Raw genomic sequence first — 144,179 nt, forward strand, 5'->3', positions numbered from 1 at the left:
TCTCCGACATGTTACACCTCCAGACACAGAGTCTCCTACATGTTACACCTGCAGACACAGATTCTCCTACATGTTACACCTGCAAACACAGACTCTCCTACATGTTACAGCTGCAGACACAGACTCTCCTACATGTTACACCTGCAGACACAGACTCTCCTACATGTTACAGCTGCAGACGCAGACTCTCCTACATGTTACACCTCCAGACACAGACTCTCCTACATGTTACACCTGCAGACACAGATTCTCCTACATGTTACACCTGCAGACACAGACTCTCTTACATGTTACAGCTGCAGACACAGACTCTCCTCCATGTTACATCTGCAGACACAGACTCTTCTCCATGTTACATCTGCAGACACAGACTCTTCTCCGTGTTACACCTGCAGACACAGGCTCTTCATGTTACACCTGCAGACACAGACTCTCCTACATGTTACACCTGCAGACACAGACTCTCCTACATGTTACACCTGCACACACAGACTCTCCTACATATTACAGCTGCAGACACAGACTCTCCTACATGTTACAGCTGCAGACACAGACTCTCCTACATGTTACACCTGCAGACACAGACTCTCCTACATGTTACAGCTGCAGACGCAGACTCTCCTACATGTTACACCTCCAGACACAGACTCTCCTACATGTTACACCTGCAGACACAGACTCTCCTACATGTTACACCTGCAGACACAGACTCTCCTACATGTTACAGCTGCAGACACAGACTCTCCGACATGTTACACCTCCTGACACAGAGTCTCCTACATGTTACACCTGCAGACACAGATTCTCCTACATGTTACACCTGCAAACACAGACTCTCCTACATGTTACAGCTGCAGACACAGACTCTCCTACATGTTACACCTGCAGACACAGACTCTCCTACATGTTACAGCTGCAGACGCAGACTCTCCTACATGTTACACCTCCAGACACAGACTCTCCTACATGTTACACCTGCAGACACAGATTCTCCTACATGTTACACCTGCAGACACAGACTCTCTTACATGTTACAGCTGCAGACACAGACTCTCCTCCATGTTACATCTGCAGACACAGACTCTTCTCCATGTTACATCTGCAGACACAGACTCTTCTCCGTGTTACACCTGCAGACACAGGCTCTTCATGTTACACCTGCAGACACAGACTCTCCTACATGTTACACCTGCAGACACAGACTCTCCTACATGTTACACCTGCACACACAGATTCTCCTACATGTTACAGCTGCAGACACAGACTCTACTACATGTTACAGCTGCAGACACAGACTCTCCTACATGTTACACCTGCAGACACAGACTCTCCTACATGTTACACCTGCAGACACAGACTCTCCTACATGTTACACCTGCAGACACAGACTCTCCTACATGTTATACCTGCAGACACAGACTCTCCTACATGTTACACCTGCAGACATAGACTCTCTTACATGTTACACCTGCAGACACAGACTCTTCTCCATGTTACACCTGCAGACACAGGCTCTTCATGTTACACCTGCAGACACAGACTCTCCTACATGTTACACCTGCAGACACAGACTCTCCTACATGTTACAGCTGCAGACACAGACTCTCCTACATGTTACACCTGCAGACACAGACTCTCCTACATGTTACACCTGCAGACACAGACTCTCCTACATGTTACACTTGCAGACATAGACTCTCTTACATGTTACAGCTGCAGACACAGACTCTCCTCCATATTACATCTGCAGACACAGACTCTTCTCCATGTTACACCTGCAGACACAGACTCTTCTCCATGTTACACCTGCAGACACAGACTCTCCTACATGTTACAGCTGCAGACACAGACTCTCCTACATGTTATACCTGCAGACACAGACTCTCCTACATGTTACACCTGCAGACATAGACTCTCTTACATGTTACACCTGCAGACACAGACTCTTCTCCATGTTACACCTGCAGACACAGACTCTCCTACATGTTACAGCTGTAGACACAGACTCTTCTCCATGTTACATCTGCAGACACAGACTCTTCTCCGTGTTACACCTGCAGACACAGGCTCTTCATGTTACACCTGCAGACACAGACTCTCCTACATGTTACACCTGCAGACACAGACTCTCCTACATGTTACAGCTGCAGACACAGACTCTCCTACATGTTACACCTGCAGACACAGACTCTCCTACATGTTACACCTGCAGACACAGACTCTCCTACATGTTACACTTGCAGACACAGACTCTCTTACATGTTACAGCTGCAGACACAGACTCTCCTCCATGTTACATCTGCAGACACAGACTCTTCTCCATGTTACACCTGCAGACACAGACTCTTCTCCATGTTACACCTGCAGACACAGACTCTCCTACATGTTACACCTGCAGACACAGACTCTCTTACATGTTACAGCTGCAGACACAGACTCTCCTCCATGTTACATCTGCAGACACAGACTCTTCTCCATGTTACATCTGCAGACACAGACTCTTCTCCGTGTTACACCTGCAGACACAGGCTCTTCATGTTACACCTGCAGACACAGACTCTCCTACATGTTACACCTGCAGACACAGACTCTCCTACATGTTACACCTGCAGACACAGACTCTCCTACATGTTACAGCTGCAGACACAGACTCTCCTACATGTTACACCTGCAGACACAGACTCTCCTACATGTTACACCTGCAGACACAGACTCTCCTACATGTTACACTTGCAGACATAGACTCTCTTACATGTTACAGCTGCAGACACAGACTCTCCTCCATGTTACATCTGCAGACACAGACTCTTCTCCATGTTACACCTGCAGACACAGACTCTTCTCCATGTTACACCTGCAGACACAGACTCTCCTACATGTTACAGCTGCAGACACAGACTCTCCTACATGTTATACCTGCAGACACAGACTCTCCTACATGTTACACCTGCAGACATAGACTCTCTTACATGTTACACCTGCAGACACAGACTCTTCTCCATGTTACACCTGCAGACACAGACTCTCCTACATGTTACAGCTGTAGACACAGACTCTTCTCCATGTTACATCTGCAGACACAGACTCTTCTCCATGTTACACCTGCAGACACAGACTCTCCTACATGTTACAGCTGCAGACGCAGACTCTCCTACATGTTACACCTCCAGACACAGACTCTCCTACATGTTACACCTGCAGACACAGACTCTCCTACATGTTACACCTGCAGACACAGACTCTCCTACATGTTACAGCTGCAGACACAGACTCTCCGACATGTTACACCTCCAGACACAGAGTCTCCTACATGTTACACCTGCAGACACAGATTCTCCTACATGTTACACCTGCAAACACAGACTCTCCTACATGTTACAGCTGCAGACACAGACTCTCCTACATGTTACACCTGCAGACACAGACTCTCCTACATGTTACAGCTGCAGACGCAGACTCTCCTACATGTTACACCTCCAGACACAGACTCTCCTACATGTTACACCTGCAGACACAGATTCTCCTACATGTTACACCTGCAGACACAGACTCTCTTACATGTTACAGCTGCAGACACAGACTCTCCTCCATGTTACATCTGCAGACACAGACTCTTCTCCATGTTACATCTGCAGACACAGACTCTTCTCCGTGTTACACCTGCAGACACAGGCTCTTCATGTTACACCTGCAGACACAGACTCTCCTACATGTTACACCTGCAGACACAGACTCTCCTACATGTTACACCTGCACACACAGACTCTCCTACATGTTACAGCTGCAGACACAGACTCTCCTACATGTTACAGCTGCAGACACAGACTCTCCTACATGTTACACCTGCAGACACAGACTCTCCTACATGTTACAGCTGCAGACGCAGACTCTCCTACATGTTACACCTCCAGACACAGACTCTCCTACATGTTACACCTGCAGACACAGACTCTCCTACATGTTACACCTGCAGACACAGACTCTCCTACATGTTACAGCTGCAGACACAGACTCTCCGACATGTTACACCTCCTGACACAGAGTCTCCTACATGTTACACCTGCAGACACAGATTCTCCTACATGTTACACCTGCAAACACAGACTCTCCTACATGTTACAGCTGCAGACACAGACTCTCCTACATGTTACACCTGCAGACACAGACTCTCCTACATGTTACAGCTGCAGACGCAGACTCTCCTACATGTTACACCTCCAGACACAGACTCTCCTACATGTTACACCTGCAGACACAGATTCTCCTACATGTTACACCTGCAGACACAGACTCTCTTACATGTTACAGCTGCAGACACAGACTCTCCTCCATGTTACATCTGCAGACACAGACTCTTCTCCATGTTACATCTGCAGACACAGACTCTTCTCCGTGTTACACCTGCAGACACAGGCTCTTCATGTTACACCTGCAGACACAGACTCTCCTACATGTTACACCTGCAGACACAGACTCTCCTACATGTTACACCTGCACACACAGATTCTCCTACATGTTACACCTGCAGACACAGACTCTCCTACATGTTACACCTGCAGACACAGACTCTCCTACATGTTACACTTGCAGACATAGACTCTCTTACATGTTACAGCTGCAGACACAGACTCTCCTCCATGTTACATCTGCAGACACAGACTCTTCTCCATGTTACACCTGCAGACACAGACTCTTCTCCATGTTACACCTGCAGACACAGACTCTCCTACATGTTACAGCTGCAGACACAGACTCTCCTACATGTTATACCTGCAGACACAGACTCTCCTACATGTTACACCTGCAGACATAGACTCTCTTACATGTTACACCTGCAGACACAGACTCTTCTCCATGTTACACCTGCAGACACAGACTCTCCTACATGTTACAGCTGTAGACACAGACTCTTCTCCATGTTACATCTGCAGACACAGACTCTTCTCCGTGTTACACCTGCAGACACAGGCTCTTCATGTTACACCTGCAGACACAGACTCTCCTACATGTTACACCTGCAGACACAGACTCTCCTACATGTTACAGCTGCAGACACAGACTCTCCTACATGTTACACCTGCAGACACAGACTCTCCTACATGTTACACCTGCAGACACAGACTCTCCTACATGTTACACTTGCAGACACAGACTCTCTTACATGTTACAGCTGCAGACACAGACTCTCCTCCATGTTACATCTGCAGACACAGACTCTTCTCCATGTTACACCTGCAGACACAGACTCTTCTCCATGTTACACCTGCAGACACAGACTCTCCTACATGTTACACCTGCAGACACAGACTCTCTTACATGTTACAGCTGCAGACACAGACTCTCCTCCATGTTACATCTGCAGACACAGACTCTTCTCCATGTTACATCTGCAGACACAGACTCTTCTCCGTGTTACACCTGCAGACACAGGCTCTTCATGTTACACCTGCAGACACAGACTCTCCTACATGTTACACCTGCAGACACAGACTCTCCTACATGTTACACCTGCACACACAGACTCTCCTACATGTTACAGCTGCAGACACAGACTCTCCTACATGTTACAGCTGCAGACACAGACTCTCCTACATGTTACACCTGCAGACACAGACTCTCCTACATGTTACACCTGCAGACACAGACTCTCCTACATGTTACACTTGCAGACATAGACTCTCTTACATGTTACAGCTGCAGACACAGACTCTCCTCCATGTTACATCTGCAGACACAGACTCTTCTCCATGTTACACCTGCAGACACAGACTCTTCTCCATGTTACACCTGCAGACACAGACTCTCCTACATGTTACAGCTGCAGACACAGACTCTCCTACATGTTACACCTGCAGACATAGACTCTCTTACATGTTACACCTGCAGACACAGACTCTTCTCCATGTTACACCTGCAGACACAGACTCTCCTACATGTTACAGCTGTAGACACAGACTCTTCTCCATGTTACATCTGCAGACACAGACTCTTCTCCGTGTTACACCTGCAGACACAGGCTCTTCATGTTACACCTGCAGACACAGACTCTCCTACATGTTACACCTGCAGACACAGACTCTCCTACATGTTACAGCTGCAGACACAGACTCTCCTACATGTTACACCTGCAGACACAGACTCTCCTACATGTTACACCTGCAGACACAGGCTCTTCATGTTACACCTGCAGACACAGACTCTCCTACATGTTATACCTGCAGACACAGACTCTCCTACATGTTACACCTGCAGACATAGACTCTCTTACATGTTACAGCTGCAGACACAGACTCTCCTCCATGTTACATCTGCAGACACAGACTCTTCTCCATGTTACACCTGCAGACACAGACTCTTCTCCATGTTACACCTGCAGACACAGACTCTCCTACATGTTACAGCTGTAGACACAGACTCTCCTCCATGTTACATCTGCAGACACAGACTCTTCTCCGTGTTACACCTACAGACACAGACTCTCCCTCATGTTACAGCTGCAGACACAGACTCTTCTCCGTGTTACACCTACAGATACAGGCTCTTCATGTTACAGCTGCAGACACAGGCTCTCCACGTTACAGCTGCAAACACAGGCTCTTCTCCATGTTACAGCTATAGAAACAGACCTCAGAGAACCTGTCAGGTAACCACCGTGAAAGCCACCAAGCCCTCTTTTTGTATGAAAAGGTAGCACTCTTACCTGGTAATGTCATGTGTCTCATAAGGTACTTTCCTAAGAGGTTTCCAGAAATAGAATGCAATGTTTTAAAATCAGCAAGGGGTGATTTTAGAGCAATAAAGACTGAAGACCACGCTCGCTTTTTCAGAAACTAATGACAGGTGTCACTTCATTTCAGAAACCTTGAAAGGGAGCGGTGTGGCCCAATGTCTATGCTGCCTTAAACCATAAACAGTGAAGCTTAAAGAGACAGCTTCCACATTAAACCTCAGGAATATGCCAAACAATTATCCATCTGACCGGAGAAAAAGGCATTATCCGGAAGACTATGGGCTGAGTTAAAGCATCATTGCTTCAGAGACTATTTTGATAAGCCTGTAAAGAATCTATCTAATAAAAAAATAAATTCAAGATCAACATAAATAGAGGACAATGTTATTGCTAATAAATGTGCTATATATTTTAGTAAATATCATACACTAATTTTTAAACAAAACTGTCAAATAAAATATTGAACAATTTACTGATTACAATAAACAAAGAATTGGGAAGGAGTAATTATGAAAATAAGCCAAAAAGCAAGTACTTCTCACATACCACAGGCAGCCTCAGATAAATGCATTGCACAACACGTGGCTGATGGCATAAGCATGTCCTTTTTGCCTTCAAATAGTCACTTTCATGGTTAGAAACAAGAATATTTCTATTTCAACCTTTGCTAAGAAAGAAGAAAACATGGTCCACACAACAAAAAGACTAAAAACATGAAAAACAGAACAATGGTCAGAAGATGTGTGCAGCCTGTTCATCTGGGTGATGACTCAGCCTCATAGAGAAGGAAGCTGCACAGGGGGTGGCGGGGGAGCCCCACAGAGGGAGGCCTGTCAGCCAATGGGAACCACAGGAGGGACCCTGGGTAGCAATGGGGCAGGACTCGGTCCTTCCAGTGTGAGGGCCGCTGCAGCCCCACGAGATGCCTGGCCACAGGCCACAGACCCCAACCCAGGGCCTGAGTCCTGAGTGAGAACACGGAACTGGGCTGTGCACACATACAGAATGGTTTAAGCAAAACCTTCCTATGTGCATCTGCTCAGTCTGTACCACATATCTCCACAGCAGTCACATGTGGCTAGTATAGGACCTGGGTCTTAAAGCAGCCAAGGGCATGATGAAGCCATGCTATTGTTTCACGTTGTGCTGCTAACAGCGAGGAGGAATGGCGTGAAGAGCACAGTAACTGTAAAGTTAGAAGATAATTAAAATAATTTTTAAAATAGCAAGACTTATGAGATCTTGACACAACAGACCTCTAATTTGTAGTTAGAGCAATAAATAATTTGGATGATTCTGCTACAATATAAAAGCAAAAATAATGACGCTAAGCATTCCACTTGGAAATTTTAAGGAAAAAATAGGGAATAATAATGTAAACAAAGTAGACATAAATGAATAGAAAAATAGTAAAATTAATTTAACTAAAAACCAGTTCTCTGGAGATACTAATAAAAAAAAAATGCATGCTGGAACTAATTGAGACAAAGAGAAAAGGCTTAAATGAACAAACTCTGAAAGGAGGGCAGAGTGCAGCTAGCCACACCCCAGGACCTGGTTAAACCCTCAGTGAATGCCTTCATGCTGCAGAAGCTCTGACCTGCAAACAGTCTGTGGAAAGAGTAACTCCCCACAAGACCCTGCAGTACAAAAAACGACGCAATGAACAGTGACCTCGAGAGGCTGAAAATGGATAGCTTCATTTTAAAGTTAAAGAATTCCTCCAAGACCTGCCGTTCCCTCAGTGTTTCACTCTGACCTCTTGTTCTCTGCGGGCATGTTCTGTGCTGGGATGCCAGCTGGTTCCAGGGGAGAGGTGCTGGAGGGAGGGAGGTCACCATTTCCCTACTATTAACCAGCTAGTGCACACTGGGAGCCAGAGACACCCACCACAGCCCAGAGGCTGGCCCTGGAGCTGGGGGTGCCCTGGAGCTGGGCTGGCCCTGGAGCTGGGGGTGCCCTGGAGCTGGGGGTGCCCTGGAGCTGGGCTGGCCCTGGAGCTGGGGATGCCCTGAAGCTGGGGGTGCCCTTAGCTGGGCTGGGCTGGGCTGGCCCTGAGCTGGAGGTGCCCAGCAGAGAGGCCAGCGGGAGATCAGGAGGCCTGGGCACAGACAAGCATTTCTTTCAGTTGTAACACATCTTAGAGCAGGCGTCCTCAAACTACGGCCCGCCGAGGACATTTATCCAGCCTGCCGGTTGCCGCTGCCTGTCCTGCTTAGCAGCCGACTCGTCCTGGGCCCGCAGCGCGCATAGGAATTTGTTCATAGTTTTTTTTTTTAAACTATAGTCCAGCCATCCAACGGTCTGAGTGACAGTGAACTGGCCCCCTGTTTAAAAAGTTTGAGGACCCCTGTTTAGAGTAATAAAGACTGAAGACCAAGCTCGCTTCTCAGTTGGGGTTCTGAATAGTAGACAGTGGGGAGTTTTTCACGAATTTTAGAAAATTCACATGCTCTTTGGAAAAGCAGGGACAACAGGTGAATGGTTCCATTAGGAAGGCACTGTTGTGCGACCCCACAGCCCTGCCTCGGCCTCTCCTCCCACCTGAGTGGGCGCTTGTCCCGTCTGGTGGTCCCCAGATGGCTCACATCTAAGTCACATGAAGCTAAGTCGCATGTCCGCCCGGCACCAGGGTCCTGGACATGCAGGGGCCCGCAGTGATGGCAGTGGTGGTGGTTCTAAGAGTCTTTGCTTAGAGGACGGATTTATAAAATGGGTGACTGCCGCCCTGGGGAGGGAGCACAGAAGGTGCGGAGCATCTGTGAGCGGCGGGTCAGTGGCTGGGCTGAGCAGGGTGCTCTCCTCTCCATGGAGGAGCCTGGGTGCCAGGATTCAGTTAGAAATGTGCGCGCATCACAGAGCCAATCCCAGCCCTCCGTGAGGCCAGCGCATGCCCACAGCTGCCTGAGTGTACACTCACAGCCTCACAGCCCACAGCTGCCTGAGTGCACACTCACACTCACAGCCCACAGCTGCCTGAGTGCACACTCACACTCACAGCCCACAGCTGCCTGAGTGCACACTCACACTCACAGCCCACAGCTGCCTGAGTGCACACTCACAGCCCACAGCTGCCTGAGTGCACACTCACACTCACAGCCCACAGCTGCCTGAGTGCACACTCACACTCACAGCCCACAGCTGCCTGAGTGCACACTCACAGCCCACAGCTGCCTGAGTGCACACTCACACTCACAGCCACAGTTGCCTGAGTGCACACTCACACTCACAGCCCACAGCTGCCTGAGTGCACACTCACAACCGCTCTCCCTCTCCTGAGAGCATGCCCGTCACAGACACTGAGTTCCAACGGGTCCTTTCTGCTTCTGTCCTGGCCTGGGGCAAAGGACTTCGTGGCAGCAGTCACACGGAGGCTACTCTTTCTCAAAACCTCCCACGGTGGCCAAGTTAACCACCGGCTCTTCTGTAAAGAGCAGGAGGCAGAGTCTGAGGAGAAGCCCCTGCCCCCTCCCCCGCCCCCCTCAGTCTGAAGACTCCAAACTGGAAGAACAGAATGGGGACAGCGATGCAGCCCAAAAGCAGCCGCCAGACCCTGGCAGTGGCATGTAGACGCAGGAAGTGCCTTCTCTTGTGTGTACCCCTTTCACTCAGCGAGGGCACTGGCTCCCCCCAACAGACCCCAGGCTGCAGGAGGATGGCAGGGACTCCCATAAAGGAGGAGGAACTGGGGGCACAAAGGGCACTCAGGAGCCAGACCGCCAGGCAACGTCTCCACTCCTGCAGGAGGCGCACCAACGCAGGTCCCGGGACACCACACTGAGAGGGTCCACTCGGCTTTATCCCCACACAGTCTGCCCCTCTGATTGGCTGAGGCTCGGGTTCACATTCTTGCACAACTGGCTAATTCAAAGAACGGGGAGAGGTTGACATTTAGGAAACCGGAACTTAGAATGGCTGCCTTCTGGGCAATTGCAAGTCCTGCGACTTGAAAGGTGGCTGTCTCTCAGAATGAGGAACTTCCTTCTTGGACAGAAAAGATTACAGGTTGATTTTCATAATTTTCACACTGTCCATCCGACTCATAAAAGTGTCTCTGGCTTCCTTTGTGACTCAGGATACATGACCCCAAACTGCCTCCATTTGGCCCGAGATTCTAAGCAGCGCCTTCGCTCCACAGCTGTGATGGTTGGAGGAGACACTGTGCCCTGTGGCACCTCCCAGGCATGGCCTTCTTATTCGATGGCACCAAAATGTCCTTGTTTTCCCAGGTGGGTTTGTGTTTCAGAGATGCGAACCAAAGACAATGGGAGTGAAGTGACAGGGTCTCTGGAATATATTTAAGATATTTCACACACAAAAAGAGCAAGTGTGGTCAAATCTTGGTGGTGGAATATAGGGGTTCATTTTTTATTTATTTATTTATTTTATTTAAAAGCCTACTTCTGCCCGCCCTGTTTGTACACACATGATAATCAACCCCTGGAGAGAGCAGCCTCTTGTTTAGAAGGAAGAGAGCTGGAACGCACATGCCAAACCCCGAGTGACATGCGTGTGAAAATCTGAACATGTTGAAAACTAAGGTGTTTTAGGTGAATTTCATCTCAGGCAGCTAATATGTGGGGAAGAGACCAATGTGCTAAACGACTCTTCCCACAGCTCCCTGCACAGCACCAGCGGGGACACGCCGGAGCAGGCCCTGGCTAGCTCAGGTAAGGAGGAGGCCCTGCAGGGGCTCCTGCCCAGGGAGCCAGCGGGAGGGGTGGGGGAGAACCACCTCTTGTCCTCTCACCCTGTTCATTCTAGAGACTGAGAGGAGGGAGAGCCCCCCCCACCCCTTGGGCTCTAATAAGCCAGGTACAGTGCAGGTGATTCCCATGTCTGTGGCAGGTCCTCATGTTAAGCATCTCACAGCCTGTACCTCCCCAACTGGATGTGCGTAGCACCTGACTGTGACTTCTTATTCAGTGAGTCCTCCCTGCTGCCATGATGTGACCTGCCCCTGGGTAAAGTCTATGTCTCATGTTCTTTTACTGAACTGGGGTTCTTTTACTGAACATGATGATTACCAAATTACGATGCTCAGTAAGTACTTCCCAGGCAAATAGACACCCTGGCTCATGGAATCCACAGGTCAGCCACAGGAGACGCCTCTTCCGATTTCATAGATGAGGGAGGGCCATGGACATGAAGTCATTTCTTCAGCAGTTTACAAGTAGGAAGTGGTAAATATGGCATCAAAATCATCTTTATTGACTTAAAATTTTTGCAGACCTTCACTAATAAAGATTGTAAAATAAGATTGCAACAATTCTACAGAAGAGAGTTCAAAAAAGGGAAAATTAAATAACTGCAGAGAAGAAACTTGCAAACAACATCTTATGCAAAGTTAACACAGCAATGACAATCCCCACGACACAATATCCTGGGGGTGATGTGGCCAGACAACCACATTCCCCCAAATCCACACTTTAACTCCCCATGAGAAAACCTCAGACAAACCTAAATTGATGGATGTTCCACCATCAATACCTGGCAATGACTTTTCAAAAGTGTCAAGTCATAAAAGCCAGAGATGAGAAAATGTCACCTTCTGTGGACAAAGGGGAAGTGAGAGCTAAGTACAATGTGGTCCCTGGGTTGGCTCAGGGGACAGAGCAGGAACCTCAGCGGGAGATAGAGGGAAGGGAGTAAGCCTGCAGCTAGCAGCTCTGCGCCAGTGCTGGTGTCTGCGTTGAATAGTTGGACTCGTTCACGGGAGATTTTAGCACTTGAGAAGTTGAGAGAATGGCATTGTTTCAGTTGCATATTGCCGCTATAGCAATGACAACCAACTTACAATTGAAACAGAAAAACAGCTCTCCAGGCCGGAAGTCTGAGATAAAATCAAGACCCGGGTGGGGCTGCATCCCTTGCCTTCCGAAACTCTAGGGTGGAGTCTGCTTCTCTGCCTTTTAAAACAGTTGTGGTGAAATGTGTCTCACAGAGGGTTTACCATGTCAGCCATTCTCATATGGACAGTTCAGTGACATTAAACATGTTCCCATTATTGTGCAGCTACCATCACCTTCTTTCTCCAGGTCTTTATAACCCTCCCGAACTCAACGCAAACTCTGTGCCATTAAACAACATGTATGCTCGCCTGTCACAGCTCCTAGAGGCTCCCATATCCCTGGTCCATGCCACTCCTGCCTGCAACTACCTACAAAGCCAGCAGAGCAACATGCCCAGGTCTCCGGCTCTCCACTCCCCCTTTTCCTAATAAGGAGTTGGGACTTAATTGGGCCCCCAGGCAGGGCGGAATCGTCTGGCCATCTCAATGTCCCTTATCTAATGGCAGCTGCCAGGGCCTTTGCCATGTTCAGTGACAGTTACAGGTTCAGGGGATTAGGACAAGGACATACTTGGGGGAGGGGGACAGGGAGCACAGCACATTATTCTTCCTCCATAGTTATACAGGGATCCTCTGTATTTGAGAGTTTTCTGTAAATCTAAAATTATTTCAAAATAAAATAAAAAAATTTAAATACAGCAACAACTATATAATAACCTATGATAGACAGAATGCATTAAAATCACAGATTTATAGATTTTTGAATAGGAACTTAAGATATTCCTGTTATTGAAAAAATTTTGGAGAAATTTGAAACTAGAGTTATCTGAAAATGACCTCTGAGATCTTTCTGGAAAGTACTTGGACCAAAAGCCCTCCTACAATCCTGCAGTAAGTAGTCCTGGGCTCTGTCAAAGCATCAATTTAAAACTTGGGTCCTGCATAGCTGGAAAGAGAATTCTCTCCCACTCTGCCTTACAACAACAGAGCTTCTGGAAGCAGAGAGGCCTCGGGCCAACATCAGAGAAGTGCTCTCTGGAGAAAATAGTTGAAGTGCTGGGGGCACCTCCAAAGGTGGGTGCAGAGTCTAGAAAGGGAAGCCAGGCAGAGGGAACTGGCCCCGGACTCCCTCAGACACCAAGAAAGGGACAGGAAAGAAAAAACAGTGGAGCAGCCATGGGGACGTGTAGGAAGCAGGTCTCTGACCCATCTTTGCACAGTCAGCTGCTAGTGGAGAGAACTTGACAGCACGCTGCCAGTCGGTCCCTGGACTTTCCCAGGGAGGAGGGGAGAGGGTATATGAACAAAGAACTGTGCACCTGCCCAGCAGCACATTTTCCAGGAAGATCTGAATACCACAACTACGCAAAAGGAGGTGGAGACAACTGAAAAAGGCTCAGCCTTTTTTTTAAATAACCAAATAGGAGACAATAAGATCTAGGTGACATGTGGGAAACTGTTAACCCCATAGTACTCAGCCAGTGAGGAACCAACTGGGGAAGGGGCTCTCGCACTCAGAGTGTGCCCGCCCACAGACTCCTGCTCTTGCAAGACCACATTAAAGGTCTCGGTTTCACCCTACTTTGTGTCTCTGAGTCCGTTATTTTAATTCAGACATATGATCGTTTCTCACAGGAATAAAGTTCCATTCCCCAGCTAAGACCTGTTCTTATTTTGAGAGCCAAGGGGTGTCTCCACCTGCCATCCTGCTCTTCTTCCACAAGCTCAGCAACAGCAACGTGCCAGGTCTATGCAGGGCTTCTTCCTCTGCACCAAGCCACACTGGCCCTTCCATGCTAAGAAGACGCTTGCTAGAAAAACAGACCTATCTGTACTCATAAACAGGCAACAAGTTATGGAGGTGAGGAAGACAGGGGGAATATTAGTTTGGAGAAAGTAATGGAGATTTGGGAAAATGGGTGAAGAAAATGCAGAATTCTATTTTAGATGTGTTAATGTAGTATGCGAAAACATCAAACATCAACTCTAGAAAAAGAAATGCAATTATTTAAACACTTCTCTCAAAATCCAAATCTCTTAGACTGAGTTGAAAACAAAATATAGGTATGTGCTGCTTTTATTAAACACAAAGCCAAATTACACTGAAAAATTAAAAGATTATTCAAGGTTATTAGTATAGTGGTTGCTTAGCAATTAAAATAACCCAGAGGTAGCCATCTGTGTACCAAAGTGGAATTCAAGGCAAAATACATGCAGTCAAGCGAGGTTACTCTACACAGATAGAAAGTAAAGCCTCCAATGAAGACCTTCACATCAGGCGCCTTTGGAAATGAATGAATTACATGGCATTCAGTGTAGGGAGAAGCCGCAAGGAATGCAGTAGAAAACTGGCAGGCACTATCACAGTGAAGGCTTTTGGTGCCACCAAAAGTCAGAGATTATAGTAGGTAAGTAGGGAAAGGCAGGAAATAAACCCACAAACCAGCATAGCAGGTTTCAGACCCACAGTGGCCTGCACTTTGAGTCATAATCTTAACCCAGCTTTCCTTCCCTGTTCACTCCCTCCTCCCTCCCTGCTTCCAGTTCTCACATTTTTTTAAAAAAAGAAAGTGAAGAAATTGGAGCAGACTAAATATATATATTTTTCAAGTTACTTCAAATCTCTTCAGAATGATGGAGACATAAATGAACAATTAAATAAGGAAGGAAGAAAATGTCCCGAGGCCGTGGAGGAAGCCAGGATAGCTGCAGGCCCCACAGGCACCTTTGCCCTTGCCAGAGGCAGAGCCCCCACCTCTGGGCGATGGTTAGAACCTCGCAGTGACCCCGTTATTTCTATTCCAGAGGCACAGCCTGCCTTGGCCACTGCAGGAGTTTTGGTGTGCAGGAGGGGAATTTTGTTACTATTTTGTTTCACTTTTCTTCTCTCCTATTTGTGAGTTTGTACGGATAGTATAGGACCGTGGTCGGCAAACTGCGACTCGCGAGCCACATGCGGCTCTTTGGCCCCTTGAGTGTGGCTCTTCCACAAAACACCACGGCCTGGGCTAGTCTATTTTAAAGAAGTGGCGTTAGAAGAAGTTTAAGTTTTAAAAATTTGGCTCTCAAAAAAAAAATTCAGTCGTTGTACTCTTGATATTTGGCTCTGTTGACTAATGAGTTTGCCGACCACTGGTATAGGAAATCTGGACAGTTCCTCCCAATCTATCATCTTCCCAGATAAAACCAATTGTGTTTTGAAATTAGACAACTGTGAAGTATGAAGGAACAATCCACAAGACTACCCTCTCATCTGATACCAATTGAAAGTTTAAGGGGTTCCCAAAATCACCCTTAGATTTGGTAATTTGCTACGAGGACTCAAAGAACTCATTGTTAGCTATTGGAGTCACAGTTTATTAAAGAAAAACTTACAGATAAACTCAGCTCAGAAATGGAGCATGTAGGACAGACCAGGCGAGGAGCCAACACAGAGCTCTGCTGTGCTCCCCGCAGGAAACCGCTGTCTTCTCCGCAGGAAACGGCTGTGTTCCCTGCAGGAAACTGCTATCTTCTCTGCAGGAAACTGCTGTGCTCCCTGCAGGAAACCGCTGTCTTCTCCGCAGGAAATGGCTGTGTTCCCTGCAGGAAACTGCTGTCTTCTCTGCAGGAAACAGCTGTGCTCCCTGCAGGAAACCGCTGTCTTCTCCGCAGGAAATGGCTGTGTTCCCTGCAGGAAACTGCTGTCTTCTCTGCAGGAAACGGCTGTGCTCCCTGCAGGAAACCTCTGTCTTCTCTGCAGGAAACGGCTGTGCTCCCTGCAGGAAACCGCTGTCTTCTCTGCAGGAAACGGCTGTGCTCCCTGCAGGAAACCGCTGTCTTCTCTGCAGGAAACAGCTGTGCTCCCTGCAGGAAACAGCTGTCTTCTCTGCAGGAAACAGCTGTGCTCCCTGCAGGAAACAGCTGTGCTCCCCGCAGGAAATGGCTGTGTTCCCTGCAGGAAACCGCTGTCTTCTCTGCAGGAAACCGCTGTGCTCCCTGCAGGAAACCGCTGTGCTCCCTGTAGGAAACGGCTGTGCTCCCTGCAGGAAACCGCTGTCTTCTCTACAGGAAACCGCTGTGCTCCCTGCAGGAAACAGCTGTGCTCCCAGCAGGAAATGGCTGTGTTCCCTGCAGGAAACTGCTATCTTCTCTGCAGGAAACAGCTGTGCTATCCGTAGGAAACGGGCCTGTTACTCACTCTCTGGCAACTAGGTGACAGCCTTCAGAGTCTGGCCAGTCAGGACACCTGCCCGAGCACAGCACCCGGGTTGTTGCTGGGCTTCCTGTGCAGACACGCCTGATGTATCAGTCCCCCAGGGCTTATTTCAGCCTCCATTTCTGAGAGGTCGACTGACACTGCAGGACCCAGACCCCCGCCCTAGACCACACTTCCTATTCTTCTAGCAGGGAACCCCCACCCTAAGTCACATCATTCTACTGCCTGACCCGAGGCCTCCAGCTAAACAAAGATACTCCTGTCAGGAAGGCCTTGAAGAGGACTATGGCAGGTTAGATTCCTGCACAGGCACTGGGCCTCTGGCACAGGAGCGATGTATGAGTGGAAAGAGATGGGGCCAGATAATAAAAAAGCAAATATTAATAGCACTAGCCAGGACTCCCTACCTTCTGTCTGTGCCAGGAACTACCTACCCCTTTAATGAATACCAACCCCCTGGGAGAACAGGTGCTGGGTCCCCCAGGGGAGATAGGGGTCCTGAGGCCCTGTGACCAGTGCCCAGTGGTGCTTAGACTTGACTCTCCCCTCTGCTCCTCAAGTTGTAAATGTTAAGGATGAAGATTGAAGACACTTTGTACAGCAACGTGACTAAGATGACAGATGAGCCTCAAATCTCCACTGTGGATAACTGTGGGCAGCTGCCACTCAAATGACATCCCTGAGGCAGAGTGTAATCTGCTGGTCATGACTGTACCTCCAGCACTGAGGAAACGTCTAGCACAGGGCAAACGTGCAATAATACTTATTGGATGAATGAAACGCATCTAAGTCTTCCCTAGTATTAAAATATAGTAGAAAACTCCTCTCGCACATAGAAGTGCTGAAGGATTGAGCAACAAGGCCCCTGGCACCAGCAGTGCTCAGCAAACAGCACAGCGGCTAGCAGCACTGTTACACGTATCCAGCACAGCAGGGACATGCATCTGCCTGCAGTGGGTCCCTCCTTAGGCCTCAGCATCTGCACCTGAAAGTATGCTCAGGGGCTGAGCAAAATACCCAGGATTGCAGAGCCAACAAATAAAAACAAAAATCACAAAACAAAGTAGATTTTGTTCCTTTTTTGCAAACTGTGCTTCAAGCAGCTCCTATATACTATCATTTTCTATTTCATTCATTCCCACTAACATCTGAATGCCTCCTCCATTTTGTTTTGATTTATCTTGTTCTTTGAATGCTTGAGATGTGTGATTATTTTAGTTTTTCTTTTTTGAAAATGATGGTGTTTGAGGCTATAAAATTTCCTCAAAGTATAGCCTTAGCTCTCTACCATACGTTTTTGTCATGATATGCCTTTATTATTGCTGTCTCGTTGTTTTGCAGGTAAGGTTTTATTTCTCATAAAATCTAGTAATTGACTGTTAATTAGTTTTAACTAAAATTTCATATTCCTTGATGATGACACATTTGAAAGTATCCGTTGAACTGGACCCCTGGTAGAAAATGTAAGTCTTATAAAACGCTTGGACATGCAACACGCAGAAAGCAGCCATGTAACCAGATTGGCCAATCATGTGTGTTGGTCCCTCCTCAGGCCCTGCTTCACCAAGAAGGACCCCAGCCTCGGCTGCCCCTCCAGGCAGTCCCTGAATGAATGTGAGCCCCACCGGGGCCAAGGGCTCAGCTCACTGAGGGGCATGGAGCACGTGCAGGGAACACAGCTTGTCACTGCCTGTGAGACTGGGAGAGACAATGACACCTAAAAAGAATTTTATACCTTATGACTTTGCCACAAATTCACTTTTAAAATACAAAACAATTCATATATTTACATCTGCTTATCTTTTGAACAATGTTAGGAGAGGTTCCACTGTTCTGTCTCCTCCATGAGCAATGCACTTTGAGGCCCACTGTAAATCATGCTGCTCACTTCTTCTCCCCCCTCAGCCTTGGCCACACCGGCCTTGGTGAGCACTGACTGAATCAATCAAATGGAAGGTCAGCTTTGCATATACAAACCAGTGCCCACTCAGGAATCAGGCCCTGGCAAACCAGTCACATTCATCTTGGCAAAGCTTCTTAATTTTCAAAGTAAGAGGACTCAGGGATAGAACCACAAACTCAGTCCCTCTTTCTCTGACACTGAGACTACCTGCCATCTCTCTGACACCCACATGTCCTCACCATGTGAACTTGGGCAAGTCATTTAACCTCTCCAGATCGCAGCCACCTCCTCCTCTATAAAATATGTGTAATTCCAATCCCACTGAATTGCTCTGATGATTAAATAGGAGAATGTGAGTCAAGACATCCCACATAGTATCCTGCACATAGTAAGCAATAAATGTGAGCTTCATTAGTGTTGTCATTGTTTGCTGGTGGTTACATTCAGACAAGGTTCCTATATTCTCTATATGCATTCTCAGCTATTGAGGAAGTGCTTTTGTAAATAATAAACATAATTTAATAGAAGAATGGGAAGCCTTAAATAGTGTGCCTAGGGGAATAAGAAAAAGCAATAAATGTATATGCACAATTATAATATAACTAGGGGCCCAGTGCACAAATTTGTGCACCTTGAAAGGAACTGTGGTCCACAAGGCTGCAGTGGGCACAGGGGTGGGTCTTGGGCAATCCTCCACACCCCTGCCTGGCCCCTCCTGCCACGGCCCCCAGTCCCCTGTCTGCCAGCCGTCCTGCTCCCACCGCTGCTGCTCCCACCCACTGACAGTGTGGAGCAATTGGGGCCGGTGTCAGGAGTGGGTGCAAGCAGGGCTGTCAGCAGATGTGAGCAGCAGCTGCTGCTCTGATTGCCCCTCAGGAGCAGGGGGAGGTGGAGAATCCCTCAGGAGCAATCGAGGCTGGCAGTTGCCCCTCGGACCTGCTGACAGCACCAAGTGATCGGGACCAGTGCCAGGTGCCAGCAGCGGGTGGGAGCAGTGGCTCCAGCACCAGCTATGGGTACAAGTGGAGCCGGTGCTGGTAATGGTTGCAAGCAAGGCCCTCATGGCAGCAGGTACAAGATGCAGCTGCTGCCCGATCACCCCGTAGGAGCAGGGGGAGGTGGAGAGGCCCTGAGGGGTGATCGGGTGGCAGCTGTACCTTGAACCTGACAGCACCGAGCGATTGGGGTGGGTCTGGGCACTGGCATCGGGTGCTAGTGGTGGCTCCAGTGCCGGCAGTGGGTGTGAGCGGGGCCGGTGCTGGCAGCAGGTGCCAGTGCCGGGCAAGACCACAGCACATGGGAGCAAAGAATTTTCAGTAACCACCAGAGGCTCACCCAATGACAGCAACCGGCGCCCTGCCTTGGTCTGGTGCCCCCGCACACCTCCTCCACCATCCCGCCACGGCCCTCGCCCACTGTGTTCCACGCACATGCCCCCTGGTTGCTACTTCTGCTTATTATATAAGCTTTCTATCGATGTGATTATCTCAGTATGGAACTGGGAGCGATTTGTGTCCTTTAAACTGCTGTCACGTGTGAGGCCAGGGATTAACGCAGGTGACGTCTGTTCTAGGGGCAGCCAGGGCTCCAAAGAGGCGGGAGCGCTCGCATGTCTCCACAGGCTGCTTGCATCTGGGTGACGGGAGCATCTCGGCCCTCAGCTGTATTTTAGCTTCAGCATGCACCTGGAAACCATTTCTCATATTTGCCAACACAAAGCCAGATTCTACATAATTAGCAAAGCTCGTTATGGTAATTGTGGTTATTTACTGTAGAATGCAAAATTTAGGAGAATGGGTTCAGGAAACAACTTGACTATATTCACGTGCACATGCATGCACACACACAGGCACACACCTGTTATCTCAGGAGGGTGTGGTTTGCATACTTGATCTACTAATTACACTTCTAGCCCTGTGGTGTCCTCAGGAAATATTTTAAATAAAAAATATTCATTTGCAGATATGTTTATTGTACTCTTATTTATAACAATGAATATTGAAAAACAATAGGGAAATTGTAAAGTATTTTATATAATTACCATCTGTTAGAATATTGTGTGGCCATTAAAGTTGTTTCTAAAGAATTAGTAATAACATAATGTAAAATAAAATGTAGGTAAAATAATAATAACTATGAAAAAGTAATCCAGCAGAATAAAAAACTGAAATAAAGTTGGCTCAAATATTATTATTTCTTGTCTTTGGATAGTCAGATTACAGGTAGCATTCTTCTCTTCCTTTTAAGTTTATTTTTTAAATTTTATAAAATAAAGACACTTTTATTGAAACAGCCTTTGTTTTCAAAAAAGGAAGGAAGGAAGGGAGGAAGGGAGAGAGGGAGGGAGGGAGGGAGGGAGGAAAGGAAAGAAGGAAGGAAAGGAGGGAAGGAAGGATGGAAGGAAAGGAGGGAGGGAGGAAGGAAGGAAAGGAGAGAGGGAAGGAAGGAAGGAAGGAAGGAAGGAAGGAAGGAAGGAAGGAAGGAAGGAAGAGAGGGAGGGAGGGAGGGAGGAAGGAAGGAAGGAAGGAAGGAAGGAAGGAAGGAAGGAAGGAAGGAAGGAAAGGAGGGAGGGAGGGAAGGAAGGAAGGGAGGAAGGGAGGGAAGGAAGGAAGGAAGGAAGGAAGGAAGGAAGGAAGGAAGGAAGGAAGGAGAGAGGGAAGGAAGGAAGGGAGAGAGGGAGGGAGGGAGGGAGGGAGGGAAAGAGGAAAGGAGAGAGGGAAGGAAGGAAGGAAGGAAGAAAGGAAGGGAGGATGGGAGGGAAGGAAGAAAGGAAGGAAGGAAGGAGGGAAGGAGAGAGGGAAGGAAGGAAGGAAGAAAGGGAGGGAGGGAGGGAAGGAAGGAAGGAGGGAAGGAAGGGAGAGAGGAAAGGAGGGAGGGAAGGAAGGAAGGGAGGGAGGGAGGGAGGAAGGAAGGAAGGGAGGGAGGGAGAAAGGAAGGAAGGAAGGAAGGAGGGAAGGAAGGAAGGAAGGAAGGGGGAAAAGAAGGGAGAGAGGAAAGGAGAGAGGGAAGGAAGGAAGGAAAGAAGGGAGGGAGGAAGGAAGGAAGAGAGGGAGAAAGGGAAGGAAGGAAGGAAGGAAGGAAGGAAGGAAGGAAGGAATGGAGGAAGGAAGGGAGGGAGAAAGAAAGGGAGGGAGGGAGGGAGGAAGGAAGTAGTGAAGGGAGGAAGAGAGGGAGCGAGGGAGGAAGGGAGGGAGCGAGGGAGGAAGGGAGGGAGGAAGGAAGAGAGGGAGGGAGGAAGGAAGGAAGGAAGGAAGGGAGGGAGGAGAGCTACAGGGGAAAAGGAGGAAAGAAGAGGACACGTACTTTCTCCTCTCTCCTATTCCAAAGCAGGGACTCACCTGAGGATGCTGGCACACTGTTGGTTGACTTTCTGCCCCCAAGGTAGAGTGTCCTTTCTTATCTGACTTACTCAGCCTTCTGTCTCTAGAGAGCTGGGTCCCAGCCCCTATGTTCAGAACTGGGTCTGGGCACTTAATAATCATGGTGCTAAACAGAGGGAGACCAAACCACTGGCCTGATCCCACCCTTCTTTCCACGGAGACTTGGTTTGTTTCCACTGCAAATACCTGATGTACTCAGGATCAAAAGTTCTTACTCCCCAAGTCAAAAATATCCCTGGGACAGCTCACATTTCTGCAAATTGGTATCTATTTGTATCAATTTGGTCGATTATCACTGGTTCAGGAACAATTTAGATTAGACTTCAGCAGGTTCTTGTGATCACAATATATCCCACTGTTCTTCTTATGAAAGATACTGGCTCTGCCAGGAAAATGCATGATTTATGGGAAACTGCGTAAGAAGACAATTAAGCTATCCAAGTTCCCACTGGACAAAGTAAGACTCAGGGATGGTCAATTTCTTATGTTGGCCAAAGAAACTGTCCAGTCTAAGGGTCCTACTGCTTCTTTTCCCACAAATGCCAATAAAGGCACAGGACCCTGAGCAAGAGAGCAGTCTCTGGGGTAATTATTTCATCTTCTGTCCTTCCAGAATCATGTACTTCTAACCCAAGATGCATTTACAATCTGTCTCCAGCCAGAAGAGCTCCCAGAAGGCTCGGTGGCCAGAATAGGTTGAAGTGGGATTCATGGGGTCTCTGCCTGCTCTGATTGCAGGTTCAGTACAAACCATTACAATAAAGGGAATAGAAGGATGAGGCTTATCTTTTATATTTTTGTTGATTTCAGAGATGAAGGGAGTGCAAGAGGTAGAAACATTAATGATGAGAGAGAATCATTGATTGGCTGCCTCCTGCATGCCCCACACGGGGATCAAGCCTGCAACCTGGGCATGTGCCCTGACTGAGAATCGAACCGTGACCTTCTGGTTCATAGATCGACACTCAGCCATTAAGCCACACTGACAGGCAAGTCTTATCTTTATTGATGGCCAAGATTATAAAATAAATGTAGCACTTATCTCCTCAGTAGAGGAGGTTGAGGTGGTCACATGTGAGCTTTCCTGAACCAATTAATTATGTTTCTCTCTCTATTATGCCTGTCCTTCCCACCAAGAGCCATTCCAATTATGATCAAAGAGCTGCAGGGGAAGAAAAGAAGGTACAATTCTTGTCCTTGGTTTTGTTATCCCTCACCAATTCCCAAATTGCCAAGACAGCAGCTGCTCAGCACCTGGCCTATGAGCTACCTGTCATATATTATCTGGTTTGGGGAAAGGCCACACACTCTGGACCTGCACATACATGGCCTCTGACCTACAATTGGACTCTGACCCTTACAGGTTACTTACTTTCTGTATCAGGTACTACCTTACATCTTTTAATGTGAGTTAAATAAAATTATATCCCCAAAGAACCCAGTAATATCTTCATAGGTAGTAGTTCCTTCCTTCATCATATACCTGTCAATAAGGTCATTCAGATCTCAGCTCAAGTGTCACCTCCTCAGAAGACCCTGTCCTTGTGACACCCCCACACTCAGTCACTCACCAGCATATCACCTTTTAGATTCCATTTCACTTACTCATTTATCTATTTAATTACTTGTTCATTTTCTACCCTGCCGATTCCTACAAGGTCTGTAGGGGCAGGGAGCTTGTCTGTTCCTGATGACCACTGTATGTATTACTTAGCGCCTACCTGGAGAAACCAAGAGACACCATAACCATTTATGGAGTAGATAACCTATAAGGTATAAGCATGGCTCTGCTGAGAGCGTCTCACAGGGGCACAGGGGAGGCACTGACTGTGGGACCGGGGCTTCAGGCAAGCTCCCAGGCAGACCATGGCCTTCTGGGATTGTGATGGTTAATCTTATGTGTCAACTTAAAGATTGGAAAGAAACCTTAAAGGATGGCTTTATCTTGGCTAAAGGATGCTGTCAGAGCAAGGCAAGTTCTCGGAGTACTTACAGCGCTAATTGTGAGAGCAAGTTCCTCCTCAAACCCTGCTCACTGTACTAAGTGTTGAAAACACAGATTCTGATCCTGCCCTACTAGACCAACTGTTGGGTCTGAGCCCTCTGCCTGGGGTTGGACCTCTTGGGACGCTGGGTAGTAGACGGAGAAGCCATGAGAAGTTGTAGGTGTATAAGAAAGTCTTTATTGTAGAAGCTAGTGGCCATGTAACCATTGCTAACAAGGAGCTACTAGACAAAACAGTCCTTCAAAGTAAAGTCTCATACAGTAGGTAGCCACACATGGCTAGGTAACAATACGTCTTTCCTACATAGCAGCAGGCTCTGTCCCCACAACCATTATCTGAGCAGCCATGCTGCCTCTGGACCTACAGCCTCAGTCGTAGCTGAGCCCACTCCCTCCAGCCTTTCCCACACGCTGGCTGGTCAGTAACATGTATTGTACTAATTAGACAAAAGAGGCTTCTTGCCAATAGTGACATCATATTTGGGTTATAGAAGGCACGCTTGTGCAGTGTGCCATAAGATTGCTATGACCTTGCACCTGCATGGTCCTTGGACACCCTGATTAAGATTTCCCTGCTCAGAGCAGCGCTGGCCACCTGGTGTACTGTAGACAGGGCCTTCACACCTTAATTGGCCTTGAGCATCCAGCGACTCTGGTCTAGTTCCCATAGATGCCCACCCAGATAGCTGACAACAGGTTATTTCTGGTTGGGTCTGTGAGGGTCCTTCCAGAAGACATTCGGACTTGAATTGGTCAACTGAGTAAAAATCGCCCTCACTAACACGGGTAGGCCTCGCCCAACCCACCAAGGCCTGAGCAGAACAAAAGGTGGAAGAAGAACAACCACTCTCTCTGCTTGAGCTGAGACATCTACCTTCTTCTGTCCTTGGACTTGGAATAAATTACACGAGAGACTTCCCTTGTTCTGTAGCTTGCAGACAGAGGACCCTGGGATCTCTTGGTCTCATAATTGCATGAGCCAATTTCTACTTTATGGTAAGCATACAGGTGTGGACAAAGAGGGGCCATGTGCTAACCTGACAGCTCAGGGAAGGCCTGCATTATGGCTTTGCAAACTCAGAGGCCTAAAGTAACCACAAAGGATGGTCTGAAATTAAAAGTTTTAATTAAAAAGCAGTCTAAGGTAGGTAGTCATGTCCTAGGCCTGTATCTTCCCTGACAAAGATCAACTTTGATCTTAACTGAGCCCATTGTCTTTTTGCAGCTAGATACATACCTGTGGCGTCAGGGTAAGTTGTGGCTTTCCTTTATCCAGACCCCTCAGGGCATAATCAATGCACCAGGCAGAGACCAGAAATTCCCTCATTGTTACTGTGTTAATTGCTGACTGTTAACTATCCTGCACCCACCTAAGTATGTGTCTATCATTTCACTTTTTATCTAATTCCAGCTGTCCCGCCCGCCCCCCTTTGCTTTCTCCCACCTCCCTAATCTATTACCAATGGATTTCATGTAACCCACTTACATCTCCTTCTCTGAAGGTAATTATAAACATTGGTGAAAAACCACCATTCTCCAGAACATTATCTCAATATCTTGAGATTCTGCTTCCAGGCAATTGTAGACAGTTTGGCTCAAATAAAACCACAAAAATCCTTTACAGATTTGAATGTCTCTTACGTTAACACAGGCATCCCTCAGAAATATTGCAGGCACAGTCCAAACCACTACAATAAAGTGACTACATATCTCAAAGCAAGTCACATAAATTTTTTGGTTTCCTAGTACATGTAAAAGTTATGTCTATACTATAATGTAGTTTATTAAATGTGCAACAGCATTATGTCTGGAAAAACGCCTTGTGTATACCTTAATTTAAAGATATTTTATTGTTTAAAATACTAACCATCATTTGAGTTTGTATGTAAAATGGTGCCACTAGCCTTGCTCAATGCAGGTTTGCCACAAGCCTTCAATTTGTGAAAAAGCAAACACACAAACCAAAAAATGCCATATCTGCAAAGCATGATGATGTGAAATACAATAAAATGAGTTAGGGGCGTGTGTGCGTGTGCGTGTGTGTGTGCGCCCGCGCGTGCGCTATTCACTCTGTTTCTCTGGAGAGCCCTAATCCAGGGATTTAAACAGGAGGTCTCAGCAGGTGGCTCTGGAAGAGCTGTCAGCAGGGATTCACTGGCTTGCCCCCACAATCTCACCAAGTCTGTTGTAAGCAGCTGAGCGAGGGGAGACGCTCCCCCAGCATCAGGTGGTGCTGCGGGCCTCACACTGGGCACCTGCAAGGACATCTACCTGCTCCCATGGCCATGCCCAGAGGCGGCCTGAGGCAGGAGGACACCTTCCTAAGGAAGGTTGGCGCACAGAGCCAATGGCATGTTTTCCAGGCCACAGAGAGGGAGGAGCAGGGAGTCTGTGGCCCACACACCTTCTGTCTCCTGGAAGCCAGCACCATGCTCAGTTATTAACTTCTGCTTCATGTTTCTTTGCTGCAAAAAAAAAAAAAAAAGGAAAAAATCTGCCTCTGCTAAGAATAAAGTTTTTTTTCTTTCAAGAAACTGAAACAGTGACATTTTAAAACTCCCATCTAAATAAATATAAATAAGTAAAATACTCTTTTCCAAATTACAATTAAATTAATTCTTTATACTGACTAAAGTTGGAAGAAATGGCATGAGTATTAGAAGAATACGCTGCTGCAACAATTGTGGAAAGGAATTTGGATGCTGGAAGTATTTATGTCAGGCACGCCAATCAGAGCTGCGCACGCTGTGTTCTGCACAGCCCTCAAGTCACCTGCACCTGCGGGAGTCCATCGAGACCATTTTCCGGAGATGGCAGCTGAGTCTGATGGAAAGGGTGACATGGTTGCCTTGTCTGCTGCTGGCGAGGCAGTTTACAAGCGTGAACAAAGTAGCTCCATTTTCAAAAAATCTATACAAAGTAAAAAAATGCCAATGTGTAAAATGTTTTATTTACAAAGATGTTCATCACAGCATCATTCAAAAATTGCAAACAACCTAAATGCCCAATAGTAGGGACAGGATTAAATCCAAGCTGTATACACAATTGATATTTATTAATTGCTTATAATAACATGGAGAGAATGCTTCTGTTGTTATCATTATAATTTTATACTTAGGGATACAAAATTGTGTCTACAGCATGATTACTATGTAAAGCAAACAAAAAACTTAAAAAGTTATTCAGGAGAAGGATCCAAGATGGCGGTGTAGGTAAACACCTAAACTGCTGCCTTGCACAACAATTTCAAAACTACAACTAAAAGACAAAACGTCTATCACCCAGAACCACGGGAATGCTGGCTGAGTGGAAGTTCTACAACTAGAAGGAAAGAGCAAACAGCACTGAGGGGTGCACAAGCGCTGAAAAGCTGAGGTATGGAGGCGCGCAAATCGGGTTGGCGACGGGCATCTGGGAGCGCTGCTGTTTTCAACCCGAAGGGAGATAAGCTCCCGATTACTCCGAACTCCAGTTTCTGGGGAGACACAGGGGACCCAAACTCCTACGGGGAGAAGCTGGACTGTCTGCCGTGGGGTCGGAAAGTGAGGGAGGCTTGCTTGCAGGGCTGCGCACAGGAATAATTGTTTATTATGCTGGGGCGTGGGACGCGGGGACACGGTCAGAGACGCAGAGCCGGCTTACTGGCAGCCCGGGTCAGACAGCTCCAAAACCTCCAAACCCCAAGCAAAGAGGAGAAAACTGTAGTTCTCGCTGTAGCTCCTGCTGGGTGGCCTCAGACAGTAGCTGACCTGCACCCCATTGGAGATCCAGAAGCCAGTGTACCTAGTGGTCAGTGTGAGACACCAGATTTCAACTCCTCACATCCATAAGTGACACATTCAAGAGGTAGACTCAGTAAGCACCGAAGCCCCACTGAAACAAGTCCTACACCATAAGCGTGTCTCCAGCGCAGCAGTTCTTCCATTATAGACACAGCGGGTCCTCACAGCCAATTGGCCTGGAGGTCAATTCCTCCCAGTGTACCAACAGCAATCAAGGCTTAACTACACCAAGACTTTGCACTCAGCCCACAAAGGGGTGTACCAAAGGCGTCCACCTCAGGTGATTGGGGAGGCTGAGCTACTGGCCTCTATAGGTCACCTACCACACAAAGCCACTCCATCAACACAAGGAAGCAGCAAAAATGCGGAGACAAAGAAACATGTCATGAATGAGAGAAACGGAGGAAAGCAAACTACTGGACGACATAGAGTTCAGAACCACATTTATAAGGTTACTCAAGAATCTTCTAAAAACTGCTGAGGAACTTAGTGAGACCTTTAAGGATCTTAATGAGAATGCCCAAAAAATGGAAAAGGACCAGTCAGAAATTAAGCATACACTGTCTGAAATAAAGAATATACAGAAACTCAACTGTAAATCAAAGGACCCCAAGAATCAAACCAAAGATTTGAAACATGAGGAAACAAAAAACACCCAACCAGAAAAACAAAAAGAAAAAATAATCCAAAAATATGAAGATAGTGTAAGGAGCCTCTGGGACAACTTTAAGCGTACCAACATCCGAATTTTTGGAGTGCCAGAAGAAGAGAGAGAGCAAAATATTGAAAACCTATTAGAAGAAATAATGACAGAAAACCCTACCTGGTGAAAGAAATAGACTTACAAGTTCAGGAAGCACACAGAACCCCATACAAGAGGAATCCAAAGAGGACCACACCAAGACACATCATAATTAAAATGCCAAGGGCAAAAGACAAAGAGAGAATCTTGAAAGCAGCAAGAGAAAAATGGTTAGTTACCTACAAGGGAGCACCCATACGACTGTCAGCTGATTTCTCGGCAGAAACTATGCAGGCCAGAAGGAAGTGGCAAGAAATATTCAAAGTGATGAACAGCAAGAACCTACAACCAAGATTACTCTACCCAGCAAAGCTATCATTCAGAGTTGAAGGTCAGATAAAGAGCTTCACAGACAAGAAAAAGCTAAAGGAGTTCATCACCACCAAACCAGGATTACATGAAATGCTGAAGGGTGTTCTTTAAGAAGAGGAAGAAGAAGAAAAAGGTAAAGATAAAAATTATGAACAACAAAATGACATCAAATACATACCTACCAACAAGTGAATCTAAAAATCAAGTGAATAAAAAAATCTGCAGAATGGACTGGTGAATATAATAGAATCAGGGACATAGAAAGGGAGTGGACTGACAATTCTCAGGGGGGAGGGGGTGTGAGGGGTGTGGGAAGAGATTGGACAAAATGCTTACACGTATGGATGAAGACAGTGGCGGGGGGTAAGGGCATGGGGTGGGGTGGGGAATCAGGTGGAGGGGAGCTATTCGGGGGAAAAAAGAGGAACACCTGTAATAATCTGAACAATAAAGATGTATTAAAAAAAAACTTAAAAAGTTATTCATAATAAAATGCAGAATGGTAATGTACCAGTTAATAATGCGGATTTTTTTCAATAGATGGAGTTACACATATGTTGACATATATGCGATTTGATATGTATGCTATTTTGTTGTATGACAGAAATCTTCAAAACTTCATATGTCAAATTTGCTGAAGGTGTTACCATCATAGATATTTTTACAATTAAAAATGTCTAATTTCATGCCCTAAAAAAAGAGCATTTACGGGAAGTTTTATTTAATTAGTTACTTTATTTTGAAGAAATGTGCTGCTGAAAGTTATCTATACTTCTGGAAGCTTATGGTGAACATGCTCCATCTCAAGATACTTGTGAATGCTGGTTTAAACACTTTAAAAGTGATGATTTTGATGTGAAAGAGAAAAAACGTCCAGGTCAACCGAAAAAGTTTGAAGACCAACAATTACAAGCATTATTGGATGAAGACGCATGTCAAACTCAAAAACAACTTGCAGAAAGATTAAACATTGCTCAGCAAACAATTTCTGATCATTTACAAGCAATGGGAAAGATATTAAAGGAAGGAAAATGGGTGCCACATCAACTGAACGAAAGACAAATGGAAAACCGAAAAGTCATCAGTAAAATGTTGCTTCAACAGCATGAAAGAAATTCTTTTTTGCATTGAATTGCGACTGGTGATGAAAAGTGGATTTATTTTGAGAATCCCAAATGCACAAAATCTTGAGTTGGTCCAGGTCAACCATCAACATTGGCTGCAAGGCCAATAGCTTCGGAAAGAAGACAATGCTTTGCATTTGGGGGGATCAGGAAGGTGTGATGTATTATGAGCTTCTAAAACCAGGTGAAACTGTTAATACTGATTGCTACCAACAACAAATAATCAATTTGAACCACGCTTTGATCGTAAAACTACCAGAATGGGCCAGAAGACACTGCAAAGTAATTTTGCTTCATGATGACAGACCATCACACACTTCAAAACCAGTTAAAGACACGTTAAAAGATCTTGCCTGGGAAGTACTAACCCACCAGCCATATTCACCAGATCTTGCTCCTTCAGATTACCACTTGTTCCAATCGATGGCACACGCACTTTCTGACCAGCACTTCAAAACATACGAAGAAGTGGAAAATTGGGTCCCTGAATGGTTTGTCTCAAAACAAGAAAATTTCTATTGGGACAGTATCCACAAATTACCTGAAAGATGGGGAAATGTGTAGCTAGCGATGGACATAACTTTGAATAAAGCACTTCTGATGTTTCCCTTGAAATTATCGTGTTTTCTTTGATTACAAAATCCATATTATTAATTGGTACACCTAGTATTAGCACAGTTGTTTGGGGGTGGGTAGTGTTACTAATGTTTATTTTTGCCTCTCTATTTACCATCTTTTCCAAATATTTTAATGAGCATGCATTAATTTTATATTGAAATCTTTACCAACAAATTTTTAGCAGTAGAGAAGAGTTAGAAATTAGAAGCAGAATTAAAACTCTTCAAAATTCTGTTGCTGAGACATGAAGACATTGAAGCACCTGACGGTGCGTTTCAGTGTTTATGAAAGATAGTTTGTATCTGGGCCAAGGAGATGATATTACACCACCTGCTCCAGAAACTTCCATAAGCGCAGGAGGCGGGGGCAGGCAAAGCGCTAAGGAAGGCAGGAGAAGAACTCTGTCCCCAAGAGGAAAGGAATATGACTAACGCCACACACATACCTGTGTGCCAGGCGTCAGACCCCACATCTCCGAGGACAGGCTGTGGGACTGTTATGTTGGAAAGACTCCCAAATCGCCCCACTTGGCATCTATCAGGGAGAGCAATCATGAATTTATCTTAAGTTTCTTTGTATCATTGGTCTTCTGTTGATCTCTATTGCTACACTTACTACCCACGACACAAAGTAGGTTTTTAGTTACTTGGGGCCAAATGGTCTACTTGATGTTTCCTGGTATCTACTCCCAGACGAAGGGTGATTCTGAGAAGGCTCCAGGTGGGAGAGGTTTCTTTCTGGTCAAACACTAACCACCACTCCATCAGCTCCCCACCGGGTCCTCAGCGGTCATGACAGCCCAGCAGAAGGTGCAGTCACAACGCACCCCCATCTCAGACACACGGATATCTTATCTAAACCGGGGGGTTGTTTTCACATAATTCTATTCTGTTTTCTCAGTCTGGTCTCTTACTTAGTTCAGACTGCTGCTTTCACTAGAGGCCTGCCCCTGCTCTTACTCACGGAGTTCTTTTATTTTCTGCTGGGTAGGTTGTGTTCTTCTTTAAATATTTTATTGTATTATTTTTGTCAATTACAGTTGACAGTCAATATTATTCCAGGTATCCAGTACCCTGGGTTATTTCTGGCTCTTCTAATACTCTGCCTGGTTGCTGAGGTTCAATTTCAAAAAACACGCAGTGTCACACTCTGAAGCATCGCCTGGTTCAGTTCCAGGCCACCTAGGAGGTCGCGACTACCGCACATTCCCCACTACATCCCTGAGGCATTATTTTGGCAAATATTTGTAGGCATGCACAACATAAAGGCAAGTATGAGGCCCTTGTTTTCATGAAATAGGAATAATTAAACACATAGAAAATGAACAAATCATCAAATAAAAAATGTAAGATAAAAAGATTAAAGACTTGAATAAATACTATGAAGAAAATAATAAGTGTGGTGAGACAGAGTGCAATAAGTTACATCTGAGCTGAAGGATGGGCTGAGCCAGTCATGGTAGTTGCTGGGCTAGTTTGGAGCTTTTTCAGATGAAGCTAGACTTCCTCACGCCCTGTAGGTGCCAGTTTGAACTCTACAGTCAGATTGTTTATACTGACCTTGGCCTGCTCTTGGCTTCTCCCTTCCTCAGTGGGTTCCCTTTGAGTTCACAGCATGCCTTGTAGCTATGAAAGTTATGGCTATCCTGAGTATTATTAAAAGGAACTGACTGAAGAGTTGAGGACAACTATTAAGATAGAACATTCTCTTATTCCCTCAGCAATAGTTCTCAAACTTTAGCAAGAATCATGTGAAAGCTATATCATTCCTCAACTCCACTCCCAGGGATTCTGATTCAATATTTCTGGGCAAGAAAGTAAAAAAAAAAAAAGTGGGACTAAAAAGCTTCTACACAGCAAAGAAAACCACCAACAAAATAAAATGGCAACCTAAGAATGGGAGAAAATATTTGCAAACCATATATCTGAAAAAGAACTAATATCCAAAATATATAAAGATCTCATACAACTCAATACCAAATAAAACTCCAATCTGATTTAAAATTGGCAGAAGATCTAAATAGACATTTTTCCAAAGAAGACATTTAGATGGCTGACAGGTACCTGAAAAGAGGCTCAACATCACTGGTGACCGGGCAGTGCAAGTCACACCCCAGTGAGACATCCCTGCACACCTGTCAGAACAGCCATCATAGAAAGGACAAGAAATACCTGATGCTGGTGAGGATGGGGAGGAAGAGACACTGTTCACAACGGGTGGGAAGGTAAGCCATCACTGAAAATCAGTGTGGCCGCTCCTCAAAAAATAAAGAAAAAATAAAAACTGCTCTATGATCCATCAACTCCACTTCTGGGTATTTATCTGAAGGAAACGAAGATACTGTGGCAAAGAGATAGCTGCTCTTCCCCCAATGTTGATTGCAGCATTAGTCACAACACCCACAGCATGGAAACAACCTAAGTGTATATCAGTAGATGAATGGATAAAGAAAATATGATACACACACACACACACACACACACACACACACACACATAAACACACACACACATACACACTGGAATCTTACTTAGCCATAATAAAGGAAACCCTGCCATTAGCAACAGTAGGATGGACCTTGAGAGCACTAGGGAAATAAAACAGACAAGAGGAAGACAAATGCCATGTGCGCTCATTGTACGTGGAATCAAAAAACAAATGGGTGGTTGCCAGAAGCAAGGAATGGGGCGGGGGGGGGGGGGCAATGGTTCGTGAGTAAAGGGACAGACTTCCAGGTATAAATACTAAGACCTGGGTGTGGGGCACAGCATGGTGACTATCTACACTAATAAAAGAGAAAGATGCAAATTGACCGTACTTCTGCAATGCCCACCAGCCAATCAGGAGTGAGTATGCAAATTAACCCAACAAAGATGGAGGGTTAATTTGCATATGCAGGCACCCAGCAGCCTGGGTCCTGGGAACATCCTCGGGACCCAGGCTGCTCTGATCCTGTAGGCCCACATGTAGGCCCTGAGCTGCCAGGGTCCCAGAATGCCCCCAGCCACTACTGGCCTATGGGCCTTGGCTCCAAGCAGCCGGGGGCAGGGCAGCAGAGGCTTGAGCGTAGGGCCTGAGCAGAGCCAAGGGGAGGGTGGGGGCCCTGCCCAAGCCATGGCAGAGGCTTGATCGGAGCTGGGGACCCTGCCCAAGCCACAGCAGAGGCTTGAGCAGGCCCGGAGACAGGAAGGTATGCCAGCCTCGGCTTGCCAGCAGTCCTGCCTTTGCACGTGAGCTGCAGAGGAAACACCTTTTCTGACCTCTCATTGGCTAAGCTCCCTGTATGCCGCCACTTGCAGTGTTCTTGGTAACTTGGGTAATAAGAATCCAAAAAGGTAATCTAGGGTTTTTCCACCTCACTCCTGGAGGAAAAAAACAAAGGTCTGCTGCTGGAGGGCTAAGAAATGTCATATCCTGTCTGAGCCAGTTTGGCTCAGTGGATAGAGCCTCAGCCTGCCGACCGCAGGGTCTGGGTTCGATTCTGATCAAGGGCATGTACCTAGGTTGCAGGTTCCTCCCTTGCTGGGCCCAGGTCAGGGCTCACGCAGGAGGCAACCAATCAAAGTGCCCCTCTCATATTGATGTTTCTCTCTGTCTTTCCCTCTCTCTTCCAAGCTCTCTAAAAATCAATGGAAACATATCCTCAGGTGAGGATAAAAAAAAAGAAAGAAAGAAAGAAATGCCATATCCTGTGAAAGACACATCTTGAAAATGCATAAAGAAAGTTGTCATTTTCTCATGGTGAAGTGACTGGAGTCTGTGTTGATGAAAACACCTTGGCGGCTGTGGTGGCTGGCAGTGGCTGCAGCAGCGGGGTGATGGGGCTGGCGCCTTCCCCTGATCAGCCCGGTCACCTCCTGCAGAGGGAGGACAGACTGCGGTTTAGGCCCACTTCCCACGGGGAGTGGGCCTAAGCCGTCAGTAGGACATCCCCTGAGGGGTCCCAGTCTGTGAGAGGGGGCAGGCTGAGCTGAGGGACCCCCCCTCCCAGTGCACGAATTTTGTGCACTGGGCCCCTAGTAGATAATAATACTTTATTGTATATTTGAAACTTGTGAAGAGAATAGATCTTGAAAGTCCTCATCACAAGAAAATAGGTAACTGTGGTGGTCAGTGTTACCTCGAGTTACTATGACTGAAGGGTTCTGAGTGGGCCGGGGTTGCGCACCTATGACATGAGGCCATAATGTATCAAAAGAACTTTTATTTCAAGCACCTGGTGCAGGTGGGCTGGGTCCAGCCCCTGAGCCCCCTTGTGACCGGGGAAGCCCCCAGCCACGCTCCCTCCTGCTCAGCTGAGCTGCTGCTGGACGCGGGCGCTTCCTGGCCCACCCTTCCTCCGACGGGTCTGGGTCGAGCCCGTGATGGACAGTGGGCTTCTCCTTGCCTTGCCTCCTCCTGCATCAACACCGGGCATAGACCCACGGTAAGTGGCTTAGTCAGTCTCCTCCGTCAGGGCTGTCCTGCTGTTTGGGTTTGGAGCCAGGTTCCGGGCTGATGCTGTTCAGCCCCCGCGGAAATCCAGCGCTGGTCGGACAAGCCCCGGGAAGTAGGTCCCTCGCCCCCTCTCCTGACGGGGCGCCCCTCACGGATGGGGGCTCCCTCCGTTTCTGGTGAGCGTTAGGGGAGACGGGGCACCTTTCTCGGCTTTAACTTCATGGAGGACAGGCCTTAAGCCCCAGCCCTCGCCAGGGGCCTTCGCAGCCGGCCATTCCCCGCACCCACCCCTGCGTCTACTTAACCTCAGACCCAGGGCTCCACAGGACTGAGGCCCTAGGCAACTTATTATCCATCACAACACTGCACAATGGATCCCTATGCCCAGAACGGCACTTTCCTAACCTGGACAGTCCTGCAGGCAGGGCAGGTGGCCTGAGGGCCTGTACAGCCAGCGTTTTCACACGCAGGACTGTCCTTCTCTGTGACAGCTACTCTCCCGCAGACTTTTCTTCCTTGCTCTAAGCCCCCGGATCCCGATTCCCCTCCTCCCTCACCACTTTTGATCCCGCCGACCATCCCCGGCCCCCCAGCCTATGGCTCCCCCCTCTCAGCAGCCTGAGAGCCCGCACCCTACCCAGCGGGTCCCACCGCCACCACCCTGTCTGGCACCTACTCTGGGTTTTCGACTCTCTTCCTCCCCGGACTCTGAACCTTTCAATGGTCACTTCACAATATGGAAGCATTATGTTGTACTCCTGTAACTAATATAATGTTATATGTTAATTACATCTCAATTTAAAAGGTATTTCTGGATAGGGCTCAGGAATCTGGGTTTTTTAACACCTAACTCCAAATGATTTTGATATAGGTGATTCTTGTACCATATGTTAAGAAATAGCGCTCTAGAATGAGAAAAATTAATGTTAAGATCCAATATTTGCTAAACGGTTACTATTAAAGTGCTTTGGGAGAGGCAGAAGGGTATAAATAGTGTAGAACAGTGGTTATGAGGAATATCGGGTCAGGCAGTTCCACCTCCAGTCTCGGCTCTACTTACTGTGTTCTCAACCTCGTTATTATTCTTTGTAAAATAGAGGAAATAAATAATGTTTAAATTGTGAAGATTATTGAAGACATTTAGGGCTGGCACATGTTAAGTACTCAAGAAATAGGTGTTTGATGTTGATGGACATGATGTGATAGTAATGGTGGTGGTGATGGCGATTGTGGTGATGGGTGATGGTGATGGCAGTAATGGTGATGGTGGTGATGGTGATGGTGGTGATGGTGATGGGGGTGATGGTGGTGGTGGTGGTGGTGGCAGTGATGGCAGTGATGGCGATGGCGGTGATGGGGTGATGGTGATGGCAGTGATGGTGATGGCGGTGATGGTGATGGTGATGGTGGTGATGGTGATGGTGGTTATAGTGATGGTGATGATGGTGATCGGGTGATGGTGATGGTGGTGATGGTGATGGTGGTGATGGGTGATGGTGATGGGGGTGATGGTGGTGGCGGTGATGGCGATGATGGTGATGGTGGTGATGGGGTGATGGTGATGGTGATGGTGATGATGGTAATGATGGTGATGGTGATGGTGGTGATCATTAATGATGCTGACAATATAGATGGAGCATTTGGAAATCTACATTTGGTTTCAAACAAGTATTATTCTTTCTAAATGCATTGCATTTTTCCCCAGTGTCTAGTCTAGGAGAGAAAAAGAAGCTTAAATAAAGGAAACAAGAAAAAAACAAGAAACAAAGACTTGGGCATTAAGTCTGGAGCCCAAATGACCCCAGATGTAACAGAAAAAGACAAATTAGTAAGAACTGGATAGTCATGACAAGGGTCACCTGATGCTTTGTCTGTAGCCCCTTTTCTTTTGGTGTCAGAGCCTGGAGTTTTCGTTGGAAGTCCTCCTTTGCCTCACTCTTACTCTGCATGGTTTGGTGGGGCAAGCTCACGCCCAGGTCAAGGATGAGACAGGTCAGTGGCTACTGCTTGCTTCAGAAAGCAGCTTGGGGGAGGAGGTGATCATTAATAAGGGCCTTTGGCTTCTTGCTCCTGTTAATCAGTGTAGCCATGTGGGGACAGAGATGAAGAAATTAGTTTGGATCTTGCTCGGGTGGCTCAGTTGGTTAGAGCCTTGTCCCATGTACCAAAAGGTTGTGGGTTCGATTCCCTATCAGGGTACATACCTAGGTTTGTGAATTCAATCCTCTGTCAGACGCATACAGGAGGTAACCGATCAATGTTTCTCTCACCTCTCTCTCTCCCTCTTTCTTCCTTCATCTCTCTAAACATATCTTCAGATGAGGATTTTAAAAAAGACACCGCCATCACCATCACTGTAGTAACTATCTCAGCACTTTGTACCTGTGCTCAGGGCCATCATCCTCCTCCTCCCTCCCCTGCCCACCTCCACCCAGGCACGCACACTGCTACAGAAAATGCTGTAAAGAGATGAACTAACACTCCAGAATGTCTGAGAAATAAATTGCCCTATCTCCACCCTCAATCCTATTCTTTTCTATTAAATTTGTTTTGTATTTACATGTAGTTTGTGCATAATCTTATGTTGTTTTTAATCGTTTCAGGTGTATAATATAGCGATTCCACTTTTCATACCTTACAGTGTGATTACCCCACTAATTCTAGTGACCATCTGTCACAATATGATTGACTATAGTCCCCTTCACCTTTTTCACTTATATCCTCCCCTCTGGCAACCATCCCTTTGGTCTCTGTTTCTGAGTCTGTTTTTGTTTTATTTGCTTTGTTTTGTTTTTAGATTCATTATATAAGTGAAACCACATGGTATTTGTCTTTCTCTGTCTTATTTCACTTAGCATAATACCCTCTAGATCCAGCTACATTGTCATAAATGGCAATATTTCATTATTTTTATTACTTCCTAATATCCCATTGTATATACACCACATCTTTTTTTTTTTTAAATATATTTTATTGGTTTTTTACAGAGAGGAAGGGAGAGGGAGAGAGAGTTAGAAACATCGATGAGAGAGAAACATTGATCAGCTGCCTCCTGCACATCTCCTACTGGGATGTGCCCGCAACCAAGGTACATGCCCTTGACCGGAATCGAACCTGGGACCTCTCAGTCCGCAGGCCGACGCTCTATCCACTGAGCCAAACTGGTTAGGGCAATATACACCACATCTTTATCCATTCATTTATTGGGAGACAGCTATGTTGCTTCCATATCTTGGCTATTGCAAATAATGCTGCAATGAGCATAGGATGCACACAAATATGTAAGAAACTCATACAACTCAACAAAAATAATCCAATCAAAAATGAGGAGAGGACATGAAAAAACTTTTATCCAAAGACATACAGATGCCAGCAGACATGTGAAAAGATGCTCAACATCACTAACCATCTGTACTAACACAATCAAAGCCACACTGAGATACCAGCCCACACCAGTCACAATAGCTATCATCCAAAATCAACAAATAATGTGTTGGTGAGGATCTGAAGAAAGGGAACCCTAGACCCCCCACCCCCACATGGGACTGGAAGCTGGTGCAGTGCCTATGCAACACATATGGAGATTCCTCAAGAAACAAATCCTGTTCTTCACAGTTCATGCTACAGCTTTTCTCCTTACTCCCATGCACTTGGGTCCCACAGAGCAGAGCGACTCAAGCCCCGGGGCTCCTGCTCAGTGCTGTGGAGGCACGAGCACCACGCGTGCACACGATCCCCGCGCAACTGGGTGGTGAGCTCCAAACTCAGAGCCCAGGCCTTGCAGGAGCAATGGGAGCTGCCTCCCAGAAGGAGCCAACTCAAGGTGCCTGCCCAGATGGAGCCAATACTCCCAGGGTAGGGGCTGTCAGTGGGGCCTAGAGCTCACTTCTAGGCCAAGGTGGGCAGTACCCTCGGCCTCTGGCAGCTGCCACAGGACCCCTGTTCTGCACAGGTCACTTCCCCTGCACTGACTGCTATGGGCAGCCCCACCCGCCTGCTGAGGGTATGGCTGGCTCCTCCGACTGTGCTTTCTCGATCCTTCTCCTGCACATCACCAACCAGGGGACTGTGACTGCGTCACTTCAACTGAGGGGCATTATGGGACATCAGGCATATGAATGCACTTTCACAAATTATACAAATTGCCTACCATTCAAGCTATTGATATGCCTGCTTTGAGGGTCATTAGCTCCTCCACCAATTGAGATAATGACGCAACATTTGAGGCATGCCTTCCACAGCAGAGAGAGGGAAGGTATATGGAGTAACAGGAGCTGAACTATTTGTTAATTGCTTTTTTAGGCCAGACACTATGCCAGATGCTTTATATTAATTACTTCATATAATCCTCACAAAGATGCTTGTAAAATGAAATTATTTCCATTTTCAGATGAGAAAACCATGGCTGAAAGGTTAACGTTGCCTGCTCAAAAGCACATAGATAATAAAAGAAGTATTCAACCCTCAAATCCATAGCTCTGTGATTTTCACGTACCTACAGCAAGAGGTCTCTTAACCATGAGTGTGCACAGGCATAGACACATTTGCACACAGGGCGTCACCTAGGTATTTACACAGAGGCAGCACCAAACAAAAGTGCTGTAGCTCTGTGTGCACAGTCCCGTCGGGCAGCGCTCCTCTGTACTGACCAATGGAAGCCTTGCAGCTCAGCACTTCCTCTCCTGAAGTTCCTATCAGTAAAGGGTGCACCTGGTTTACCCGATACCAGAAACCACATGGAAAGCGGGCAAAGCAGGCCTTGGCGGCCTTTCCAGGCTCCTGGCTGCGCGGCTGACAGCTGGCTCAGGGACCCCAAGGAGCCCTGGATAGTTGCTGCTTGAAGGCCAAGGTTAAACCAGAGACTTCTCCAGGGCTCCGGGTTTTCATTGGCCAATGTCCTCATGGGGAGATGGCCTCCTCGGAGTGTGGATGCTGAGCTGAGAGAGGGTGCTGGTGTGGAGAACAAGAGCAGCGCGTGGCCTTCAGGCACATTAGCCCAGCAGAGTGGGAGCTCAGTGGGTGTTTGATGACTGACTGACCCACTGGCTGACCCACAGGGCGACAGTTCCAGCAGCACATCCACATCTGTGGGTGAATACGATTTATATTCTGCTGCTTCTCAGAAAAAACATGGCAACTAATTTAGCTGTAAACCTGTCACCTTCCTGAATGCTGGGAAGAGGCCTGGCGCAGGAGCCTGGTTAGCTCTCCCACTTCCACATATCAGGGCTTCTTGAGCTGGACCCACCTGGTGAACTGAATCCACAGTCACATCCCCGGAAGCTGACTGTCCCCTAAGCACCTTCCCACGGCAGGCCAGGCCTGCTCCCTCCCGCTGCCCGCCCCCATCCTCAGGCAGCTGACTCCTGTCTGTCACATTATGGCCAGCTCTTCCTATGGGGCCACCCTTGCCATCTCTTAGATGCCATGGATTTGGCCTCTGGCTTCTCTCTGACCCTGTCTTCCCCTGCACTTTGACATCATTTGTAGCATCTGTTCAGAAACCCCTAGTTTAGCCCTGACCTGCAGAACCTCCCTGAAAAAGGCCCGCCCCCTGTCCCCACCCAGAATCTCAGTCTTCTGGATGTTAACCCCCCCCCCACCCACCCACACACACATACAGACACCAAGAAAGAGGAAGCAAGAGTCTTCCAAATAACCCAGTTGCCAAGGGGAGCATATTCTCCCATACCTGGGCAGCTGCAGTCTACTGTAATGCCTCTAATTTAAATGTCAGTACAATTTGCCCTTATAAAAACAGCTCCCCCTCCTCCACAGGGAATGCATCTGTAACCATGGTTACAAAATCCAGGTGCAGCAACACAACCACCGTTTCCATGAGGATGGAGAGCACAGAGGGCAGAAGGCAGGAGAGGTGCTGAGACGTTCACGTGCAGCCTGGGCTCTGTCCAGGCTCCGCCTCGGTCCCCGTCACCTGCTTGGGGAGGCAGGGCATCCGCACACCTGCTCCACAAGGTGGAGGGTCCTTTGCCAGCAGTGATACTAATCTACCTGTTCTTCTCCTGATGTCAAAATGCCTGCTTCATCCGGTTAGTTTAGCTGAAAGAAACCGTCAATTTCAAGAACAAATCTGTTAGAATCATTGGGTGGCTTGCCTAAAGCCAGGATATCTCTCTGTGCAATAGATCCCTGTGTGTTTGCACCTGCTTTTCCAACTGAGTGAGACACCACATGTTCTCTCTCTCCCTCGGACACACACACACACACACACACACACACACACACACACGGGCAGAAGGAAAGGGGAAGAAGGAAACAATGCCACAAACTCCCTTTCTTTGATCACTAAATGCTGCACTAGGGCTTTAAAAATAACTTATTTAATATTTGTGTTATCTATACTTGCACATGCATGTGCCAATACATGTATCTATGTGTAGGTGAACACCTCTGCATTGCTGTGCATACATGTTTTTGTGATAAAGGTTTAACAACTTACAGTCAGACCTAGGCATGCTCAGGGTTCATGGCTTCAAAGCTTTCCTTTCATTACACCATGTTGCCTCCCAAGTAAAATGTCAAGGACTACCCAGAGCAAGCAATACATAAATAAATCAATTCCAATGAGCTGTGGCAGGTGTAGGAGACACACCACAGCCTGGAAGGACAGACAGGAAGCTGCCTCTATTGCTTCCTACCTTGGGCTGGCGGCAGTGACCAACCCTCCCCAAGGTCAGCCTGGCCTGGCCCCTCACCAGTTTGCCAAATATCGGTGCCATCTTTCTGGAGGCACTCGGGGAATCAGCAGCTGTCAGAAGTCCTGGGTGCCTTAAAGAGGTTGGAACATCACTTGAGGACAAGCAAATAAGAAGCCAGAAATACGATGTCGGAGCGATTCTGCCCAAAGTGGGTACACTCTCAGAGACCAGCCTTCACCTTAACTTTGTTGGATCTCCTGACCTCCACTTTGGCACCTTCTCTCTTTATCTCGGACACTGTGATACCCATTTATTCTCAGGTTTTGGCTTTCAACTTCGCCTGTGCTACACTGACCACTCTAGCTTTAACCAGTTCAGTTTTTTACCCTATTATTGGCCTACAATTAAAATTATACTCTGCAGACATTGAGACCTTATCACTCTATGTTTGACCACAAACATTTAGATCAACTCAGTCATGTCCAGAGCTCAGCCCCACCACCACTGGGACCACCCCCCACTTTCCACAATAAATAGAAAAACAAGATGGAAAATACAAGACTTGAACAACACTAAATACCAACAAGACCTAACTCATCTGTAGAGCTCCCGTCCAACAGCATAATACACAGGCTCAAGAACAGTCATGTTGGATGACAAAAAGGTCTGAAGTTTAAAAGTACTGAAATCATGGCGGGACCTGGGGAGTGTTATGCTAAGAGAAATAAGCCAGTCAGAGAAAGATCAGCATCACATGATCTCACTCTCGGGGAGGCAGGGCATCCTCACACCTATTCCACAAGGTAAAGCGGTCCTTTTTTTGAAGGTGAAGCCCTGAGGAGGGCAAGAGTGGGTGGGGTGGAGTGCCAATGGGAGGAAAGAGGGACATCTGTAATATTTTCAACAATAAAGATACGTTAAAAAGTAATACTAGTAAAATATTGTGGAAAGCAATAAATAAAAGTGCTAAAATCATACAAATCATGCTCTCCAAACCAAATGGAATAAAATTAGAAATCAATATAGACAGGAATTTGGGAAATTCACAAATATATAGAAATTTTATTAAATACTTCTAAATAACCAGTGGGTCAAAGGAGAAATCAAAAGAGAAATTAGAAAATAGTTAGACATAAACATAAATGAAAATGAAAACACAACATACCAAAACTAATGGGATGCAGCCAACGCAGTGCTCAGAGAAAATTTTATAGCTATAGGTGTTTATATTTAAATATATAATATCAGAGAAAATATCAAATCAGCACATTAAACTTCCATCTTTAAGAAACTAGAGGAAGAGAAAAACCTTTTAAAAAATTTAGTAAATCTAAAGTAAGTGGAATGAAAGAAAAAGTAAAATTAGAGAAATAAATTAAACAGAATAGAAAAACATTATAGAAAGACAATGAAACCAAAAGTTAGTTTCTTGAAATGATCAACAAAATTGACAAACTTTTAGCTAGAATGAACAACAAAAACGACATTTGAATTGCTAAAGTAAAAAATGAAAGAGGGGCTATTCCTATCAATGCCACAAAAATTATAAGGATTAAAAGGGAGCTCTGTAAAAAAATTATGCAACCTAGATAAAAAGAAAAATCCCTAGAAAGACACAAATTACTGAAATTAATTCAAACCGAAAGAGAAAATTTGAATATACATATAACTAATAAAAAGATTGAATTAGTAATCAAATTTCCCATGAAGAAAAGCCGAGGACCAGATGGCTTCATTGATAATTTTTTCAAACATTAGAAGGATAATTAAAATCAGTTTTTCACAAACTCTTTGAAAAAATAGATGAGGAGGAAAAATATTCTATTTTATCTAGGAAACCATTATTATCCTAATGCCAAAAGCAGGTAAATAAATATATCACAAATAAAGATAACTACAGCTAAATGCCCCTTATGATCATAGATGCAAAAAATCTCAACAATGCATTACCAGGATCACGTACTATGAGCAACGGGGATTTATGCCAGGAATGCAAGATTGGTTAACATACAAAAGTGAACCAATTTAATAAAATCATATGAATATATTAATAGAATAAGGACAAAAAACACAGATTATCTCTATAGACACCAAAACAGCATTTGAGGAAACTTAATACCCTTTCATGATGAAAAACACTCAACAAACTATGACTAGAATGACACTGTTCAACATGATAAAGGGCATCTGTAAAAACCCACAGCCAACATCGCACATAAAGGTAAAAGACTGAAAGCTTTGCTCCTAAATGTCAAGATCAAGACAAGTAATTTTGTTCTCATCAGTTCCACTCACCGCTGTATTGGAGGTATTAGGCAGGGTAATTAATCAAAAGAAAAAAATTAGGTTTTCCAGTTTGGGAAAAAAGAAAATAAAATTATCTGTTTCCAGATGGCATAATCTTGCATACAGAAATTTCGAAGGAATTCACACACACACACACACACACACACACACACACACACACACACTTAAAACCAAAAAACCAGCTCAGAAAGGTTGCAGGTAAAAGATCAGAGTACAAAAATCAATTGTATTTCTTTTTTAAATTTTAATATATTTTATTTAACCCAATATATTCAAAGTAGTATTATATCAACATGCAAGTAATATAAAGTTACAAAGAGAGCATTTCACATTCTGTTGTCATACTAAGTGTGACGCCCAGTGCCCAGTGTGCTCTTTGCAGCACTTCTCCCAGGCACAGGCAGCTCCCACGTGGGACAGCAGCTCCATAGAGCATAAGGGCTATGCTCCTTCCAGCATTCCCAGCAAAGGCACTGTGTGAATTTCAGTCTCTTCCCTCTCTCTTTTTAAAAAGTACCTTTATTATTGCAAGTATTACAGATGTCCCTCCCCCAGCTCCACTCCTCCAGCCTGCTGCTGCCCCCTCAGCAGGACTTCACACAATTATCTGTGACCATGGGTTATGCAAATCTATATATATAAAAGCCTAAGCAATCGTCGCAACCGAAACAACCAAACGGGTGACCAAACAGGCTGTGTGGGGCGACCAGGCCAGCAGGGGGGTTAGTGAGGGCCGACCAAAAGACTGAGCAATGGGCTGTGTGAGGCAACCAGGTCGGCAGGGGGGTTAGTGAGGGATGACCAAATGACTGAGCAGCAGGATGTGTGGGGCAACCAGGCCAGCAGGGAGGGCAGTTGGGGTGACCAGGCAGATGGGGGGGAGGGGGAAATGAGGAGTGACCAGGCTGGCAGAGAGGGGCTGTGAGGGGCAACCAGGCTGGTGGGGGGGGGAGTTGGGGGTGACCAGGCCAGTAGGGGGGCAGTTGGGGGCAACCAGGCCAGCAGGGGGGGGGCAGTTGGGGGTGATCAGGCCAGCAGGGGGGGAGTTAGGGGCGATCAGGCAGGCAGGCAGGTGAGCAGTTAGGAGCTAGTGGTCCCGGATTGTGAGAGGGAATCCCGGATTGGAGACGGTGAAGGCTGGGCTGAGGGCACCCCTCCTCCCACCCCTGTGCATGCATTTCATGCACCGGGCCTCTAGTATGCACATAACTTCTTTGGTTAACCTCTCCCCCTCCCTGTTCCTCTGAGAATCGTCAGTCTGTTGCATGCTTCCATGCCTCTGGATCTATTTTGTCAGTTTATTTGGTTCATTAGATTCCACATATGAGTGAGACCATGTGATACTTATCTTTCTCTGACTGACTTATTTCACTTAGCATTATACTCTCCAGGACCATCCATGCTGTCTCAAAGGCTAAGAGATCCTTCTTCTTTACTGCTGCATAGTATTCCATGGTGTAAATGTACCACAGCTTTTTATCCACTCATCTACTGATGGGACTCAGGCTGTGTCCAGAGCTTAGTTATTGTACATTGTGCTGCTATGAACATAGGGGTGCATACATTCTTTCTGATTGGTGTTTCAGGCTTCTTAGGATATATTCTTAGAAGTGGGATCACTGGGTCAAATGGCAGTTCCATATTTAATTTTTTGAGGAAACTCCATACTGTTTTCCACAGTGGCTGCACCAGTCTGCATTCCCACCAGCAGTGTACTAGGGTTCCCTTTTCTCCACATCCTCCCCAGCACTTGTTGTTTGTTTATTTATGATGGTAGCCATTCTGGCAGGTTTGAGGTGGTACCTGATTGTCATTTTAATATTTATCTCTCAGATGATTAGTGACATTGAGCATTTTTCCGTATGTTTTTTTGGCCATCTGTATGTCCACTTTGGAGATAAACAAATGGGCAGAGGGCCCAGATAGATTTCGGATTGGATTGTTTGTCCTTCTTTTGTTAAGTTGTATGAGTATTTTATATGTTTTGCAAATTAACTCCTTATCAGATGTATTATTGGCAAGTATGTCGTGCCATACAGTGGGCTCCCTTTTCATTTTGTTGATGGTTTCCTTTGCTGTGCAGAAGGGTTTTATTTTGATGTAGTCCCATTTGTTTATTTTTTCCTTGTTTCCCTTGCCCTAGGAGATGTGTTGGCAAAATATTGCTAAGAGAGCTGTCTAATATTTTGCTGCCTTCATTTTCTTCTAGGATTTTTATGGTTTCACAACTTACATTTAAGTCTTTTATCGATTTTGAGTTTATTCATGTATATGGTATAAATTGGTGGTCTAGTTTCATTTTTTTCTGCATGTACCTTTTCAATTTTCCCAACACTGTTTATTGAAGAGACTGTCTTTGCTCCATGGTATGCTCTTGTCTCCTTTGTCAAATATGAATTGAGCATAATGGGTTGGGTCGATTTCTATATACTAGCAATAAATAATCCAAAAATGAAATTAAGAAAACAACTTAATTTATAATAGTATCAAATGAATAAAATACTTAAGAATCCTATATAACAAAAGGCTAATATGCAAATTGTCCCCTGGGGAGTTCAACCAACCAGGAGTTGGACCGCTCAGTATGATGTGCGCTGACCAACAGGGGGTGGCACGGAATGAACGAAGGCCCCGGCCAGCAGCTGGCAGCCGGCAGCCAGAGGAAGGAAGGCCCTGGCTGGCAGCCAGAAGGCCCCAATCAGCCCTGATCACCGGCCAGGCCTAGGGACCCTACCCATGCACAATTTTCATGCACCAGACCTCTAGTATATTTATAAAAAAACAAGGACAAGACTTGAAACTTAAAATATATTAATTGTATTTGCAAAAAAATTGAAGACCTTTATAAAGCAACAGACATTCATGTTCATGGATTGTAAGACTTAATATTAGTAAGATGGCAATAGTCTCCAAATTAACCTACAAATTCAATATAATTCCTATGAAAATTCTAGTGAACTTTTTTTCCAGAAATTAACATATTAATCCTAGAATGTATATTGAAATGCAAGGGTCCCAAGATAGCAAAGCAGTCTTGAAAATGAAAGACAAAAATTGGGACTTGCATTTGTCAATTTCAAAACTTACAGCAAAGATACAGCAAAAAAAGATTGGCTGATCCTGGCGTAAGGATGGATGTTTACATCAATGGAATAGAATTGAGTATATAAATAAGTCAAAGACAGAAACACAACAAATACTATATGATATCACTTACTAGAGGCCCAGTGCACGGGTTCATGCACCAGTCAGGTCCCTCAGCCTGACTTGCTCCCTCTTGCAATCCAGGGCCCCTCAGGGGATGTAGTAGTGTGTGAAGCAGCAGGCGGCCGGGGAGGAGCCCAGGCCCAGGCCAGGCACCGCACCACTCCCACTCATCCCAGCCCCATTGCGCCTGCTGCGACCACTGCTTGGTAGCGCTGCCACAGAGGCAGGAGAGGCTCGTGCCTCTGCAGCTGCGCTTGCCAGCTATGAGCCCAGCGTCTGGCGCCCAAGTCAGCTGAGCAGTGCTCCCACTGTGGGAGCGCACTGACCACCACTGAGCGTCTGCCCCTGGTGGTCAGGCACGTCATAGCAACCAGTCGAACAGTCGTCTCGTTGTTTGGTCACTTAGGCTTTTATTTATATACTAGAGGCCCAGTGCATGAAATCATGCACGCGTAGGGTCCCTAGGCCTAGCCTGCAATCAAGACCATCTTCCGCCCATACGCCAGTCCCCAGTCCAGCCCCGCCACTGCCACCCATGCTGGTTCCCCATTCACCATTGAGCAATCAAAAGAACAGCCCACTCTGCCTTAGGTGCCTTGTGCCATCAAAGGGCACCTGGCCCTTTGCTCCCTTTAAAGAAGTAAAATAAGCACTCTCTCTCTGCACCTGTCTCTTCTCTCCCTTGTGAATCCTTTCACAGCCAGTGTCACCAGCCAAAACCCTAATAATGACGTGGGAAACTCAACCAGGAAGCGCTATGCCTGTGGGAGGAGGTGCAGGGAACCAGGGCTGCCCCCTTGCTCCTGCCCTGCCCTCCCTCCATCCCTCCCTCCCTCTGTCCCTGCACTGGCCCGGCAGCCTAGCTTGGCCCCTCCCCCATCACAAACCGCTCACCTCATGCTATGGCTCTGCCCATCCCACAGGGAAGAGCATGTGCAGTTTCTTGCAGACCCAGAAGTGGTTGTGGAGAAGAAGGTGGCGGGTTCTCCCTGAGGAGGGTGTTTGTGCTTTAAAGCTGAAGCTCTCCATCCACCTCCCAGCAGTGAAGGCTGAGGGTCACTGCAGGCGCTGAAGTCCTTGTTGAAGTCCCCACCCCGGAGCCTCTCACAGTGGTGAGTCTGCACCCTGGGAGGCTGCACAGTAGAGGTGCCACATTCTTTTCAGAAGAAACTGAGGATTGATCAGAGTGTACAGGCCAGGTGGAGGGACCAAGAGGTCTACCTTCCACCTGCTTGCCAGTCCCAGTCCCGCCCCGGTCACCACCAGCCTGGTTCCCCATGGTTCCCTGTTGGCCATCCAGTAATCGGAGCCTGCAGGCTGTGGGGAGGGGCCAAGCGGTGGTCAATGCACCTCATAGTGACTGGTCAATTGGTCATTCCAGTCGTTACGCCGTTATGGTCGCTGGCCTTTTATTATATATGATACAGATATGTAGAATCTAATAAACAAAATAATTTAAAACACACACACACACACACACACACACACACACACACACACACACAGCTTCTATATCCAGAGAACAAATTGATGGTTGCCAAAATGGAGGGAGATTAGGAGGCTCAGTGAAAAAATGGAAGGAATTAAGAAGTACAAATTGACAGTTATAAGCACAGTCCTAGGGATGTAAAGTACAGCAGATGGAATATAGTAAATTTATTATAATAACTATATATATGTTAGATGAATACTGGAATTATCAAGGGCAATCACTTCATAAGTTATATAAATATCTAATCACTATGTGGTACACCTGAAACTAATATAATATTATGTCATGTAATTAAATTTTTTTTCATTTTTTTATTGTCAAAAGTTTTACATATGTCTCCTTTTTCCACAACTGACCTGCCCCCAAGCCATTCCCACCCTGGGCAAGCCCCCACCACCCCAGTGTCTGTGTCCATTGGTTATGCTAATATGCATGCCATGCATACAAGTCCTTTGGTTGCTCTCCAACCCCCCCCCCCGACACACACACACACACACACTTCCCCTACCATTTGTCTCTGGATCTATTCTTGTTCATCAAATTATGTTGATCATTATATCTATCGCACATATAAATGAGATCATGTGATATTTATCTTTCTCTGACTGGCTTATTTTGCTTAGCATAATGATCTCCAGTTCTATCCATAAGGTTGCAAATGGTAAAAGTTCCTTCTTTTTTATAGCAACATAGTATTCCATTGTAGATGTACCACAGTTTTTTAATCCACTCATCTGCTGGTGGGCACTTAGGCTGTTTCCAAATCTTAGCTACTGTAAATTGTGCTGTTATGAACATAGGGGTGCATATATCCTTTCTGATTGGTGTTTCTGGTTTCTTGGGATATAGTTCTAGAAGTGGGATTACTAGGTCAAATGGGAGTTCCATTTTTAACTTTTTGAGGAAACTCCATACTGTTTTCCACAGTGGCTGCACCAGTCTGCATCTCACCAGCAGTGCAGGAGGGTTCCTTTTTCTCCACATCCTTGCCAGCACTTGTAATTTCTTGATTTGTTAATGATAGCCATTCTGACAGGTGTGAGGTGGTATCTCATTGTTTTGATTTGCATCTCTCAGATGATCAGCAACTTTGAGCATGTTTTCATATTTCTCTGGGCCTTCTTTCTGTCTTCTTTCTAAAAGTGTCTATTTAGAGCCTTTGCCCATTTTTTGATTGGATTTTTTAATCTTTCTTATGTTAAGTTGTATGAGTTCCCTGTAAATTTTGGAGATTAAACACTTATTGGAGATAACATTGGCAAATATGTTCTCCCATGCAGTGCACTTTCTTGTTGTTTTGTTGATGGTTTCTTTTGCTGTGCAGAAGCTTTTTATTTTGATGTCGTCACATTTGTTTATTTTCTACTTAGTCTCCATTTCCCTAGGAGCTGTGTTTGTAAAGATATTGCTACAACATATCTCTGCAATTTTGCTGCCTGTGGAGTTTTATAGGATTTTTATGGTTTCCTGTCTTACATTTAAGTCCTTTAGCCATTTTTACTTTGTTTTTGTGTATGGTGTAAGTTGGTGGTCTAGTTTCATTTTTTTGCATGTATCTAACCAAATTTCCCAGCACCATTTATTGAAGAGACTGTGCTGACTCCATTGTATGCTCTTGCCTCCTTTGTCAAATATTAATTGAGCATAGTGGCTTGGGTCGATTTCTGGGTTCTCTGTTCTGTTCCATTGGTCTATATGTCTGTTCTTGTGCCAGTACCAGGCAGTTTTGAGAACTGTGGCTTGGTGATATAGCTTGATAGCTGGCATTTTGATCCCTCCAATTTTGTTCTTTCGCAGGATTGCTGCAGCTATTCAGGGTCTTTTTTATTACAGATGAATTTTTGGAGAGTTTGTTCTAGATCTTTGAAGTATGCCATTAGTATTTTAATGGGGATTATATTGAATCTGTAGATTGCTTTGGGTAGTATTCAAATTTTAATGATGTTAATTCTACCAATCCATGAACATGGTATGTTCTTCCATTTGTTTATGTCTTCCTCTATCTCTTTTTTCAATATCCTGAAGTTTTCCAAGTAAAGGTCTTTTACGTCCTTAGTTAAGTTTATTCCTATGTATCTTTTTTTTTTTTTGGTGCAATGGTAAATGGGATTGTTTTGTTCGTTTTTCTTTCTGTGAGTTAATTATTGGTGTGTAAAAAGGCCATAGATTTCTGGGTGTTAATTTTGTATCCTGCTACATTGCCGAAATCATTTATTAGGTATAGTAGTTTTTTGATGGAGTCTTTGTGGTTTTCTATGTATAGTATCATGTCATCTGTGAATAAGGACAGTTTTATTCCTTCTTTTCCACTGTGGATGCCTTTTATTTCTTCTTATCTGGTCGCTATGACTAGCACTTCCAGTACTATGTTGAACAGGAGTGGTGAAAGTGGGCATCCCTGTCTTGATCCTGTTCTTAGGGGAAATGAGTTTAGTTTTTGCCCATTGATTATGATATTTGTTGTAGGTGTGTCATATAAGGCTTTTATTATGTTGAGGTATGACCCCTTTATTCCCACTTTTATCAAGAAAGGGTGTTGGATTTTGTCAAATGCTTTTTCTGCATTGATTGACGTGATTATGTGGTTTTTGTCTCTCAGTTTGTTTATGTGATGTATCACATTTATTGATTTGTGGATATTGTACCATCCTTGCATCCCTAGCATAAATCCCACTTGGTCATGGTGTATGATCTTTCCAATGTAATGCTGAATCTGATTTGCTAGAATTTTGTTGAGGATTTTAGCATGTATGTTCATCAAGGATACTGGCCTGTAGTTCTCTTCTTTTGTGTTGTCTTAATCTGCTTTTGGGATTAGGGTAATGCTATCTTCCTAGAAAGAGCGTGGAAGTGTGCCTTCCTCTCAAATTTTTTGGAATAGTCTGAGGAGGATAGATTTTAGTTCTTCTTTGAATGCTTGGTAGAATTACCCTGTAAAGCCGTCTGGACCAGGGCTTTTGTTTGCTGAAAGATTTTTGATCACTGCTTCAATTACTTCGGTAGTTATTGGCCTATTCAGGTTTTTTTATTCTTCCTGATTGAATTTCAGGAGCTTGTATTTTTCTAAGAATATGTACATTTCTTCTAGGTTGCCCATTTTGTTGGAATAGAGTTGTTCATAGTATTTTTTCAAAATCATTTGTATTTCTGTGGGATCGGTTGTTACTTCACCTCTTCCATTTCTGATTTTGTTTACTTGGGTCCTCTCCCTTTGCTTCTTGGTGAGCCTGGCTAGAAGTTCATCAATCTTGTTTATCCTTTCAAAGAACCAGTTCTTGGTTTTGTTGATCTTTTTTATTTTTTTTATTTTTATTTTTTTTGTCTCTATATCGTTTGTTTCTGCTCTGATCTTTATTATTTCCTTCCTTCTGCTTATACTGGCTTTTCTTGTTGCTCGCTTTCTAACTCTTTGAGGTGTAGGGTTAGATAATTTATTACCATTTTTTCTTGTTTTTTGAGGTAGGTCTGTAGAGCTATGAACTTCCCTCTCAAGAGAGTTTTCACTGTGTCCCATAGATTATGGATTGTTGTGTTTTCATTGTCATTTGTTGCCATGATGCTTTTTATTTCTTCTTTGATATCTTTGGTAACCCAGTCATTGTTTAATAGCATGTTATTTAGCCTCCAGGTGTTTGATTTTTTTATTGTTTTTATTGTAGTTGATTTCTAATTTTATGCCACTGTGATCTGAGAAGATGCTTGACATGATTTCTATCTTCCTGAATTTGAAGAGACTTTGCCTGGGTCCCAATATGTGGCCTATCTTTGAAAATGACCCATGTGCACTTGAGAAGAATGTATAGTCCATGGCTTTGGGGTGAAATGGTCTGAAGATGTCAATTAATTCTATCTGATCTAGTGAGTCATATAGGATTGATGTTTCTTTGCTGATTTTTTGTTTAGAGGATTTGTCCAGTGGTGTTAGTGGGGTATTAAAGTCCCTACTATGACTGTATTGCTGTCACTTTCTCCCTTTATATGCTCCAGTAGTTTTTCTATGTATTTGTGTGCTCCTGTATTGGGTGCATATATGTTTACCAGAGTTATATCTTCTTGTTGAATTGCTCCCTTTAGTATTATGAAGTGACCTTCCTTATCTCTTGTTATGGCCTTCACTTTGAGGTCTAATTTGTCAGATATAAGTATTGCTACCACAGCTTTTTTTCATTTCCATTCACCTGAAAAACCTTTTTCCATCCCTTCACCATCAGTCTGTGTGAGTCCTTTGTTTTGAGGTGGGTCTCCTATAGATAACAGATATATGGGCCATGTTTTCTTATCCACTCAGCTACCCTATGTCTTTTCATTGGGGTATTTAATCCATTTACATTTAAAGTTATTATTCATAGGTACTTGTTTGTCACCATTTTTATTCTTTATGCCGGTGTTCCTTCTTCCCTTCCTATTTCTTCTTTTTACAGAAGACCCTTTAGCATTTCTTGCATTGCTGGTTTGGTGGTAATAAACTCCTTTAGTCCTTTTTTGTCTGTGAAGCTTCTGATTTCACCCTCAACATTAATTGATAGCCTTGCTGGGTACAGTATTCTTGGATTCAGACCCTTCCTTTGCATGACTTTGTATATTTCATTCCATTCCCTTCTGGCCTGATGTATTTCTGTTGAGAAATCAGTCAATAGTCTGATGAAGGATCCTTTGTAGGTAATTTCTGTCTCTCTCTGGCAGCCTTTAAGATTCTTACATTGTTGTTGATGTTTGCCAATTTAATTATAATGTGTCTTGGTGTCAGTCTTTTGTGGTTCATCTTGTTTGGGACTCCGTGAGCTTCTTGGATTTGTGTGAGTTTTTTCTTCCCTATATCAGGGAAGTTTTCTGTCATTATTTCTTCAAACAGGTTTTCTATTCCTTGCTCAGTTTTCTCTCCTTCTGGCACCCCGATTATGCGGATGTTGTTTCATTTCATGTTGTCCCAAAGTTCCCTTAGGCTCTCCTCCTGTTTTTTTAAGGTTTTTTTTCTAGATGCTATTCTGCTTGGGTATTTTTTCCTACCTTGTCTTCTAGCTCAATGATGTGGTCCTCTGCTTCTTCTAGTCTACTGTTGATGCTTTCTATTGAGTTCTTTATTGCAGCTATGTCATTTTCTATTTCTTCTCGTTCTTCTTCATTTCCTCTTGGTTCTTATACATATTGTTGAATTTGTCTTCCAACTTTTTCAGCGTCCTATGACCATTGCTCTGAATTCTTTCTCTGACAGTTTGCCTCCATTTCATTTACTTCTTTTTCCAGTGATTCCTCCTTTTCTTTTGTATGCAGGCTGTTCTTTGTCTCCCCATGATCGCTCCTCTCAGGGTGTCTGGTTATGTAGCTCTCTCTCCTGCATTTACTTAAAGGCACAAAATGCAACACAACAAGACACAATGCACAGGGCACCAAACACAAATATATTCATGATACTAATAACCCCAGATACTAATAACCCCAATTCACCAGAGAATTAGGGGATAGAAAAAAGTGCAAAAATGATATTGAGAAAATGGAAAAATGTAAGAGAAAAAAGAAAGGGAAGAAAAAGGAAGGGGGGGGGAAAGTATATGTATATGGGGAGAAAACTCCAATAAACAACAACTAATTTTTAAAAATGCAAACAACAAACTCCCAGAGATGAATGCAAACAACAACTAATCCAAAAAATGAAACAACAAACACTGAAACAACAAACACTCAGATGAATCTGAGAACGCAGAACTTAGGTCAAGGAATTGAACGAATGGGGAAATAGTCACAATTCAGTATGGAAGAGGTAGAAAGAGAATGAGTGTATAAGAAGAAAAGTAAAAAACAAAATACCAAAAAAAGAGAAAATATATATATTAAGTATATATAAAAGAAAATTTATATATATAAAAATATGTCCCCTTTCTTTAATCTATATATGTATTTGTCTCCTATTGGAAAAGGAAAATAGAGAGTAGACAGGCCTTAGTTGGTGATTGGAATTAATTAGGCTATTAGTAGAAGAGGAGAACAAGCGACGAGAAGAAAAACAGAAGAAAAAAATCAAATTAACAATCAAACAAATAATAACAACAAGACAGAAAGAATTAAAAAGGAAAAAAGGAAGAAAAAATTGGATAGTGAAGAAATAGAATAGAGAAGTGGAGCAGGGGAGAGGAAATTAGATATATGAGTAAGATCAATTTTTAACAGGGAGTAAAAAGAAAGGATAGAGAAAAACTAAAGCAGAAACAGGGTAAGAGAGATGCTGAAAAAGGGGAAAAGTGAGGCATAAAGATAAAATTGAGATAGAATAAAATAATGCTAAAAGTAAAATAAAAGTAGAATGTAGAACACTAATTTCAAAATAAAATAAAGAAAAAATAAAATAAAACTTTAAATAAAGGTAAAATAATAGTAGTAGTAATAATAATTAAAAATATAATAAAGAAGTAAAATCAAGTGAGAGAAAAATTAGTTTCTTAAGTAAAAGATAAAAAATAAAAAAAGTGAAGTAGTGAAGGTCGTTCACTTCTTCTGTTCTGCTTGGCACATCTGCTTTCTGTCAGGTAGTCAGCACAGTATTGGAGTTCCCTGCGATCCACTGCTCCTCTGTGTCATATGCCACAACCCTGTTTTCAAACAGGCGGGATCTCTCTGTTCACTTTGTTTCTCAGTTGTATTTACACAAGAATTAATTTCTGACACAACCCCTGTGTGGCAGTGTTTCTGTATTAATATCTGGGACTAAAAGGCCCCTGCCACACTTAACACTGGGTTGGAGGGACAGACTGTCCCAGTGCTGTTTTCCTGCTCATCTCTCCCCACTCTTCTCCAGTTTCCACAAAAACAGCTTTTGCCTGCAGCCTCGGTGAGTGTTTTTAATTGGAAGATCCTATGTACTGGACTTAGCAAGCAAAACCAGCAGGTAAAAAGTAAAAAAAAAAAAAAAAAGGAAGCATGCAGTTGCATCTTTTTCCCCTGGCACTGCACACGTCTTTTTCCCCTGGCTCTGCACAGCCAGTACACAACTTCAGGCTGCCTTTTTGGGCCCAGCTCAGCTGTGGCTAATATCTAGAGTCCCCTTCTGCCAGCAGCCCTGTGGACCCCCTTCCACATTCAAGGGCTACACTGACCCCAACGGCTGTGGATTTTGGGGGTGCAGTCTTCCTCTGAGACTAGTCCCTGCTGCATGCATTTCTCCCTCCAGCCTGGATCCCAGATCTCACCTTTCTCCAGGCAATCTCTGACCTTTCCATCACAAATTGCCTCATCAGATGTGTTTAATTCACCAGTTCCAGGTGGGTGTTGTTCGATTCAGCTGTTCCTTCTATCTGCTCTGTGAGAAGGCACAGGACCTGTCCACATATTCGGCACTACTTTGTCTCCCCCTGGACAGACTTTTCAGGCACTTGTGGTTGGGGAGGCTGAGTCCCAGTATTCATGGGTTTGCAGCTGAGGCAGTTGGTCCCTGGGCGATATGGTTGTAGGGTCCTGGGAGGTATCCGAGGTTTCCCCAGTTGAAGATAAGTCTGGGCTTCCAATCACAGCCAGTCTTCCCCTTCAAGATGGTGTGGTCTCTGCCACAGAGCCGGCCACTCTGAGAGAGATTTCAGCAGCAGTAGTGGCTGCCCGGTCCACCAGTCCCCAACATTCCTGTGGAATATAACTGTCTCTCACTCACAAATACAGACACTCCCTGCATGTCCATGCACTCTCCTTTTGCTCTCTCACTCACACACTATCTTGCAACCCGTGGTCCCATCGCCATCTTGGATTCTCTTCATTTTTTTGTTCTTAATTTTTAAAAGAGTTTGTTGATATAGAGGCTAGGGCTGAATAGAATAAGGCAAGAGGCAAAATAAACAACTAAAACATAAACCCATACCTTTATAGTCCATTGATTTTTGATAAATGTGTCAAGACAATTCAATAGGGAAATAAGTCTTTGCAAAAAAAAAAAAAATGGCATTGAAACAACTAGATATCTACGTGTAAAAGAATGAAATTGAATTTATCTAAAAATACATCAAAAAACTAAAAAATTTATAACTAATATACTCTTAGAAGAAAACATAGAGGTATTGCCTCATGACCTTGGAATAAACAATTGTTTCTTAGCTATACTACCAAAAGCACAAGCAACAACAACAGCAAAAACAGATAAATTGAACTTCACCAAAATTACTAACTTTTGTGCATCAAGAAAGTAAACAGACAGCCCACAGAATGGGACAGAACATTTTCAAAATAAATCTGATAAAAGTCTAGCATTCAGAATATATCACTGATACTTGTAAGTAAACAATAAAAAACAAATAATCTAATTTTTAAATGAGCAAAAAATTAGAATAGATATTGCTTAAAAGAATATATACAAGTGGCCAATAAAAACCATGAAAAAATATTCAACACCCCCCAATGCCCCTCCCCTCTGGGATGTAAAGTACAGCATAGGAAATACAGTCAATGATATTATCAAATCTAGGTATGGTGGCAGTGGGTCCTGGAAATGCCAGGGGAACACTGTCAAGTATATGACTGTCTAGCCACTATGCTATACATCTGAAACTAATACAAAAATATATTAAATGTAAACTGTAGTTATTATTTAAAAATTTTTAATAAAAAATGTTTTTAAAAAATACTCAACATAATAAATCATTAGGGAAATGTAAATCGAAACCATGGCAGATACCACCTCACGCCCCTATGATAGATATAATCAAAAGGACAGGCAATAACAAGTGTTGAGAGGATGTGGAGAAACTGGAGCCTCCTTCACTGGGAGTAGTAACGTAAAACAGTGCAGACACTTTAGAAAACAGTTTGACAGTTTCTCAAGATAAATAAAGCATATGTCTGCAAAAGACTCATAAGTGAATATTCATAACAACATTGTTCACAATAGCCAAAAAATGGGAACAACTCAAATGCCCAGCAGCTTATGTATGGATAAATAAATGATGTATGTTCTTACAATGGAATGCTATTCAGCCACAAAGTACTTATAAGTACTGGAAGATTGAACCTTGAAAACATTAAGATAAATCTTAGAAGCCAAACCTCTCCCCAAAAAAAGGCCATATATTTTATGGTAGCATTTATGTGAAATGTTCAGAATAGACAAAACATAGGGCCAAAAGTAGATTCATGATTGCCAGGGACAAAGGGGACGTAGGAATGGGGTGGCTGCTAACATACAACGAGCATCTTATCTAGTGTTAAATAGTGGTGATGCTGCACAAGCCTGTGAATACACTAAAAAGCATTGAATTGTACAACTTAAAGATCAATTTTATGGTAAATGACCTTTATCTCGAGTTTTTTAAAGAATAGATAACCTTACACTTATCACAAGGAAATATTAGACAAACACAGAATGAGAAATGTTTTCTTTTGTTTTGTTTTTTAAGGAAAGTAAGTATTCTTCAAAAATGTCAATGTCATAAAATTATGTGGAAATGTTCTACATTAAAGAATGATGAAAAGGCAAACAACCAAATATAATACCCAATACTAGACTGGACCCTGTACTCAAGGGGAAAATGCTGTAAAGGATATTAGATCAACTGCTATATTGGAATATGGGATGGTAGATTAGATAAAATAATTATATCAATTTAAATTTCTGATGCTGAAAACTGTGTTGTAGTTATTTAAGAGAATATCCTTACCCTTGGGAAATACATGCTGAATTACTTAAGGAGAAAGAGAGAGATTTATTTATCTAACAATCTATAGAGTGAGAGCATGCAAATGATAAAGCTCATGGAGTAAAAAGTTAGCAATAGGTGAATCAAGATAAAGAATGTACACGTGCCCTTTATACTCCTCTTATTCTAGCAATCTTTCTGTAACTTAGGGATTATTTCCAAACAATACAGGGAGATCAGTCCTTTTGAGAGGAGCAATTATCATATTATTCTGGGATGCAGAAACATGGAGGCTTGAAAGTTCTTGCCTAGGAAGTTCTTGAAAGAACCTGCATGTACTCCTTAGTTTGTGAGTTGCAAAGAGATAGTTTGCCAACTGTCACCTGGACAAATGTGAACCATGGTTGGGCAAGGAAAGAGGACAGCGGAGGGTCAGCTTTACATCCACCATCCTCAGGAAAGGGATGCAAAGAAGTGCATGTGGCAAGCGGATGCTGTGGGAAGTATGAAAGGGAGGCAGGGAGGATGGTAGGGAGGGAGGACTTCAAGTCACTTTGAAAGGAATCTGAACCAGGGTGACCAGCCAAAATCAAGAACCCATAGTGTTCGGCCCCCATAGTGCCTGACATGAGGCACCAGGGTTTATACCGCAGAGGCCCTCCTGCAGGGGTTTTCAAAGAACCCACAATATTGTGTTTTGAAAAACATCGTCTTCACTCGGGTTGCAGAATGAGGCTGAAGTAAAACCAAGATGACTAGTTTTGTTTAAAGTCATGATTTCCAACCTCAAGGTGCCAATAGGGCTGCTTCAATCCTGCCATCACATCTTCCTTCTCCTTTCTCCTCCTCCTTCCTTTTCACATCGTCACCCCTCTCCTCAAACCTGCAGCACCTCTTCATTCCCAGATGGCCTTTGCAGCGGGCAGTTTCATGCGCTGTCCGGATCCCCTCCCACGTTATCTATCGGTTTCTATGGTGACAACTCCCGAATTCAGATCTTCAGCCTAGATTTTTGCCTCCACTTTTCAGACTTAATGAAAAAAAAAAAAGAAAAGAAACTTCTGTTTCTCACTAACCCCCAAATGAGCCCTGTTTCTCCTGCAGCCTTTCTCTTTCAGAGCCATCAGCCCAGCTGCTAGTGAAGTCTCTGGAGTCCCTCATTTCTTTTGCATCTTGCACACTGCAGAAATGAACACTGTTGGATTCACCCTCAAAAGGTTCAAAATATGACGATGGCTCTCCTCCCTCCCAGTGAAAGCTGCACCGCCACTCCCCTGGATGATGCAGTCCCCACTAACTGGTCTCCCCACTTCGGACCTTGGCTTTCTTAGTTTATTCGCCCAGCAGCCAGAGAGATCATGTTAAGCTGTGAGTCAGACTACATCCTTTACCCACACACACTCTCCAGTGGTTACCCAGCCCCCCCAAACTAAAAGTTCAACTCCCTGCCATGACGTAGAAGCCCAACACAACTGCCTTCTGCCCCTCTGCCCCAAAGTCGGCCATACTCTTCCCCCCCACTCCCTCCCCAACCCCACCCTAACCCCCACCACACTGAGGGCTCCGGGTTCCTTGTGTACTTTGCCTCCACAGCTCACTCCCTTACTCCCCTAGGTCTCATCTCATACGCCGCTTTCAGAAAGTCCTTCATTGGACTTTCTGTATAAAATAGTAAACCACATTCCCAGAACTTCCTATTCCCCTTTTCTGCTTTATCCCCGGAACCTGACCCTTGATTATTTGTAGACATAATATATGTTAATTAATATATTTTGCCTTGCCTACTTGAATGTCCGTTCCATGAAAGTGGGGCCATTACTGTACTGGTCCACACCCAGAACGCAGACAGGGCTTGGCACAGTTAAGAACCCCTGACTGTTTGCTGAGTGAGTGAGTGGCTCCCTCCTCCAGCCCAGTAGGGAGGGAAGAGGTGGAGCTCCCTGGTGGGAGTGGAAGGACCAACAGGCCAGCTGCAAAGCTGATGGGTGAGCAGAGTTGAGGCCTGGCCCGGGGTGAGGTCAGAGGCTTCAGACTGCACATAGGAGGAAGTTTTGAATTAAATTGGTCTCAACTTGCTAACATCTGACGGCAAGACTATTATTCTGCCTAAAACAGATCAGCAAACCTGCAAAACGTCCCTAGACACAATCCTGGGGGCGGGGGAGGGGGGGGAGGAGGTGAATACTGCTGTGACGTCAGCGATGCCCCCGCCCCCTGCCCTGCCCCGCCACTGCTATGTGTGTAACCAGCCTGTGCCTTTGTCTCTGCGAATGCCCAGTTCCCACAGGCAAGATCCATCTCCATAACAAGGCAACAGCGTCTGCTCCTGGGAAGTCCACTGAGCCCCTGGGACAGGTGCCTTCCCACACCCTGCAGGCAGCGCCAGGGGCAGCCGCCAAAGCCCGGGCCCATCTGCGCCTCCAAGGGTTGTGACTGGGGCCTGGGGGCCTTGGAGCGCCCACAGAGGAGGAGAAGCAACCGCACCCCCAGAGGAGCGGTGAGGCGTGGCTGTGGCTGGGCGTGGCCATGGCTGGGCGTGGCCATGTGGGAACCAGGCAGGACAGCAGAGCCTAGAGGAGTCCCGTCAGGAGGCCCAGCTGGCTAACACCTTTGGCATCTGAACCCTCTCCTCTCACTCACATGGCTGGACACGCTGCATCGCCCAGGGAGCCTGGCTTTCATGTCTTCAGCCACCTCACTGAGAGCGTGCCCTGCGGGGTGCAGGGTCAGAAGGGCACAAGCCCGGGACCCGCTCCAGGCTGGCCTTCCTGGGCCTGGCACTCATGCGGGAGCAGGCCGCACAGTCCCCCTTAACCCCGACTCCACCCGGAGCGTCTCAGTATTGCCCACAGGAGAGTCATGAGAGGTCCTATCAAAGGTCGTGTTTCAACCAAATACAGTGTCTTGCTGAGCACTGCACTTTTGAAAGACTCCTCAGTGGCTGAATTGAACTCTCCACGGACACATGGGCAGTGGGCATCCCCATCCCCGGTCACAGCACATCCCCTGGGGCAGGCCAGACGCTTCCCAGTGCCCACAGCATGACACCAGGCTGGGTTCCAGAGCATACAGTCATCAAACTACTTCATTCTCCCCAAAACTGGGGTCAGGCCCCGCAGTCTGGCTCCTGAACTTATGCCACTGAAAGCGAATGCAGCCTGAGCTACAGAAGCAAAACTCTGTACAGCCCTTCCTTTCTCCTGTGAGTCACCGTCCCCTACAGGCAGCTCCAGACCAGCTCATGTCCGCGTGCTCGCCAATATGCAGGTCCTGAGCCTGGTAGACTGGCCTGCTGACCGCCGGTCACTGTGTGCCCGTGGCACAGCAGCTGGCCTTGCTTTTTGTTCTCCTTCGCAGTGAAGCGTGTTTGGACGATTCAGTGTTAGCAGTCTCCGCACTGAGAGGGCACATTCGTGATGTCAGTGTACAGACGTGATGGCTGCTCCAGGGCCTGGCCCCTAGGCGCCTCTGGGCTGCAGCTGCTTGCATGTTTGCTCTCTCCAGCAAAGCGGTGAAAACTAAGGACTGACCTGGTTCGCCAGCAGAGTCCCGGCACAAGAAGCAGGGACTCCCCTGTGAAGCCCTAACCGTGGCTGGGGGGAGGCTTCAGACCAGCCTCCGGGAGCAGCTGCCTCTGCACGAGAGGAAGTCGAGACTGAGGGCTCATGCAGGGCCCTCTAAAGACAGCCCGTGAGACTCAGCCATCCCGTGCCTCCCTTGTCCCTCCCCAAAAATGTGCAGTAAAGATCCTGGAAAAGCCCCGACTATGGGGCAGGCTTCCCCTGGGCATCAACATCATCCCAACTTTCTGGGCATCTGACGCCAGCAAAGCCTGAAAAGCAGGTGAACCGCCTGCCCTTAGGAGAGATGCCAGGGGCTATAGAGGAATTAACTCAAACTCTTTCAATTTTTTTTCTTAAATATGTTTTTATTGATTTCAGAGAGGAAGGGAAAGGGAGAGAGAAAAACATCCTGTGTAATAAAAGCCTAATATGCTAAGTGTCCAGTTGTCTGGTGACTGGTCCACTGTTCAACCAATCAAAGCATAATATGCTAATGATATGCTAAGGCAGCTCAATTGCTCACAATGGCATGCACTGACCACTAGGGGGCAGACAGTCAACCAGTCAACAAGTCGCTATGACATACACTGATCACCAGGGGGCAGATGCTCCAACTGGTAGGTTAACTTGCTGCTGGGGTCTGGCCAATCTGGACTGAGCAAGATGGGCCGGACATGCCCTGGAGCCCTCCCAGGGTCCCTCCCTAATCCAATCATGCACGGCAGGGTCCCTTGGCCTGGCCTGCACCTCTCGCAATCAGGCACCCCTCAGGGGATGTCAGAGAGCCAATTTCAGCCAAATCCCGCAGGCCACTCCCCTTGGGAGGGCGCCAGATGCAGGGCTCACAGCTGGTGAGCACTACTGCAGTGGCATGAGCCTCTCCCAATCGGAACTGATTGGGCGCAAGCCCACATCAGGCCCAATGGGGCTGGGATGAGCGGGAGTGGCAGGTAGGAGCTGCAGGGTGTCGGCCCAATCCCCGCAGGCCAACCTGAGGGACCCCACCCATGCATGAATTTGTGCACTGGGCCTCTAGTCAATGATAAGAAAGATTCATTGTTCAGCTGCCTCCTGCACGCCCCCTACTGGGAACTGAGCCCACAACCCAGGCATGTGCCCTGACATGGAATCAAACAGTGGCCTCCTCGTTCATAGGTTAACACTCAACCACTGAGCCACACCAGCCAGGCACTTCCTACTCCTAATACCAATGAAGAGAAGGAGAAGGAGAAGAGAATGAAGAGGGCGATGAAAGTAAAGGGAAGGGAAGGACAGGAGGGGAGGAGAAAGACCTTCTCCACTTGGATCAAAATATTAACCTTACGCTATTGTCAAAGTTGACCCCTTCTCCCCCCGCCCCCCCCCTCCCCCCGTCTCCCTTCACTCGCCTACTGGCCATCTTTCTTCTCTTTTCAACAGGAGTGGGTAATGACTTCTCACCTTCACTCTATTTTGGGCCAAGGCCTGAATGATCTCCCGAGTGATCTCCCATTGAAAAGCCTTGGGGCCACAGTTTCCCATTTGACATGTGAGAGTTTGAGAGATGTCACTCCTGTCCTCACAAGAAGAAGGCTGAAAACTGAAAATCGGCAACTCTTTCTAGATCCATCCAAGGAAGGAGCATGAGGGACACTGTGGCCCCAAATCTGGAGAGACAGGCAGGTGCAGTGTAAGGGCCGCCAGCAGCTCGGCCGGCTCCTGAGGCCAATTAGAGGGAATTGACTAATCTCTGAGGGTTAGCAGGACTAGAGAGACAAAACCTCCAGGGCCCACTCTCCTGGGGTGGAGGGGACGCCTCCATGACTTTCACTCCAAAGGCCCGCCCTCAAGGGAAATGATTCTACCAGTCCCAAACAGCCTGCATTTGTCCACGCCTAGCCAGCAAGAGGGAGGGAAACACCCTCCCGCGACCTCAAGACTCACCCTGCCACCTGCGTGGGGAGGAAAGAAGCTGAAACGCACTTGTGAAGGTCACAGCTTAGGGGCCAGGCACATGGAAACACTGAGACCTAATCAATAGGAAATAGAAGGCGCCCCCTCACATCTCACCACCACAGCAACGGGCTCCTGTGGAGGACGGAGGGGGCGGGGGCGGCAGGGAGAGAGGGGGACACAGCTGGCAGGACCGAGGGGTTAAGCTAGACCCAGGAGGGAGTCTCTAAGGCAGGGGTCCTCAAACTTTTTAAATAGGGGGCCAGTTCACTGTCCCTCAAACCATTGGAGGGCCGGACTATAGTTTAAAAAAAAAAACTATGAACAAATTCCTATGCCCACTGCGGGCCCGGGACCAGTCGGCTGCTAAGCAGGACAGGCAGCAGCACCCGGCGGGCCTGATAAATGTCCTCGGCGGGCCGCATGTGGCCCGCGGGCCGTAGTTTGAGGACGCCTGCTGAGGAAACCCTAAGTCAGCAGCACACGAGCAAAGACACTGCAATGAAGGGTAGCCTCCGACACCTAAACTACAGCAAAAGTACACAACAACCTAACTCCTGGCCAGATAACATAGAACTTCATCCTGATGGCTCATTCTCCTCGGTGCTTTCAACCAAATAAAGCTGTTCAGCTTCCAAAACATTCCAAGCCCCCAGTTCTCCCAACCACTGCGCCAGGGCCTCCAGCCAGTCACTCTTGTCAAAGTCACAGTGATATCAAGTTGCTAAGGACACTGGTCAATTCTCCGTCTTCATTTTACTTCACCTTCTGTTTTATTTGTTTGTTTGTTTTTAATATATTTTTATTGATTCCAGAGAAGAAAGGAGAGGGAGAGAGAGATAGAAACATCAATGGTGAGAGAGAATCATTGACTGGCTGCTTCCTGCACGCTCCCAACTGGTGACCAAGCCCTCAACCTGGGCATGTGCCCTTGACCGGAATCGAACCTAGGACCCTTCAGTCCACAAGCTGACGCTGTATCCACTGAGCCCCACAGGCTAGGGCTGATCTGCTTTTATCTATTTACCTGCTTCAGTGTTCTCACTCAGGGTCATGGACTTAGGTCCTATCATTATGCTGAGGACACCCACATTGACAGCCCAGGACTAGGCCTCTTTGATTTCCAAACTCGTTTACCCGATTGCCACTCAGCCTCATCATATGGAACCTGAGAGGAAGCTCACACTGAGCAACTATGAAACTGAAGTTCTGACCCCCCCTCCCCCTCTCCACCAAATCTGCCGAGTGCAACTCACGGCAATTCCCTCTTCAATGAGAAGTTCAGGCCCAAAGCTCAGCCCAGCCTGTGACTCCCTTCTTCCCACAGGAGCCTGTCAGCAAACCCTGTCAGCCTTCCCTGAACGTGCATTCAGAATCTGACACCTGCTCCCACTGCTGGTGTGAACGCCCTGGCCCACGGGATCCTTTCCCACTGGCATGTTTCCACATGACGCACATCCTTCTGCCTGCACTCCTGCTGGCTTACAGTCTGGTCTAAGTGTTTCAGCCCGAATGAACACAGGTAGCAAAACACGCTGCAGGGCCACGGGTTCTGTCAACGCCACGCCCTGTCCAGACCGGCCTGACACTGCTATACCCGCAGCTCCTGAAATCCTGGCTGAAATGCTCTTTCTAGAAACGCCTCCACTGGCTATTCCATTTAAAACTCTCCCCCGACCTCCCATGTTCCTTACCCACCTCCCAGCCTTTGTTTTTGCCAAGGCGCTCACCTATGCTTTCATGTCTCTCCTCTCTGCTCGGTTACAGTCTCTCCAGGACAATGTGAGTGCCACGAGAAGAGGGCTTTCTCTGTTTTGATTACTGCTTTGCCCCCAACCCCTAGAACAGTGGTTCTCAACCTTTCTAATGCCACGAACCTTTAATATAGTTCCTCATGTTGTGGTGACCCCCAACCATAAAATTATTTTCGTTGCTACTTCATAACTGTAATTTTGTTATGAATCGTAATGTAAATATCTGTGTTTTCCGATGGTCTTAGGCTCTACAGCAGCGGTTCTCAACCTGTGGGTCTCAACAGGTTGAGAACCGCTAGCAGGGTCGCATTAGAAAGATTGAGAACCACTGCCCTAGAATGATGCTTGGCACGTGTATAAAAATAAGAAATAATCTATAATGAATGGTATTGTTGAATTAATGCATCAATCCTTGCTACTGAATCCTATATGCCTAACTATATTCTTCAAACGTTTTGCATAAAATTCTCTTAACATTTTCTTGGAGATTTCTGACATCTTTTGGAATTCAAACTACTAAAAGTTGAGAATTTCTTAGCATCCATTTACCAACTTTTACTTTTTCAGGAAACTAATCACAGATGTCAGTTACCGTTTACAGGGAAACTGGTCTGCTCTGTTCTGTGCATCCCAGGCATCGCTGGGAGCCAGCTTCCCTCTGCAGGGCTGGGGCGCTTCCAACCCATGGGCACCTCCAACTATGGTACTGGCTCCCAGTCACCTCTGGCACAGCCCTGGAGCCTTTTGCAAATATAGGAAACACACACCTATGTGCACACAAAACCAGAGTGACTTCGCACTCCTCGGGAATCTCCTACAGCTTTGCACCCATGCTTTTAAGTCCCACTGTCCTCACCACATCCCCCAAAGAGCACATAGTTTCACAATAATTGCTCACAACACTCTCTCTAACCAAATCAAAAACAAGTAAGGCAATCGCCCAAATGAAGACTGTAATTATATCATTCAAATTTTAGTTATATGGCCTAACTTCCTCTCTGAATTGTCCCATATTATTTTCTCATATGGTATTATCCTCTCCTTCCTTTTTCTTGTGAGCAAAGGAAATGCAAAGTTACACACATCCCCTCACAGGACCACACACCCGCTCTCCTCTCCCATGATGCTCTTGGCTGCAGCCTGTCACTGAGCACACCTCCCTGGGGTGCCTTGTTCTGCTGGGTTTTCCAGGGCCTTGTTCTGACAGTGGGAGAAAAAGTGAGTCCCCGGGACCAGGGACCAGTAGATGCCCTTCCCCTTAGTGCAAAGACATTTCTAGAATGCGTTCTACTTTGTAGATACAGAATTGCCCCCAGAAAAATCTAAAAACTGTAACTAAGAGCCACCCAGCTGAGTTTCCCCATGGCCCAGGAGTCCCTGCCCCCGACTTACCCACCCCAAGGCTGAGGAATATGACACAGGTGGGAACACCTCCAACCCCTGTCAGAAATGATTTATGAAGACAATCATCCTGAATTCAAGTAAGACATTTAAAAAGTCAATTAAACATAAACTCTTTTTAAATAATCATTTAAGTAGGCTTCTAGTCGTTCCAATTTAAATTTCTGAACAGATGTGGTTTGCTCACCACATTTCCCATCATAAAAAGAACTGCAAGCATGTATCTCCATGCATCAGAAGGGAGCAGCTGTCCTTGCACTGCCCGTCCTGCTGGCTGCCGATGCGCTCACTGCCTCATCTTCCCAAAGCCACAGCAGCTCCGGAGAGCAGCCCTGTGGCCACTAGCACTCATACTCCATCGTCAGTAAGTGCTCCTAGGTCTCGGCCTTTGACTTTCTTGACTTCCTTTTCCTGCTTGCTTGGCCAGTGTGCACACCAGATGCTGCAGCCCCTCTGCCTGCCGCCTTCGCTTCCGCGGGCATGGCATGGCTCTGCCAGGAGGGGGTCTGCGCCCCTCCTTCTCTCTAAAGCACTACCTTTCTCCTTTCCTCCTTCAAAACCGCCAGCTGTTTTGAAGTCCAAGTCATCGAACCTTCCCCTCAGTGTCCTTCACTATTGTGGTCATCTGCTGACCTCGTGGTCACTTCTCATTTACTAAAGAGCTCAGACCCTGGGTTAAGTCTTTTTAATACTACATACATAATTATTCTCGGAATACATGTAGCTGATTCAACAAGAAATCTCTCCTCTCAGGTTCTTGATATTCTTTGCTTCAAAAATCTTTCCTTCCCACTATAATCACCAGCAGCAATTATCCCATCCTAAGCAAGCTCCAGCTCTTGCCTCTCTCCACCTGGCCTCTACCTCCTACTTGCCCAGCTCACTGATTTTGATGTTGTCATTGCTGCCATTCTCTCATCTTACTGAGACGTGGAATTGTTGACCTTGCCCCTTTTGTGTTCCCCATCGCTGCCCTCTCTCTTCTGTACTCACTGAATTCAGAGTCCATAGTGCACCCCGGTCATGAACGTCACCTGTAAGCACCCTGCCTCTCCCGGCACCTCTCTCACTCCAGTGTCCTCTTTGGAAAAAGCCCTTCCTGTTGTTATCCATGCATCTTCTGCCTTCACAGCACACACTCAAGCAGCTAAACCAGGGTCCAAAATGACAACCCTTAGACCAAATGTGAATCACTGCCTGTGTTTATGAAGTTTTGTTGGAATATAGCCGTATTCACTCATTTATGTTTCGTCTTTTACGAAAATCCTTAACCTGTCGCTTTATAGAAGTTGTCTGCCAAACCTGCTTTAAACCATTTTTAAGGTGCAAATAAGATTTCCTAGCCTCACTTTTGTTTATGTCCTCAACACTCAAGTAAATACCCAACATTAACAGTCATGACCACATTCCCACTCTTATCTAATGACCTCACTCAAACATTAAACAGAGAAATAAAATATATGCAATCAAATAAAAACAATTTTACCTTACATCATATCCATCTGTTCCCTATATCATCATCGTCACCTCTCTCTTTCTCTCTCCCTCCCCCCTACACCACACCGTCTTCCCAGACCCTGCATTAATATTGCTCATTCAGAAAATAATGAAACTTCACAACACCATGAATCTCTCCCAGAACTTTTTCATTTCACACTCGTGAAAAATTCCATACTTATACCCACCTTATGCCCCCACCCTCCCAGCACCACGCCACTAAATGACATCTAAGACTGTCAAACCCAATATTTCACCCTCAGCTCCCATTGGATGGGGCTCGATATGAAGCCTTTCTTGAAACACCATCTTCTCCAGGTTCCCAAGGCCTCACACTTGCCTGGATTTCTTCCTACCTCACAGCAGCGCCACCGCCGTCTTTCTCTCTCTCCTCGCCCACTGATGCATCTGTAAATGTTACTGAACCCAAGAGTTGTGTCCTTGGCCTTCTTGTTCTCTTTTCTCTATTGCCCCTCAACTCCTAAGTGATACTATCAAATTTCATTGGCTTACGTGCCATTCTTAGTCTATTAACCCTCACTGCAGCCTTGATTCCCCCCGTGAGCCAGATTCCACCTGTCAGGTCAACACCCTCACTTAGAAGTGCACTGGCCTCTGGGTGCTCAGCCTGTCAGACACTGACTCGCACAGCATCCTCCAGAGCTGTTCGCCATCTTTCCTTTCGGAAAGTGCAGTGGCCACCCACTCAGTCCCCTGGGCCATAAAACAAAAATTATCCCTGCTCCTTTCTCTCAAAATTCACATCCAAATCTTACATAAGTTTAATTGGTTCAACTCCTAGGACATAGCAGGACCAGGTCCCTGCTCACACCTCTGCTGCTACATCCCCAGTGAAGGGCAACAGCTGCTGGCTTCCAAGCACGCTGGTCTCCAGTCCCATCTGCTCCTCACACACCCAGAATGACCATCCTGAACTGCAAACCAGAGTGCATCCTTCATGCCAAACACTCTGCAGGGGTCCTCATTGCCATGAGAGTGAAGCCCACTCCTCACAGGAGCCGCGGTCCCAGTGCCATTGCCTCCTGTCTGCCCTCCAGAACCTCCCCATCCTGTGCCGGTGTTCGCTGCTCACAGCTGGCGGCCTCTCTGTCCTCCCATGCCGCCACCCCACCAGGATCTTCTTGGGTCGCTCTCTAGCCAGATCCCCAAGCAACTCTTCTGTTCAAGTGTCATCCTTCAGAGTGATGTCCTGTGATGTGCTGAGTTAAAGCTGCCCATCCCCCCAGCCAACTACTGTCATAGCACCGACCTTTAACATAACATATGTTTGCATTTATCTGCATGTTTATTTTCTCACCAAAGCAGTCCACGGTTTCTTGAGGGCCGAGGTTTGGTTATCCTTCCACCATCTGCACAGCATTAAACCTGAAACAAAGTAAGCCTCTGATATTGCTGAGCAACTGAGAAATATAATTAAATAAAATGTAAAATTGGGACTTGAAAACCTAATCCTAAGAAAATTTCGATCTATAAGACTATTTTATATTCAAATCATGTGTGAGAGTTCTAACTTTGTTGATCCATTGATAGATATATTGCAGCCTTGAGAATGCACAGGCTCAGACATTCTCCGTAGGGAAGACCAGTAAGAAAATCACAGGTTTAAAGTGAAATTTACACACATATTTATCCCAACAGGTTGACACAGGTACAGATCCATCCAGCACCCCGACAGCTGACTTCCCCCTGAACCACAGTAACTGTGTAATAGAATTCCCCATTCCCTAACCCAATAGCCCATAATCCCTGCCTCACTCAGCCTTGACCGTTCTCATCGCGGTGTCTGCTCTAACACCATATCGTTCACCATATCATTTTCTGCTACATTTAAAACACACACAGAAAGTCATGTTTACAGAAATACACAAAGATTCTGAAGGTTTTCCCGACCCAGTGCTGCTGGAGCCGAGACCGCCAGACACGTACAGAGGAGGGTCACCGAGACCGAGGAGGCCTCTTCCTGCCCCAGGGCAGCTCCTCGGGCTCCAGCGAGTGGAACCCGCACAGCTGCAGTGGCACAGCTCTTCCTCAGTGTCTGGGCAACGCCAAAACCCACCCGCACGGAGAACTGGTCCTGAGGCTTATGGTTCACAGCACCTCTCAGCTCCCACTGGTCTGGGCACACACAGGCGATGTCTCACACACTCTGGGCCTTCCTCGGCCATTTTTCCAACGATAGAGACTCCATTTCCCTCACACAGCCCAGAGCGAAGGAACATGCCACTAAGTGGGCCAGATGTAATTGGGCAGGAATGAGCCAATAACTGGGCGACTTGTCACCAAAGTTTTCAACACTCTCAAAACAGAACACACCTTTTTCATGAGCTTTCCCACATCAGCGAATCACCTCCCGGGGTTAAAATCCATTCAGGACAGGAATCGCATATCCTGAAACCAAGACCCAGAAAGACATTCTATTACCTCCTCCTCTGCACTCACTCCCGGCCACAGGGGCAGCTGCCCTCTCCAAACATGGCCCCAGGGCTCCACCGCTGCCCTCCCTCTGCAGGGTGACTCGGACACGCCCCCCTCGGGCACTGAGTCCTGTTTCCTCTTCCTGGACATGGACAGGCCTCTCAACTGACTCCACAAACAGAATGTGGCAAAGTGATCGGTTAATCATTTTTCACGTTATTGTAGCCCCTCATTGTGCTCCCATGAGGCCAGGGTCCCTAAGGCAAGGCAGCTGTGTAGGTTCCCAGATCCTCACTCTGGGAGCCCCTGGCAGGCCCGCATACAGAGCCCCACGCAGAAAGGAGCTAAGATCCCCTGCCCGAGCCCAGCTCAGCTCCAGGCACGAGCCAGCAACAGCTTGCCAGCCACAGAGCGAGCCGTCTGGGAGGGGACCGGAGCCTGGCAGAGCCCCCTGCTGACAGTGGCTCAGCAGCCACAGGCCTCCCTGCAAAGCCCACTCAACCTGCAGACTCTTGAGCTCAGTCAATTATTGTTGCTTAGAGCCACTCTGTTTAGGGCTGGCTGGTTACACAGCTGCAGATACAAGACAGCTACCATCTCTTCCCATCGCACAGTGGAGGTGGTGTGTCTGTGGGAACCCTAATCAGAGCCCGCGGGATGTTCAAGGCCAAGTTGCCTTAGGCAGGTTCAAAGGCAGGGCACAGCGGCGGTACTGTGTGCACTGCGCAGGTGGCTTCTCTATAACCAGATGCTGATGTCGCTATTGGCAAGAAGCCTCTTCTGTCTCAGTTGGTGTAGTGTGTGACTGACCAGTGGTGTGAGGCCGCTCTTACGTGGGCTGGGCTGCGTTATGTAACGGCTCTTGTGTTTGCTGCCGCGTTAGAGGGCTGCTCTGTGCGGCTGCTTTGAGAACTGTTTTGTCTGCTGGCTCCTTGTCAGCAATGGCTGCTTGGTTTGCAGTAAAGACTCCTGTGGTGCCCACGACATCTCACGTCTGCTCCGTCCACTGCCCGGCATCCATGGGGTACAGCCCCTGGCAGAGAAGGAGCTGTGCTCCCACAGCATTCTTTGTCCCGCCTCCTGGTTGGGTCCAGGGATGTTCTGACTCATTCATCTTGCTCTGAATCAAAATGGGATTTGTCCTTCCAGTGCCTGAACTTAGCTCTGCTGCCCCATCATCTCCAACCCTGTCTGTGTTGCTTTAGATGCAGGGTTAATGCCACTCCCTCTCAGGAAACTGCCCCTGTCTACTCACCTGTCCAAGCCAATGGTTAGGGTTATATAAAAACTTGACATTCAAGCCATCCTCGGGAGAGACAGGCTTTACAAACTTTGAGGGGCTCTGTGACAGTTGTAAATGTGGGACCAACTCTGGCACAGAGCCAGGTGTCAGGAGCCAGAGCCTCCTGCAGAATCAAAATGGGAGAACCTGTACGGAGTTAGGGAAAGGGTCAAGGGTCAGATAAAGTGGAAAATGCTTGCAATATCCTGTAGGTGACTAGTCCATTGGAAGTGAGGTGCAGTCGCAGCTGCTGTTCCTGGCAACAATTATTAGGGTCACTCCTCACAACTTTTGTATCTAGTGACCTTATCAACAAAGAAATGAAGTTAATTAGAAATTTGTTCTCATCTGTGTCCAAGTAATCATACACTTTCCCTATAGATACCCACAGGCCATTATTTGCGTTGTGAGTGTGCGTGTATATGACAAAGCCAGCCCTATGTTGAGCATCATCATTTGGTAAAGCCACCGGTAGGACAAAACACACTGATCTACCATCACCAAAGCATGTTAGCCGTCAGATCCAGGTCCCACCACTAGCCAGCTGTGTGGCCTTGAGCAAATTACTGAGCCTTTCTCATCATCTATATCTCAGTTTATAAAATGGGGATGGTAATAGTAGTGCTCATTCTCAAAGTGTTTTTAAGATGAAAAATAACATAATTAAAGTATCAAGCACTTTTAGTGTGTGATTTATAACATTTGAATTCTCTCCTTCCCACATATAAAATGTATGTGTGTGTGTGTTGGGCGGGGAGGTCAGGGGAGCAGCTTCCCAGGGCCACGGAAGGGAACTGTTTGTCCTGCACTAACCGGAGCTTACCCCAGGCCTGCCCTGACTCCAAGTTGGCACGTGTGGGCTGTGCTGTAGGGGTCTTGCCACCATGCTAAAATCCCTCAGCAGAAATTCTCTCCTATTTCCCTGATAACTACAATCGCTTTTATTGCCAAACAAAACCACCTTCTCCTTCTTGGCGTGTCTAAAGCAGCTGGTTTACCATGGAATCTCCCAGAATGTCTTCCTGCGAAGCAGTCCCCCCGTGTCAGGGCCTGTCTCAGCTTGATGACCAGGACATTCCTAAGGAGAGCCAGCAGCAAGGCCATCAGAGAGTCTGCCAGGGGAAGCACACAGCAAGCAGTGTGGACTGATCCTCTATATGGCTCCTGATTTTCCAAGCTGTAAAACATAGCAGAGCTGAAAATAGCCAATTTTTCTCATATTTTCACATACGCATCCTTTATAAACCAGCTCCTTTCCTTAAATGTCTCATTTTGGGGGCATGTACCCTGGGACAGCCTTGATCTTCTGCCTCTGTGCCCGGCCCTGTGTTCTGCAGGTGCTGGGCTGGGACCATCCTGTATCCATTTTCTCTTTCAGACAAAGTCCAAGTGTGTCTTGAAGAAAACATCATAGAAAACCTAGAACAGAAATGGGCATTGTCCTGGGCAGTGCAGGGCTCAAGCCTGCGCCCTAGTTAGTCACCCTTCATGCCGTCGTCACATAGGTGTGACCCTGAAGGGCGGCCGTGTGCTGCTGGCGTTCAGAGAAACACGCCACGAGGGAGAGCCTGCTTTCTGGGGAACAGCAGCAGCAGGCGATCCAAGGGCACTGGTGCGACCCTCCAACAGGGAGCTGCCGGCGCGAGGATGGCTGTCCTTGCATCGAGGTCCACCTGCATGCAGAGCCCAGCTCCTTTACTGAGCAGCTGCGGGGCCTTGGGAACTCAGCATTGGCCTCACAAGGGAGAGCACATGAGCTGGACTGAAGTCTAGAGAAGGAATTGAGGCTCAAAACCTCGTGTGAAATCCCCGCCTCCCTGAAAGAGAGCGAGAGTTTCAGGGAAAGAAACCAGAGGAAACAAGGCTGGGTCAGCAGCAGGAAAATGGTTGGTCTGCAAGTCCAAGTGGCAGCTTCACTTCTCTTTCTAGTGATGATTTCGTTTGGGAACAAGAGAAGACATGGGAACAGTGTGAAATAACTGGATTTGGATTTTGGGAGCAAAACTGAAGATAACACACTGCAAGCTCTTAGCCAACATGGCACTTAACTCCCAAGCCTGTGCCCAGGGATCAGGTGGTCTCAGTAAGAGAACTGTGAGCTGAAAACGAAGAGGAATGGCTACAGTGAGCAGAGAATCTTATCATGAGCGCGCGCGAACACACACACACACACACACACACACACACACACCTGTGCATGCACCATGACACAGGGCAGATCTTTTCTCTTACAACACGTAGTGACACCATCACTATTCCTGTGGCTGACACAGAGCTTAGATAGGGTCGCCTCAGCCCCTCTTCCTCAGCATTTCCCCAAAGCCCCAAACCTTGCATTCCAACTCAACCTTCATAAAATCCCATGCTTACAGGTTTTCCCTCTTTCTCTATGTCAGTGTCTAGAAAAACCAGTATGAAGAACAGACTCTGTGTTAACTGTTACAGGGCAGTGAGAAGCTAGGAAAATTCCAGGGCAAGAGAAGCAGGGAAACTGAGACAGCGGAGTTAGACAAGGGCAGACAGTGAGGGCAAGCTGCAGCCTGCTTGTAAATCGCAAGCCCTTATCTTTCCCAAGGAAGTTTGAAAGCAAATGGTTAATGACTCTCCAACTAAAGAATGCAGGAGAGCGGGAGGGAGAGAGAAGGGGCAGTTTTTCTCACCTGCTAAACAAAACAAAACAAAACAAAACAATCAGCCATTTGGGGGAAAAGGAAAGGACAGAGAAGGCAGTTTTATTTCTTTTACTCCCTAAGCAGAGAAGCCAGAATCCTCAAGGTTTGGCAAGGTAAAATTGCCAGGTGCTTCTCATGAATTCTGGGAAGGCCACCACAAAGTAAAAAAGGAGCTTGAGAATTACTATGTACCAAGATATGCAGCGGGGGACTGTGAAACCTGTAGCCAGGAGGGTGCATAAGGCCTGGAATCCCTGCCCAGTTCACTGCTCAGATTAGCTGAGTGCTGCCTGTCTGCACGCCACGCCAGATGAGGTGGGTCTGCCTGCCTTGCTGCTTTAATCACTGTGCACGCTTTAATTGCTTTAATAAATTGGCATTCTCACAAAGCAATCAGGGTCTCAGGTTTAAGTTCATTTATATGAGGAGACGAGAACTGGAGCGGGGACAGCCCTCTCCCTCTGACGTGGGGGCTATCTGATAACACCTTTTCTGGGGTCCCTGGGCTGCCATAACATAACCATTTGGACTGCCATCCAGTAGTCAGACATCCCACAGGATGGCACCCTTCTCTTACTTGCAGACAGAAGGAGAGAATTATCCAAATAGCCTTAACCAGTGGTCAGCAAACCGCGGCTCATGAGCCACATGCGGCTCTTTGGCCCCTTGAGTGTGGCTCTTCCACAAAATACCACGTGCAGGCGTGCACGTACAGTGCGATTAAAACTTCATGGCCCATGCGCAGAAGTAGGTTTTTGGCCTGGGCGAGTCTATTTTGAAGAAGTGGCATTAGAACACTCAAGGGGCCAAAGAGCCACATGTGGCTCGCGAGTTTGCCGACCACTGGCCTTAACTTATATGTAGTTAGAATTGTTCTTTTCCAGAATCCCACAGAGAAAAAATTCAGCCTAAAAATCCAAGGGCAGGGTGGGAGAAAGTGTGTTATATGGTGATTGGGCTAAGGCCAAGAGAGAAATACCTAAAGAAATCAATGAAACAATTTCCTATTGTTAGGCCTGATCAAATAATTGAATCCATACTCCTCCCCTGGGAACCGACCTTTACGCCACTTCACAATGGACATTCCCTTTTGCTTCAACCACATTCCACTTGCTAAGACCATTATCCTTCCCCTGGGGACCTTCCCAGGATCGGGACCTACACAGAGAGATCCCCCCCAGAAAAAGCCTGCCTGGAGTCCTTTCAAACCTCTGACTCCCTGTCCCTGGGGGCTGGTGCCATTTTGGGGCTCAGCCCATCTGGTATCCAAATGACCTAATAAATTCATAATCCCTCAGCACTTTGGCCTCGTGCATTCCTCCTTCGGAGGCCCTAACATTTGGTGCCGAAACACAGGAGGGTTCCACAAGGAAGGGGAGCCATCACCCTGGCTTCGAGTTTGCTACTCGGAGAGCAGTAGGCAGCAGCGGCAGCTCATCCTGGGCTTACCTCCGAATGCTACTCGGGTGACTTGATTGTCAGTCTCGATCAGGCCCCCTCCCTTATGGGCCCTCCCAGACCAGCTAAGGAGGACGCTGGATCGGGAATCTCTCCTTCTCCTCTACTGACCCTCCATCCCACACCAGTCAACCCTCTAGGTGAGTGGCATCCCACAATTCCCCTTGTCTCTAGTCTTCTGCCCACTCTCTCTCACTGACTTCTCCAAAGTCTCTCATCTCAAAAGTCCTAGTGATAGGTCAGAAGTGCTAGGCCCAGTCCAGAGGGTCACCCCCTCATTTCTTGTGGTGATTTGTTTAGCAGTGAGGACGCCTGCTCTAAACAGTCACCTTTAGATCTGTGGTCTGTCACTCACCCTTCCTCTCTTGTAGGCCATGTCACACTCCCTCTGCACACTCGCGGGGGAGATCATGCCCAACCACCTCACTTTGTTTTGTAACACTGTTCGATCACAACATAAACTAGACAGTAAGTCTCAATGGCCTGAAAACAGCACTTTCAATTTTAACACATTGTGCAATTTAGATAATTGTTGTCACCACAATGAAAAATGGTCAGAGATTCCCTTCGGTCAGGAGATTCCCTTCACCCTCTGGTCTCAACCCTTTCTCTGTTCATCCTGTGATACCTAGCAGATCCTTCTCCTTCACACAAAGCATCACCTCCTAACACTTCTGATTCTGAATCTACTTTTGACCCAGAAGACCACTGACCTCCACTCCCTTACATGCCCCCTCCCTCACCTGCAGTAGATTCCCAAGACCCAGACCCTCCTAACAAGCAACCACCTTCTCCCTGGCCCCTGAGAGCCCAAATCCTGAGAACACGAGCTCCAATACAGATTTTTCCCACCTAATACTCTTTCAGGCCACCCAAAGACCACCCTCCTCAACAGCCACTTCTATTCCCATGCCCACTCTACCCCTGAAGGAGGGAACTGAGGGCATAGTCTGAGCCCATGTCCCATTCTCTATGTCTGACCTCGCACATATTGAGAGGCAACTTGCGTCTTTTTCCACCGACCCGACTACCTTTACCAAGAAATTATCTGATCTGACACAACATCTATGCCATCCTGTCCTCCTCTCTCACCCCAGAGGAGAAGCAGTGCATTTGGCTAGCAGCTCAGGACCATGCTGATGTCCTCCATAGTCAGGACACAACAGCCAACCTGGTTGGGACTGACATGGTCCCCAGAACTGACTCGAGATGGGACTATCAGGTTAATTCTCCAGGTTGCCAGCTCTGTACCCATATAATCGCCTGTCTCATTGCCAGACTCAAAAAGGCTGCCCATAAAGCCATCAACTATCCTATCTAATAAAAGAGTAATATGCAAATTAACCATCACTCTGCTACACCCACAAGCCACGCCCACTAGCCGCACCCACTAGCCAATCAGGAGTGAGTATGCAAATTAACCCCAACCAAGATGGCTGCAGCCACAGAGAGAGCAGGAGGGAGGCTTGGGTTTCCCAGGTGATTGAGGAAGCCAAGCTTTCTGCACACCCTGGCCTGCCTTAGCCTCCGCTTAAGGCTACAAAGTTTCAATTATAGAAGATAAATAAATTCCAACAGAAATGGCTACCACCATGGAGGGAGCAGAAGGCTTGGCTCCGCTCCAGGCTACAAAGTTTCAATTGTAGAAGATAAATAAATGCCAGATACCAGAGCCTCTGCTTGGGTCGCCAGAGGGCATGGCCAGCCTGCAAACCACCACAGGGCCCTCGCCCAGGCTGTCCCACGCCCCAAGGGAACCCCCACCCTGATCCGGGACACCCTTCAGGGCAAACCAGCTGGCCCCCACCCATGCACCAGGCCTCTATCCTATCTAATAAAAGAGTAATATGCAGATTGACCATCACTCCAACACACAAGATGGCTGCCCCCATGTGGTCAAAGATCCTGCCCCCATGTGGACACAAGATGGCAGCCACAAGATGGCCAGCAGGGGAGGGCAGTTGGGAGGGACCAGGCCTGCAAGGGAGGGCAGTTGGGGGCAATCAAGCCTGCAGGGGAGAGCAGTTAGGGGTGACCAGGCCGGCAGAGGAGGGAAGTTGGGGGCAAACAGGCTGGCAGGGGAGCAGTTAGGCATCAATCAGGCTGGCAGGAGACTGGTTAGGGAGTGATCAGGCTGGCAGGCAGAAGTGGTTAGGTGCAATCAGGAAGGCAGGCAGGCGAGCAGTTGGGAACCAGCAGTCCTGGATTGTGAGAGGGCAGTCGGACATCCCTCGAAGGGTCCCAGATTGGAGAGGGTGCAGGCTGGGCTGAGGGACACCCCCCCCCCCCGTGCACGAATTTCGTGCACCGGGCCTCTAGTGACAAACAATAAAATCTCTCAGGGCCCTGACGAAAACCCAGCTCTCTTCCTCTCTTGCCTCATGGAGGCCTTACAGAAATTTACCACCTTAGACCGCCCCTCCCCAGAGGGAGCCCTTTTTCTGAACACCCATTTTATAGCCCAATCGTTCAACCCCAGCATACACCACAAACTTTGAAAAATAGATACAAGTCCACAAACACCTCAAAAAGACCATGTTAACCTGGCCTGTAAGGTTTTTAATAATAGAGATAAGGATACCCAAATCCAAAAACAAAAGTCAGATCTGGTCAAGGCTGAGGCCCAGAAGGAGGCCTTTCAGCTCCTAGCCACCACTTTCACGAACCCCAAATGCTAGGGTCAAAGGAGGAACACACAAGGCCAATGTGGTGAGGGATTATGAATTTATTAGGTCATTTGGATACCAGATGGGCTGAGCCCCAAATGGCACCAGCACCCAAGGACAGGGAGTCAGAGGTTTTAAAGGACTCCAAGCGGGCTTTTCTGGGTGGAGAATTCTCTGTGCAGGTCTGGATCCTGGGAAGGTTCCCAGGGGAAGGATAGTGGTCTTAGCAAGTGGAATGTGGTTGAAGCAAAAGGGAATGACCATTGTGAAGTGGGATAAAGGTCGGTTCCCAGGGGAGGGGTATGGATTCAATTACTTGATCAGGCCTAACACCTATTAAAAAAGGAGCAGCTGTGACTATTAAATAGCAGCAGTCAGGTTTTACTCACCATTCAGGCAACAAACAATGGTTAGTGTTTTCAACAGCCATCAGACAAAACACATAACGTGTCAAGATAAATTAAAATAGCGTGCGAAACACGCCACGTGGCATCACCAAGTTTTAACAGGAATGAGGTCAAGTTGGGAAAATACAAATGGAGGAGTTTGTCTTAATTAAAAAATATTGACTTGGAGAGAGAGGAGGTATATGATGAAGTTATCAGAACAGTCACCTTAGACTTTCTTCTGACTACCCAGAAAGAAATGGTTACTAAAGGAAAAACTATAGAAACTTGGGAGAACATTATTATATCCCCTGGGGTAGCAAAAAAAAAAAAAAAAAAAAAAAAAAAAAAAAAAAAAAAAAACAATTGGGTAAAGCTAAGTGCATGCATTTGGATTTTGGGAGGCAGATTTTATAAACTTAGGAGAAAAGGTAAGCAGGATTATACATCATTAGAGGCCCGGTGCATGAAATTCGTGAACAGGGTGGGGGGGCGGTTATGTGTCCCTCAGCCCAGCCTGCACCCTCTCTGAACTGAGACCCCTCGAGGGATGTCTGACTGCCCATTTAAAATGGGCAGTCGGACATCCCACTCACAATCCAGGACTGCTGGCTCCCAACCACTCACCTGCCTGCCTGCCTGATTGCCCCTAACTCAGCCATGGGCAAACTATGGCCCTCGGGCCGGATCTGGCTGTTCTATCCGGTTCTCTTGCTCTCCCCTCCGCTCCTTTACTTTGAATTTATATTAGTTCACACAAACACTCCATCCATGCTTTTGTTCCGGCCCTCCGGTCCAGATTAAGAACCCATTGTGGCCCTCGAGTCAAAAAGTTTGCCCACCCCTGCCCTAACTGCTTCTGTCTGCCAGCCTAATCACCCCCTAACCACTCCCCTGCTATCCTGATCAACACCTAACTGCTCCCCTGCCGGCCCAATTGCCCTTAATTGCCCTCCCCTGCTGGCCTGGTCACCCCTAACTGCCCTCCCCTGCCAGCCTGGTCACCCCTAACTGCCCTCCCTTGCCAGCCTGGTTGCCCCTAACTGCCCTCTCCTGCAGGCCTGGTCACCCCCAACTTCCCTCCTCTTCAGGCCTGGTCCCCCTCAACTGCCCTCCCCTGCTGGCCATCTTTGGGGCGACCATCTTGTGTCCACATGGGGGTGGCCATCTTTGACCACATGGGGGTGGCCATCTTGTGTGTTGGAGTGATGGTCAATTTGGATATTACCCTTTTATTAGATAGGATGATTCTTCAAGAAAGACAATTCTCAAAAATGTGATTCCACCTTGCATTCGTAACTGATCCTGGTGAGAATGAAGTGGTGGAGTGCTCAATTCAACAGTCATGATTGGGGTGCCCATTGGGCAAGACAGAGGACATGGTGCCCTGGAGCCTGGCCCTGGTGATGCACCACTTTGTAGCAGGGACCTTGGGCCTATTGCTTAACCTCTCTGTAAACCTGGGTATGTTTACACGGGATTATTACATGGGAGCATTTTTCCATGGGATTACTGTCATGATTGAATAAGATATATTTAAATTGCTTGGCACCTGGTAAAGCACTACAAATGGAGCTGTTGTTATCTTCAGGTGCCATTCTAGGCAAAGGAGGTGTGCCTGCAAGCAACTGTCTGCTATTTTTAATAACAAATGCAATGGGTGAGGATTACAATACCTACATGTGCCTGAAACCCTCCCAGGAATTAAATATGGAACAGTTAATTATTTTTCAGTCAACTAATCAGACTGTTATCTAAACAACATATCAGATCTGCCTACTCAGCTGTAACTAATTCAATTATAAAAGAACACATTCAAAAAATGGAAGGAGGAACATGATAAAGTTCATAAATAGAAATGTGGAAAACAGGGACCAGGGTGAGCTGCAGTTTGCAAAATGCTAAGACTCTCAATAGACTTTCTCAGTTACTCTGAGAGTCTGGAAAGCCCAAGGAAGGGGGAAATTTTGGATCAATTGTGGAATATGGATGGATGAAGGAAAGTGAATTTGCTTACTTTCCATTTACATCTCTCTCCTCTAAGAGCAAGGTTTTTGGACTAAAAAGAATAGCATCAACCCACCATGAGACAATTAGAGCCCAGAATTCATTAAATTATAGAAGCTCCCCTGTTCTCTTAGTGTTTTTGTTACCAGGCAGCCCTTCCCCCCAAGTCAGAGGGGGGCGGGCTGTCTCTCCTTGGCTCTTGTCAATATCACAAGAAAGATTTCAGAGGAGTGACAGACAGCGGTGTTGAAGAAAAGCAAGTGAATTGATTAAGGAACCAAAGCAAACAAATGTATTAAAAATACACTTGGGCCCTAACCAGTTTGGCTCAGTGGCTACAGCGTCAACCTGCAGACTGAAGAGTCCCAGGTTCAATTCCGGTCAAGGGCATGTACCTTGGTTGCAGGCACATCCCCAGTGGGGGGTGTGCAAGAGGCAGCTGATCGATCTTATCGATGTTTCTAACTCTCTATCCCTCTCCCTTCCTCTCTGTAAAAAAATCAATAAAATATACTTTAAAAAAATACACTTGGCATAAAGCATAAGTGGGGCAACTCAGCTAGTATGAGCACCCCACCTGGTGGGGTTCAAGGGATTTATACCCTTCTTCCTATAGGTTTCAAAGTTCCCCTGCCAGATATCTTGGGTAACAGACTAAATGTCAAAGTCCCCTTCTACATTGTTGTGGCTTGTCTCAGAATGTTTGTATATACTAGTACCAAGGTCGGCAAATTGCAGCTCGCGAGCCACATGAAGCTCTTTGGCCCCTTGAGTGTGGCTTTTCCACAAAATACCACGGCCTGGGCGAGTCTATTGTGAAGAAGTGGTGTTAGAAGAAGTTTAAGTTAAAAAAATTTGGCTCTCAAAAGAAATTTCAATCGTTGTACTGTTGATATTTGGCTCTGTTGACTAATGAGTTTGCTGACCACTGTACTAGTACATCTGGTTATCTTGTTTGGCAAGTCTAAGGCAGATGACTTTTTGTTTAGTGGGTGAGTAAAACTCTCCCTTCTTTCCCCTTTCCCCAAGATGGCTAACTTCTTTGTTCTCTATTTTCCCAGGCCAGGGTGATTTAACCAGCGGTCGCCAACCTTTCAGACCTCACGGACCACCAGTTGGCGACCGCTGAATTTTAAACTATGTATTCTCCAGTTAAGGAGGAGAGGTATAAACCATTTGCTCCTAAGTATCCTTGGTTGGGGAAGATAAAGTCTTGCGATTCACAGGCTGGCTGCAAGCTGTCTGGACTGTTTGGCTTTGCTTAATTTTCTGGTCTGTTTCCCCATTCCACTTGCCCAGGAATTTACCTCACTTCTTACTCTCTTGCCTCACTTCTTACTCTCTTGGCTAACGCATTAAAGCTCATGTTATAAAGAGAGTGTTCAAATGGAATAATCAAGTTTCTATCAGTAATCTTTAAGGACCTAATGGAAAATGGAAATTTTCAGTGACTGAAAGTGGACAAATGTCACTCCAATTTTCAAGTAGCAGAATCGTATTTAATTTTCCAGCAGCCACTGGTATTGTTATGTCCACCTTTTACACATGAGGAAACAGGCGCACAGAGAGCAGGATTACAGAGTGAGGAGTCTCAGGCTCGTTTCACACATGCTCAGGACCCGGCTCCTGGGGGCGAGCACCAGGCATCCTGGGAGAGAAACATCGGCCTCTCAGGAGGAACCAGGTAAACAGACTGAAGGTAAAATTACACATTTCTTTCCCGGAAAGCATGGTTGTCGGTGAAGCCCGTTGAGGGGCACTGTGGCAGACCCCACTGTGCTTTCCTTACAGAACTGAAGCAGCCCCTCTTTGGCTGCCCAGCAATTTCTGTCCTACAGATGCCATTTGTATTACCCACATCCACCTCTTTGTGAAGCCAAACCCTCTTACTGCCCCCCAAAACTTGTCAGCCATGGGTTAACTGCAGCTCCCCCCACTCCACCCACAGACACCTGCTTCCCAGAGCTAAGCACCCACATGGCCTCATGGCTCTGTCGGGGGAAAAGGGCTGTCCCTCCGTGGCTGTTAATGAGCTGAAATCTGTGACAGCCTCCAACTCCCAGCCCAGCATGCACTTCCAGTAAGTGTCCTCCTGGTTCCCTTGATGAACGTGTCCCTAAGGCCTTCTCAGAGAACATAAGACTCCTGTGGACTTTTAGCCTTGGATAATAAATCCACTCCAGCATGCCCATTACCTGATCCTTTTATCCCCTTCCTGTACCATCTACCACAGAAATGCAGGCATTTCAAGGTTACTCAATGTGGGCTGTTGCTTTTTCCAGACTTTTAAGAATCAGCTTAACAGCAAATTTGCACCAATCCCTATATTTCTTCCAGGGTATTAGACCCTGTGTCCCTTATTCAATCTCGTGCTCTGGCCCCTTCGATTCAGAACCCAGTCTCACAGATACTCACCCAACCCCCGGTGGGTCCCTCGGTTCTCTTACCCAGAGATGCTTTCCTCCTTCCCAAGGCTCAGCACATCCCCTGCTGGGTGACATGCAAGTCAATGCTGTTGTGAGCCTGGGAGCTGGAGAGGAAGTAGGTCGTCTCCTGAGAGGGTGACATTGCCTTGTGGGGGAAACGCTCTCTATTCCGCCTCACATGGGGGCATGCTGTAGCTCTTAGTAGAGTGCTGGGGAAGTTCTATACACTCAGAAGACTCACAGAAACCGGGGAAGCAAACCCTCAAGGGAATCATTCAGCCTCTCCCCATCCCATGTGTCAGAGTCCTAGGTATTCGCAGTCAAGACCTGACTTCAGCGTGAAAGACCTGACTTAGTTGAGCATTCGACCATCTTTGAAATATAGCCGCTCTATTAGGTCTGGTGTGGACATTCAGAATTTCCTTTGTTCACTGCATGAGATAAGGACTTTTTGTTCCCAACCAAAGAAATTGTCTGCCTCTAACACTCAATATTTAATTGCTAGTTAATTGATCTCACCCTTTCATTATCTATTTATAGGGTGTCAATGAAACTTAATAACAACTACTCTTCCATTATCATAACATTTGTCATTCTCCCCATGTATCACCATCCTGACCCGTGCATTCTCTTACACAGCAGTATCCTTCCAAGTTACCACAGTGAAGTTTTGACAACTGGGCCACCACTGTGTGCCAGAGTCTATCCATGTTCCATTGACCACCAGGATGTTGTGCCATTGCCCGCTGGGCAGTGACCCAACCACAAAACTCTACCTTACTGAATGCTCTCTTGGAACCACTGGGCCAGTTAGAGTTCTCTGGGAAGTAGACACTGAGTTGGAAGAAGTTCAAAAGATATATTGGGGAATAACACGTGTGGAAAAGGCAAAGTGAATGAGCAGAATTGGGCTAGGGCCGTGGTCGGCAAACTGCGGCTCGCAAGCCACATGCAGCTCTTTGGCCCCTTGAGTGTGGCTCCTCCACAAAATACCACGGCCTGGGCGAGTCTATTTTGAAGAAGTGGCGTTAGAAGAAGTTTAAGTTTAAAAAATTTGGCTCTCAAAGGAAATTTCAATCGTTGTACTGTTGATATTTGGCTCTGTTGACTAATGAGTTTGCTGACCACTGAACTAGGGGAACAGTCAGATGGCAATGCCAGTGTGGGAACATCTCTGCCAGCTCGAAAGGGGGCTCTGGAACAAAGGCTGTGCGTTGGAGGACTGGCACATTGAGCAGAAACTTGTAGACCCATACAACTGCCTTTCTCAGCCTCTGGCTTAAGGCTTGCCCAAAAAGAGCATGACCTCAGCTACCACCGGCTTCTTCTGTCATTGGCAGGAGCTGCCCCGAGAACACTGAACTGTAGGAGCTAATAGCTGAGGCTGTCCTCTAACCACATCCTTCCAGCCAGGCGATGAGTCCTCTCAGAGGTGTCTGAGCACCCGGATGAATCATCCTGGAGGGCTTAGAGCACCGAGTACCTTACAATATAGACTTATACTTGGAAAGAAAGAAGTAAAATGAGAAATATGCTTTATAAATATTTTATAGCCAGTATGTGTATATTTATGTACATATATATGTATCTATTTTTACATATTGTATATTATGTCCACACATATATTCATTTTATTTTATGTATATCACTAGAGGCCTGGTGCATGAAAATTCATGCACTGGAGGGTGGTCCCTCAGCCCGCCTGCCCCCTCTCAGTCTGGGAGCCTTCAGGGGTGCAAGGCAACCCAGCAATCAGGGGAAGGCAATGCTCCCATCACACCTCTGCTGCTGCCACTGCTGGCAGTGCAAGACTCAGCCGGTCCAGGTTACCTGAGCCTCTGGCGGCCCTGGACGGCTGGGCAGCCACCATCCGAGGCTTGCCTGTGCCTCGGGTCGGCCCTGGGCAGCTGGGGAGCTGAGGGGACTGGGGGACTCCTGAGGCAGGTGTGCAGCAAGGTCCCAGCAGGGCTGAAGGGACTGAGCAATGCCATCTTGTGGCTGTGGGTGCCACCATCTTTGAGGGCGGGGCAGTCAATTAGCATATTCCCTTCTTATTGGCTGTGGGTGCCGCCATCTTTGCGACAGCGTGAGGGTCAATTAGCATATTCCTCATTATTAGATAGGATATATGTATCATATATATCATATGCACAAAATAAAATGAATAGGATTTGTAGTTATAATATGTATAATAATAAAAGCATAATATGCTAATTAGACTGGACAGCCAAACGACCTTCCAGATGTCCTTCTGGACATCCCTCCAGATGACCTTCCAGACGAAGCCTGGGCTGCGAGGGCCAAGGCAAGCTGCTGTGGCTGTGAGGGCTGAGCCCCTTGCACAAATTTCATGCATTGGGCCTCTAGTATATAATAAATCTTTATAGCAATAATATAAAAAACATTAAAATGGGCAAAAATCTTGGATACTTCATGATAGAATATATGTGAATGGCCAATAAGAACAACAAAAAAGTTCTCAACATCATTAGTCATTAGAAGAAATGCAACTAAAGACCACAATGGGATACTATTATGCACATTTAAGTGGCTAAATTTTTTTAAAGTGACAACACAGAATATTGGCCAGGCTGTGGAGCAACCAGACTTTCAAGTATGGAAGGAGTGTAAAATGATATACACCTTGTAAAACAGCTTGGCAGTTTCTTTCAAAGTTAAGCATACATCTATTCTGTGACCCAATTATTCCACTGCTAGATATATTAACTCAAGAAAAATGAAAACATATGTTCACATTCAGACTTGTACAAGAATGTATTTAACAGCAGCTTTATTCACAATGGCTAAGCACTGGAAACCATCCAAATGCCCATCAAAATGAGAACACACAGTGGCCTTATTCACACCATGAGAAGGAGCAGGTGCTGTTATATGCCACAACATGGGGGGTCTCCCAACACTGTGCTGAGCAAAAGAACCCAAACACAAAAGCACAGATTGTGTCATTTCATTGCCATGAAGTTTCAGAACAGGCAAAACTACTCAACTGTGAAATAAATCGGAGATGCTTGTTTCTAGGGTACAGGATACTGGCTGGGAAGGGACAAGAGGAAATTTTCCAGGGTGACAAAATATTATATATCTTTTTAAAATATGTTTTTATTTATTTCAGAGAGAGAAAGGGAGAGAGGGATAGAAATATCAATGATAAGAGAGAATCATTGATCGGCTGCCTCCTGCATGGACCCTACTGGGGACCAAGCCGGCAACCCAGGCATGCACTCTGATCCTACTGGGACTCAAACTGTGACCTCCAGGTTCATGGGTCAGGGCTCAACCACTGAGCCATGCTTGCCAGGCAAAATATTACATACTAAAGGCCCAGTGCATGAAATTCATGCATGGGGGGGGAGGGCAGTGTCCCTCAGCCCAGCCTGCACCCCCTCCAATCTGGGACCCCTCAAGGGATTGGGTCTAAACAGGCAGTCGGACATCCCTCTCACAATTCAGGACTGCTGGTTCCCAACTGCTCGCCTGCCTCCCTTCCTGATTGCCCCTAACCACTTCTGCCTGCCAGCCTGATCACCCCCTAACCACTCCTCTGCCAGCCTGATTGATGTCTAACTGCTCCCATGCCAGCCTGTTTGCCCCCAACTTCCCTCCTCTGCCGGCCTGGTCCCTCCCAACTGCCCTCCCTTGCTGGCCATCTTGTGGTGGCCATCTTGTGTCCACCTGGGGGTAGGATCTTTGACCACTTGGGGGCAGCCATCTTGTGTGTTGGAGTGATGGTCAATCTGCATATTACTCTTTAATTAGATAAGATAGAGGCCTGGTGCATGGGTGGGGGCCAGCTGGTTTGCCCTGAAGGGTGTCCCGGATCAGGGTGGGGGTCCCCTTGGGGAGTGGGGCAGCCTGGGTGAGGGGCCTGTGGTGGTTTGCAGGCCAGCTATGCCCCCGACGACCCAAGCGGAGGCCCTGGTATCTGGGATTTATCTATCTTCTACAATTGAAACTTTGTAGCTTGGAGTGGAGCCAAGCTTTCTGCTTGCTCAGTGGTGGCAGCCATTTCTGTTGAGATTTATGTATCTTCTATAATTGAAACTTTGTAGCCATCTTAGTTGGGTTAATTTGCATACTTGCTCCTGATTGGCTTGTGGGCGTGGCTTGTGGGTGTAGCGGAGTGATGGTTAATTTGCATATTACTCTTTTATTAGATAGGCTCTTAATAGTTGTGTGCTACATGACTGTATGCATTTGCTAGAGCTCATCAAACTGTACACTTCCTATTTGTGCATTTTACTTACTCCACAATTTTCCAAAAGGAAGAAAAGCACAGCACACACATGCAATACCGTGACAATGCTCCAGAACGGATTTATTATATACTAGAGGTCTGGTGCATGAAATTCGTGCACCTCAGTGGATGTCCGACTGCTGGTTTAGGCCGGGATCAGGCCTAAACTGGCAGTCGGACATCCCCCTCACAATCCAGGACCACTGGCTCCTAACTGCTCACTTGCCTGCCTGGTCACTCCTCACTGCCCCCCTCTGCTGGCCTGGTTGCCCCTCACTGCCCCCCACTGCTGGCCTGGTCGCCCCCAACTGCCCCCCCTAGGGGCCTGGTCACCCCACACAGCCTGCTGTTTGGTTGTTTGGTCACCCTTCACTAACCCCCTTGACAGCCTGGTTGCCCCACGAAGTCTGCTGCTCAGTCATTTGGTCACCCCTCACTAACCCCCTGCCATTCTGGTCACCCCACACAGCCTGCTTTTTGGTCATTTAGTTGTCCCTCACTGACCGCCCTGCCAGCCTGGTCGTCCCATGTAGCCTGCTGCTCGGTCATTTGGTCGCCCCTCACTGACACCCCTGCTGGCCTGGTCGCCCCACACAGCCTGTTCGATCGTCCATTCGGTTGTGACGGTCGCTTAGGCTTTTATATATAGAGACTAGAGACTAAATGAAGAAGCTAGACATCAGCAAGTGTTCTGTGGGTGTGGAGCAATCAGAACTCACACACTGCCAGTGGGTAGTGCCCTGGAACATTACTGTACAGAACAGGCCATGCCCAATGGCACGGCTGCTTTATTTCTAGGCATGGAAGAGCTGGAGATATACCGATAAAGGTGCTTCCGACATCCTAGTCCATCTATATTCACAAAGGATGCATACTAGAATGCCAATAGCAGAAGTGCTCACCTGCATCAGCAGCAGAGCATATCTGGACAGCGATGTGGCAGGGAGCACTGGCCTCCCACAGCCACTGGAGGAGTGCAGTGATGTCACCAGTAAGACCTCTAACACTGTTGAAGCACAAAAATCTGATGCACTTCAGGGCTTCTATCCATAGGAAGTATAATAAGTAGCAACCTAATGCATATTGTTGGACATCAGATATTGGAACAGTGACTAGAACAGAGAACAGGAGAGTTTCTTGGGTTTCAGTGAGTTTCTGCTATTTCTGTTATCTTAGTGCTGATAACATACATGTTGAGTTTAAGGAAAATTCATCAAATTATATACTTCCTCTGTATGCATTTTGGTATGTATGTTATATATCAATACAAGGTAGAAAGAGGGGTGGATTGACTACTTTTACTGAAATATTCCATGGTGTTTCTGTCTCCAAGGGCTGCTAATTCCACAAATGTAAGCAATGGCATTAGAAAAAGATCTCCCTTCCCTCCACTCGCCCCCTTTCCCTTCCCTTCCTTCTCCCCTCTCCTCCTCCTGCTCTCTTTACACACACCCGCACACACGTATGCACACACCTCCTCTCATGTCTCAGCTTTCTTATTTGGCCCCTCTTGTGTGAGACTCACTCTCAAACAACCCCCACTACCCACTGGCTGGTGACAGAATGAATCCCAGACCAGCTACCTGGCAGAAACAAATCTCTCTTTCTCAGTCATTCTGATATATGTCCCAGATCAAGACTTCTTAAACCAGAGAGGCCCCTGCCTATTCCCGAACAAAAATCACTGCAGGCGGAAAGGAAGAAACACTAGTGGACTGGGCCTTTATCATGTGCTCACCCTTGGACACAGTCTAACCCAAGCGCCGAGTCTGAGAGTGGAGAGGAATGGTTTTCCTCAGGAAAATAGCAGATGTGCAACCCAACAAAGGGGACTGAAACGGCACAGACGCTGGGTGCGCTCTATGCTGGGAGGTCAGGGCCTGAGGCCGCCGGAGTGGGCACAGCTGTCCAGCTGTCATTCCGGTTTTTTTTTCTTTATGCATATTTTTTCCTTATTGAGAAACTTAAGTGTTGGGTACATCAAATAAAACCAATTTCTAGGGGAAAACTCAAAACCCAAAATAGAAAGTTAAAAGCTAACATTGAGAATATATTCTTTTAATTAAAAAATTCTAGATGCTTCATAATTGACGCTTTGAAACAAATGACCTGTTCCATTTGCAGGTTTTGGGCTTTGGTGTTGAGGTGATAGGACAAGGTAGAAAGTCGTCTAACCTTGAGCTGAAATCCATGAGGGTTATTTGACTTTTGAATCACTGGCATTTTTATTCCTCCCCTAAGAGGTGTATAGTCCCCACATGATCTGAAGTATTTCTCTCTCCTGACCTTGGACACAGTGAGGAATAAAAGTGCTGGAGTATTGGGTTGGATTTCATAAGATACAGATGTCTCACCAGGAGAAAAGGGGGGGACATCTCTGGATAAAATTTGCTGACACAGAGGCCAGGGTTCCCCGCAGCAGACAGTTACTTCCAGTTCCCCTGACGAGAGAGGGGCTACACTTAGAGTGCCTACCAAGAACCTGGCCCTCAGGAGACATATGAAAAAATGCTCAAGGTCACTGATCATCAGAGAGATGCAAATTAAAACAACAATGAGGTGTCACCTCATACCTATCAGAATGGCTACCATCAACAAATCAACAAATGATAAGTGCTGGCGAGGATATGGAGAAAAGGGAACCCTAGGACTCTGCTGGTGGGAATGCAGCCTGGAGCAGTGTAGAATTTCCTCAAAAAATTAAAAATGGACCTGCCATTTGACCTAGTGATACCACTTCTAGGAATATATCTTAGAAGCACAACCAGAAAGAATGTATGCACCCCTATGTTCATAGCACTGTTATTTACAATAGCTAAGATCTGGAAACAGCCCAAGTGCCCATCAGCAGATGAGTGGATAAAAAAAGCTGTGGTACATTTATACCATGGAATATTAGTACTATGCATCAGTAAAAAAGAAGGATCTGTTACCCTTTGAGACGGCATGGAGGGACCTGGAGAGTATTATGCTAAGCAAAATAAGCCAGTCAGAGAAAGACAAGTACCACATGATCTCATTTTTATTTAGAATCTAATGAACAAAATAAACTAATGAACCAAAAAGATCAAGAGATATTGAAACATGAAACAGACTGACATATTTCAGAGGGAAGGGGGTGGTGGAGGAAATAGATTAACCAAAGAACATAGATGCATAGATGCATAGCCACGCACACAGAAACAGTGCAGTGAAGGCCTAGGGAGTGGCTGGCAGGGGGGCAGAAGGGTAATGGGGGAAAATAGAGGACATCTATAATACTTTCAACAAAAGGATAGATTTTAAAAAGAATCTGGCCCTCCACGGGTATTCAGTAATGTTCTTTCCAAATCCCCAACCCTGGTCTCCAGGCCATGGCAGCAGGCTGAGCGCCTCCTGCCCTCCGTGGTCGCACTGGCTTTCTCAGGGGTATCCCTGTTCCCCAAGACCTGGCCCACCTTCAGGGTTCAACACCAAGATACAACCCAAGCACAGGCATGGGGCCAACCGGGCTGCAGATGGCCGTGAATCCAAACTGCCCCTTCTTCAGGGGCCATGGCCCTCAAAGGTTAGTGCTGGCTCCACTGTCCCAGGGGAAGCTGGTTCCTGCAGTTCTCTGAGGAAGTGCTGGCAGGAGTGCTCCCTCCACCTGCTGTGAAGCACCCCCTTCAGCACGATTGCCTCATCAGGAAGGGAGGAGCAGCCACAGGTCCAGAGCTCTGGCTTGTGTGTCTCCTCTGAGGGATGGGTCCTGGGCGGGTGTGTGTGGGGGGGGGGAGCCTCTGAGCCCCCGTTAGGGCCGAGGAGCTGGAAAGGGCCTCGTTGCATTGGAGACTATGCTGAGGAGCTCACAGACACTTTCAGACATAACCCTCAAATGCCTCTGCGGGCGGATCATCCTTAATTTACAAATAAACCAAGGCTCCGAGTGATGATCCCAAATGCACATGCGTGTCAGAGTGCAGCACAGCCCAGGCACACCTAGCACTCAGCCCAGCTGTGCACTCACCCACCAGCAAGTGCTGATGCACCCTTTTCCTGGGGCAGACACTTCGGCTGCAAAGAGAAACCAGACAGGGCCAGCTCCTGTGCAGCCCCCATAAGTCCATTGGAAAAGGTGGGGAAAGAGACCTGGAGTTGAGATTTAGGGACAGACGGGGTTCAGAGAAGTCTGCTCAGAACTTGTGATGCTTTAAAGATCTTTATTGAGGTATAATTGGCACCCCCTCCTTCCCCGCCCCACCCCCACCTGACTGCCGGCCTGCTCCTGTCGCTGGAAGTTAGCGTGCTTGTGGAATCTCTGCTCTTTGTGTCCAGCCTCACTGAATGAGCACAACTCGTCAATGCTTTAGCCTTGGCATCTCACAGGTCAGCAGGCTACTGGTTGTTGTTGCTGAGAGAATTCCATTGCATGGATGTACCACAACGTGCTCACACATTCGTCTATTGATGGCCATTCAGGTGCTTCCAGTTTGGAGTTATCCTATCTAATAAAAGAGAAACATGCGAATTGACCATACCTCCACTATGCCCACCAGCCAATCAGAGTGAGCATGCAAATTAACCCAACAAAGATGGCAGCGGCCACAGAGCTGGAGTGAGCAGAAGGCTTGGGTTGCCCCCGGCAATGGAGGAAGCCAAGCTTCCCGCCCACCCTGGCCAGCCCTGGCCTTCACTCAAGGCTACAAAGTTTCAATTATAGAAGATAAATAAATCCCAGATACCTGCTTCCAGCCAGCCCTGGCCTCCGCTCAAGGAGGCAGTAAAAAACAAAAGAAAAAAAGGAGGGGCTGGGAGCTTGGGTCCCTGGGGGGCGTGGTCAGCCTGAAAACAGCCATCAGCCCCTCACCCAGGCTGGCCAGGCACCCCAGTGGGACCCTCACCCTGAAGAGGGGGTGTGGCCAGCCTGAAAACAGCCTTCAGCCCCTCACCCATGGGGTGAGATTCCCCACTGGGGGGCTTGGCCAGCCTGCAAACAGCCATCAGCCCCTCACCCAGGCTTGCCAGGCACCCCAGTGGGACCCCCACCCTGAAGACAGTGTGGCCAGCTTGAAAACAGTCCTCAGCCCCTCACCCAGGCTGGCCATGCCCCCCAGCAGGGACCCTCACCCCATGGGGGCATGGCCAGCCTGCAAACCACCACAGGCCCCTTGCGCAGGCCACCCCACGCTCCAAGGGAACCCCCACCCTGATCCGGGACACCCTTCAGGGCAAACCAGCCGGCCCCCACTCGTGTACCAGGCCTCTATCTATACTAATAAAAGGGTAATATACTAATTAGACTGGGAGACCTTCCAGGAGACCTTCTGGACATTCTTCTGGACAAAGCCATGGTGGCAGGGCCGGGGTAGAGGTGGTTTGAGGCCAAGAGGGGAGGGCAGTTGTGGGTGATCAGGCCAGGATGGGTCGGCAGTTGTGGGTGATCAGGTTGGTGGGGGGCGGGGCCGTTGGGGGTAAGCAGACCAGCAGGGTGGCCATTTGGGGGTGAGCAAGCCATCAGTGGGGGTCAGTTGGAGGTTATCTGGACAGCAGGGTGTGCAGTTTGGAGTGAGCAGGCCAGCAGAGGGGCAGTTGGGGGTGAGCACAGTGGCACGGGGGGCAGTTGGGGGTGATCAGGCTGGTGGGGGAGCAGTAGGGGGCAAGCAGGCTGGCAGGCAGAGTGGTTAGGGAAAATCAGGCAGGCGGGCAGGCAGGTGAGCGGTCAGGAGCCAGCAGTCCTGGATTGTGAGAGGGATATCTAACTGCTGGTTTAGGCCCGTTCCCTGTAAACCGGCAGTAGGACATCCTTCGAGGGGTCCCAGATTGGAGAGGGTGCAGGCCGGGCTGAGGAACACCCCCACCCCGTGCACAAATTTTGTGCACTGGGCTACTAGTTACAAATAAAGCTGCTGTCACAGTAAAGTGAGAGGAAGCTGTGGGGCTGGGAAAAGGACCCTGTGAGACTTCTCTCTGCTAAAGGGGTGTGGTCAGCAGGTGACGGGGTGTTGTTAGCTACTTCCTGCAGGTTCAATCCCGTGCTAGTTTCAGGCACCACACACCTGCTCCCACCCACAGCACGCAGCAGTGGTTTTGTTGAGGCTCCCGCAGGTGAAGCTGAGCCGTGGGTCGGCTTCCTCTCCTTCATCTCACAGAGACATCACAGGGATAGCTCTCACTGGGACCCTGAGCCCAGTCAAAGCGAAGCCAAGGCCCAGTCACTAGTGCAAGCAGGACCGACAGTCAGGCCCAAACTTAGGGTGTGTCCATCAGAACGGGGCCTGGCTGCGGTGTCAGGGCCCACATCAGAGGGTCAGGGTCTGTCCAGACTCTCAGCCAAGGGACAGGACCCCAGGTCAGGAGACAGAGTCACCAGCAGGCCATGGTCAGGGCTGAGTAACACCCAGGCCCTGCCCATCCTGCCATGGGCCCAGGAACACAGGGGGCATGGCGCTGAGTCTACCCTGAGAACATCCCCTACTGCAGGGCTTTCCCAGAGCAGCCATACAGCCGCCTGACCACAGTCAGTCACACGGGTGGCCTGGGAAGCCTGAAAGAGTTTTCACTCCTTAAAGGCAAGAGCTCAAGTAAAATTCCTTCTTGTAGCTCACCTAGACTTTATCCTCCCGAGAAAGTGGGTTTAATCAGGTCTGAGGCCTCCCACTCCACCAAAACCATTATAATCCCAGCCATCGGTAGGCTTCCTCCCCCGCCCCATGTATGGTTTGTGTGTGTACTGTGCTCATGACTAGCCCCTGACTCAACCAGCTGACCCAGCATCGCACAGCGATACTCCAGGTTGCAATAATTGGCAGGACTTTCTACCAGTTATTGAGCCAAGAGCCCTGAAGCTTTCCATCCTCAGTCCTTGTAGGTACATCTAAGCAGAGGAGGATCCCCTCCCCAAGCACCCGCCTCCGATGGTGGCCCTGGATGGAGACAGAACTTTTCTCATGTTCCAGGGACCTGCCAGTGGAGACCGGCTTCATGCTGACATTGCAGTGTCTGCACTCGGCGTGTCCCAAGGGAGATAAAGACTGCAGGGAGCGGGGGTTCCACCTGCGGGGCGCCGGGCGCAGGGCACGTGCAGTAGGGGTGCCTCAGTGTGTGCAGCAAGCACTGCTCAGGCTTAGTGCTGTCTCTCCGTGACCGTATTTCTGGCGGTTCCTTTTGGCAGCTGCATAACATTGGGCAAGATACATATTCTCTCTGTCTCAGGAGGGATAAAGACAAGGAGACCTACTCAAGCACTTTGAGGGTTGCGTGCCATAGCATGAACAATGCTCTGCCATGAAGCCTGGGACAAAGGTGGAAAAGCAGAAAAACAAAGAGAAAATGGGGCTGCACCAAGCAGCTGCACCAGGATGGGTGTGGCTCCTGTGTGCTCTGGGCTCAGTGTGGTCCACAGTGAGGGAGAAAGAGAGAAAACATACCCATGAACCCATAGGGACTCAAAGCAGGGCCCCTGGCGACAGCGGGCAGTATAAGGCAAGGTGCACGCTGGAGAGGAGGTCGAGAGCCCGTGCAGAACTGCTGGCCAGAGATGCTGCGAGAACGAAAGGGAGATGGGGTGGACAAGGTGGTGCACACGGGTTCTGAGCCCAGGGACCCAGACGCTGCGTTTCCCAAGCTACTTGCCTGTGGAGCCGCTTCCCCTGAGCACCCGACTCACACTCAGCGCCTGCCCCCACGAGGTCACCAGACTCGCCAGGTGCTCTGCTCTCTGCACCACTCCATCTCCCACCCCACATGCTGCCGGAGCCTGCCCTGCGAGTCCCCAAACACCACTGACCCTCCTGATGCCTGCCATGCCAGTGACCTCTTCTCAACCTCAGCCTCCCCTGGAGAGGCAGCCAGGCTTTGTGCACACACCTCCCTGGGCATCAGAGCCTCAGCATGAAACAGCTCCCTCACCGGCAGGGAGCCCTCGGGCTCCTGGAGTTCATGAGGTGCAGTTTCCTCAACTCCAGCAAGGGGCTGGCAGTGCAGGGGGGCGGGCAGCGAAGGGGGGCGTGGGAAATGCAGGCACTCATGCAGAGAGCTCTGCACGCAGCAGCTCACAATCCATGGCAACTTCCTCTGGTGCTTCATCACTGTTACCACTAACACCGCATCATTTGGAATTGCAGCCTTGCTCACCCGTGACTGCCCCTCTTCCTGTGTCCCTGCTGTCTCTCCCAGCTTGCTCACCTTTTTCCATCTTTCCAGGTCGCCTTCTGCTGTGGGCTGCGCTGTGTCCTCCCAGGTCGCTGTGTGGCAGACCTTGCCTCCGGCGTGACTAGGCTCCAGAAAGGGCTCAGGTCCAGGAGGATTTGCATCCCCATGAGAAGAGACGCCAGAGCTCTCTCGGAGGCCAGGCCTGTGAGGGCACAGCAAGGAGGCCCCTGCGAGCTGAGATGGGTTCTCGCCAGAAACCAGCCCTGCAGCGCTGGTCTGGACTCAGCCTCCAGCACCGTAACCAGTAAAATCCGCTGTTCAAGCCGCCCCTGTGGCCTGGCTGCCCTTGCAGCCAGTCCTCCCTGCTGTGAAGTGGCCTCCGGTGATAAGCCTCGGTCCCTACATCTCTCCACCTCTCCACCTCCCGCTTTCCCTGTGACTTACACACCTCTGTCTCCAATGTTGACCTCTCCGCGGAGCATTTAGAACAAAATTATAAAATCCTGCTTGGCATTTCCGTTTGGATGTCCCACTGGCAGAGCAAATGCATCGTGTGTGTCTAAATGGAACTCATCGCCCCACCGTGCGAGCTGCCCCGCAGCCGTGAAGAACCCAGAACCCGGGGCACAGAGAAGGGATCGCTGCGAGAGGGCAGAAGCCCAGGCCCTTCCTCGCTGTGCAGAAGCATTTACCTGTGTCAGGTGGTTGAATGTGAGAAATTACTCCTGTTTTACAGAGAAACTGGGGCAAGCTTACGCATCATGGGGCTACGAGTGATGGACCCACGTTTGAAAACCAGGCAAACGGGTTCTGGAGCGACACTCCCCACCCTTTTCCTCTTGTGGCACACACGCTCATTTCTAAAACTGCAGCACACGGAAAATATATTGTTTGCTGATCTGACAAAAAAACAGGTATGATTCTGATTCATTCACACGATGGCTATTGTGTTGGCTGTCATTCTTTTACTTGTCAGCGGGGGAAGGGCCAGGCCTGGTGGGTGAGGTGCTGCACGTTTGAAACATTCTTGCAGCGTGAGCCAGGAAGCTCTGCTCCAGATGAGCGTGAGTGCTTCCTGGTCACTGGGTTTTGCTCAGCCAACTTTGCTCTGCTCCCTGGATAGCGCCAAGGCCCACGCCCTCCCCGCACCCATCACTGCCTCCCTGCGCCCACCGCACCCTCCCCACACCTATCACTGCCTCCCCCCTCCCACTGTGCCCTTCCCTCACCCATCACTGCCTCCCCGCGCCCACCATGCCCTCCCCGCACCCATCCCTCGCCAAGTGCCTGGCACAGCTCCACTGCCTGCTCTCCTCCTTGGCCGCTTGCCCCATTGCCACCACTTTGCCCACAGGATTTCCATGGCCTGAAGCCTCTCCTTTCTCCTGAAAGCTGATGCAATGTCAGCATGAGGACCTTCTCTCAACCCTCCAGCAAAGCCCACAGCCCAGTCCCATGCCCCTCCACGTTTCCCTGTCATTGCTCCTCGTGGGACGGGGGCTGGGCGGGCTCAGAAATTGGCAGCACCAGGCATCGCTTCTGGAAGTGGCAATGGGAATGGCGGAGGGCTAGGAAAAGGCGGATGAGGGGAAAGCTGTGTAGCTGTCACCTCCCTCGCTGACAGTGCAATGTTGTCAAGAAGACACTAAACAACCTGGTGGCCTGGTCCCAAGGCCCAGCTGGCCAGTCGCCGGCTGCGACGTCTCAGGCAGATGAGTCCGTCACCAGTGAAGAGCTCACAGTCATATAAGAAGCATTTGCTCTCACAGCCGGGGAGTCCTGGGCCTAGTTGCACCATTTCATGTTATGCTTTAGCTCCTGCGTCTGAAAGATGGGGGGTTAGCAGGCCTTTCTTTGTAAGCTAAGAACTGTCAAGTGCACAGAACACAGCTGGCACATAGTAAATTCTAGAAAATGATAGATCCCATTCTCATTTCACACCACTGGGCAATTGCCTCTTCTCCTCTCAGCTTGTGGGACCAATTTCTCTTGGGAGAGAGTAAAAGAGCCCGCGTGTGACTAGCAGAGTGCCCTGCAGTGGGCAGAGCAGCACATAGAAACCAGAGGCCAGGGAACCTCACACACTAAACATTGACCACCCTTCCTCCTTGGTACCCCCACCCTGACCCCAGGCCACACCTGCCAGCAGGAGCAGAGTGGTCTTTCCAAAGAACCTGACCAGCCCAAGGGGAAAGAACAGGCAGCAGATCCCAGCTCCCAGGAAATGTCTTGGGCTGTTGATCCTACCATGAAGCGAGCCATCCAGGAGCCACGCCCAAATACCCTGGGCTTGGGATGAGTTCGTAAGCCATTTTGACTCTTTTTTAAAAACATTTATTTATTTATTTTTAGACAGAGAGAAAGGGTGAGGGAGAGAAAAGTAGAAACACCGAAACTTCTCTCAGCATTCCCTGCATTCCCCCTAACACATGTGCCCTGACCAGGAATTGAACCAGCAACCTTTCACACGAGAGGACACCTATGCAATGGAGCCACACCGGTCAGGGTGCCATTTGACTCTTAAACTTGATCAAACAACTAGGACCACCAGACACGGAAGGACGTCCAGCAAACGGAAAGGCAGCCAATGGAATGCTAAGGCATTGCATTCATCAGAGAGAAAACTAATAGGACACAAGAAAAAAAAAACAATCAGAAAAGAGAAGCATTTTTTGGAAACTGACAACATTATAACAGAAACAAACTCAATAGCAAGTATGAAAGATAACATTTTAAAATATTATTGAGAATGAGAAAAAGAGATGGAACATATTTTTAAAAGATACAATTATTATATCAGAAGGTCTAACATCCAAATAATATGCTTTCCAAGAAAACAACTGAAATAAAATGATCAGCAAAATAATTCAAGCACGTTTCCAAGAACTAAAGGGCAAGAGATTCAGACTGAAACGGCTTGCCAGATGTCCAGAAGAATGGCTAAAAATAGATGCACCGCAGATTCAGCATAATAACATTTTAAACAAGTGAGAACAAAGAAGATTCTCCAGTTTTCAGAAAGGCATAGCAGGTCACTATAAGGGATTAAAACTCAAAGGAATTTGGAATTCCCAACAGCAGCACTAGAAGCCTGAAGCAATAGAGAGATGCTTTCAGGTCCTGAAAGAATATTTTTCCAATTGACACTATAATTCATACCCAGAAAAACTATCAGCCAAATATAAGGGTAAGAACAATGTATTTTTAAGGTATTTAAATTCCTAAATAATTTACCTTCTTTGTAAACTATAGGACGTGTCCTACCACCAAAACAAGCCACTTCCCTTCTAACTCACAGAACCCAGCACTCCGGAGAGTCCCGCCTCAGTAGTGGGAGAAATGAGCCCTAGAACAAATGATTATCTATCTGGTCTTGCCTAACAGCACAAAGCAAGAACCAAAAGTATCAAACTGTTTCCAAGTAATTTAACTGCTTCCCAGAACAAAACTTCAAAACATTTATAGGCATATAAAAATATCCAGCACTCTGCAGACAAAATTCACAATGCCTGACATATAATAAAAAAAAATAGCAAGCATGTAATGATGCAGGAAAATATGACCCAAAATGAGGAGAAACATCAATGAAAATATACCAACTGGAAAATGACAGAGATGATAGAATTAGCAGTCAAATGCATTAAAACCGGTATTATACCCTGGCCAGTTTGCTCAGTGGTTAGAGTTTCAGCCTGCAGACTGAAGGGTTGCTGGTTCCATTGTGATCCAGGGCACGTACCTAAGTCTCAGGCTCAGTCTCCAGGGGCATGTGTGAGAAGTGACCAATCGATGTGTCTCTCTCATTTGGACGTTTCTCTCTGTGTCTCTCGCCCTCCTTTCCACTCTCTCTAAAAATCAATGGGAGAAATATTCTCAAGTGAGGATTAACAAAAACAAAAACTGGTGTTATAGTTATAACAAATATGTACAATAAACTAGAAAAAATATTGATCATATTAAGTAGAAATCTAGACATATAAAAGAGCCAAATCAAATTTCTATAATGAACCCTGAAGTGACTGAGTTGAAAAATCCATCAAGTGAACTGACCAGCAGGTTAGCTACTGGGAGCAGAAGAAGATTAATAATTTGAAGACATAAATAAGAAAGGTCCAAACTAAAACCCAAATGGAAAAAGGACTGAAACCAGTGAGCAGAGCACCTGTGAGCTGTGCGCCATTCCACAGAGTGCTACTCCTGCAGCTGTGTCCTCAAAGGAGAGGTGGACAGGTGGACTCATATATATTTCAAGACATAACAGTCAAAATTGTTCCAAAATGATACAATTATAACAACATATTCAAGAAACTCAATCGACTCCACACACAAGAAACATAGATAACTGCACCATAGCACATGACTCCTGAAAAGCAATGATAAACACGAAATCCTAAAAGCACCAAGAAAAATAAATCCATTAAATAAAGAGAAATAAGAGAAATTCACTTATAATGTAAGGACACATCTGAATTCCAGAAAGCCCACTTTCCAGCCCATGGCCCTGCCGACATGTGGGCCAGATGTGCAGGGTACTGAAGCGATTGAAAATGTGGGCTTTGGGCCCTAGCTGGCTTGGATCAGTGGATAGAGCATCAGCCTGTGGACTGGTGGGTCCTGGGTTCAATTCCAGTCAAGGGCACATGCCCTGGTTGCAGGCTCGATCCCCAGTAGCGGGTGTGCAGGAGATAGCCAGTCAATGATTCTCTCTCATCATTGATGTTTCTATCTCTATCTCTCTCTCCCTTCCTCTCTGAAATCAATAAAAATATTTTAGAAAGAAAATGTGGGCTTTGGAGTGTGATTGCCAGGGATTGGCTAGATTGCCTCTGTCTTGTGCAGTTTTCTAATGTGTAGAGTTGGGTTATCATAGTCCTGCCTCAGAGCCTTGCTTAAAGCTTTTGCCAGAGAGTACTTAAAAAGAGTGCTGGGACCAACTCACACCACACACAAGATAAACTCAAATGGATAAAAGACTTACATGTAAATCGGAAAACCATAAACATCCTAGAAGAAACCATAGGCAGCAAAATCTCAGACATCTCTCGTGGCAATATGTTTACAGATACATCTCCTAGGGCAAAGGAAACTAAGGAGAACATAAACAAATAGGACTACATCAAAATAAAAAGCTCCTGCACAGCAAAAGAAACCATCAACAAAACGAAAAGGGAGTACACTGTATGAGAGAACATATTTGGCAATGATACATCTGATAAAGGGTTAATATCCAAAATATATAAGGAACTCATACAACTTAACAAAAGGAAGACAAACAATCCAATTTAAAAATGGGCAAAGGACCTTAATAGACACTTCTCCAAAGAGGACATACAGATGGCCAAGGGACATGTGAAAAATGCTCAGTCACTGATCATCAGAGATGCAAATTAAAACAACAATGAGGTATCACCTCACACCTGTCAGAATGACTACCATCAACAAATCAACAAACAACAAGTGCTGGTGAGGATGCAGAGAAAAAGGAACCCTCGTGCACTGCTGGTGGGAATGCAGACTGGTGCAGCCACTGTGGAGAACAGTATGGAGTTTCCTCAAAAAATTAAATATGGAACTCCCATTTGACCCAGTGATCCCACTTCTAGGAATATATCCTAAGAAACCTGAAACACCAATCAGAAATAATATATTCATCCCTGTGTTCATAGCAGCACAGTTTACAATAGCTGAGATCTGGAAACAGCCCAGGTGCCCATCAGTAGGTGAGTGGATAAAAAGCTGTGGTACATTTACACCATGGAATATGTACACCATATATGCATAACCCATGGACACAGACAATAGGGTGGTGAAGGCCGGGGTGGGGGGTGAAGGCAGGCTAGAAGAGGTCAATGGGGGGGGGGAAGGGGGACACATGTAATACTTTCAACAATAAAGATTTAAAAGAAAAAGAAAAAATAATAGACATAAGTAAATAAAGAAAGATGTAAATGTTGGAGAAAGAGAGGCTGGGGATTCAGGAGCAATGGACTCAGGCTGGGCTCCATCTGTGGCTCCAGGGCCCAGGAGCAGCTTGCTGCCCAGCACATAACCAGGTTGGCAGCGTCCGCTGTGAAAGAGCTGTGCAGCATGTGCGCAAAGCTAATACTGAAAGTCGTTCCTGTCCGGCACAGGATGGGCAGTGACCACTCTGAACAGACCTCAAGGTTAACCACCAGCTCGCCAGCCCTAAGGTCCAGCTGAACTTGAGCCCTGACGCCACAGAGGGTGCTGGGAGCCCTGAGGGCCGAGGAGGGAGAAGCTGGGAAGGGGCTCCTGAGGCCTCTGGAGCTGGGAACCAGCCCCCCCCCACCCCCGCAGTGGGGGGGGGGGTGGAGTCAGAGCAGGGCCCAGCCCTGGGGGCGATGCCCTGGGCAGACACCCTGGCCAAGGGACAAGGGACGAAAGAAAGCCTGAGAAGAAGCCAGGACCCAGGCACCTTTCCGGATGGGCCAGCACAGGGCACCCGCTGTCCTTCCTTCCTCCTCCCATTAACAAGCCTTGCTCTGCCCCAGGAACGCTTCACCATGTGGGAACCTTGGTGCATCCTGGCCACAATCCCTGCCGTTTGGATCTCCCCCACTCTGCACTTCAATCCCACTCACTCCCGGGTCCACCTCACCTCACGGGGACCCTCTCACACTCTGCAGCTCCCTGCGAGGGTGGGCGCCGCACACTGTTCAGTCCTCGCGTTAGGTTGCCGTGGGGCCAGAGACTCCCCAATGCCTTTGTGGGCTCCCCTTCCCAGGCCAGCAGAGCAGGCCAGCTCCCTGTCGGGGTTCCCGCTGAGCAGTTAGAATGACACTAGGCAACGGTGTCCTCCGGGCAGAGTTGCCTTGGCGCCTGGGTCCAGCTGCCCCTCTGCCCCTCCCCTTGGTCTTCTGATGGACAGTCCTGTCTATGGGGTGGGACATGGAGTTTGCCAAAGAGAAAGGGACCCCGGGGTCTGGCACGCCTCTAGACGTGTTTAGGGGAACCTGCTCAGGCCTGGCGCCCGGGAGGCTGGGGAGGAGGGCTGGGAGGCAGGGCTCCTGAGGGTCATCTGGCCACGACCCCTATGACCCCTTGGGGGCAGCACAGCCAGAAGGCCGGGCCCAGCACGTGCGGAGGGGCCAGCCTCAGCCTCTGCCAGGGCAGCGGGGCTTGGAGTCCATCCCCAGACCCATGTCCAGGGACCAAGCAGCACGACCTGAGCTCATTACTCCACTGTGAGTCTGTTCCTTTGTCAGCAAAACACAGATAAAAATGCCACCACCCCTTAAAGACAGTAAGTAGATTAATGGGTAGCCTGGATAAAGTGTCCCTACAGCAAGTTCATGCCCCCTCTGCGCTCCCTCCCACCCTGTGACCCTGGGAACAGTCCCTTCCTTCCCCTCCTGAAGATCCATGGAGCCCCAATTGTGAGCAGCATCTCAGGCCCTGCCCCCCTTCTTCCCATTACTTAGCTCAGCTTTCCGCTCCCAGCCAGGCCTGTATGCAGGGCCCACATGCATCTACCTCCCAGCCAGGCCTGTATGCAGGGCCCACACGCATCTACCTCCCAGCCAGGCCATGTATGCAGGGCCCATGTGCATCTACCTCCCAGCGAGGCCATGTATGCAGGGCCCACGTGCATCTACCTCCCAGCCAGGCCTGTACGCAGGGCCCACGTGCATCTACCTCCCGGCCCCTCCCAGGCCCCAAGCTGGAAAGAGTGGTTTGTTTTCATCCTACCTGGCCACCGCTGCTGTCCAGGCCACTTAACACCAGAGGAAATTGTGAATGTCCCCTATCCTGCTGAGGTTACCACTACAGGCCACTAACAAACACTCTTTTTTAAAATATATTTGACAGTCTGGAAGAGATGTTTGAGATCTCAGAAAACAGAGCACATTATGTGACACTTGGAATGTATTTGTGTGATATATTACTAAAATGTGCAACACACCTTACAAATTTATATCCCATACATGGCACAGATTTGTATGATTTGCCCTCTGTGGGTCCAAAGTTTCTAGACAATTTCCCTGTTTAGGCTTTCCCTTCTTCTTATTGGGCCCCCAGACAACAGAGCAGGAAAATGAAAAGACATAAATGCAGAGTTCAAGGTCAGTTAGCTAATTGACTTCACACCAAATGGCACCTGAGCCCAGCAGGTGTGAGAGGGAAGTGCCCCCGTTGCCAGGCACTCCCATGCACTGCCTGCAGTGACATGTAGCAGGCAGGTGCTTACTTCCCCATTTTAAGGGTGAGCAAACTGAGCCTGCAACAGTGAAGCCACTGCTCACATTCAAGCAGCTAATGAGGGCAGAGAAAGGATTGCAGCCCAGGTCAGGCAGATGCCAAAGTGCTCACATGCCCACAGCACCTCACTGCTTTCAAAGAAGAGCCCATCTGAAGCCACTGCTGTGGGGAAGATGGTGATAATGAGATAGCACTCAAGTCTGAGTGAGACACAAGAGGACCTGAGGCTCCTCCCAGGACTTCTGGGCTCGGCTGAAGGGAGCTGGGACTCAGCGAGGAAGCAGAAGGAAAGCATACAGTAGCTAAACGTGAAATGCAAACCCTTCACGAGGCACCACCCCGTCTGATCCATGTCCTGTCCCACCTCCTCTCTCCTCGCCACCCATCAGACTCGCTGTCAGGTGCTGCAGCGCAGCCTTCCCCAAGGCACTGCTGCCTCTGACAACCTCTTCTACTTGCTCCTGCTTGGGTCCTGGTCATCACTCTCCCTCCCCCTCCAGGTCTTTGCCTGCCCTCCACCCACAGCCCAGAAGCTTCTCCCACCATCAACACAACTTTCACACGTCACCATGTCATAACCCTAAACTCCCACTCACTGTACCCAAAGACTAGGCCCAGATCACATGCTCAGTTTGACAGGAGCAGAAATGGAATATTGGGGACCAACTAGAATTGTAAGGAATATGAACCATGCTCTGTTCATCGTGATTGCACATGCTAACCTGGCTGGGAGTTGCTCGCAGGACCTGGGAGCTCAGCTGGAAGTGCAGCCCATTCTCCCCACCAGGGAGCTGCCTATTCTCATGGAAAGATGAACGACCTTGTTGCAGAGACCAGAGCTGCCAGCCCTTGTATATCACCAGCCCTTTGAAGACCCTTTGCATACCCACAGGCCTTTGCAAATATTCAGCCCCATTACCTGTAAACTGCCCATTTGCCCTTTTGCCTACTTCCCACATAATCTTGTCCTTCTACCCAGTCAATAGAAGGAGCTGGTTTATGGGGGGTCTAGAGCAGATTTTCCTGGATCACCTGCTGCTCTCCACGCTGCCAACAGGACTGAAATAAACGCTCATATATGATGCAACCCTGTCTCTGCTTAATTGGCTCAAGTAGTGACAGGCAGCCCAGACCGGTTGTCCGGTTACAAGTTAACACCAATCAGATGCCATGAGCCACCACCTAGAAACCGATGGGCTCTTCTCATTTGGGTTCATCTGTTTTCTCCTAATTGCTCAGAACCATTCTCCAGGGCTGCCCAGAGCATCAGACTTCTGAGAAAAGCATGTCTTCTCTGGGTAGTATATTCAACTCCAGCTTTTTTCCTGGATGCTACAAAGATGGAGACTCTCCCGTTACCCCACGGAGGCCGGAACCCAGGGGAATGGAAAAGGAGCAGTAGGAGGGATGGGATCTGTGGTCTGACTTTTCCGACTGCCCGAGGTGGTTCTGCTGCTCCGAAGCCATTCCCCAGGCCAGAAGGAGCCACCTCACCCTGCAGGAACAGGGCCAACCGCAGGTCCCAGAGCTCTGAGCCCCACATCCTCCATGGCCACTCTGTCTCCGCTGGCTGTATGGGGGACCCACGCCAGGAGGTCTCGGATGCCGCTCGGCTGCTCCCTGAATCTGGATGCAGTGAATGCCACGTGTCAGACGCAGAGGCCAGGGACGTGTCGCAATGAGCCCCCTCCAAGTCGTGAGGCTCCTGGAGCAGAGGAGGGCTGGGCATGCCGAGGTGGGGTCAGGCTTGATGTCGTGCGCTTCCAGAATGCGAGTCCCTACGGGCTGGAGCCTTGGTGCTTCTCACTGTCCTTCGTCTCCAGCGCGATGAGCAGGGCCTCTCAGGAGCTCAGGGAACACTCCTGTTACAGGCGTGGCAGAATGCATTGCTTTAGGGGGAGATTTTGAATTTGCACTAAAAGCAGAGACAAGACTGCTGGGTGGCCCTTTTGCCAGAGGAGTGCTTGGGGCTGAGCATGCCCTGGCACCTGCTCCATGGCCTGGGCGCCCCCGGGAGCCAGGGGGCCAGGACCCAAAGCCAAAGAACCTGGATTCCAGGAAGAAGGGTTCAGGACTTTGGGCCAAAAGCCCTGCTTGGGGACTCGGTGATCAGCTGCACCAGCCGGGGGTGGCCGTCCCCTCCTCCCACTCAGGCTGGGACCCCCTGTGTAGGAATCAGAGCTTCGGCACCCACTGCAGGCAGCTGCTCCCCACTGCCCATGGCAGACAGCCGCCACGCCTCCCTCATGCCCCAGAAGGTGCCTCTGAAAGGCCTGAGAAGAACTCCGGGGACTCACTGCTAAGCCTTGAGGGGCAATTCTGGGGCTCCCAGAAATAACGGGGCACTGAGTCCTGGAGGGGACCTGCAGCTAGGTGGGTGCTCCTGCACTGGGTCAGCCACGCTCTGCAGCCGGAGGCGGCTGGCAGAGCATGGCCTGGCCCTTAGCTGTGTGCGCAGCCTGAGCCCCACAGGCATAAGGACCCTGGGGGGAGAGCCACCAAGAGGCAACAGCCAGCTGTGCACAGAGGCCAGGCCTGGGAGACCTGCTCAGGCACGGGTAGCCCAGAGAGAGCAACGCCAGCACCCCTTGGGGTTCACGAGCTCTCCCCCCATTTTCCAAGAACCCTTCCACGCATAGGTGACCACAGCCCCATGGCTGCATCCCCCTCGCCCAGCAGCCAGCCAGGCGGAGAACAGCACAGAGAGAGTGGGCCCGACAGCCTGAGCCAATCAGATATTGGGAGCTGGAGCTCCCAGTGTCTCCCCCGTGGAAGCCTCAGGGCCTACCACCTGGTCCCTAAGAAGAGGATGGCAAGTGTGCAAGTGTGGAGTGTCTGCTCAGCCCAGCGAGGTGCCAGCCCGAAAGGGCAAGGGCCTGTCTGAGGCCTCAGGACCAGCCAGGTGGGCTGGGAGCCTGAGCCCCTGCATGAGGGCGCCTCTGGCACACGGGGCTCTCCTGTCCCCCAGGGGGCTCTCCTGTCCCTAAGGGGGCTCTCCTGTCCCTAAGGGGGCTCTCCTGTCCCTGAGGGGGCTCTCCTGTCCCTAAGGGGCTCTGCTGTCCCCGAGAGGGAGGGGGCGGGGGGCTCTACTGGCACCACCTCAGCACTGGAAAGGGCCTCAGATCTCAAAGGATTTCCTGCTGCTCTGTCCTTAAATCACACTCTGCTGCCCTCGCTGAAGAAGGAAGGTAAAGCTAAATGCCTGGAACTGGTCTCAAAGAGCTTCAGTGCCTGGGCTACAAGCTTGCCGAGCCTGAGCGCGGGGAAAGGCTGGCTTGGTTTGAGCAAAGCCACTCACTCATCTGAGGCTTTGGGAAGAAGGGCTCTTCTAGCCCAGGATGTGCCATCTCACCGTGGAAAAGGAGAGGAAGGACACACAGGCTGGGCTGAGCAGCCCCAGGACCCCCAGAATTAGGTGGGTTTGTCCTACGGGGCCTCTGACCAATGAGTTTACTCTCCCAGAGCTGAGTCCCAAGGCTGGTGGAGGGGGAGCAGGCCTGCCCCTCCATTCTGCAACCTTGTTCTGGCTCAAACCCCACGCGCAGTGGCCTGAGGCTGTTTCCTTCCCTTGACAGAGTTAGAGTCACACTGAGCCTGGTAATGGGGTGCCGGGAGGACCCTGTCACAGATCCCGAGAAAGAAGCCAAGGTGACCACAGGGCCTTGGAACAGCCAGAGGCGTCAGCTTTCAGAAGCACAGGACAGAACCGCAAGAACAGAAGCAAGACACACAGCTGTCAAGTGTGAAGCCACAGTCCAAGGAGCACACAGCTGTGAGCATCGGGACCTGCATGGAGCCCACAGCCGGTCAGCACTCTAAGTGGCCCACGGCGCCCAGCTGCTGCCCCCCAGCTGTTGCCCAGTCGCTCCCGTGTCTGGTCCTCTGCAGCGAGCCCAGCACTCACGCACGGGTTCCAGGAAGGATGGCAGCAGAACCTGGGGTCTAATGAGTGCACTAAGGCTGCAGGCCCTTGACTTAAAGAAACTAAACACTTTCTTACACTGCTGTCCCTGAGAGCCATTCGCAGAGATTACACTTGTGAACACAAGACCGCTGATGTCACGTCTAGCCATCACTCTTACCTGCCCACATGGTACGGGCCATGGTGTTGGCCAGTCAGTTATGGGAGCAAAAGCCCTCAGTGCCATCCCTGGTACATTGTGTCCCCCCCCCCCCCCTTACTTCTAAGCCATAAGTGAGGCCTTCACGTTCTACCTGGAAAATTACACTGACTAAGTACAGCTGGCCCATTCCACATGCATGAACAGAATCTTGCCTAGACTCCCAAAATGCGTGGTTTCCCAGCCCACCTCCACACCACCCTCTATGCAACAGCCAAAGGCAACGCCAACCATCAGTATCCCCGCTGCTCCCAGGAGGACGTCCCAAACCCCCACGTCCGGGAGGCTTAGCCTCTACGCCCATTCCTGTACCTCTCTGGATGCTGTGGATGTGCCACTTCCTCAGGGCCCTCGGGATCCGCCTGAAACACTCCTCTTCTGACACCTTCGCCTGGTCATTGCCGGCTCCTCCTTCATTCAGAGCCGAGTGCGCTTCCTGGAGGCCTTTCCTTCCCTCCCAGGCCAGGCCAGCAGGCCTGTCAGACACTCGTCCACGTTGCACTTCCCCTTCACTCTCTTTACCACAGCAATCCTTAAGTAGTTACTTCTGCATTGTTTGACCTTTCTCTCGCCTCCAATGAAATCTGTGCCCTTTTAGGCGCCAGAGGGCTTTGCTTACAAAGAATGGGCATGCAAGCCAGACACTGAGCCAGCTCTGCTGCTTCCGGGCAATACGACCATTACCAATGTCTTCAAATCCTCTTTGTCTAGTTTCCTTAGGAATAAAATACATAAAAAATAACAGTACTCTGCTCATTTTGTCATGTGGCTTCAAGGAGCTAATTCATCCACAGCTATTGGGATATGACTTATATTTGATATGATAAATGCTCAGAATATTAAAAAGTATTATTGCTCTTGTGGTAATAGGAAACCCAGAGACTATAACTTCAACATATATAATCACTCATTAAATATGGTGAATGGTGTAAAAATAATAAATTTCCATGTCTTGGTGGAATGATACCCATGAGGACAAAAAAAGCAACAAAGCAATTTAGAATATGTATGTGTATAAAATCCAAGAAAACATATAACATATATAAAGAAAACTACAAACCATAAAATAAGAGAGATTTGAGTAAATGGAGAACTATGGGTGACTCAGTACTGAATAGATACGAGTTGGTAGGATAGAAAGATGTCTGCAGGCAGCTACATGAGTTGGGCTATGGGTAATAATGATAAATATAGGTTACTTGTGATGGGAGATGATTACAAATGTCTTTACAAAGGGGTAAGCTTTTGAAGAATGTGAAGAATTCTGATAGAACTGGGACAAACCAGCATTTTGGAATAAAAGAGAGAGAGCAAAAGTACAGTAGAACCAGAGCTCTGAATTGGAAGTGTCTTTAAAGATCATTAGTTCAGGCAGTGAATCATAAAAACCTGAATACAAGAGGCTTAAGCACACTGGGTATTTGTTCCCATACACAATTAGATATTTCACAGAAGGAGGTCCCAGCTGAACACTGCCAAGGTCATGGGCAGCTTTCTTACCACTCTCTTGGTTTTGTTTCCAGGTCAGGATGGCTGCACTCCTATCAACATCAAGCTCTACCAACACTATGACAAAGTGAGAAGAAAGGGGTATTTGTCTCCAAACCACTTTCTCTTCTTATCAGAGAAAAAATCTTTCTGGCAAGCTCCCCAGGGAACTACAACTTGTACCTCATTGCTCAGAACTGGCCACACGCTATTCTGATTTCGGTTCTGCATAATACAATACCCTAAAACATAGTTGATATACAACGATCATTTTAGTTTACTCGCAGGTCCTGTGGGCCAGGAGCTGTGACAGGGCCCCTCTGTTCGGAAGGCTATACTGGGGGGTGATTTGAAGATCAGGGGTCTCACTCAGAAACTTCTTCACCCCCATATCTGACATTGGGGCAGGGAAGACACAAAGCTTAGGCTTGGCTGGGAGTGTTGACCAGCACATCAAAATGTATCCTCTTCATGTGACTTGAGCTTCCTCATAACCTGTGAAGAAACTCCAAGAGGGAGCATTCAGGTAAAATATTAGCAAGAGAATCAAATTGATGTTACATGGTCTTTTATCACCTGTCCTCAGAAGTCACTCAGTGCCACTGCCTCCACATTCTACTGTTGAATGATCACAATTCTCCAAATACAAGAGGAGGGAACTTAAACCCTACCACTCAATGGGAAACATGTGAAGGAAATTAACTCACTTTTTATTTTAGTTATTTTTTTATTGATGGATTTTTAGAGAGAAAAAGGGCAAAAAGAAAGAGAGATTGATTGATTTGTTGTTCCACTTATTTATGCACTCATTGTTTGCTTCCTGTATGTGCCCTGACCAGAGATCAAACCTGCAACCTTTGCGTATGCAGATGATGCTCTAACCAACTGCACTACCAGGGCTGACCTCATTCCTTAAATCAACTCCAAAATCAACCCTGCTAGGTGGGCAGCATCTGAATGAAATAAGGGTCTTATGTCTGTGAAGAAGGGGAATGGCTGCTGGCTGCCCAACAAAGAGCACCCTCTCCAGTGTCCAAACCCACCCTCCATCACAGCAACAACCAAGCCTCACCCCTTCCCAAAGACACCTACTTAGCCCTGGCCAGTGTGGCCCAGTGGATAGAGCATTGGCCTGCAGACTGAAGTGTCCCGGGTTCGATTCTGGTCAAGGGCACATGCCCAGGTGAGGGCTCAATCCCCAGTCGGGGCCTGTAGGAGGCAGCCAATCAATGATTCTCTCTCATCATTAATGATTCTATCTCTCTCTTCCTCTCCCTTCCTCTCTGAAATCAATAAAAATATATTAAAAAACAAACAAACAAAAAAGCACACAGGTCTTGAAGGGGAAAGTGGATGTTATTGGAAGCCTGAAAATCTACAACTACAGCACCCAGCGAACAGCTGGGAACCCAAGAACACCGGTCCCCAAGTGGCACGAGCATGCGGATTCAGAGGAACTCTGCACCCCCTCATGGAAAGGTCAGATTTTGCCTGGGATAAGGTGAGGTCTGTGGTCCAGGCAGGAGAGAGAAACATGTGCTGCGAGAGCTGGAGGACCTGGGGAAGTCTGCGCCCAGAAAAATCCGCGGCCATTGGGGCTGGCATGATCCGCGAATGTGGAAGGGGCTCCGCAGAGCTGCTAACAGAAGGGAACTCTAAAAAGCAATCGATAGCTGAACTGGGCACAAAAGGACAGCCTAAAAAATTTAAAAGTGTGCCGGCTGCTTAGACCCAAGGAGAAAAAAGACTATACAGACTTGTGCACAGCGCTGGAGTTCACGCACTTACTCTGGCTCTTTTTTCTTTTTTCTTTAAATCCTTGCTTTTGGTTACTAAGCCCAATACATACGATCACCCAATTGGGGACACTCTAAGAGACTGCAGGGGAAAATTGTTTTTGTGGAACCTGGGGATCAGAGTGGCAAATAACAATCAGAGAATGAGCTCTGGGGCAACCCATTCCCCCCAAACCGGTATTAAGTGTCACAGGGAAAACAAAATCTAAACACTAGCTAGAGAGGACCTATAGACCTGGAGGTCAATCCAGAAACACTACCACCCAAAGGTTGAATCACAAATTGACTCTTGTGTAAACACAAATAAAGGAGTATAAGAAATAAAGACGTACTTCCTGCTTAAAAATCAGAACTGTGGCCTACAACACTGAGGAGCAGTGGAATGCAGGGAACTTCAATACTGTCCTGACTAGGAAACAGACATGCCAAACAGAACAGTAGAGAAAGTGAATGACCTTCACTACTGCACATTTTTATTTTTATTTTTATTTTCATCTTTTACTTAAGAAACTAAGTTTTTATTTTCTTTTTCCTTACTTGATTTTACCTTTTTAAATATTACATTTTTATTTTCAATCAGTATTATTACTACTACTATTTTACCTTTTTTAAAAAAGTGTCATTTTATTTTCTCTTTATTTTACTTTGGGATTAGTGTTCTACATTCTATTTTCATCTTTCCTTTAGCATCATTTTACTATATTGCAACTTTACCTTTATGCCAACACTCTCATCCTCACTTTTCCCCTTTTGTTGTCCTGTTTCTCTTACCCTATTCCTGCTTTAGATTTTCCTCTATTCCTTCTTTTTACCCCCTGTTAAAATTTCACCCTACTTATATATATAATTTCCAATCCCCTGCTCCAAGTCCAGACACACCTCTCTCTTCTCTTTCTTCACTATCCAAATTTTTTTCTCTCTGTCCTTTTCTTGTTGTTTGCTTAATTGTTGATTATATCGATTTTTTATGCTTATTTGTGAGATTGCTTTGCTTTTTCCTTTTGTTTTGTTTTTGTTTTGTTTTTGTTTGTTTTTTGCTTCCATTTTCCCTCACCTCACTTGATATTAGTTGTTGTTTGTAGTTTGCATTCATCTCCAGGTACTTGTTGCTGGCATTTGTTGGGATTAGTGGCTGTTCTATTGGCATTTTCTCCCCATATAAATAGTTTTTTCCCCTCTTCTTTCTTATTCTCTTTCTTTTCTCTCTTACTTTTTTTTCCTTTTCCCAATTTCATTTTTGCACTCCTTTTTTTTCTCTTCTTCTTTCTTTCTTATCCTCTAATTCCCCTTTCTCTGGTGGTCACCTTTATTTGGGGTTATTAATATCATGAAAACATTTGTGTTCAGTGCCTGTGCATTGGGCCTTGTTGTGTTGTATTTTGTGCCGTTAGATCAATGCAGGAAATAAAGAACAATATAACCAGACACCCGGAGAAGAGAGATCATGGGGAGACAAAGAAACAGCCTGCATGTGAAAGAAAAGCAGGCATCACCAGAAAAGGAAGTAAACGAAATGGAGGCAAGCAACCTGTCAGAGAAAGATTTCAGAGAATTGGTCATAAAGTGGATAAAAAGAATGGAAGACAAATTCAACAATATGTAAGAACCAGAAGGAAATGAAGAAGAACCAAGAAGAAATGAAAAATGGCATTGCTGCTATAAAGAACTCAATAGAAAGCATCAACAGTAGACTAGAAGAATCAGAGGACTTCATCAGTGAGCTAGAAGACAAAGTAGGAAAAAATACCCAAGTAGAGCAACTTCTAGAAAAAAAAAATTAAAAAGCAGGAGGAGAGCCTAAGGGAACTTTGGGACAACATCCGCATAACAAGAGAGCCAGAAGGAGAGGAAACTGAGCAAGGAATAGAAAACCTGTTTAAAGAAATAATGACAGAAAACTTCCCTGATATAGGAAAGAAAAAACCCACACAAATCTAAGAAGCTCACAGAGTCCCCCCCCCAAAAAATGAATCCCAAGAGACCGACACCAAGGCACATTATAATTAAATTGGCAAATACCAACGACAAAGTAAGAATCTTAAAAGCAGCCAGAGAGAGACAGAAAGTTACCTACAAAGGATCCCCCATCAGACTAGCAACTGATTTCTGAACAGAAACTCATCAGGCCAGAAGGGAATGGAATGAAATATACAAAGTCATGCAAAGGAAGGGTCTGAATCCAAGAATACCATACCCAGCAGGGCTATCAATCAGAACTGAGGGTGAAATCAGGAGCTTCACAGACAAAAAAGGACTAAGGGAATTTATTACCACCAATCCAGCAATGCAAGAAATGCTAGAGGGTCTGCTGTTAAAAAACAAAACAAAACAAAACAAAACAAAACAAAAAACAGAAATAGGAAGCAAAGAAAGAACACAGGGGTAAAGAATAAAAGTGGTGACAAACAAGTACCTATCAATAATAACTTTAAATGTAAATGGATTAAATGCCCCAATCAAAAGATAGAGGGTAACTGAGTGGATAAGAAAACATGACCCATATATCTGCTGTCTACAGGAAACCCACCTCAGAAAAAAAGACGCACACAGACTGAGGGTGAAGGGATGGAAAAAGGTTTTCCAGGCAAATGGAACTGAAAAAAAAGCTGGGGTAGCAATACTTATATCTGACAAATTAGATCTCAAAGTGAAGGACATAAAAAGAGATAAGGAAGGCCACTTCATAATACTAAAGAAAGCAATCCAACAAGAAGAAATAACTCTGGTATACATATATGCACCCAAATACATAAAAAAAAACTCCTGGAGGATATCAAGGGAGAGATTGACAGCAATACAATCATAGTAGGAGACTTTAATACCCCACTATCACCATTGGACAAACCCTCTAAACAAAAAATCAGCAAAGAAACATCAATCTTAAATGACTCACTAGACCAGATGGAATTAATTGACATCTTCAGAACATTTCACCCCAAAGCCACAGAATATACATTCTTCTCAAGTGCACATGGGTCATTTTCAAAGATAGGCCATATATTGGGTCACAGGCAAAGTCTCTTCAAATTCAAGAAGATAGAAATCATATCAAGCATCTTCTCAGATCACAGTGGCATAAAACTGGAAATCAACTACAATAAAAACAACCCAAAGAAATCAAACACATAGAGACTAAACAGCATGCTATTAAACCATGACTGGGTTACCAGAGAGATCAAAGAAGAAATAAAAAACATCATGGCAACAAATGACAATGAAAACACTACAATCCAAAATCTATGGGACACAGCGAAAGCAGTCTTGAGAGGGAAGTTCATAGCTCTACAAGCCTACTGCTAAAAACAAGAAACAGGGGTAATAAATTACCTAATCCTACAACTCAAAGAGTTAGAAAGAGAGCAACAAGAAAAGTCCATTGTAAGCAGAAGGAAGGAAATAATAAAGATCAGAGTGGAGATAAACGACATAGAGACAAAAAAAACAATACAAAAGATCAACAAAAACAAGAGCTGGTTCTTTGAAAGGATAAACAAGATTGATGAACCTCTAGCCAGACTCACCAAGAAGCAAAGAGAGAGGACCTAAATAAACAAAATCAGAAATGAAAGAGGAGAAATAACAACAGACCCCACCGAAATACAAAGGATTGTTAAAAAATACTATGAACAACTCTATTCCAACAAACTGGACCATCTTGAGGAAATGGACATATTCCTAGAAAAATATAACCTTCCAAAACTCAATCAGGAAGAATCTAAAACAGCTCAATATTCCAGTAACTATAGAAGAAATTGAAGCAGTCATCAAAAAGCTCCTGGCAAACAAAAGCCCGGGGCCAGACAGCTTCACAGGGGAGTTTTACCAAACATTCAAGGAAGAACTAAAACCTATCCTTCTCATACTATTCCAAAAAATCCAAGAGGAAGGAACACTTCCAAGCTCATTCTATGAAGCCAGCATCACCCTAATATCAAAACCAGATAAAGACAACACAATGAAAGAGAATTATAGGCCAATATCCCTCATGAACATAGATGCCAAAATCCTCAACAAAAATCTAGCAAATCGAACCCAGCAGTGCATCAGAAAGATCATACACCATGACCAAGTAGGATTTATCCCAGGGATGCAAGGATGGTACAATATCCGCAAATCAATAAATGTGATACATCACATAAACAAATTGAGAGAAAAAATCACATAGTCATAAAAATTGATGCAGAAAAAGTATTTGACAAAATCCAACACCCTTTCTTGATAAAAACTCTCAGCAAGGTGGGAATAAAAGGATCATACCTCAACATAATAAAAGCCATATATGATAGAGGAGGGAATAATGGCTGCGGAATAGACAGACGTGTTCCAAGCCTTGTCCCAGAGCAGAAAGAAAGAACAGCTGAGGGTCGCACAAGGAGTGTTTGTTGGCTGGTTGGGAGACAGCTGAATTCCAGAAGGAGGTGGGGGACTGCTAAACGGGGTTCCCCTGACCTGGCAGCACCAACTGCGGCTGGGTCCCCTCCCGGAGCTGCGGGCTTGGACGCAGAGTCTGCGCCATCTTGATCTGGAAAGTGGAGCTTATCGGAAGCCTGAGAATCCACAACTGCGGCACCCACGGAACAGCTGCGAGCCCCAGAACAACGCTCCCCAATTGGCGCAAACACACGGGTTCAGAGGAGCTCTACACGCCACGTCGGAAAGGTCAGATTTCGCCTGGGATAAGGTGAGGTCTCTGGTCCCGGCGGGAGAGAGGAACGCGCGTTTTGCGGGAGCTGGAGGACCAGGGAAGTCTGTGCCTAGAAAAATCCGTGGCTGTAGGGGCTGGCGTGATCTGTGATTGTGGAAAGGGGTCCTCAGAGCTGCTAAGAGAAGGGCACTCTAAAAAGCAACCCATTTTGATCTGAAGTGCAGGGACACCCTAAGAATTTCAGGCAGTCCAGACTTACGCGCAGCCCCTGCGTTCCCTGGGTGCCTGGGCTTACGCGCAATCCCGGAGTTCGCACAACTGGGCTTTTTCCTCTTGAAATTCTTGCTTCTGATTACTAAGCCCAATACATAGGATCACCCAGTTGGGGACACCCTGGGAGACTGCAGGGGAAAGTTGTTTTTCTGGAACCTGGGGATCGGAGCAGGGAGTGACCATAGGAGAGTCAGCTCTGAGGCAGCCCACTCCCACAAACCGGTAGTGAGTGCCACAGGGAAAGAAGGCTCTAACACTGCCTAGAGAGGCCATAGATAGACCCGGAAGTCAATCCAGAAACACTGCCACCCAGGGGCTGAATCACAAATTGACTCTTGTGTAATCTAAAATAAAGGAATACGAGAAATTAAGACACACCGCCTGCTTAAAATCAGGACTGGCTTACAGCACTGAAGAGCAGTGGATCACAGGGAACTGCAATACTGTCTGGGCTGAGAAACAGGCATGCCAAACAGAAAAACAGAGGAAGTGAATGACCTTCACTACTTCACATTTTATTTTTACCTTTTATTTTTTTATTTATTTTATTTTTTTATTATCATTTTTTGCATCTTTTAATCAAGAAACTTTTTTTCTTTTTTCATCACTTGATTTTTACCTTTTTAATTATTACATTTTTATTTTCAATCCGTATTATTACTACTGCTATTTTATCTTTTTTTTTTCTTTAAAGTGTCATTTTATTTTCTCTTCATTTTATTTTGGGATTAGGGTTCTACATTCTATTTTTATTTTCCCTTTAGCATCGTTTTACTCTATCTCAACTCTACCTTTAGGCCATCACTCTCTTCCTAACCTCCCCCTTTTCAGTGTCCTGTTTATCTTACCCTTTTACTGCTTTAGATTTTCCCTATTCTTTCTGTTTACCCTTTGTTAAAATTTCACCCTACTTACATATCTAATCTCCAATCCCCTGCTCCTAGTCCACATACACCTCTCCCTTCACTGTCTGAGCTATCCATAAACTTGTCCTTCTCTCTGTCCTTTTGTTGTTGTTTGCTTGAATGTAGATTATATCAAATGTTTATGCTTTTTTGTGAGATTGTTTTGCTTATTCTTCTTTTGTTTATTTTTTTGTTTGTTTTGTGCTTCAGCTTTCCCTTGCCTCACTCCATATTAGTTGGTGTTGTAGTTTGTACTAACCCCCAGGCACTTGTTGCTGGCATTTGCTGGGATTAGTGATTGTTCTATTGAAGTTTTATCCCCAATATATATAGTCTGTTCCCCTTTTTCTCTTAGTCACTTTCTTGTCTCTCTTACTTTTTTTTATTTTCTTTACTTTCCCTTTTCCCAATTTCATTTTCACACTCCTTTTTTCTTTTTTTCTTTCTTTCTTTCTTTTTTCCTCTTCTTCTTTCTCTCCTATCACCTAATTTGCCTTTCTCTGGTGGTCACCTTTATTGGAGGTTATTAATATCGTGAATATATTCCTGTTCAGTGCCTTGTGAGTTGTACCTGGTAGTGCTGTATTTTGTGCCTTTAAATCAACCCAGGAGAGAGAGAACTGCATAACCAGACACCCAGAGAAGAGAGACCATGGTGAGACAAAGAAGCAGCCTGCATATGAAAGAAAAGCAGGCATCACTAGAAAAGGAAGTAAACGAAATGGAGGCAAGCAACCTTCCAGAAAAAGAATTCATAGAAATGGTCATAAGGTGGCTGAAAAGAATGGAAGAAAAATTAGACAATATGAGCAAGAACCAAGAGGAAATGAAGAAGAACCAAGAAGAAATGAAAAATGACATCGCTGCTGTAAAGAACTCAATAGAAAGCACCAAGAGTAGACTAGAAGAAGCAGAGGACCGCATCAGTGAGCTAGAAGACAAGATGGGAAAAAATACCCAAGTAGAGCAACTTCTAGAAAAAAAAATTAGAAGGCAGGAGGAGAGCCTAAGGGAACTTTGGGACAACACAAAACAAAACAACATCCGCATAATAGGGGTTCCAGAAGGAAAGGAAGCTGAGCAAGGAATAGAAAACCTCTTTGAAGAAATAATGACAGAAAATTTCCCTGATATAGGGAAGAAAAAACCCACACAAATCCAAGAAGCTCACAGAGTCCCAAGCAAAATGAACCCCAAAAGACCGACGCCGAGGCACATTATAATTAAATTGGAAAACACCAACGACAAAGTAAGAATCTTAAAAGCAGCAAGAGAGAGACAGAAAGTTACATACAAAGGAACCCCCATCAGACTAGCAACTGATTTCTCAACAGAAACTCATCAGGCCAGAAGGGAATGGAATGAAATACACAAAGTCATGCAAAGGAAGGGTCTGAATCCAAGAATACTGTACCCAGCAAGGCTGTCAATCAAAATTGAAGGTGAAATCAGGAGCTTCACAGACAAAAAAGGACTAAGGGAATTTATTACCACCAAACCAGCAATGCAAGAAATGCTAAAGGGTCTGCTGTAAAAAAAAAAAAGAAAAGAAATAGGAAGCAAAGAAAGAAAGAAACAGGAAGCGAAGAAGTAACACAGGGGTAAAGAATAGGAATGGCGACAAATAAGTACCTATCAATAATAACTTTAAATGTAAATGGATTAAATGCCCCAATCAAAAGACATAGGGTAACGGATTGGATAAGAAAAAACGACCCATATATCTGCTGTCTACAAGAAACCCACCTCAGAAAAAAAGACGCACACAGACTGAGGGTGAAGGGATGGAAAAAGGTTTTCCAGGCAAATGGAACTGAAAAAAAAGCTGGGGTAGCAATACTTATTTCTGACAAATTAGATCTCAAACTGAAGGACATAAAAAGAGATAAGGAAGGCCATTTCATAATACTAAAGGGAGCAATCCAACAAGAAGAAATAACTCTGGTAAACATATATGCACCCAATACAGGAGCACCCAAATACATAAAAAAAACTCCTGGAGGATATCAAGGGAGAGATTGACAGCAATACAATCATAGTAGGAGACTTTAATACCCCACTATCACCATTGGACAAATCCTCTAAACAAAAAATCAGCAAAGAAACATCAATCCTAAATGACTCACTAGACCAGATGAAATTAATTGACATCTTCAGAACATTTCACCCCAAAGCCACAGAATATACATTCTTCTCAAGTGCACATGGGTCACTTTCAAAGATAGACCATATGTTGGGACATAGGCAAAGTCTCTTCAAATTCAAGAAGATAGAAATCATATCAAGCATCTTCTCAGACCACAGTGGCATAAAACTGGAAATCAACTACAATAAAAACAACCCAAAGAAATCAAACACATGGAGACTAAACAGCATGCTATTAAACCATGACTGGGTTACCAGAGAGATCAAAGAAGAAATAAAAAACATCATGGCAACAAATGACAATGAAAACACTACAATCCAAAATCTATGGGACACAGCGAAAGCAGTCTTGAGAGGGAAGTTCATAGCTCTACAAGCCTACTGCAAAAAACAAGAAACAGGGGTAATAAATTACCTAACCCAACAACTCAAAGAGTTAGAAAAAGAGCAACAAGAAAAGCCCAGTGTAAGCAGAAGGAAGGAAATAATAAAGATCAGAGCACAGATAAATGACATAGAGACCAAAGAAACAATACAAAAGATCAACAAAACCAAGAGCTGGTTCTTTGAAAGGATAAACAAGATTGATGAACCTCTAGCCAGGCTCACCAAGAAGCAAAGAGAGAGGACCCAAATAAACAAGATCAGAAATGAAAGAGGTGAAATAAAAACAGATCCCGCCGAAATACAAAGGATTGTTAAACAATACTACGAACAACTCTATTCCAACAAACTGGACAACCTGGAGGAAATGGACATATTCCTAGAAAAATATAACCTTCCAAAACTCAATCAGGAAGAATCTAAACAGCTCAACATGCCAGTAACTATGGAAGAAATTGAAGCAGTCATCAAAGAGCTTACGGCAAACTAAAGCCCGGGGCCAGACGGCTTCACAGGAGAGTTCTACCAAACATTCAAGGAAGAACTAAAACCTATCCTCCTCAGACTATTCCAAAAAATTCAAGAGGAAGGAACACTTCCAAGCTCCTTCTATGAAGCCAGCATCACCCTAATACCAAAACCAGATAAAGACAACACAATGAAAGAGAATTACAGGCCAATTTCCCTCATGAATGTAGATGCCAAAATCCTCAACAAAATTCTAGCAAATAGGATCCAGCAGTACATCAGAAAGATCATACACCATGACCAAGTAGGGTTTATCCCAGGAATGCAAGGATGGTTCAATATCCGCAAATCAATAAATGTGATACATCACATAAACAAATTGAGAGATAAAAACCACATAGTCATATCAATTGATGCAGAAAAAGCATTTGACAAAATCCAACACCCTTTCTTGATAAAAACTCTCAGCAAGGTGGGAATAGAAGGATCATACCTAAACATAATAAAAGCTATATATGATAAACCCACAGCTAACATCATACTCAATAGGCAAAAACTAAAACCATTTCCCCTAAGAACAGGAACAAGACAGGGATGCCCACTCTCACCACTCCTGTTTGACATAGTACTGGAAGTATTATCCACTGCAATTAGACAAGAAGAAGAAATAAAAGGCATCCAAATTGGAAAAGAAGAAGTAAAGCTGTCCTTATTTGCAGATGACATGATATTGTACATAAAAAACCCGAAAGACTCCATCAAAAAACTAACAGACTTAATAAATGAATTCGGCAATGTAGCAGGATACAAAATTAACACCAAGAAATCTATGGCATTTCTATACACCAACAGTGAACTTACAGAAAGAGAGACTAAAAAAGCAATTCCATTTACCATTGCACCAAAAAAATTAAGATACTTAGGAATAAACCTAACCAAGGAGGTAAAAGACCTATATGCGGAAAACTACAGGACACTGAAAAAAGAGATAGAGGAAGATGTAAACAGATGGAAGAACATACCATGTTCATGGATTGGTAGAATCAACATCATTAAAATGTCCATACTACCCAAAGCAATCTATAGATTCAATGCACTCCCCATTAAAATACCAACGGCGTATTTCACAGACCTAGAAAGAACTCTCCAAAAATTCATCTGGAATAAAAAAAGACCCTGAATAGCCACAACAATCCTGAGAAAGAAGAATAAAGTAGGAGGGATCTCAATACCAGATTTCAAGCTGTATTACAAAGCCACTGTCCTCAAAACAGCCTGGTACTGGCACAAGAACAGACATATAGATCAATGGAACAGAATAGAGAATCCAGATATCTACCCAAACCAATATGCGCATTTAATATTTGACAAAGGAGGCATGAGCATACAATGGAGTCAAGACAGTCTCTTTAATAAATGGTGTTGGGAAAATTGGACAGATACATGCAAAAAAATGAAACTAGATCACCAACTTAAACCATACACAAAAATAAACTCAAAATGGGTACAGGACTTAAATATAAGATGGGAAACCATAAAAATACTGGAGGAATCCACAGGCAGCAAAATCTCAGACATATGCCAAAAGAACTTTTTCACTGATACTGCCCCTAGGGCAATGTTAGCCAAAGAGAAAATAAACAAATGGGACTACATCAAAATAAAAAGCTTTTTCACAGCAAAAGAAACCATCAACAAAACAACAAGAAACCCCACTGTATGGGAGAACATATTTGCAAATGTTATCACTGATAAAGGTTTAATCTCCAACATCTACAGGCAGCTTATACAACTTAATAAAAGGAAGATAAATGATCCAATAAAAAAATGGGCAACTAACCTAAATAGAATCTTTTCGAAAGAAGACAGAAGGAAGGCCAAGAGACACATGAAAACATGCTCAAAGTCACTAATTATCCGAGAGATGCAAATCAAAACGACAATGCGATACCATCTCACACCTATCAGAATGGCTATCATCAACAAATCAACAAACGACAAGTGTTGGCGAGGATGCGGGGAAAAAGGAACCCTTGTGCACTGCTGGTGGGAATGCAGACTGGTGCAGCCACTGTGGAGAACAGTATGGAGTTTCCTCAAAAAACTGAAAATGGAACTCCCATTTGACCCAGTAATCCCACTCCTAGGAATATATCCTAAGAAACTAGAAACACCAATCAGAAAGAATATATGCACCCCTATGTTCATAGCAGCACAATTTACCATAGCTAAGATTTGGAAACAGCCTAAGTGCCCGTCAGCAGATGACTGGATCAGAAAACTATGGTACATCTACACAGTGGAATACTATGCTGCCACAAAAAAGAAGGAATTACTACCATTTGTAGGCACCTGGATGGAATTAGAGAACATTATGCTAAGTGAAATAAGCCAGTCAATGAAAGAAAAATACCACATGATCTCACTCATTTGGGGATAATGAAAAACATAATAAACTGATGAACAAAAAGATAGATATAGAGGCAGTAAAGCATCAAACAGACTGTCAAATTACAGCAGTAAGGTTAGGGAGAGGTGGGGGAAATAAGAGATCAACTGAAGGACTTATATGCATGTATATAAGAGTAACCAACGGATGCAAAACATTGGGGGGTGAGGCATGTATGGGAGTGGGGTGGGGGGGGCAATGGTAAGATATGTACACATATAATACCTTAATAAAAAATAAATAAATAAAAATAAAAAAATAAAATAAAAAAAAGCCATATATGATAAACTTACAGCCAACATCATACTCAATGGGCAAAAACTAAAACCATTTCCCCTAAGAACAGGAACAAGACAGGGATGCCCACTCTCACCACTCCTGTTCGACATAGTACTGGAAGTATTAGCCATTGTGATTAGACAAGAAGAAGAAATAAAAGGCATCCAAATTGGAAAAGAAGAAGTCAAATTGTCCTTATTTTCAGATGACATGATATTGTACATAAAAAACCTGAAAGACTCCATCAAAAAACTATTAGACTTAATAAATGAATTCAACAATGTAGCTGGATACAAAATTAACGCCAAGAAATCCATGACATTTCTATACACCAATAGTGAACATACAGAAAGAGAGACTAAAAAAGCAATCCAATTTACCATCGCATCAAAAAAAAATAAGATACCTAGGAATAAACTTAACTAAGGAGGTAAAAGACCTATACGCGGAAAACTACAGGACACTGAAAAAAGAGATAGAGAAAGACGTAAACAGATGGAAGAACATACCATGTTCATGGATTGGTAGAATCAACATCATTAAAATGTCCATACTACCCAAAGCAATCTATAGATTCAATGCACTCCCCATTAAAATACCAACGGCGTATTTCACAGACCTAGAAAGAACTCTCCAAAAATTCATCTGGAATAAAAAAAGACCCCGAATAGCTGCAGCAATCCTGAGAAAGAAGAACAAAGTAGGTGGGATCTCTATACCAGATATCAAGCTGTATTACAATGCTACTGTTCTCAAAACAGCCTGGTACTGGCACAAGAACAGACATATAGACCAATGGAATAGAATAGAGAACCCAGATATTGACCCAAACCACTATGCTCAATTAATATTTGACAAAGGAGGCATGAACATACAATGGAGTCAAGACAGTCTCTTCAATAAATGGTGTTGGGAAAATTGGACAGATACATGCAAAAAAATGAAACTAGACCACCAACTTATACCATACACAAAAATAAACTCAAAATGGATAAAGGTCTTAAACATAAGACATGAAACCACAAAAATACTAGAGGAATCCACAGGCAGCAAAATCTCAGACATATCCCGAAGCAATTTCTTCAGCGATACCGCTCCTAGGGCAATGGAAACTAAAGAGAAAATAAACAAATGGAATTACATCAAAATAAAAAGCTTTTGCACAGCAAAAGAAACCATCAACAAAACAACAAGAAAGCCCACTGTATGGGAGAACATATTTGCCAATGTTATCACTGATAAAGCTTTAATCTCCAACATTTACAGGGAACTCATGCAACTTAATAAAAGGAAGATAAATGATCCAATAAAAAAATGGGCAACAGACCTAAATAGAAACTTTTCGAAAGAAGACAGAAGGAAGGCCAAGAGACATATGAAAACATGCTCAAAGTCACTAATTATCCAAGAGATGCAAATCAAAACGACAATGTGGTACCATCTCAGACCTGTCAGAATGGCTATCATCAACAAATCAACAAACGACAAGTGCTGGCAAGGATGGGGAGAAAAAGGAACCCTTGTGCACTGCTGGTGGGAATGCAGACTGGTGCAGCCACTGTGGAGAATAGTATGGAGTTTCCTCAGAAACTAAAAATGGAACTCCCATTTGACCCAGTGATCCCACTACTAGGAATATATCCCAAGAAACTAGAAACACCAATCAGAAAGGATTTATGCACCCCTATGTTCATACCAGCATAATTTACAATAGCTGATATTTGGAAACAGCTTAAATGCCCATCAGCAGATGAGTGGATTAGAAAACTATGGTACATCTACACAATGGAATACTACGCTGCTATAAAAAATAAGGAATTCTTACCATTTGCAGCAGCATGGATGGACCTGGAGAGCATTATGTTAAGTGAAATAAGCCAGGCAATGAAAGAAAAATACCACATGATCTCACTCATTTATGGAAAATAAATACATTATAACCTGATGAACAAAAAAAATAGATACAGATGCAGTAAAGCATCGAACAGACTGTCAAATTACAGTGGGAAGACTGGGGAGTGTTGGAGAGGGAGGGAAATAGATCAAACAAAGGACTTGTATGCATGCATATAAGCACACCAATGGACGCAAGACACTGGGGGAGTGGGATGAGGGCATGTGACAGAGGGTAGGGGAGGCTGGGGGAAGGTCAATGGGGAAAAAAAGGAGATATATGTACTACTATATGTAATACTTTAAACAATAAAAAAAAGAAATAAAAAAAAAGCACACACAAAAAGCACATACATATATGCCTACTTAGATAGCCAATCAGCCTTCAATGACAGGGAGCTCCCTCTCTTTCTAAAATAACCTTTTTAGATTCAACAGTTACAAAAGCAAGCCTTATCTTAAGCAAAATATTTTGCCTCGTGTTAGGCCACTTGATCTGAGCTGAGTATGGGACATGGGAAGATGTAGGACGGTGAGATAAAATGATGGGCGGTGTCAGCGATTTTGTCATATCCTCAAAGTGTGTGACATTCAAGAGTGGAGACTTGGTGGACTGCGGGGTCTTTTGTCTTCGTAAAAACCACAGTTCCAGTGACCAAATCCATTTTAAATAAATCAGTCTGGAGCCTTGAAAAGGCCACCAGTCCCTTCTGGGGTCCTCTCAGGACAAGGAGCTGTCTGATTCCTAGCAGGGTCTTGAGCAGCAGAGGAGACACCCAGGCGCAAGCTTCACCACTTCTTAATTTTCCTTCTCAGTGATTCTTAAGTCGTTTGAAGACACAGAAATAAGAGCAGAATCGTCCCCTAGGAGTCCTGCAGGCAGCTCTGACTGGACACATCGCAGCTGGAATTCACTCTCCCACCACTGAAGCTTGCTCAGATGCTGTGTTTGCAATCTCAGGCAATGGCATCCCCTTCTAACTGGTAGCTGAACCAGAAATTCTGGACTGGTTCTCAAATTGTCCCTCTCTCCTCACCAGCCAACATGTAATCTTCCAGATGGCCTCAGCAATGTTTCTCCGTCACCATAGTTACTGGTTGGTTCAGGGCATCATTGTCGCCTTGTAAGACTCGCTGCAACTTCATGTCTGGCCTCCCCCCACCAGAACCTGCCCCTCCACCCTGCTTCCAGAGAAATCCAATGCCATCAATTCCCCACGAACCTCTGCCACCCCCATGCCTATAAGATTAAGCCACAACTCCTCAGCTCTATGCACAAGACCCTGGATATATGGTCTAATCACAACCTTCTTCTCCAGTCTCATCTCCTGACACCCCCAACTTGTGGGCCTTTTGGTCAAATATGCCAGAGTTCTGATTCTTGCCTTTACATAAGCTGTTTACTGTCTCTGCCTGAGAGTACACATTACCTCTACTTTGCACAGGGCTACATATTTACAGATCTAAATTAAACATCACCTTCTTTGTTTCAATTATTGTTTTATAATTATATTTAGAATTTATTGAGCATGTACTGTAGGCCAGCCTATATGCTAAATATCATAGTGAATATGTCATTTAATATTCACGTCAACTCTGTGAGTTAGGGAGATGAGGAGCTGAGACTTGGAAAGGTTCATGTGCTCAGGGTCCCAGAGCGAGAACTCCAACACTGGTGCTCAGAGCCGCTGTGGACCCACTGGAGTAACTCAGGGAGCCCCTCCTGAGCTCTGCACACATGCCCACGCCTCTGCCTGCACCAGCAAGTAGCAAAACCACCTGTTTGATTGTGCTTGGGTATTGATTCAAGGAAGCCAGCTGTGCAAACAGCACACGTGTTTATAGGATGATCAAGGAATTAGAATATTATCTGGGTATTTGATGATACTAAAGAATTATTGCTAATTATTGGTACTGCCATTATGTTCTAAAAGTCATTGTCATCTGGAGATATACTAGACTATTTAGTGATGAAATGATGGGGAGTCAGGCTGTGCTTGATGTAGGGGAAGACAGGTAACACCTTTGGGCATTATGTTGATAACTATAAGTATGGTCGATCCCTCTATTATTCACTCTACTTCTGTGTTTGAAATGCTCTGTAATGAAAAATTGTGTAGAATCCCTCAAACAAACGAGCTTGTATGCTTACCCTCCTGCCTTCTGGTTGGCGGGGAGCAGAAGACATCTGAGACTTTGTCACTGTGGGTCTGTGCCAGTAACTGGCACAAAGTAGAAACTCAGCTGACGTTCTTGATAGATGAGGTCATAACTATGAAGGTCACTTCCAGAGGCAGAGGACAGTGCTGCCTGACCTCCAGGCTGTGCCCACAGAGCAGGGTCCCTTGCACCAGCACCACGGGTGGGCCCAGGGGAGCGGAGGCAGCACAGAGCTGGACCACATTCCCGCTTCCTTGAGCCTGACCATGTCCACTGGTGCACGCTGGCTCCTATGCCACAGCCCTTCAAAACCAATGGGCTGCCTGTAACTCCGGGCAGCGCAGGGGCTGTGGCTCAGCCTCTCCAAGTGCTCCTCTCGTCAGCTCCTCCTCCGGTCACCTGGGCCCACAGTTTGACAAGGAAGGGATTTGGCCTTAACCTTTAAAATAGGACTGCCAGCCTCCCCCGCGGCGTGGTGTGACCAGTGGCCCCGTCCTGTGCAGGAGGATGGGATTCATTCAACATCCCTGGCTCCCGTTCCCGCCTCTTCCTGTGGTAACTTCCTCAGAGGCCCTGGCCTGGCCGGCTGGTGTGTGGCACCTTCCCAGGCCCACAGCTGAGGTTCCTGGAGGCTTCCTCTGGCTGTGAGGGGCCAGACTCTCGCTTGCTCAAGTCACTGTGCTCCCTGGTTCCCACAACTGCTCTGGGGAGTGAGGCAGGGACTTCCTGCTGGAGAGGCAGGGACAGTGGGCAGCAGGCTCACTGGGGCCAGAGAGTGAGGCTCTGCTCCAACACAGCATGTCTGGGAAGCCTGGTATTCAATCAAGCTAAACAACAGCCCGGAAGCAGGAGGAGACGCATTGGGGAGCAGAGGAGCGAGCAGCCAGCCCTGCTGAGGCAGCCCCGCTGCCTGGGGAAGGCCAGGCCCTTGCGGTGGGGAGTGCAGATCTCCATCTGAGAGGCAGCAGCTCAGCAATGCATTACTTTGGGAGAATGTTCCAGAGAAGACGGTACACAATGGTGCGCTGGATGCTTGGGTACCACCGGATCCCTCAGAAGTGAATTTCCTCTTCCTCCAGCTGCCGTCACCAGGTGCCCTGGCTGCCTCCTCCGGACCAGCTGAGGAAGGTTGCTGCCCAGGCCTTGCCTCCCGGCAGCCCCTGTCCAATGAGGATGCACATGGTGACATAAGGTGCAGTTCTCTCTTCCCAAATGGGGACTCTAAAGACTTACCCCATCCGTGGGTGAGAGCACTTGGAGGAGAGATTTGGAGTGATTTGGTGACTGTGTATATAACCAAGAAAAAAGATTATAGTAGCTAACATTAATTAACCATGCTTACCTATGCCTGCTGGGGTTGGAAGACCAGATAGATGATAGATAGATAGATAGATAGATAGATAGATAGATAGATAGATAGATAGATGAGAGAGAGAGAGAGATGATAGATACATAGATAGATGAGAGATAGATACTAGTAGATAGGTAGATAGATGATAGATGATAGATAGATAGATAGATAGATAGATAGATAGATAGATAGATAGAAGATAGATCATAGGTAGATATAGATGATAGAGATATATAAACTGATTCTTATTTAAACCTTACTTATGTTCCTAGGCAATAGGTACTATTTTTGTACTATCTTACAAAAAAGGAAACTGAGGCAAAGGCAGATAAAGCCACTTGCTCAAGGCCACAGATAGGGAGTATAGTTTTGGGATGGGGTCAGACAGTCTGTCCTTGAACTGGAGCATTTGCCAGCTGGGAATTTGTCCTTGAAGACTGGAGGGGAGACAGGAGTACAGCTCTCACAGGACTCTTCCAGCAAGTGCCCCATTTTCATGAGTTTTATTTATTTTTATTCATTTATGTATTTATTCTTTACAGCCTAAATATTCTTTGTGGGTCAGAAAGCAGGGTATTATTTTTAAAACCCACAAAGTCTCCCAGGACACACGGTGCTGACTTCAGAGGGCACTCTAGGTGTGAACCTCTTTAAGGCTGCTGTGTGGTCTGCCAGTGCCTCCCGCACATGCCCGTGTCAGCCCTACCTCCAATAAACAAGGGCCCTGATAGCAGACCCTGGCGCTTGCTTTGCTCCCTGTGGATGGTGGATGCTATTCCCCCAGCTCCAGTCCCCACTTTCCCTGCCCAGACTTCCCCGATGAGAAGTCTTGACAGAGGCAGCCAAAGACAGGGCCCATGGGAGTCATTTCAATCACTTTCTCACTAGTTGCCTCCATCGCTTGACCTCATCACACTTCCTGACAGGAGCCCAGCCTAGGTCCCCGCCTATGAGGGATCCCACAGCACAGAACTGACAAGGACCAGGCACTCGTGGGCGCCACCTCCAGGGGGTCCTGGGTGCTTCCTGGCTCTCCTTTTCTGTTTCCCAAGTCTGTCTATCTATCTATCATCTATCTATCTATCATCTATCTATCTAACATCTATCTATCTATCATCTATCTATCATCTATCTATCATCTATCATCTATATATCTATCATCTATCATTTATCATATATCTATTTATCTATCATCTATCATCTATATAACTATCTATCATCTATCATCTATTTATCTATCATCTATCTATTATCTATCTCTATCTCTCATCTATCTCTCATCTATCCATCATCTATCATCTATCTATCCATCCATCTATCATCTATCTATCTATCATCTATCTATCTATCCATTTATCTATCTATTCTCTATCTATCTATCTATCATCTATTTATCTATCATCTATCTATCTATCTGTCTAGTCTTCCACCTCCAGGTCCAAATGCAGGGGAGGAGGCTAAAGCAAAATTTAGCAGCAAATTCTTTAAATGTAAATATAACTGCTATTGAAAATGAAGACTATAAATTATTTATTAAGTTAAAGAGATTTTTTAAGAAATCAAAGGAAATCTAGGAAAGAATAATAAATCCAAAAAAACTTTACCACACAGGGGGAGGAGAAAATATAAACAAAGCTGAGAAATTATATTTGAAAAAAAGCATTAAAATAAATACATTTCAGTACAATAAAATCAAGACATATATACATATAAGTAACCAAAATCACAAATGAGAAGTAAAATATAGTAACATTCTATAAAGGATACTTACAAATTATATAAAAATATTAAAGTCTATTTTTATAAATTTGAAAATTGTCAATATTTACTGAGTTCCTGAGGAGTTCATGAATTGCCAAAATAATTTAAGCAAATCGAATCTCCTGACTGGGCCCATGACTGTGTGAGAAACTGAGTAAAGGATGAGCAAGGTCAGTGTCCCTTCCCCAGACAGAGCAGTGCTGAGCGGCCTTCACTCACTGCACCTCATGGCTGAGGCGCCTCTGTTTCCTCAACAGCAAGATGGAGCTATTAATAATGATACCTAATACGTAGTGTTGGGATTATAATTAAATTATTTTCTGTGTGTACTCAGGATGGTGACCAGCAGATAACAGGCAATAGCCATTACTATTAGAATAAATCCTTAGGCCAGGGTCCCCATCTGACTCAAAAAAAAATGTAGGAAATTGTTTTCTCCTAATAGCAAACACTAGTGACTTTACACTGAACTAAAAAAATGTGCATATGCTCATTAAAACTTAAAATACATATAACTTATGTTTAGGCACCTTGTATTTTAGGGATTTATTCTAGAGATATAAACATATGTTTGCAAAATTTGTAGATACAAAGTTATTCATTATATAATCATTAGAGATAATCAAAAACAACCTCAAATATTCATAAATAGAAGACTGATTAAATACATCATAGCACATGCATAAAATAGAATATGTTATAACCTTTAAGAAGAACAAGAAATATCTTCATGTAGAAAGAATCCTAATTTACATTGATTTATTTAAAATTTCAGGATAGTGTGCATAACACTTTATCTTTTGGTACAAGTTTTAAGTGTATGTGTGTATATATGTGAAGTATAGATATTATAAATGTTATATAATTCAAATGTGTATATATCATTACATATTCACATATATACATGCAAATATATATTTCAGCAGCATTTATGAGCAACTCTTTGAAGAATACAAAACAATAGGCATTTGGTGTCTCTGGGAGATATGCAGATTGACTAGAGCAAAGGTGTGGAAAGAAATCTTATTTTTCACCAGACGTCTTTTTGCTCATTTTGAATTTTGTACCTTGAGCTTATATTATCCTACTAGAGGCCCAGTGCATGAATTCATGCACCAGTGGGGTCATTCAGCCTGGCCTGCGGGACAGGCCGAAACCAGCTCTCCGACATCCCCCGAGGGGTCCTGGATTGCAAGAGGGTACAGGCCAGGCCAAGGGACACCACCAGTGCACGATCGGGCTGGGGAGGAATGCGGGAGGTTGACCAGCCGGGGAGGCACCACAGGGCTGGGGGGAGCCTCCAGGACATGTTCAGCCCATATTGCTCTGTCCCAATCAGCCTAACCCCAGCAGCAAGTTAACCTACCGGTCAGAGCATCTGCCCCCTGGAGGTCAGTGCATGTCATAGCGAGCAGTTGAACCACCTTAGCATATCATTAGCATATTACGCTTACGCTTTGATTGTTTGAATGGCCAACCAGTCAACTGGACACTTAGCATATTAGGCTTTTATTATATAGGACTAGAGGCCCGGTGCACGAAATTCGTGCATGGGGGCCGGGGGTGTCCCTCTCTAATCTGGGATTCATCAAGGGATGTCCGACTGCCTGGTGGGATTGGGCCTAAACAGGCAGTCGGACACCCATCTCACAATCCAGGACTGCTGGCTCCCAACCGCTCTCCTGACTGCCTGACTGATTGCCCCTCACTGCTTCTGCCTGCCAGCCTGATAACCCCCTAACCACTCCCCTGCCAGCCTGATTGATGCCTAACTGCTCCCCTGCAGGCCTGGTTGCCCCCAACTGCCCTCCCCTGCTGGCCCGGTCACCCCTAACTGCCCTCCCTTGCCAGCCTAGTTGCCCCCAACTGCCCTCCCCTGCAGGCCTGGTCACCCCCAACTGCCCTCCCCTGCTGGCCCAGTCACCCCTAACTGCCCTCCCTTGCCAGCCTGGTTGCCCCTAACTGCCCTCCCCTGCTGGCCTGGTCACCCCTAACTGCTCTCCCCTGCTGGCATGGTTGCCCCTAACTGCCCTCCCCTGCTGGCCCGGTCACCCCTAACTGCCCTCCCTTGCCAGCCTGTTCACCCCTAACTGCCCTCCCCTGCTGGCCCGGTCGCCCCCAACTGCCCTCCCCTGCAGGCCTGGGTCCCCTCCACCTATCCTCCCCCGCAGGCCTGGTCACCTCTAACTGCCTTCCCCTGCAGGCCTGATCACCCCCAACTTCTCTCCCCTGCTGGCCATCTTGTGTCCACATGGGGGCGGCCATCTTGTGTGTTAGAGTGATGGTCAATTTGCATATTACCTCTTTATTATATAAGATAATAAGCATTTTTAAATACATGTGTAGGATTTAAATAAAGAAAATCACATAGTTCAACCACAGTGAACAATGTAAAATTATACAACAATAAAATATCATTTGCCTATAAAAATGACAAAGTATTTCTTAATTTGTTTTTTTTTAACAAACGGTTTGCTTTCAGTGCTCGCAAAGTGATGGAAAATGGGAAATCTCATCTGCTGCTGGGGGTGGTTCATCACCATACACACACACACATGCACACACACACACACACACACACACACACACACGCACGCACGCACACACTTGGTGAAGCAGTAGCTTCACGCTCCGGGTGAGCAACTCCTTTCTAGAACCTGCGTCTAAGGAGTTAGCCAGACTTGGGGACAGAGATCCCCATGCAAGGGCAAATCCACACATCTAACAAAATAGAGTTTGAAGTGATGTTTCTGAAATCTACACAACAAAACAGAGATCATGCTTGAGGTTTTCTAATAGCAGCAATGCCTTTCAAGTTATTTAAGCTTGTTTTTCATGATAAAAGTAAGGCTCGGACATTTGCAATAATGGATTTTAGGTGGGAACCTCATGAGAAAATATTAAATGGAAAATAGTTATGAAACTATACATGCAGAACCGTTCTACTGTTTCATATACTTTTATGCAAATGCATCTTTGTCTTATTGACACCAGGAAATGTCAGCCCTCCCACAAATCCCATAACCGTAGTCTCTACAGCTCTTGACAAAGAACAAGACACGAAGAACAATTTAGGTCAAAGAATCTTTAGGTTATCTTATCAATATGTCAGCCCTGGAGCAGTCTATGCCCCTTTTTAATCTGATGCTAAAAACCCCAACCCTTTCATTCAGAGCCCTCTGCCTATGATAGTAACTCTCGCTGTCTCCCCTGCACACAGCCCTTCCCAGCACCTTCCCGGCACCACCGGCTGGCGGCCTGGAAGCTGCATTTGCAAGACATCCTTGCTGCCAGGACTTCTGTCAGATCCAGCTCCTGAGTGGCTCTCTGGGACCTGGGAGGCTGAGGAGCAGGAGCCACGCCACCCCCGCTCAGGGCACCAGCAGGTCGCAGTGTGGTGGGGACACCAGCAGCTCCGTGTTTCTTACTGAAGTGACTCTTGCTGCTGCTTCAAGCTGTTGAGACCATCATAGCAAACCCCCTGGCATTCCTGGGGCTTTGTCTCTCCAAGGAAGTTTCTCATGATTTCTGCTTCCCGAACGCCCTGAGGCAGCAGTACCTCCAGACCCTCCCTCTCCTGCCTCGCTCTTCAAAGGACCTGCAGCTCCAGCTCCCGCATTCACTCTTTCTGATGACATGCCACAGTGGTTGCTCTATCCCTGATCATCTGACTGACAAGACGTCCACATGCAGGCCTCCGTGGCCTCTGCGGCTGCCCGCACCCTGTCAACAAGGCGTTGACCAGAAACAAATATACGGCTTCAGCTGCTGATATCTGCGCTTCCAGAAAGTTCACTCGCACATTTCTCTTCCTGACATCTCATGATCTACAATATGACCAAGTAAGAGTCCCAAAACTGGCACTCTCCCTCCCCCCTCAGCGGCATGGCGGTGTCTGGAGGCATTTTTGGTTGTCACCATGGGAAGAAGGGGTTTTGCTACCGGCATCTGGCAGGCAGAGGTGCTGACAAACGCCCCGCAATGAACACCCCGCAATGCCAGGGAAGCCCCAACAGCCACCCAACCGGAAATGCCCTCCTGCCAAGGTGGAGACATGCTGCCTTCCATCTTTTCATTCGTCTTCCAGGGTCATTCCTCCAGCTCAGGCCCCACAAGGTTCACCTTCCATATGATCGGGGCAGAGAAATCTCCGCAATTCATTCCAAAAATGGGCTACAAATCAGAACCTGTGGTAAAAAGGAGGGACGAATGTTTTTCACCCAGACAACAAAGGACCAGAGGGGGCTGACGAGAGAACAAGAGAAAAGACTCTGAAGCATAGAAATCAGTCCGTCCCTCCCTCCCCCAAAATAAGGACAGCCTCTGTTTCTCTGTGACTCACTGTAGGCGCCTTTTCTTTCCCTCTGTGCACTGTTCCATATTTTTCAAATTTTACATAATGGTCGTACATTGCTCCTATGATTCTAAAAAAATAAAAGCATCACATTTTTTAAAAGAATGAGAATAAGCAACACTTTTGAGTAAGTATTCTAGTCATATTGTGGCAAGTACTTCACAACATCTCTGAAACCCTCATGGGAAATAGAGACAAATAGAAAAATTATGCAACTCCCGCCAACTTATTGTTCTGCTTTATAACAACTCACTCTCCACCAAATTTTATTAACAGGGTTCTCAGATGTGCCCAAGATGGTTGGGAAGGAGTTGTAAAACGCCCCTCAGGGGTCCCACGCTGCTGGGATCGGATTGGTGTTCACAGGACACAGAGTCCTCAGGACCCACAGGAGGCAGGCGAGCAAGGCCCCGAGTCAAATGCTGTCCACTCGCGGTTCTGCATGTACACCAATAGCACATGTTGCTGTGCAATGGCATTTGTGGCTCAAGGCCAGCTTTTAATCAGATGCCCAGTGGTTGAGCCCTACAGACTCCCCTTCCATCCTGTGGGGCAAAACCGGAGCCAGGGCTCCCACAGTGACCCACAGTGCTGCAGGTGGGGGCAGGCAAGACTGGATGTTGCCACTGGGCACTGCTGGGGCAAGAGGAGGCTCAGGACGAGCAACAGTGAGGTCAGCGTGGAGCTGCCCCCACCCCCTTTCCATGCATCTGCCAGGGTCTGTGCAGGGTGCCTCCGCCTCACTCCTGGGTCCCAGGCGTCCTCGGTGGTGTCTTGTCTGTGAATAGTTGGTAGTTGTTCTTCTTGGGAGGGGAGCAAAGTCAGGAAGAACCTATGTCGCCATCTTTGTGATGTCACTCCAACGCTAGCTTTCAATCTATGAATTTCAAGGATGCAGATCATTCCTGAAATTTAAAGACCCATAAAATATTTATTTTGTTATTTTAAATACATGAATTATTCACATACTATTGGGCTTTACTTAGAAGTAGGCCAACTGGTTCTCTCTTTCTCTTCTCCCATAGCAACTTGCTCCCAGCTCTGAGAGGGGAGAGAACAGCAGACAGGAGTGCGCCCTGCCCATGGAGCGCTCATCAACCCTCTTATAAAACAACTGATACCATCCTTAGACCCTCCTGGGAACTCGTGGCATGTCAACCTGTCCCCACCTGCACAGGCTTCAGGGTGGTCCTGCTCACCGCACCCCCTGATCTGGGAGGGACCACAGTGAGCAACGTCTCCACAGCAGCCCGGGCAGGATAGACAGTGCTGTGGGAGGAAACAGCGCCTGCCCTTTACAATCTCTCCACTGCTGCTACCAAAAGAAGTGCTGAAGGACCCCTTGTTCACCGAGGAGGGTGACGAGTGTGAAGTTTCAAAGTTGGAGAAACCAGAGAACAATGGATTTTCAAGACAGGAAGGGGTGTAAAGCAACGGGGAACACTAGAAGGATGGGAAGAGGTCTTAAGAGCGTTTACCAGAGGAACTTTGCGAGGGAGAAATGGTGAATGAGAATGTCTCTAAATCAAATGTTGTGTGATGGGTGCTATAACCTTATGATCTATTTCCCCTTAAAATCATAATGGAAATCTAGACTTCTTGCTAATGAGCAGGGCCTTGTACATTATAAGGACTCAGTGAGTATTTGTTGACTGAATGACTGGATGACTGAATGACTGAATGACTGAATGACTGGATGACTGAATGACTGGATGACTGAATGACTGAATGACTGGATTACTGAATGACTGAATGACTGAATGACTGGATGACTGAATGACTGAATGGGCAAAGGATCATTTAGTGGAGTTGGGACTTTCTCTCTGGGGAGGTGCACAAAAAGCACTGAGTCCTTCCTCTTCCAGGCTGTCTGGCACCTTCATGCTTGTTGTTTTTAAGACTATAAATTCCAACTTGCTGACCTGCCATAAGTTACCTATTCATGGTCATTTGTTTTTCTATCAGAGGCAATGCTGCCGTGAGCCTCCTTGGACACACAGCCTTCATCGCATGCACATGCCAGACAGTGCTTGCAGAGGTGCACATGCCGGACGGCGCTCGCAGAGGTGCGGTTGGCACCTGTTGACAGCCATGAGGCAGCAGGGGAATCACAGTTCAAACCACATAGAAAGCTCTGAGCAAGCAGGTTTTTAGGGCCCAGTTGCAGCCAATGGTCTTCACAGAAGCTGGGTAAATCCATGCATTGTCATTGCATGAACTGCCTTGAGACCATCCCAAGCGCAGCCCGGTGTGACGTCCTGAGAATATGGAACTGCCTTCAAGATCCTTGGTCTGGTGTGGGAGGCAAACATCTGAGCAAGTGATTGAAACGTGGGAAGATAAGTGCTGTTACAAGGGGAAGCTGAGTGCTTGTGAGAATACAAGAGAGCAGCATCTCATCTAACCTGGAGTGAGAGAGAGAGAACGTCAGGGAAGAGTCCTGGAGGGAGTGGTAGCTACACTCAGCTTAGAGGGGAAATAGAAGACTCCAGTTGAGGAATGCAAACGGTGGCGACTTCCAGACATGGAGAAAACTATACAAAAAGGCACAAATGTGAAGAAGAAAGTACTATGGGGAAAAGAGCGTGAAATGGCCTGTATGTGACGGGGGTTGGGGACAATGGCTAGGAAGGGCTGAGAAGATACGCAGTAGATAGGACAGGAGGGTTCTTGAATATATACTTCTGGCTGTTTGGACATCAACCACAGGCAATGCAGTTGCAAGCCCTGGGGCAGCTGGCATGCTCACACCTGCCAGGTAAAGAGCCCTGGGGAGTGAGAAGAGGCTGAGCCAGGAAGACAGGCACGAGACACCCAGGAGTTAAGTGTCCGGGGAAGGCCTCGGTGACAGAAGCATAACACAAGGTAGTGAACCCCCAGTGTCTCTCAGGGAAGATAAACCCAGGTTCAAAGAGCTGCAAAGCTCAGCCACACCCACCAAAGTCAATGTCCTCAGCTTCACTAAGAGAGACACCTGTCCCTCACATTTCTGGTTTGGTCCCACCATGATGCTCAGGCCAGTTTTCTGGACTTCTGGTTCCATTCTCTGACTCCACCTGCTGCTGGTGGCTCCCCAGTGCCAACCTGTTCTGGGGCCGCACTGCACGCTGCCTGCTCATTTCTCCTGGATCCGACTCCACATTAGCTCAGGTGGCCTTCGTGGCACCTTATATGTGCAGAGCGGGTCCCGCAAAGGCACCTTCATGCTGTACTGGGATATCAGCATCACAGGGCCACGTATTCAGTTTATGGGAATTGTATTCGTCTGGGTTCTCCAGAGACACAGAACCAACAGGAGGTAGAGACGCAAAGAAATTTACTATAAGAAATTGTCTCACATGATTACAGAGGATGAGGAGTCCTGAGTCTGCAGTCAGCAAGCTGGAGACCAGGACAGCTGGTGGTGCACATCCCAGTCCAAGCCCAAGTTCAAAGACAGGAGACCAATGGCCCAGCTCGCAGCCAGACCACGGAGAGAGAGGGAGTTCTTACTCAGTCTTCTATTCCAACCAGGCCTCCCGCTGACTAGATGATGCCCACCCATGGGGGAGGGCCAACCTGTCACTCAGTCTGCACTTTCCAATGTTAATGTCATGCAGAAACACCTTAAAGACTCACCCAAAATAATGTCTCACGTGACATCTGAGCACTCCGTGTCCCAGCTGACACTTAAAATTAACTGTCGCAGGAACTGAGAGAACCTGGAGCTATGCTGTTCAATAGGGCAGCTCGATGCTTGAAATATATTTGGTCTGGATTGAGAAATGGTATAATAGCAAAATACCAGATTTCAAAGACTTAGTACCAAACCAAAAAATAAAATATCTCATGAATAATTTTACATAGATAACACGTTGAATGGCAATAACAATATTTAGATATACTGGATTAAATAAAAGATATTATTAAAATTAACTACCTGTTTCCTTTTACATTTTAATATAGCTGCTAGAAATGTCAAATCATAGAGGTGGTTCACACTAAATTCCTATTAGCCAGTAGTGCTCTGGAGAGCTGGGTAGGAGTAACAATCAGCAAGGGTTAAGGGTGGCATCAGGGGTCCAGATTAAAAAAATTAAAAATTCAGGGTACGGTTTTAGTCTTAATGAAGCACAGTGGGGTAAAGAGGAGCTGAGGTCTTGGCCACTGGCGTGGGGTGGGCTTGCACTGCTGGGGAGAGGGCCCCTGGCTCCCTGGGCTGGCTTTGGCCAGCTCAGGCCAGCTAGGCTTTGACTCAGGAGTGAGACCAGACCCACTCTCGGTGGAATGGACACGGCCTGGCTAATGGGCTGCACGGACTAAACTCTCCAGGGCACAACACCTGGTGGAGGAGGGGGGCCCTCAGCACCTGGTGGAGGAGGAGGGGGGCCCTCAGCACCTGGTGGAGGAGGAGGGGGGCCCTCAGCACCCAGAGGTGGAGGAGGGGGGCCCTCAGCACCTGGTGGAGGAGGGGGAACCTCAGCACCTGGTGGAGGAGGGGCACCCACAGAACCTAGTGGAGGAGGGGCACCCACAGAACCTAGTGGAGGAGGGGGAACCTCAGCACCTGGTGGAGGAGGGTGAACCTCAGCACCTGGTGGAGGAGAGAGGGCCTCAGCACCTGGTGGAGGAGAGGGGGCCTCAGCACCTAGTGGAGGAGGAGGGGGGCCCTCAGCGCCCAGAGTTGGAGGGGGCGGGCCTCAGCATCTGGTGGAGGAGGGGGGCCTCAGCACCCCGAGGTGGAGGAAGGGCTGGCGTCCTGCTGTCTGTCTTCTGTTCTGAGGCCAGTGATGCTGCTCACACGGACAGCAGCCCCTGGAGCACTCCTGCTCCCTGTGGTCAAGTGTCTTGTAAGCTGTGTCCCCACTGGACCAGGCCCTGCGTCTGCCATCTCGCTGGACAAATAGCGGCCTTTCTCCTGTTGTCTGCCTTTCTAGATACTGACAGGTAACAGACAGAATCAATTCCCTTCCTGAGAAAACCTCAAACCCATTTGGAAATACTGGTTTGGTTCTTACCTGCTCCTGAAGAGGGATCATGTGATTAAAGGCCCCTTAGATTCACTTAAGTGGAGCCTCTGAGGCAGAAAGAGGAGCCGAAGGAGGTGGGCATTCACTGATCTAAGGCCTTTAAGCAGCCAGCAGGGCCCTCCAGGCCTCGTGGCAAATGCCCAAGCAGGAAGCAGGAAGCTGGAAGCTACAGGAGAAAGTAGGCTGGGAGTTGAGGAGCTTCCCAGAAAAGCAGGAAGAAAGGACAAGTAAACAAATAGCAGGTGAGACGGAAAACAGCCGCAGGGCGCCTATCGCAGCCCATCTCTGCTGCTCTGGCTTCATGGAGAGACCAAGCCATGTGAGCTGCCAAGCCCGGGCCCTGCAGGGCGGGGCTGGGAGAGACTTGGTGACACCCGATGATCTGTGTCCTTGACAAGCAGCATCGCCAGAAAGGGACCTCCTCAGCCTGTCAGAGACCCCCTCCCAGCCCTGCCGGCCCTTCCCCAGCAGCGCCCTTCCCTACCATTTCATTGAGGCTCCTTTGGCAAAACAAAAGTGGAAAAACTCTATTAATCTGCCAGCATTTCTGGTTTTGCCCACCCCTGAGCTTGTTAAGATTCAGCCTCCGTCTTCCCACTCACTACCTGCCCTCCAGGGTCCCCAGCCTGTGGTACTGCCACTAGGCTTGTGTGTTGGAGAAAGGAGAGGAAAGAGATAGGAGATGAGGTGAGGCCCGGGGAGAGCCTGGCCCTGGTCAGCAGCTTTGAGGACCATCATAAGGAAGGGCACGACGAGGGAAGCAATGTGAAGGCGGTGAAGGAGGAGAGAAGAATGCAGAAGTGTTGCCGAAGGCCATGCTTCCCCTCCCTGGGTCTACAGGTGAACAAGAAAAGCACATAAGTCATTTTGAATTACTTTTGGCCATATGCTGTGTCTTTTCACACTGCTTTGGGAATAAATCACAGGAGTGGTGGCTCTAGAAAAGTCATAAAAACAACCCCAAAGTCTCAAAGATGCGGGACTGTCAGAGCATGGCCACGCCTTTTCTACCTCTATTTCCAGGCCATGTCTTTGGCCCACCAGCCCTCCAAGACTCTGCTCCTCCTATTTCCTCCTGGCCTCCCAGTTGGTCCCCGGGCCCTCAGGACCCCTCCCCAGCCTGACATGGAGACAGTTTCCAGGCCCCCCATGCTGATTCCCCACAGACGACCCAGAGGCCTTTCTTTGCTTAAGGAATAGACTGGCGGTGACAACAGGCATGGCATGGCTTTCCTCTTTAGGGAGTTGTCATCAACAACACACACACACACACACACACACACACACGCACTTTCCTGGACATCAGTCAGCGACCAGCAAAGAACAATAAAGAGAAAGTGCTGATGGCTCCAGGGACAGTGGCCTCACATGAGTCTGTGGCTCCTCTGAGTCTCTCCCTGGCACACCATCGCTCCCTCACCAGGAGATTGGAACCCAGGTCCTGTCACACGGCTCCAGTCCTGTCTCCAGGGAGGAGGAAGGCACCCTTGGGAAAGGCACCCTTAAAAGAACTGAGCCGTTAGGAATGCGCGGTTTCTAGGAACCAGGAAGAGCAGAGAGGCACAGTGCTGAAAACCACGCTCCAGTCCATAGGCCAAGGGTCAGGCAGAGCTAGCTCCTCCCCTGCTGTGCCAGTTCCTATGCATTGCCTTTCTGCTCCACTTCTACATCCTCACCCACCAAACACACTACCATGCAGACCTGACCCCCTGGACCTCAGTGACCTGGGCTCTAATCCCAGGCTCACATCAGTCACTGTTATCACAGCCTTCATTTCCCTGTTCATGGAGGTGCTCACACTCATAAACATAGAGTCCCTTCGATCCTTAATTTTCTTCCAGTCTCCCAGCTTGAGCATCCACAACACACCCTCTAGATCTTCTCAGTCCTTCTCCACTTTTCCTGCTCTGTTCTCTAATTGTCCCTTAAAGGGTGGGCTTCCTAGTTTCTCTTTGACCTGCTACTGCTCTGTGTTAGACACCCCCTGGGTGCCAACGGTGCCATTTTGACTTTTGTCTTAAACTTCAGCTCTCTGAAACCTTCATCAGGATGTCCCAAAGGACCTCGAGCACATGACCTCCTCATCCCTCTCCACATGGCTCAGGCCCTCCAACACCATATAGACCTTCCCCACTGATGAGACCACCATCCATCCATCCACATTGTCCCAAAGCCCTGGACACAAAGTTTCTCCTCCTCCCCTGACCAGCCTTTCGCCACTTTCTCTAATGATTACCTCCTAAATATTTCCCAAACCTATCTCTTCTTTTCTTTCTCTTTTGCCCTAGCTCCTCCAGCTCCCACCTCATGCCTGAAGGTTACCGCCTCCTTGATTTTCCACCTTTGATTTGTTGTGCTAAACCCTCCTTTGCATGTGGTCTCAGCGGGGATAACCAAGCACAGTCTGGCCCATTTCCACCTGCTTGCATTTCTTAATGCTTCCCATTGTCACATTCTAATGGAGCCTCAAAGGACCCAGGTCATCTAAAACTCTTCAATTTTCCTTCTTCCACTTCCTCCTGGCATATTAAGCTCTTTTGAGACCACAGGGAGAGTCAAACTCCTTTTCTGTGTTCTCTTAGCAACTCTCACATACTGACATCCAGCTTTCAAAACACAGTGTGTCAGGGGAAATTCTTCACCTTCTGGCTCCCCCACCAGCCCGTGACCCCTTGGAGGCAGGGTCCTATGTTAGCCTTCTCTGTGTATCTGACTCCTTCCCAGCCCCTGGCCTACGCTAGGCCTTGGCTAATGATGGCTGAGTGAGCTGAAGTAACTGGCTAAGTTGGCCATGACGCCGCTCACAGTTAGAACTCTCCATACCTGGCCACACCAAACCTCCCTGCCACTGCCTCATCACAGGCAAGGCCTTTGTACCGATGAAAGCCTGCTGGCCCACAGCCACCACTCTGCTCCTGACGCTTGCTCCTACATTTCCACTCCACTCGCAGTCTCCCACAGGTGGAAGTTACTTTCAGATTTTCAAAAAAATGAAAGTCATCCAATACCCAGAAGTCATTCAGAACTGACTGTGTGTGATGGGAAGGACACTCGGTGGGTGTCGGCGCGAGCCACGGGTGCTGCTCTGTGGCTGACCCAGGGTTGAGAACAAGACATTGTTTGTGAAAGCTTCCATCTCTCATTGACACGGTGGCTGACAGGGAAGCCAGGATGGGCCACGCCATCTGACGTGTCAAAGACTCTCCTTGCTTGGGTGGCCCTGGCATCGTGACAAGATGAGATGATCTGGCCTGGGTGTCCGTGTGGACTGAGGGAGGCACCATGGTGGTAGGATGATGGGTTGTGGGATGAGGAGAGGCATGGAGAACAGGCTGCATTTGTCTCATCGGAGGATGAACCTGACAAGGAGACCCTGAGGGAAAGCCTGGCCTGAGAGTCAGGCTTTGACCTGCTTGTCCTGATGCTCCTGACTCACCACCCAAGACGGGTCTTGTCTGGACGTGTCATTCCTCACTTCCTCTCAGCCACTCTTCCCAGAAAGCACTTCTTTATGAAGTGTCCACCTCCGTCTGCTCCGTTATAAATGGCCCTGAAGCCAGAGGAGCACCGCAATGAAAAGCCTCTGTCCCAAACACTGCGTGGCCCGGGCTCTCCTCTGGGGCCGGCACATTTGGCCTTCCCCACAGGGGCTCCTCTCAGCTCCCTGACTCTATACATCTTAAAGAAAGATGAGGGCCTGCCTAGCTCTGTGCTCCAACCTCAGGGGACTCACAGATAGGCAGCAAGCTTGCTTTAAAAACAGCCAGTCAGTGCTTCACAGCCGCAGAGCCCAGGAGCTGACTCGGGAGCCAGGCTTTCATCAAGACTGGCGGGCATGACCCGCTCTGCTGGGTGAGAGGATTTCTTTCAGCCGCTCCTGATGGGAACATTCTCCACCGACAGCTGCCACTCACCCTCCCAGAGCCAGGCATGGAGAAACAACAAAGGGCAGAGAACATGCAAGACTGCACAGATCCCACATGCACACACAAAATTCACACATGAACACCCAAGTGAGCACATACTCAGTACATACAAATCCCCTGGCACCTAGTCCAAAAGCTCTAAATTGTGCATAGAAATGAACCAGCATCCATGCACTTGGGCCTGTACAGCCTCAGACACACAGTGCTCAGCACCAGACCAGACACATGCACATGCCCACACCCATGGGCATCCACACTCAGGCACACAGAGCCCAGAGAAACACAGAGATGCTCTAACATCAGAGAGAAGGTATATAGACAGGTGCAGCCACCTCAGCTCCTCACACTCA

The sequence above is a fragment of the Plecotus auritus genome, assembly GCF_963455305.1.
Source record: "Plecotus auritus genome assembly, chromosome: 9".
Classification (NCBI taxonomy): domain Eukaryota; kingdom Metazoa; phylum Chordata; class Mammalia; order Chiroptera; family Vespertilionidae; genus Plecotus; species Plecotus auritus.